The sequence below is a fragment of the Phyllostomus hastatus genome, unplaced genomic scaffold, assembly GCF_019186645.2.
Source record: "Phyllostomus hastatus isolate PE091 unplaced genomic scaffold, TTU_PhHast_1.1 phas_scaffold_1224, whole genome shotgun sequence".
NCBI lineage: Eukaryota > Metazoa > Chordata > Mammalia > Chiroptera > Phyllostomidae > Phyllostomus > Phyllostomus hastatus.
In genome coordinates this window covers 2,068,602-2,196,173 of record NW_025334008.1, presented here as the reverse complement: position 1 = coordinate 2,196,173, position 127,572 = coordinate 2,068,602, and the positions used below count along the sequence as shown (strand labels likewise).

Genomic DNA, 127,572 nt, shown 5'->3' with positions numbered 1-127,572 from the left:
GCCCAGAACACTTTACAAGGCTTCAACTTGTTGTTCTAGGTCAGGAGTCATGGGAAAAATATGAGAGGAACAAAATTTGAAAAATTTGAAAGCAAATTTTTAGGCTTTGCAAGCTGTATGGTCTCTGTTGCAATGATGTAGTTCTGTTTGCAGGACAAACACCACTATAGACAATCTGGAAATGAGTTAATGTCACAGTTTCACAACATTTTATTGGCAAATGCAAGCAGCCCTCTGGTTATAGTGTTTTCCCCTATGTTTAGAGTGATTCTTAATCTCACCTGGCCCACTCCCCTGTCACCATATTCTAAGCTGTCAGTCACTCAAGCCAGTCTGTGAGGACTCCCGTTGTGATGTGTTCTTTTCTGTCTATGAGCATCCATGTCCCTCCTCCAGGAATGCCCATCACCATGCCATCCTCTGGCTAATACCTTCTTCTCCTTCAATATTACATGTCTTCATTGAGATGGTGGAGGGAAGCAGGATTCTGTAATCTTCCGCCTGAAAACCTTCACATTTGTTCATTATTATCTATCCTCACCCAAGGAGTATTTTTTTATTGCTTTGGGAAGAAAGATATATCTGTCTCTCTCTTTCTCTCTCTCTCTCTCTACATATATAGAGAGAGTCCCAAGCAGGGATGGAACTTGCCACCTAGGCATGTGCCCTGAATGGAAATCAAACCCACAATCTTTCAGTCTACAGGATGATGCCTCAGCCAACTGAGCCATGCTGGCCTGGGAAAGATAACTCATACTGGAACTTAAAATCAATTTAAACAAAAACAGGTCATAATTTTCCTGCTGAACCAAAATCAAGACAGGGAAGAAGTTACACCATACATTCATAAAGTGATCCTTAAGGACAAGTGTAGTGTAAAACAATGCCTGTCCCTAAATCCCACTGCCCGGCACCCAGAAGGAACAGCTGAGTCAGACTTGTGTTCATGAGAGTGCCAGGCAGGACAATGCACATCAACCGGTTGTTGAAACATTAATAATTTATAGATAGACTTCCAATGCAGAGAGGATGGTGTTGACCCTTGTTCCTGACTCCTCCCCTCCACTCATAGCCATACACCCTGTGACTCATGCAAGAGGCCACCATAAAATTCTGGAGATAAGAAGAAGGTAAATTGGTTTAGGAGCCCAGGGCATGAGGGACAATGCAGAGGCAGGGCCCCTCAGTGCCCAGAGCAACAGAGGACTGACACTCAACCCACTGTTTCCCAAATACCGACTGAGAATCAGGAGGCAGCCAGGTAGGTGCCTCCCTCTCCAGGTCTCTCTGACAGTAGCAGCGAGTCCAGCAAGAGGGCCAGTGGGAGCCAGGAAGTGCCTACTTTTCCCATCAGGACTGAGAGTATCTCCTCCTGCCCAGAAGCACAGAGTGGGTGGGCAGGACTGGAGAAAGGCTCCAGCATAGTGTCTAGTATACCTGACTCTGACCCTCACTTTTCTCCTTTGTCAGCTGGGAGGGCTAGCCTCTCACTTTTAGATTTCTTGTGTTGGTTTTGTTTGTTCTGGTGCAGCTGGCATGAAGAGAGTTACTTAGGAGTCATCCAGAGGGTGAGAAACACAGAACCCTGAGAAGAATATCCTCCTGCCTGCGGCTCAGCCATGTGGGGCAGACAGATATCCTCCTCAGGACAGAGAATGCCTGAGAGTGAACAGGAGAGGGGGGAGATGGAGCAGAGAGAGGAGCCCAGACTGACGACACCTGATTGTTTACTCCCCTGCCCTGGTTCCGTCAGCCTGCACACCTTTCCCCTCCTGACCCCAAACTGGGACATAAGTCTCTGGAGTCAGGCCCTTCTGCAGAGTTGGGAGGCAGGTACCTGACCTCGCCTCCGGACGCGGTTTCAGCACAGTGGACAGTGGCACCGACCCTGCCTGAGTCTCCTAGGGTTCAGTGTTCCGTCGTGGATTGAGCGCCCCCTGGTGGCCAACCATCTTTCAGGCCCAGGGCAGAGTGGGAGGGGCTGAGGGAGGGTTTGGTGACCTCCCAGGTCAGTAATACTGGTCATGGGCGTGGAGACCTGTTGGGTGCCACCTTCCTCATACATGGCTTCTTTCCCTGGATGGATGTTGACTATGTACAGGACGCTGTGCTAACTCATTAGATGGGAATAACCAAAGCAGACTCAAAGCATCACTGGAAGAGAACATTCATCACTCAAATTGGGGTCCTTCTGACACTTGACAGCTCTTCCAAGACCTTAGGAGAAATCACGTTTCCTTTTAGCTTTATATCTGTCCCCACAGCCAGCTGAATACCTTCATGCATGCTTTCTGTGTTTCCCCATCCGAGCTGATTGTAACTCTTACAGTCCGGGACAGGCTTTCCCTTTTTCTGTGTTTCTCACATTTCTGTCTGCAGACTTCTAGTCTCTGCCCAGGTGGTCTCAACCACCCCAAACCCTCAGCCCCACTTCTTCCAAGACACTTCCTGCAGTTCCTCCCCTGTGCTGGCCTGAGCTCCAGAGTCAAAGAGTCACAGGAAGTAGAGTAAGTAGACTTATATGTTATATAGATTGGTGTTGAGGAATTTGCAGGAAAACAAAGCAGGAAAACATGGGATGGATTGCATTCTGCATGGTGTTGTCTGTGGATGTCATTTTTCAGAAGCTGAGCTCTCAGTGTGCACACATGCACACTCACCACAGGTGCCTTACAGTCACACCCACCACTCAGATATGTGCACACAATACACACAGATACCACAGACACACATATACACACATGTACACCCAGAGGTCACAGACACATGTATAAACATATATACACATTATTATACACACAGACATGCCAAAAATATGCAACACTTCTAAAGAACACAGACACCACAGAGACACACAACAGGTCTCCACCCACTGGATCCTCACATGGGCACCTTTGTAGGGGAAGATTCAGGCCTGATGGTCAAGCAAACCAGACCCAACATCCCAACAGGAGGGAAGGTCTGGGATGTTCATGACTCCAGGCTCCTCTCTGCCATTCCACTGACCTGTCATTATCAGAAGCCACCCCTGTCATTTGATGTCACCATATCCCCCTAATCCCTGAGCCTGTGGTCCACCAGTCTCTGTGGCCTCATAACAACCCCACTGGCCTGTGAGGGAACTACACTGGTGTCCACACTGAGACCAAGCACTGGGAGATGGACAGGGAAGGGGGGAACATCTCTCCGCCTTTGGAAAGACTGAGACCTGAAGCCAGAAAAGGTGGGAAGTGAAGTGGAACCACCTGAAAGGAGTGGAGGGGTGAAGAAGCAGGAAGAGAAGAGAAAGTGGGAAGGGGAAGCAGGAAAGGGGCAGATGGAGCAGGAAGAATAGGAGGTGAGGGGGAGGGGCAGGGGAGATGTGGAGGAGAGAATAGGGGGGAAGGAAGAGGTGGATTCCCTTGGATGCTGGAGCAGAGAGGCTGAAGGACTGACTGTAGCAAGAGGAACACAGCATGTCCCCACTCTCGGTACTACCAGCGTCTCTGGCTCTGGTCCTGCTCTGTGAAATAGGATGACTTCTCTCTCATACAACCCTGCTCCCCTTCCATCCCCCAGCTCACCTGTCCCATGCCCAGACCCACCCTCTCTCCCTCCTTGTATTCTCCCAGCCCACCCTCTTCTTGTGTCAGCCCTCACCACCCAGGCTCTGACTGTCCCTGCTCCCCACTTCAGGTACTGCAGGGTCTGCCTCACCTCAGTCCAACTACTCAGAACACCTGGATCCACAGATGGGAGGAAGGTAACCAGGTGTAGGCGTAGTGATGGGCCTCTCCAGCAGAAGGAGCAGCCTGAGCAAAGCCCACAGGGCTGGTCCTGCCCTTGGGAGAGGAGGAGCAGGGTGGCCAGACTCAAGCTGCAGCCCTGCAGAGTGCAGAGCTAGGGGAGGAGAAAGAGTGATTTTCTCGCGGGGTTTCCTCCTCTTACCAAGTTCTTCCCTTCCCTCTCCTCCTCCCACCTGCAGAGCGGCCCCATCATACAGACCCACCCCATGTGGATGGTGTCCACTTTGGGCCAGGCCAAGTCGCACCCCACACTTTACTTGTAGGAAAACCTCCATCTTCTTGGCAACCCACTGAGTTCGCTGGCTCGGGCTGTCATAACACAGTGCTGCCACTAGGGGTGTAAACCCCAGAAATTCAAATTCTCACAGTTCTGGAGACAGGAAGTTCAACATCAAGGTGTTGGTAGGAGTGGTCCCCTCTGAGGCCTCTCTGCTTGGCTTGCACGTGTTTCATCCCCTGTGGTCTCTTCTCTGTGCATGTCTGTGCCCCAACCTCTCCTTATTAGGACACCAATCCTACTGGATGAGGGTCTACTCTGGTGACCTCATTGTACATTAATCTCCCTAAAAGACCCCATCTCCAAAACCAGTCATATTCAGCAGTAGTGAGGGCCATGACATGAACAGATAAAATTTGTGGGTGACATAATTCAGCCCACAGCACCTTATGATCCTGGGCTTCCGACTGTGCACAGGGCAGTGAGGCCTTTCCCAAGGCAGCACACTGAGCATGAGGGAGCCAGGCTGGAGCCCGGAGCCGTCTGGCTGCAGAGCTCTCACCACTTTGGACCCCACCCTGGAGGCGTCCAATGAGGAAGCCCAGGGTAGAGCTGACTATGATGGGATGTCCACCGAGGGCCAAACTCAGAGGGACCACTGAGAAATGGTAAGGAACGGCACCTGCCCTCACCTAGGGTCCTCCCACAGATGACAAGGGTTGAGAACTGTGATGCCTCCTGTGACAGACAAGGAAAGTGAGGCCTGGAGGGGAGAAGATCCAGGCCCCCCTTACCCCAAAGGCACACTGTGCTGGCATCTTGCTCTGAATCAACACCAGGGATGCCTCGGCAGGGGGCCTCCAAGCAGGCCAGCAAGCTGAGGACCACCTGAGGGCTCACAGGCTGTTGATCCCCCCAGTGGCCTGGTCCTGTTCTCTCTGGCCATTCTCACCTGGTGGCTCACTGTCAACTGCCCAGAGCAACCAGGTTTCCTACACGCCCTGGCCTGTGCTCCCACCAACACGCCCTGGACCACTGGGAGCTGACATGTCCTGGGGTCCCTCTGCCTCCTTGGGTGTTAGGGTCACTCTCAGGCACAGGGACAAAGGCTGCCACAGTCTCCACTTTGACTCCACACCCCTGAGGGAGCAGATGCTCTGGTGGGCTGTGTGTTCACTCATTCGTCCGTTGCAACCTGTCTCACCTGGAGGACTATGTCACATTTCCTGCCTTCCCATTCCCCTGTGAGCCCCTTTTGAGTCCCACTCCCAGGCAACTTATCCTGCATATTATACAGAATCTGTGCCTCCTTTCCTGAGTGGACAGTAGTGCCACAGGGACAGGCGAGGACAGGGAAGTGGGATTGTTGGGTCAACTCCTCCTGAGCATATGGGGCCCTCACGGGGACCCTATGTGAACAGTGGAAGAACTTTCCTCCAAGGTCCGGGCCAGCTCCACCACACAAGCTGCCCACTTCCTCCTCCCCTATCATTACCATTCTCCCTTCCCCCAGGCTTCCTGTTGGGGCTTCCTCTCAGTCCTGTGACACCGAGACCATGACACTTACCCTAGAGATGCTGCTACTGCTGCTGGACCTGCTGTGGGCAGGTGAGTGCCCAAGGGGAGAGTGTGTAGGCTGGGGTGGAGGCTGTGGCTGACCCTCATTTCTCTGCAGGGTTCCTGGCTCAGTATCTAGGATTCCAGCTGCAAGTGCAGCAGTCCGGTTGGTGCAGGAAGGCCAGTGCCTCTCCATGACCTGCACTGTGATCTACTCCAAGAAAGATTGAACTGAGTCTGACCTAGCTCATGGCTACTGGTTCAGAGAAGGGGCCAAGGTAGGCGAGGATGATCCTGTGGCCACAAACAACCCCAATGGTAAAGTGAGGAATGAGACTAGGGGCCGATTCATCCTTGTCAGAGATCCCCAGACCTACAACTGCTCCCTGCACATTAGAGATGCACAGAGAAGGGACACAGGGAGATACTTCTTTAAGGTGGAGAGAGGGTCCTGTGTGAAAGAGAATCACAAAAACAACATGCTCTCTATACATGTGACAGGTAAGAAATGAGGCCAAGGTGAGGACACATGGCTGGGTCCTGAGGGCTAGTGGACTGGGAAGGAACCTGAGTCTCCTCATCCTGGGAAGGACTCAGTGGGACTGATGGGCACTGGACCCAGGGGCTACCCTGGCACAGAGGCTTTAGTCAGGGACACACTCAGGGATTCCACCTCCAGGACCTCGGTCTCTGTCTCACTCTTTCCCAGATCTGGTACATGACATCCACATCCAGGGGACCCTGCAGTCTGGCCACCCCAACAACATTACCTGAACAATGCCATGGACCTGTGACAGAGAGACACCACGGGTCTTCTCCTGGATGGGAGTCAAACTCACACCCCTGGGTCCCAGGACTCCCAACTCCTCAGTGTTCAAACTCACACCAGGGCTCCAGCACCACAGCACCAACCTCACCTGTCAGGTGTCCTTGGAAAATGGTCTGATCAGGCAGAGGACCATCCAGGTCAATGTGACCTGTGAGTACCTGATCAGGGCAGCAGTCCCTGGGGGTGAAGGATGTTTGGGGTTATGGTGCTGGTCCCTGCAAACCCCGGATGCAGAGGAAGGAAGGAGGACACCCAATTTCACCCCCTTCCTGTCTATACACTTTTTTGGTGGAAAGGGACAATGCCCACCTTTCTGCCTCGGAACAGGAAACAATTATGTCTGTCTGTGCAGAAGTGGTCCAGAACCTAACCATCATGTTCTGTAAAGAAGGCAAAGGTAGGGTGCATCTTCTCCTGTCTGGGGGTGATGGAAGTGGGTCTCCTGCATCCTTCAGAGCAGACTTGGGCCAGATGAGAGGACAGCAGAGCTGAGAAAACCCCCACTCACTCCTTCTCAGCTTAAAAACTGGCCTCCCTACCCCGACTCCCTCACGAGACACTGTATGAGGTTCTCAGATGTACAGCACTGTGGTCAGACATTCATAGAACTTACAAAGAGATAAGTTTAGCTCCCCCCTGGCACCATCCATAGTTATTAAAATAGTATTCACTATGTTCTCTCTGCTGTACTTCACATCCCATGGCTATTTTTAACAGTCAATTTGTAATATTATTTTTTAAATCTCCCTTAATTTCTTCTAGTAGCCTCATGTAAACACCCCCTATATGGCCACTCAGATGGGCCTCACAGGACTTCTTGCTTCTCTGGGAGCAGGCGAGCCCAGGCCACACCCTGGTGTTAGTTGTGCCCTGTGCCATCCTCCCACCATGTCCTCCATGCCAGCACCATCGCCTGGCCAGCTCCCACCCTTTATTGTGGTCTGCTTAAGCCTCTCCTCCTCCAGGAAAGCCTCCCTGACCTACCAGTCTCATTCAAGTCCTGTCCTCAGGGCTCCCTCAATTCAGTTAACCCCCCATCGTAAAGTATATCTTACTGCTCTGTGAGAACCTGTTTTTGGGGTGTCTTATCCATGAGACTGTGAGCTGTGAGGCACAGTTGAACTGGGCAGGTCATAGTGTACCACTGTTGTCAGGCATAAATGACAAGGTTCATCCAGAGAAATCTGGGGTCTCTGTTAGCACTGGCAGACAATGCAGGAGGCATGGGAACCAGGGCCATCCAGCCAAATCCTCAGCAGCCTCTTGCAGAGGCTGTAATGCCTGCTCCTGGACCTGTTCCCTTAGGGCTGAGCTCAGATGGTAGAGTCCATGGGATTATGGAAGAGAAGAAACTGATGTACATAATGTATGGAGTGGGGAGAGAGCATGTGCACACAGATGGTGAGAGAGACAGAGACAGAGGGAAATATAGACATGGAAAGAGAGGCAGACATATAGATGAAGAGGGAGATTGAGGGAGAGAGCCAGGGAGGTGAAGAGAGAGGCAGAGCCACAGAGAGGCAGGGACATACAGGCAGGGAGAGAGGGAGACAGAGGGAGACCTAACCACAGGGGGGCTGGACTCTCTCTGTCTTGCCAGGATATAAAGTTCTGTCCAACGGCTCAACTCTCCAAGTCCAGGAGGGCAACGACCTGTGCCTGGTGTGTAAAGCTGACAGCAACCCACCTGCTTGTATGAGGTGGACACGGGGCAGCCTGACCCTGGAGTCCATGGACCCAGGGGTCCTGAAGCTGCCCCAGGTGGATCTGGAGGACCATGGGAAATACATCTGCTGAGCTCAGCAGCACAAGTCAGCCTCTCTGGAAGCCTCTGTGACCCTCAGAGTGAAGAGTGAGTAGGAACAGACCTGGGGCAGGGCCCTGGGGTGTTGGGGAGGAGAGAGGCTCCTCTGATTCCTCCTCTGTTTCTCCCCACGGACCCCCACAGCTGCAGGGACCCTCCTGCTCCTGGGAGGACGAGGGTCAGCCCTGCCGCTGCTCCTCCCAAGCCCAGCCAGCCCCCTCGCTGTGCTGGTGGCTGAGGGAGGGGCTGCTGGAGGGGAACCACAGCAACTCCTCCTACAAGATCACCTTGCACTCAGCAGAACCCTGGGCCAACAGCTCCCTGAGCATCTGTGGGGAGCTTACATCCAACCTCAGGCTGGGTTGTGAGGCCCAGAACACCAGAGGGAAAAAGACAGTGACTGTCCTGCTGCTGCCAAGTCAGGTGTGAGGGGGAAGCCCAGGGAGGGGGCACACAGCTCTGGACCCTAGAAGTCACTGAGTGGGAGGGAAAGTTGCCTGACTCTGGGCAAAGGGGCACTGCAGTCTGGGCCCCTGAGATATTGGTTGGGGAGGGACTGGGGGACCTGGATGCTGCAATGACATGAAGGGTGGGGGACAAAGGAGTCCTGGATGGTAGTGGGCACACTCCTCAGCATGGATTCCACAAGGTGGGTTGCTCAGATACCAGCTTCGGGAAACAGGAACTCACCCCAGGTGTCTCGTCTCAGCAGGGAGACCAGAAAACAGGACAAAAGTGATTTGGGGGGCTGTTGGGGGAGCTGGTGCCTCAGCCCTGCTGGCTGTCTGCCTTGGCCTCATCATATGAGTGGGTGGTGGCCCCATGCTTGGCAAAAGCCTCAGGAGGTAGAGGTGGTTGTTTGTGGGGACAGGGATGCAAAGAATCTCCAAACCTGAAAGCCCAGAGTTGTGACAGGGTGATAAGTCTCGGAAGAGGTGTCACAAGTTAAGGAAGAGTCAGGAAGTCAGACTCTTGGCACCTTGGCCAGGTGCACTGTGTTCCCATCACCTGGCTGCAGCTGTCTGGGAGGAGGGACGTGTGTTCCTCTCCTGGTCCCTGCAGCCAGGCAGCAGCCTCCACACCTGCCTCTGTGAGACCTGCCAGGTCCCCAGGTGCAAGCCCACTGGGCTGAAAAGCCCTGTCTCTCTCCTCAGACTGAGGATCTGCAGGAAAAAGTGGTCAGAGAAGGCAGAGAGCCAGAAAGATGTCTCACAGGTGAGTGATGGGGGCCACGTTCCACCCAGTGTCCCTGTGGTGAACACAGGTGTTCCTCCTCTGCCCCCAAACTTGGCCCTCCCCCAGGTTTCCTGGCACAGACCCTCAAATCTGAGAACCGTCCTCTCCCGCATCCCTCAGAGCCTGTCATTGGCCAAGTCCTGACCCATTCCCTTGTAGCAACGCCCTTCTCCTTTGCTTCCTGTCCTGCTGAGCCCCCAACCCCTTCCCCGGGTCCCTGACTCCACCCCTCCCTCCCCGAACATTCCCCACACAGCTGTCCTGCTCCCACCATTAACATCAGCGAGTTCAACAGAAACACAATACAAACAACATTTATAACTTACAACTTCCTAGAAGTGGTATCCAAAAAAGTAGGAAGGAATATGATATCAGCTTTCCTGTCTGGAAAGTGGGATATCCGTCATATTCATGGAGAGAGGTCATAAGGATTATGTGAGATAGTAATAAGAAAAAGCTTTTATGATTAAAATTTGTGAATGGTATAAATGGGGAAATGAGTGCAGGAGTGAGTGAATGATAGAGTGAGTGAATCCTCAGGAAATGGGTGTGAAATGGACAAATGAATAAGACCTCCCAAGCTCCAAATAGCTGTCTCCAGACCCTAAAGACCAGCTCGGACGTCCTTCTCTCCTCCCACTCAGGGTCACCTGAATGCACCCTCCTCCCACAACCTGCCCCCAGTGCCGGCCACCTCCCCCTCAGAGCATGAGCTCCACTACACTGCTCTTAGTTTCCACAACATGAAACCACACAACCCTCAGGCCCAGGAGACCCTGTACTCTGAGGTCAACATCTGGAAATGATGGCACACCCCCTCCTGGAGGAGCTGGCTGGAGCCCAGAAAAAGCATCTCCGAAAAGAAAAGGGGTTCAGGGTCCAATTCTTAAACAGCTAACAGCCCCCTGAGCCAAAGGTCATGAATGGAAACATGAAGTTCCTTGGAGTGGCTGAGGTGGCAGAGATTCCTGGGTTCAAACCCAGGCTCAGCTACTTCCTGAGGGTGTTCCAGCAGGCAAGTCACTTTACCTCTGTGTGCCTCAGTTTCCTGCTCTGTAATGTGGGGGATAATTTGATGACCTACATTGTTAAGTGAGAAAACATGCACCATTGGCATTAAGGATATTGTTGTGTATTAAGTTCACCTCAGGTCAGAGGGAGATGTCAGTTTTGTCTCTACCTTTATCTTCTGGTTGGTTGGCGATTTTTAAGAACATGTGTTATCTTCATTGGGTGCAGATGAACTTGTATTATTTTAAAATATTTCTATTTCCATTTCTAAATATAACTCTTTGGCAGGAGAAGATATTTCCCAATACATGCATGTAAGAAATGGTTCATCCAGAGTCAATAAATACTGTGTAAAGATCTTCGCAAAATCAGTGAGGAAAAGGCAGACAACCTGAGAGAAAAAAACGGGGTATTCCAGGGGCCAACAAGCACCTGGGAAGGCTGCAGGCTTCAGCAGCGATCAGGGAACTGCAAATAGAATCTGCACTGCTCTACCACCACACAGCACCACACTGGTGAAAATAATAAAAAGAACATAAAAAACACCAGGTGTTGAGAACATTGCACTGAGTGAAGAAAGAGCCAGTCACAGAAAGACAGACACTGTGATCCCACTTATACCCTGTATCTACCGCATTAAACTTCGAGAAACAGAGGAGACAGGGCCCCTGGGGAGGAGACATGGGAAGTAGCTACAGAGTTTCAGTTTTGCAACATGAAGTCGTTCTAGAGAATCATGGACAACCACATGGGTAGACTCAACACCACTGTGCTGTGCACTTGAAAATAGTGAAGGATTTTGTGTTTATAACCACAATAAAGAAAAGTAGCATATAGTGGTCACCAAGGGCTTGAGTCTGGGGGACTAGGTGGGCTGTTTGTGTTTAACGGGTACAGAATTTGTGTTCAGGATGAAGAGAAAGTTCTGGAGGTGGATGTTGGTGATGGTTGCACAAAGTGAATGTACTGAAGGCCACTAAACTGGAGGCTTAAAAATAGCTAAAGAGTAAGTTTTGTGCTGTGTGTGCCTTAGAGCAATAAAACAATTTTGAAAGACAATCAAGTGTCTGTTGGGTTGTACAGCCACTGGGGCTCAGAGACACTTGGTGGGGAGGAGAACTGGGATGACTTCTTGGGAGACACAGAGCATACGAGCCAGCAGTTCCAATACGGTGTGTGTGTGGGGGGGGGGGGGCAGAGCTAACACAGAAGTGTGCAAATGCCCCTGAAACGTGCATCTGGAAGTCCCCAGCAGCACTCCCTGTGAGGGCTGAGCAATGCAGCCTCCCCAAATTCCCATCTGCAGGTCCACATAGTGCAGATTATTCACACAGTGGAAGAAGCAGACAACATGTCCGCACCATGTGTGTGAATCCTATTTTGTTGAGGAAGAGAACCCAGACACAGAGTATGTGCTGTGTGATACCATTGACATAAGGTTCAGAAGTAGACAAAACTCATCTTTGGGCCCTGGCTGGTGTAGCTCAGTGGATTGTGTGTGGGCTGCAAATCAAAGGGTCACCGGTTTGATTCCCAGTCAGGGCCGCAGGGTTGCAGGCCAGGTCCCCAGTGGGGGCCACATGAGAGGCAACACACACTGATGTTTCTCTCCCTCTCTTCCTTTCTCCCTTCCTCTCTGTCTAAAAACAAATAAATAAAATATATCTTTTTAAAAACACCTCATCTTTGTTTTCCAAAATCTGGAGCCTGGTCACCCTCAGGGGGAAATGACAGAATGGGGGCAGTGGGACCCTTCCGGGGAGAAGGATCCTCAGGGCTACTGTGCGACCCTCTCTGCACAGAGCTGCAGACACCCCACAGCCCAGACATGCTGGTGCCGAGGGAAAAGCAGACCGGGAGCTGACTCTGAGTCCTGCCCACCTCGGGGTCTCCCCTGCATCACCAGAGCAGGACCAGGACCTCTGAGTGCAGACACATGAGTCTCCTAAGGGCCCCCAATTACAAAGGCTGGTTAACCTCCTGCATGAGCAGGAGTCAGAGACTCATCTGGGAGCCGTGCTGGGTCCCACAGGGTGTAGGACTCGTAATGTTCCTGTGAGAGCCGGGGAGAAGGGAAGTGGGGGTGCCTGTGAGGAGAAGGCAGTGCTCACTCATTCATTCATTCATTCACTCACTCATTCATTCACAAGCACTCGGTGAGCATCTAAGTGTTGGTTGGCTGAAGAGAAGAAAAGAGAGGACCCATGGATCTGCTCCGTGTCCATTAGAAAGTCCCTACCAGAGACATCCCTCCTTTCCAGGACAGAAAGGTGGCTTTAGAGCTATGGTCACTGGTCAGTTTACCACGTTTCCTCTTTACATACTGTGTATTTTCTAACATGTGAATATAAGTGCAGGATTTTTAAAAATCTAATGTGCTGAGGAAGTGCAATACTGTTTTCCAAAACATATGCACTGTTATAACATAGAGCAAAGCAAAACAGTTCCATTTTTTAATATCTGTTCCCACAGTTGGTATCTTCTGTTTTTCAGTTTATTGATAAAGGAAACTTACAGAATCACGGTGGAACCCCCATGTGTGGTTTAAATTAAATTATCTAATGTTAATAATGTTGAACATAGTTTCATGTATTTATTCACCATTTGTGTGTCTTCATAGAAATGTCTATTGAAATAATTGACCAAATTTTAAGCATGGTTGTTCCTTTTGTTGTTGTTGTTGTTTAGTGACTTTTTCTTTCTACAACTGGGCTGATTTTTTGTTTATTGGTTTGTCTGAGAATTTGGGGTATATTCTGGATACAACACATTCATGAAGTCTATATTTGCAGGTATATTTCTCTAAGTCTGCAACTTTTCCTTTAACTCTCTTAATGGTGTCTTTTATAGAACAACAACCTCCTGTTCCCAAAAAACCTGTGCCCCTTGTGAGGTGACCCTGAAATGTATCGGGACATGGAAGAGCAGAACAAACTAGTTCTGGAGCAGGATGGGGACATTCATGGGGGTGAGAAGGTCACATGGGCAGTGCAGAGGGTGAATATTGGCCACCCAAAGAGAACCTGGTACCTGCAAATGTTACCTGATGAAGAAAAGTGTCTTTCCAGATGGGATGCAGGTGAGGATATTGACCCAGACAAGATCCTCCCTTGTTAGGTTTGGTCCCTGAATGTAGTCACACATGTCCTCCAAGGAAGACACAGCAGGTGACTTTCTGCACACAGAGCAGGATGAGGCAGTGTGGCCAGGGGACAGGTTTCAGTGACCCAGACACCAACCAAGGATGGCGAAGAGTCCCAGGTCCTGGGAATCACAAAGGTGGACTTTCTCATCGAGTCTCTGAGAGTGAGTCCCACCAACCACTGGATTTCCACACATCAGAACTAATTTTTCATCATGGGGTTCAGGAAATGGGGACCCAAGATGTGACACTTAGTCATTCTCTGTTCCAGGGGCCTCAGCCAAGAACTTAGAAGAGCAGAATGAGAAGATATTTTACTTCTTGCATGAACTTCTGGCCCCAGGGACCAAGAGAATAAAACTTTACTAAAAAAGGCACTGAATGTGTGGTAACTGCTTCAATGGCCTCAGTAAAGCAACACAGGCAGGAACTCATTGGGCAGCTCTGGGGAAAAGCAGAGAAGGAACCAAGAAAAGACCTCCTTCACTGGACCCACTCCACTGTTCCTCTTTGAAGACAAACTTCTCAGGGGTTTTCTGGACCCTGGGACTTCATATCCCCTCCTCTAGTTCTCTGCTCATCCTGCTCCAATCACATCTTCACACCTTTCCCACCAACCACTGAGACCCAGTGATGACGTGTTCTCTTATGTTTTCTCTTCTCTGTGGGCCACCAGAGCCTGTCCTCCCTCACCACCGCCACCTTCTCACACTGACACACATGCCCACATCTCCAGTCCTGACCACCTCCTCATCTCCAGCATTCATGCCAGGACTCTCGCTGACGTCTCCTGGTGGTCATGAGGTGGCTTCTCAGAATGAACATCCCCCTCAAAACCCCTTTTCTGGTCCCTGCAACACAGTCCCTCCCTCTTGTGGTTCTGTGCTGTAGTTCTTCAGTGATTTAAATCTATCCTATTGTCTCCAGAATGGCAGCTTCTGGATGGCAGAGATTTTGATGCTGGGTCCACAGGCACTTCCCCAGTGTCTACAACAAAGCTGGCACACAGTAGGCATTCAGTTGTACTTGCTAAAGAAGATATAAATAAATGACAACCCTACATATTTCATTGTTCACAATGAAATATACAAGAATTACACACACACAGAGACACACACACAAAATGAGGTGACTTAACTGAGACCAAAGGATAATCAGCACTTGGAGGTGTAGGAATCTGAAGGGAAGGCCATTTCAACAGGAGGAACTGTACGTGCAAAGTCTCAGAGTCACAAAGACCCTGGCTGGGCTGAGAGCAGAGATGGTGTGAGATTGCAGAAGAGGGTGGAATCCAGTGGAGAGTCCAGCAGAACACATGTTATGCCAGTCCTAAATCCAGCCTGTGGACTTTGCCTTCATCCCAGCCACAGACAGGAAACATCACTGTTCATACTGTGCAGAACCTGGAGGGCAGGTATCCACTAAAACAGTCTATTGGCCTGAGCTGAGAACAGAGGTGGAGGCAGGACAATGCTGGGTTCAGTCACCCAGGAAGAAATGAGGCCACAGGAATGACCAGGGATGGTATAGAGAGGAAACAGGCATTGAGCTGAGCTGTGATAAGGAGAAAAGGTGGACAAGACTTGATAATGTACCAAATCACGAAGAAGGAAGGGAGGGCACTGTGTCATCTGTGTGACTACGACCCTGCAAAGAAGTGAATTTGGGGAGGAAGATGGCAGCTCAGCTGTAACCATGCTCAGCAGCGCAATCCCAGGGACTTTCCTGGAGGTGGTATCAGTGACATGTTTGGTAGTGAGAATCCTGAGTCACTCACTTGAGACATTAACCAGATTCTGTGTTTGCATCTTTCATGCCCCTTGTGGGCCTCATCAACTTCCTCCTGTGGTACCTGACTCTGAGAGAAGAGACCAGGGTTTTCCAGTCTGGTTGGATCAGGGTGCAGTAGACAGCAGACCCAACCTCTTGCTCCTTTCTCGAGGGATAGAGCAGAAAGGAAATTCAGAGGTGGCAGATCTGGCCCCACAGATTTTCTTGAGCACTGAAGGTTCCTCCCAACCTAGACACTCACAAAGGCTACTCATGTGGGGTCCCCACCCACCACCCCTTCAGATCCTACCAGCACTACCCCTGATTTGCTGAGATCCCAGGTCCTGGTTTTCCACTCAACCACATGTCTCCTACCCTCCCCTTCCTTCCCTTGTCCTTGAGGCAGAGCTCACATGAGGATGATAAGGCAGAGCAGCAGGAGTAGGGTCTTAGCAGCTGCATCCACAATGGCCACTAGCACCACCACTGCCCTGGCCCCTGATTTTCCTGCAAAAAGAGGGCCAAGGAGGGCGTCACCTGCTCAATGGCAATACTGTGTCTTTCCACTTCCACTAGGAACCTAGAGGTCGTGCACCAGGCTTTTCTGCATCCATATATGCAGGACTGCCTGTGCCTTTACCCTTGAACTTGCCCTGACCCCCTGCACTTGGACTGAAAATAAAAGGCCTCATATGAAATTTATCAAAATAATACATTCTGTTAGCAAATTAATAGTATGGACAAAGTGAAAAGCCAGCCTATTTAATGGGAGAAATATTTGCTATTCTTAGATCCAATAAGGGTTATTATCCAGCACATATAAAGAACTCTACAGTCCTGGCTGGCAGCTCAGTGGGTCAAAGTGTCATCTTGATATGCCAAGATTGTGAGTTTGATCCCTGGTCAGAGCACATACAAGAAGCAACCAATGAATCCATAAATAAGTATAACAATACATTAGTGTTCCTCTCTCTCTCTCTTTCTCCCATCTTCTTTCTGTAAAATCAATTTAGAAAATAAATTCTGTACTACTTCACAATGGTCAGAATGGCCATCATAACCAAATCAACAAACAAGTGCTGGTGAGGTTGTGGAGAAAAGGGAACCCTTGTGCACTGTTGGTGGGAATGCAGACTGGTGCAGCCACTGTGGAAAACAGTATGGAATTTCCTCAAAAAACTAAAAAGGAAACTCCCTTTCTGACTACAAATCCCACTGCTTGGATTATACCCTAAAAATCTGAAAACACCAATTCAAAGAGCTTATGCACCCCAATGTTCATAGCAAGATTATTTACAATAGCCAAGTGGAAGAAACAGCCCTAATGCCTATCAGTAAATGAGTGGATCAAAAACTGTAGTATGTTTACACAATGGAATACACAGCAGAAAGAAAGAATGAGCTCCTACCCTTTGGGACACATGGGTGGAACTGGAGAGCATTATGCTAAGTGAAATAAACCAGGTGGCAAAAGACAAATACCATATGATCTCACCTATAACTGGAACTTAATCAGCAAAACAAACAAGCAAGCAAAATAAAACCAGAGACATGGAAATAAAAAACAATCTGACAGTGACCAGAGGGGAGGGAGGAGGGGATAATGGGGGAAAGAAAGGAAAGGGTAAAGACAAGGAACATGTATAAAGGACACATGGACAAGGGCAATGGAGGCGAGGATTTTGGGAGAGGGGGCATGGGCAGGGCAGGGGATAATAATAGGGGAAAATGTGCAGAACTCTAATTGAATGACAATTTAAAAAAGAAAAGAAATCTTTAACAAAAAAAATCATTCTTTTTTTTTATTATTGTTGTTAGAGTACAGTTGTGTCCATTTTCCTTCCACCACCCTAACATCCCCCACTCAATCCCACCACCCTGGTCTTGTCCATGGGCACTTAACACATGTTCCCTGATGACCTTTCCCTTTCTTTCCTGGTTATCCCTATCCTTCCTCCCCTCTGGTCACTGTCAGATTGGTTTGTATTTCCTTGTCTCTGGTTCTATTTTGCTCATTTGTTTGTTTTGTTGATTAGGTTCCACTTACAGGTGAGATCTTATGGTATTTGTCTTTCACAACGTGGCTTATTTCACTTAGCATAATGCTCTCCAGTTCCTGCCATGCTGTCGCAAAAGATAGTACTTCCTTCTTTCTTTCTGCTGCATAGTATTCCACTGTGTAACTGTACCATTTGTTTGTTTGTTTGTTTGGTCTTTTTTTTTATCCACTCAGAAAACTACACAACACTGAGGAAAGAAATTAAGGGAGACACAAATAAATGGAATCATATACAGTGTTCATGGGTTGGAAGAGTTAATATCATCATAATGTCCATACTACCCAAAGCAATTTACAGATTCAATGCAAGCACTGTTAAAATACCCATGACATATTTCACAGATATAGAACAAACATTTCAAATACTTATATGGAACCATAAACAACCCCAAATAGCTGCAGCAATTTTGAGAAAGAAGAATAAGTAGGAGGAATCACCACCTGACATCAAATTACACTGTAATATCACAGTAATCAAAACAGTCTGGTACTGGATAACAACAGACACAGAGTCAATGGAACAGAATACAGAGCCCAGAAATAAACCCATGTCTCTATTGTCAAAAAAAACACCATTCTTACAATTCATCAACTCAAAAAGTCAAACAACCCAGTTAGAAAAAAGGCAAAAATGCCCTGACTGGTGTGAGCAGCTGGTGTTCAAGAGAAGAGAGGTGTGTGCCCCATTCACAGGCCCAGGGCACAGAGCAGGTCAGGTTTGCAGAGGGCCCCCCCCCAGGGCCCTGGGATGAGGAGGAGTATGTGACTGAGGACTGGTGAGAAGGGGGGACAGAGGATGAGGATGAGGGTCCCAGGTGAGGCCCTCAGAGAAGCCTCAGGGTTTGGTCCAGCTCTCCCTCTGACCCTGGTAGGAGGTGTTCCCGGGGTTCCCCTCCAGCAGACCCTCCAACACCCTCCAGCATAGTGAGGGGGCAGGCTGGGCTCGGGAGGAGCAGCTGCAGGGCTGACCCTCATTCTCCTAGGAGCAGGAGGGTCCCTGCAGCTGTGGGAGGTCTGTGGGGAGAAACAGGGGAGGGATCAGAGGAGTTTCTCTCCTCCCCAAGACCCTAGGGCCTGCCCACAGGTGTGTTCTTACTCACTCTTCACTCTGAGAGTCACAGAAGCTTCTAGGGAGGCTGACTTGTGCTGCTGAGCTCAGCAGATGTATTTCTCATGGTCCTCCAGTTCCACCTGGGGCAGCTTCAGGACCCCTGGGTCCATGGACTCCAGGGTCAGGCTTCTGCATCCACCTCATACTGGTGGGCGGGTTGCTGTCAGCTTTACACACCAGGTGCAGGTAGTTGCCCTCCTGGACTTGGAGAGGTGAGCCATTAGACAGAACTTTAGATCCTGGCAAGACAGAGAGAGAGTCAAGCCCCAGCTGTGGTTAGGTCTCCCTCTGTCTCCCTCTCTCCCCAGCTGTAAGTCCCTGCCTCTCTGTGGCTCTGCCTCTCTCTTCATCTCCCTGGTTCTCCCCCTCAATTTCCCTCATCATCTATATGTGCCTCTGTCTTTTCATTACTGTATCTCCCTTTGACTCTGTCTCTCTCATCATCTGTTGCACATGCTCTCTCCCCACTCCATACATTATGCACATCAGTTTCTTCTCTTCCATAATCACATGGGCTCTACCATCTGAGCTCAGCCCCAAGGAACAGGGCTAGGGGAAGGCACTACAGCCTCTGCAAATGGCTTCTGAGTGTTTGGCTGGACCACTCTGGTCCTCGCGCCTCCTGCCTTTGCTGTCAGTGAGTGCTAGCACAGACTCCAAACATTTCTGTATGAGCTTTACCATTTGTGTTTGTCAAGCACAGTTCACTCAAACCTGTCTCATTCAGTTGTGTCTCAGAGCTCACAGTCTCATGGATGAGACACCCCAAAATTAGGTTTTCACAGAGCAGTAACATGTACTTTATGAGAGGGGGTTAACTGTTGAGGGAGCTCTGAGGACAAGAATTGAATGAGACTGTCAGATCAGGGAAGGCTTCCTGGAGGAAGAGACTCTTAAGCAGATCATGAGAAAGGGTGGGAGCTGGCCAAGTGATGGTGCTGGCATGGAAGACATTGTGGGAGGATGGCACAGAGCACAGCTTCCACCAGGGTGTGGCCTGGGCTCGCCTGCTCCCAGAGAAGGAAGTAGTTCTGTGAGGCCCCTCTTAGTGGCCATGCTGGGGGTGTTTACACGAGGCTACTAGGAGAAATTCAGGGAAATTTAAAAAATAATATTACAAATTGACTGTTAAAAAAATAGTTATGGGATGTAAAGTACATCAGAAGGAATATAATGAATACTATTTTAATAACTACGGATGGTGCCAGGGGGGAGCCAAACTTATCCCTTTGTAAATTCTATGAATGTCTGACCACAGTGCTGTACATCTGAGAACCTCATGCAGTGTCCCGTGAGGGGGTCAGTGTGGGGAGGCCAGTTTGTAAGCCAAGAAGAAATGAGTCGGGGGACTCTGACCTCTGCTGTCCTCTCCCGTGGCCAGATTCTGTCTCCTATCTGAGTTCTGAAATCCCAGCTCTGCTCTGAAGGGGGCAGGGAGACCCACTTCCACCACCCCCAGACAGGAGAAGATGCACCCTACCTGTGCCTTCTTTCCAGAACATGATGGTTAGGTTCTGGAGCACTTCTGCACAGACAGACATAATTGTTCTCTCGTCAGTGGCAGAAAGGTGGGCAACATCCCTTTCAACAGACAAACTGTATACACAGGAAAGGAGTGAAATTGGGTGTCCTCCTTCCTCCCTCTGCATCCTGGGTTTGCAAGGACCAGTACTAAAACCCCCAACTCCCTCCATGCCCCAGTGACTGGTGTCCAGACCAGGTACTCACAGGTCACATTGACCTGGATGGTCCTCTGCCTGATCAGACCATTCTCCAAGGACACCTGACAGGTGAGGTTGGTGCTGTGGTGCTGGGGGCCTGGTGTGAGGGTGAGCACTGAGGAGTTGGGAGTTCCTGGACTCAGGGGTATAAGGTTGGCCCCCATCCAGGAGAAGAGCCATGGTGTCTCTCTGTCACAGGCCCATGACACTGTACAGGTAGTGTTGTTAGGGTGACCAGATTCCAGGATTCCCTGGATGTGGATATCAGGTACCAGATCTGGAGAAGAGAGAGATCGATGCCTGGAGACTGGGTCCCCAAGTGTGCCCCTTACTGCAGCCTCTGTGCCAGGCCAGCCCCTACATCAAGTCCCCATGAATCTCCCCTGAGTCCTCCCCAGGATAAGGAGAATCTGGCTCCTTCCCAGCCCAGGAGCCCTCAGGACCCAGCCATGTGCCCTCACCTTGACCCCATTTCTTACCTGTCACATGTAGAGAAAGCTGGTTGTGTATGTAATTGTATCTCACATAGGACCCTTGCTCCACCCTAAAGAAGTATCTCCCTGTGTCCCTTCTCTGTGCATCTCTGATGTGCAGGGAGCAGTGGCAGGTCTGGGGGTCCCTGACGAGGATGAATCAGCCCTTGGTCTCGTTCCTCACTTTATGATTCAGATTGTTTGTGGCCACAGAAGCATCCTGGTCTGTGTAGGCTCACACCCAGAACCAGTAGCCATAAGCTGGGGCAGACTCAGTCCAGCCCATCTTGGGGTAGGTCACAGTGCAGGGCACAGAGACACAGTGGCCCTCTTGCACCTTCACAGATCCCTGCACTCGCAGCTGGAATATCAGATCCTCAGCCAGGGACCCTGCAGGGAAAGACCAGTCGGCCACAACCTCCACCCCAGCCAACATGCTCTCCCCTGGGGCACTCATCTGCCCACAGCAGGGCCAGCAGCAGCAGCAGCAGCAGCAGCAGCATCTCTGGATAAGTGTCAGGGTCTCTGTGTCACAGGACTGAGAGGAAGCCCCAACAGGAAGCCAGAGGAAGGGAAAATGGTGATGATCAAGAAGGAGGAAGTGGGCAGCCTATGTGATAGAGCTGGCCCAGCCCTTGGAGAATAAGTTCTTCCACTGTTCACATAGGGTCCCCATGATGGCCCTACATGCTGAGGAGGACCTGGTGCAACAATCCCAGCTCCTTGTCCTCATCTGTCTCTCTGGCACTACTGTCCACACAGAAAAGCAGGCACAGCTTCTCCACAATACATAAGATCAGTCCCCTGGGAGTGAGGCTCAGGAAGGGCTCACAGGAGACTGTGAGGCATGAAATGTGACATAATCCTAAAGGTGGGACAGGTGGTGAGGACAAATGAATGAACACACAGCCCATCAGAGCATCTACTCTCTCAGGAGCGTGGAGTCAAAGGGGAGACTATAGCAGCCTTCATCCCTGTCCCTGAAAGTGGCTCCAACACCCGAGGAGGCAGAGGGTCCCCAGGCCATGCCAGCTCCCGGTGGTCCAGGGTGTGTTGGTGGGAGCACAGGCCAGGGCGTGTAGGAAACCCACTTGCTCTGGGCAGTCGACAGTGAGCCCCCAGGTGAGAATTGCCAGAGTGTACAGGACAAGGACACCCAGGGGGTCAGGAGCCTATGACCCCACAGGTGGTCCTCAGCTTGCTGGCCTTTTTGGAGCCCCCCTACCCAGGGATCCCTGGTGCTGATTCACACCAAGATGCCAGCACAGTGTGCCTTTGGAGTCAGGTGGGCCTGGCTCTTCTGCCCTCCAAGCCTCACCTTCCTCATCTGTCACAGGAGGCATCACAGTCCTCAACCCTCGTGGTCTGTGGGAGAACCCTAGGTAAGGTCAAGTGCTGACCCTGGGCTTCCTCAGTGGAGGCCTCCAAGGTGGGGTCAGGGGTGTGGGTTCTGGAGCCAGACGGCCCTGGACTCCAGCCTGGCTCCTCCATGCTCACTGTGCTGCCTCGGGAAAGGCCTCACTGCCCTGTGCACAGTCAGACACCCAGGATCACGAGGTGCTGTGGGCTGAATTGTTTCACCCACAAAATTTATCTGTTCATGTCGTGACCCACACTACTGCTGAATGTGACTGATTTTGAAAATCAGGTCTTTTAGGAGGATTAAGGTAGAATGAGGTCACTAGGGTAAACCCTCATCCAGTAGGACTGGTGTCCTTATACGGAGAGTTTAGGGCACAGACACACACAGAGGAGAGACCACAGGGGAAGAACCATGTGCAAGCCAAGCAGAGAAGCCACAAAGAAGGCCAGTCCTGCCAGCACCTTGATGTTGAACTTCCTGTCTCCAGAACTTTGAGACTATGAATTGGTGTGGTTTACGCTCCTAGTGGCGGCACTGTGTTATGACAGCCCGAGCCAGGGAACACAGAGGGTTGCCAAGATGCTGGTGTTCCTACAAGAAAAGTGTGGGGAGCAGCCTGGCCGGGACCACAGTGGACACTGTCCACACGGGTGGGTCTGTAGGACGGGGCCGCTCTGCAGGTGGGAGGAGGAGAGGGAAGGGAAGGACTTGGTAACAGGAGAAAACCCTGTGTGGAAACCTCTCTGTTCCTCCTCCCCCAGCTCTGCACTCTGCAGGGCTGCAGCTTCAGTCTTGCCACCCTGTCCCCAGGGCAGGACCAGTGCCCTGGGCTCTGCTCAGATTGCTCTCTCTGCTGGAGAGGCCCATCACCGCCCCTGCATCTTGGGTACTTGCCTCTCTTTTCTTGAGCATGGTGTTCTTGAGGGTCTGGGCTGAGGTGAGGCAGACCCTGCTGACCTGGAGTAGGGAGCAGGGACAGAGTGACAGGCTGGATGTTCAGGGTTGACACAAGAGGACGGTGGGCTAGGGGAACCTGAGGAAGGAGGAAGCATGGGTGTAGGGGGTTGGGAAGGTGAGCTGGGGGGTGGAAGGGGAGCAGGGTTGTATGGGAGGGAAGTCACCCCATTTGAAGAGCAGAACCAGAGCCAGGGATACTGGTGGGGCCGAGAGGGGCGTCCCGCTCTATCCCACTTGCTTCAGCCAGACCTTCAGCCCCTCTGTTCCCGGGTCCCAGGGAATCTGCCCACTCCCTTCCTCTCCCCTCTCTTCCACTTCCTCCTCCTCCACCTGCCCCTTTCCATTGACCCCTTCTTTCTTTCCGTTCTCCTCCTGCTTCTCCACCCCCTACTCCTTTCAGGCAAGTCCACTTCCCTTCCCACCTGTCCTGGCTTTAGGTCTCAGTCTTTCCAAAGGTGGAGAGATGTTCCCACCTTCCCTGCCCATCCCCCAGTCCTCGGTCTCAGTGTGGACACAACTGTAGCTCCCACTCAGGCCAGTGTGTGTGGGAGTGGGGGATAATGAGGCCGCAGGGACTGCTGGACCGCAGGCTCAGGGACTGGGGGGATATGGCGACACAATGTGGAGGGGGTGGCTTCTGAGAATGACAGGTCAGTGGAATGACCAAGAGGGACCTGGAGTCATAAGCGTCCCTGACCTTCCCTCCTGCTGGGATGTTGGGTCTGGTTGGCCTGACCATCAGGCCTGAATCTTCCCAGGCAAAGCTGCCCATGTGAGGACCCAGAGTGTTGAGATCTGTTGTGTGTGTGTGTGTGTGTGTGTGTGTGTGTGTGTGTGTTCTTTGGAAGTATTTGTTTCCTTGTGGCATGTGTTTCTGTCTGTAAGTGTTTATGTGTCTGAGTCTCTGTGTGTGTCTGTGTTTGTGGTCTGTGTGTGTCAGGTGTGTCTGTGTGTATATCTGAAGTGTGTAGGTGTTTCTGTGTGTTTGTGTGCATGTCTGTGTTGTGTGTCTGTGGACAAGTGTGTCTGTGTTTACAGTCTCTGTGCCTGGTGTTTGCGTCTGTGTGTGTATGTGAAGTATGTACCTGTGCATGTGTGTTTGTGTGCATGCACCTGTGTGTGCCGTCTCTCTGTATGTATCTAAGGTGTATGTGTGTGTGTCTGGTGGTGCCTGTCTTTTTCCCATGTGTCTCTCTGGGGAGTATGTCTGTATGTCTGTTCAGGTGTATCTGTGTGTGTGGGTGTGGGAGGATCTCTGTGTGTGTATGTGTGTGTCTGTGACTGTGTGTGTCTGTGGTCTCTGTGTGCACACATGTGAGGTATGCATGTGATCTGTGAAGCTGATGTGCACATACTCAAATGTTAGCTTCTCAATAATTGTATGAAGAATATAATCCATCCCATGTTTCCTATAAACCTTTCCTGCTGTGTTCATCTTCAGACTCCTTATCACCTATCCATAAAACATAGTATCTACTTAGTCATTCTTTATCTGTCTTTCCTGCCATTGGAATGTAAGCCTCATGAAGGGTCTTGTACCTCTTCTTACTCCTGAATTCACCACACTGCTTAGAAACATGCTCGGTATATATTAGGTGATCAATAAGTATTTGCTTTAATGCTTGTAAGGAAATTTAGGAAAAAATAAGATGACTGGCCGTCTGCAGTGGGAAACTGTGCATTCTTCACCACACACACTTCCAGGGTTATCTGATTCTGGCCTTCTATTCTGTTTGAACTGTTTACACTGCCATGGTTAACAGATAACTGGAAACCGTGCAAACAGTTCAAGTCCACAGACACTCACAGGCATTCTGTCTGCTGGAGGGTCACTTGAATGCCCCCCAACCCAGTGTCACATCCATTCACAACTTCACCTAAACACTCCTGCACTCCACACAGATCTGTGCTCCTGTCGTTTCTGCCTGGTTCCCTCCCTCATGAGTCAGATGACATGGGGACCTGCTGTGGAATGGCCATGACGTTTCCATTATGCAGGATGAGAAAGTTCTAGGGAGCTCTGTATAACAGAGAGCTGGAAGTTGGTAATACTGGGCTCTTAAAAATTGGTTATGAGGGTAGATCTGATGTTAGGTGTTTTTAAACACAATAAAAGTCTTTAACACATGTTTATTTTGTATCTATATGAGAAACATGACATTACATTTTAAATAGTTTTTATCCTTGCCTGAGGACATTTTTCTCATTGATGAGAGAGAGAGAAAAAGAGAGAAAGAGAGATGGATGTATGAAGGAAACATCAATTGACTGCCTTATCGTACATGTCCCAACCAGGGATCAAACCCATAATCTGTGTACGGGCCCTGACCAGGAATTGAACCTGTGGCTTTTTGGTCTACAAGACGATGCTCCAACCAACTCAGCCACAATGGCTAAGGCTAAATTTTTTAGAAAGACTACATGAACAAATTTGTGTGTGTCACAACACATGGGTTGGCATTTTGGTTTGTGGTGTGTTCTAAGCATTAGTAACAAACAAGGCAACTGAGTAACACCCCTGGGATCATCTTAAGGGTTCTGTCTATTTCCATTGGGGCAACTGGAAGAAAATTAAACTAAGGAAGCAGGAAAATGACACCGTTGGGTTTGAGAGTTTACTCTGGCTTCTCTGTGGATGACAGGTTGGAGGTGGGCAGAGAGCACTGAGATGAGTTCTCTTGACTGTGTATGTAAAACCTCACAATGGAAAGTGAGTCCTTGGAGACAGGCATGTGCATCTCTCACCAGCCCTGTGCACTAGCTTCCCACACAGCATTGAGCTGCACAGCAGGTGATAAGGGTGTGCTGAGTGACAGGCTTCACAGGTCTACATAAAGGCAAAGCCATAAGCAGCAGAGTCTTGAATAAAGTTTTGCTTTAATTTTGCTAAAGAGAATTACATGTATCCTGTTTTCCTTCTCCTTCTACCTACTCACTCACAGCCAGAGGGAATAGTGTGGAAGACCAGAAGTGAGAGGCGGACAAGAGTTTGTTTTTCCTTGTAAGTCAGGGCCTACTCAGCCAAGTGCTTCTCTGATGTGCAGAGGTGCTTAGGGGTGAAGAGAAGAGTTGGGGTGTTCCTGTGTCTGGCCCTTTGTTTCTGGAGCCTGACTCCAGGACCTTCCCTGTGTCCTACACAGCAAAGGATCTCAAGTGTTTTCTCATCCCCCCTATTCTGGAGCCCCATCCCTGCCAGTAAAAACAGGAGTGAGGTCAGCATCCAATCGAATGCTGGCCTGGGGCTGAGTGGCCTAAGAGCTGTATTCTGGTGTTTGGGGCACTCAGAGGAGGGGTCACCTGGGAGGAATCTGATCCCTGGTGTAGTGGATGCTGGAGAGGGCAGAGGGGAGCAGGAAGCCAGCCCCTGGGTGGGCACTGCTGAGCTGAGTGAGGAAAACATAGAGAGCCACATAGAGGGAAATGTTGGAGGGACATGAAGTTCATGTTTTCAGCCCTTTCAAGACCCATACTTCCTGTGACTCTAACTCTGGGGCTCAGGCCAGCTTGGGGGAGGAACTGCAGGAAGTGACTGGGCAGAAGTGGGGCTGGGAGTCTTGGGTGGTTGAGACCACCTGTGCAGAGACCAGAAGGCTGCAGACAGAAATGAAAAAACAAAAACAAAAACAGAAAAAGGGAAAGCCTGTCCTGGACTGTAAGAGTTACAATCAGCTTCAGTGGGGAGAGATAGAAAGTATGCCTGAAGGTGTTCAGCTGGCTGGGGTACTGATAAAAAGTTAAAAGGAAACCTGATTTCTCCTAAGGTGTTGGAAGAGCTGTAAAGTATCATAAGGACCCCACTTTGAGTGGTGAATGCTCTCCTCTAGTGATGCTCTGAGTCTGGCTTCATTATTGCCATCTAATGGGTTAGCACAGCATCCACTACGCAGTTGACTTTCATACAGGAGAAGAGCCCACGTCTGAAGAAGGAGGCACCCCAGATGTACCAACACCCGTAACCAGCATCACTGCCCTAGGAGTCACCAGACCCTCACCCAGCCCCTCCCACTCTGCCCTGGGCCTGATAGATGGTTGGCCTCCAGGAGACAGACAATCCACCAGGAGACACTGAACCCCAGGGAGATTTAGGGCCACTGCCGCTGTCCGTGGTGCTGAAATGGGGTCTGAAGATGAGTTCAGGTACCAGCCTCCCAACTCTGCGGAAGGGCCTGACCCCAGGGGCTTCTGTCCCAGTTTAGGGCCAGAAGGGGAAAGGTGTGGAGGTGGATGGATCTGTGGGGGATCCAACAATCAGGAGTCATTGGGCTGGGCTCCTGTCTCTGCTCCATCTCCCCCCTCTTCTGTTCACTCTCAGGCTTTGTCCATCCTGAGGAGGATGTCTGTCTGCCCCACCTGGCTGAGCCACAGGCAGTAGGTTGTGCTTGCTAAGGCTCTCTGTCTCCTGCCCTCTGGATGGCTCCTTTAAGTAGTTTGCTTCATGCCAGCCGCACCAAAACAAAAAATCCAGCAGAACAGGGAACTTTCTAACACTCAGCTCCAACTCTGCTCCTCCCCTGGCTAGACATCCCTCCCCACCTGCCACTTTCAAGGTATCAACTCAGTAAGGAGTTGTTCAGGAACATTCACAGCCTCACCATCACCACACCACTCTCTCAGCCATCAACCCACACACACCTCAGCCACACCCCTGCCACCACCTGAAAACCTCCTGCCCCTTCTGGCCTCCCCACACTGAATTCACCTGGTTCCACCTCCCTGTCATAGTGTCCCCATTCTCCATCATTGCAGAACATGCTTATCCTGTGAGAATGGGCTCAAATATCACCGCCTCACACAAGCTGTGTCACTGCCTTTTCACCCTGTCCACCCCTGCCCTTACCACAGTTAGGATTGGGGCCATGGTTTACCAACCTCAGCGCCATTGATATTGGGTGGTTTGTAGCTGAGTGGGGTTTTGGTTGTATAGGGGTGGGCTGTCCTGTGCATTGCAGGAGGTTAAGCAACATCCCTGGTCTCTGCCCACCAGATGTCAGGAGCTTCCCCTGCCCTATTTTGACAACCACAGTGTCTCCAGACATTTCCCAATGTTTGTGGGTGGTAACACCCCCTGATGACAAAGAACCATGGGGTGAGAGTCTCCCGCCTCTGCCTTCACAGAGTCACTTTGGCAGACTGACAAACTTTCTCCAGTTCTTCTTTTCAAGGTCACCAGAGAAACGTTTGCTCCCAGCTCATGTCATAACAAAAGAACATTTCAGCTCCTTTGCATCACATTCATGAGGGAAACACTGGGAAATCCCTACATTTCTCCTCATTTCTTTGTTCTCTAAACTTTTACTGCATGTCCATGGTACACCGGAAGCAGTAAGAGGAAGAAGATACAGTTCCTCCCTAGGGAGGCTCAAGTCCATGGTTTGCGGTTTGGGGAAGGCACACAGAAACATGTAAACTATTAAAACACAGTGTGATGAGGTTCCTATGGCCTGGGGCGTCCCAGGACCAAAGCTCTGGCCTTTGCCCTCAGGGGTGGAAAGGGAGTGAGAAAAGGCTTCTTAGGAGAAAACCCTCTGGAGATGCACCTTGAAGGGAAAGCAGGAGTTTGTCAAGCAGCAATGGGATGGAAAGTGTCCTGGGCAGTGGTGACATCAGGCACAAAGCAAGGGGCTGGGAGAGGTCCTGGCCACTGTCTGGGCAGGAGCAGTCCATGTGTGATAGCTGGAGCCTGGGATAAAGGAGGCAGGGTGGGGTCACACCCCTAGATGTCTGCCTGGGGTCTGGCTCTCCAAGGGCTGCACAGCCAGGCAGAGGAGGCTGGCCTTCAGCCTTCAGTCTGTCATGTAAAAAACAAATCTGGAAGTTGATAATGAGAGACTTTATTCAAAAGGACTATCATAAGCCCTGGGAAGTGGCTTAGTTGTTTGCAGCATGGTTTCCTATACCAGAGGGTTGCTGGTTAAATTCCTGGTCAGGGCACATGCCTAGGTTACAGTTTTGATCCCTGATTGGGACGCATATAAGAGGCAACTGATCAACATCTCTCTCTCTCTCTCTCTCTCTCTCTCTCTCTCTCTCTCTCTCTCTCTCTCTCTCTCTCAAAAACATATTCTCAAGTGAGGATTTTTAAACAAGGATTATTGCAATAAAGGGAGTGAGATTATTGCAAAGGGGGAGAAGGAAACTATAGCAGTAAGAGAAGACTGTGCACACGACAGGTATAGAACTGCCTACAGTAAGGATAAGGATGGGTGGAAGGTGGGGACCCCATGGATCCTGAATGCCATAGACTGAATCAGATTCCCCCAATCTAAATGTAGAAGTACATGGTAGTTAATTCAGAATAATTGAGATTAAAGTGGTTCATGATAGTGTACCCTGAAGATTGATGGCTTTATAAGAAAACAAAGAGAAAGCAATTTCCCTTTCCTCTTCCGACATGCAAAACAAAAAACAAAAAAACACATGAGGACAGGGAGAAGTCGGCCACCAGCAAGCCAGGAGGTGGGCTCACACCAGCAACCAAACCTGCTGACACACAAACTTGGACTTCCCAGCCTTAAATACATTTCTGTTGTTTGAAATGCTCAGTCCTTGATACGTAGTTATGAAATCCTAATCTGACTGAGTTCCCTGTCAGCCTGCAGGGTCATGCAGACAAGCCTGTCCTATCCCCACACGGGAACCAGGAGATCCCTCACTACAGGCCCTCCACCCATGTCAGGTACTCGTTCAAGCAGCTGCTGAGGGCAGCCCTCGGGGACCTGCGTGGTGCGAGGTCCTCCTCCCCTGCAGCGACTGTATGGGATTCCCACACTGCTGTCAATCTAGTTGGCTCAATATTAACTGTCCTGAGCTCAGCCCTCACCGTGGGCCCCTGTTAGGAAGCCTTTCTCCCTGAGGGCATGACGCTGCCCTGGTAAGGGACTGCAGACAAAGGGGAGCTCACCTTCTGAGTGCACCACCTGCTGGAGCCCAGGTGTCCCTGCATCTTGGTGCCAAATGAGTACAGACAGCTGGTGTGTGGGCTGCCCCTGCTCGGGAGATGTGAGAGAGGATGGGGAACTGGTAGGAGCTAGTCCAGGCCAGCGATGACCTTAGCTCAGCTGGATCCAGCCCCAGCAGCTCCACCCAGAAGCAACTCGAGTTCAGCCTCAGGATTCCAGGAACCCAGATCATCTGGGCCCTGCTATTGCCAGGACAGGGGAGTGTGGGGGTCCATGCTGTGGACCCTGGGCCTAGAGGGGAGGAGGCCTTGAAGCAGGGCCTGGGGCCTGTTCAGAATGTGGCTGATTGTATCCGCCAGGCTCATGTTTAGTTTTCCTCCCATAGTTTTTAATGTTTTTATTGTTACTTTTTCTTTATTGTTTTACTTTTTCATTGAACATATTGAGGTGACACTGGTTATTAATATCATATAGGCACAGGTGGACAATTCCATAACACATCTTCTGTTCATGGTATTTACTAACAACCCATTGTATGGCTGTGTCACATTCACCCATTCATCAGTAGACACATGTTTGGGTGTTTCCATTTTTGATGGTGAGATCACTGCTGTGAATATTGGTTATGCCTTTTTTTGTTGGAACATATGTTCTTGGGCACATGCCTGGGAGTGGAACTGCTGGGTCACAGGGTGGTGTCTGTGTTTCACTATGAGAAGAAACTGCAGACTGATCTCCACGGTGGCAGCTTCATTGCGGGTTCCCAACAGCAAGTATAAGCCTTCCCATTTCTCCCCACAGTGACCTGCATTGTTATTCTCCTTAAAAAATATTACAGGTCACTAGTGGGGGTGAAGGGCTATTTCAACACACCTTTGATTTGCACTTCTGTGTAAAAACAATGAAGTCATTTATTTTCTTGTGGAGTTACTGTCCATTTGTATTCATCTCTGAAGACAATTTTTTCACGCCCTTTGCCCATTTTATAAAATTAATTTGTTTAGAACAGTCCAACCCTTTGCACATTTTTAATTGGGTTTATTGACTCTTTGTTGTTGAGTTGTAAGAATGTTTTTTGTTGAAGATTTGTTTTCTAAATTGATTTCACAGAGACAGGAAGGGACAGAAAGAGAACCATCAATTTGTTGTTACACTTATTGATGGATTCATTGGTTGCTTCTACTCTGTGCCCTTAACAAGGATCGAACTCATAATGTTGGCACATCAGGATGATGCTCTAACCAACTGAGCCACCAGCCAGGACTTTAAGAGTTCTTTTTATGTGCTGGAGAATAAGCCTTAACAGATTTATGATTAGGAAATATTTCCCCCACTAAATGCATTGTTTTTCTCTTTTTCCATAGTCAATTAATGAACACGATGTGTTCTTTTGATCAATTCCAACTGAGACCTTTTATTTTCTGTCCCACTGCAGGGGATCAGGGCAGGTTGAAGGGTAAAGGCACAGGCAGTCGTGCATATATGGATGCAGGAAAGCCTGGAGGATGACCTTCAGGTTCCCAGTGGAGCCGAAGGACACAGGATTGCCATTGAACAGGTGACTCCTTCCTCATCCCTCCTTACTCCAGGCACTTCTCAGTGCCTGGGACACTGGTGGTGCTGGTGGCCACTGTGGAAGCAGATGCTAATACCATGTTTCTCCTCCTCTGCCTCACCACCCTCCTGTGAGCCCTGCCCCAGGGGGAAGGGAGGGGAGGGGGGTGAGGAGCCCACATCTGAGTGCAGGACCAGGGTCAGGGATGCCCTCCCTTCCTATTGTGATTCAATAAGTCACTAAGTCTCGTCCACCTTTCCTCCTTAGCACAGCTCAGCTCAATGCCCATCTCCTCCCCAGCATGACCCTGGTCATTTCTACAGCCTCATCTCTTCCTGGGCCTCTAAACCCAAAAAAGTCCTGACTCCACCTCTGTTCTCACTTAGTCCTCCTGATTGTGTTTGTAGAGACCTCTCCTCCAGGTTCTGCATGGGATGAACAGCGACATTTCCTCTCCATGGCTGGGAACTGGGGACAGACTCTACAGGCTGGACGTGGGCTTGAGTGGCCTGTGCCCTGCTGGACTCTCCACTGGATTTCACCCTCTTCTAGAATCTCACACCATCTCCCCACCTGCTGGGCCAGGGTCTTTGTGACTCTGAGACTTTGCACATGCAGTTCCTCCTGCTGAAATGGCCTTCCTTTCAGATTCTTATACCTCCAAGTGTGTGTGTAATTCTTACTTGGTTTTGAAGAAAATAATACTTACTTGTTTGTTTATAGTCTCTTTAGTAGTTGACTGAACCCCTACTGTGGGCAATCTTGTAGGCATTGGGGATGCATTTGTGAACCCAGCACAAAAATCCATTTAATCCAAAAGCTGTCATTCTGGAGACAAGAGGATAGAATTTAAATCACTGAAGACACTACAGCACTGAGCCACAGAAGGGAGGGCCTGTGTTTCAGGGACCAGAGAGGGGTTTTGAGGGGACATTCATTCTGAGAAGCCACCTCATGACCACTGGGGCACATCAGCGAGAGAGCTGGTGTGAATGATGGAGATGAGGAGGTGGTCAGGACTGGAGATGTGGGCACATGTGTCAGTGTGAGAGGGTGGCAGTGGTGAGGGAGCACAGGCTCTGGTGGCCCACAGAGAAGAGAAGACACAAGAAAACACGTCATCACTGGGTCTCAGTGGTTGATGGGAAAAGTGTGAAGATGTGATTGGAGCAGGATGAGCAGAGAACTGGAGGGGAGGATATGAGGTCCCAGGGTGCAGAAAACCCCTGAGAAGTCTGTCTGCAAAGAGGAACAGAGGAGTGGGTCCAGTGAAGGGGGAGTTTTCTTGATTCATTCTCTGCTTTTTCACAGAGGTGGCCTGTCAATTCCTGCCTGTGTTGCTTTCCTGAGGCCATTGAAACAAATGACCACACCCTCAGTCCTTTAAATATAAGTTTTATTCTCTTAGATTTGGGGACTAGGAATTTGTGTAAGATATTAAATATCTTTTCCCTGCACCCTTCTAAGATCTCTACTGAGACCCCTGGAACAGAGAAACACTAGGTATCACACTTTGGGGTCACACGTCCTGAACTCCATGACAAGAAATGAGTTCTGATGTGCGGAAATCCAATGGTGGCTGGGACTCACACCATCAGAGGCTCAAGGGGAGAGTCCACCTTTGTGATTCCCAGGGGGTGGGGCTCTCAGCCATCCTTGGTTGGTGTCTGGGTCACTGCAGCCTGTCCCCTGGCCACACTGCCTCATCCTGCTCTGTGTGCAGAAAGTCACCTGCTGTGTCTCCCTTGGAGGACAACTGTGGCTACATTCAGGGACCAACCCTGACAAGGGAGGATCCTCTCAAGGTCAATATCCTCACCTCCATTTCATCGGCAAAAACCCTTTTCCTGATCAGGTAATGTTTGCAGGTACCAGGCTATCTTTGGGTGGCCAATATTCTGCACTGCCCAAGTGACCTGCTTCCCCTCATCAATGTCCTCTTCTTCCCCCTGGACTTAGTTTGTCCTGTTCTTCCACATCTTGATGCATTAGGGGGTCACCTGGTGAGGGGCACATGTCTGGGGGAAGAGCAGCTTGCTCTTCTACAAAAGCCACTCTTAAGAGAGTTAAAGGAAAAGTTACAGACTTGAAGAAAAATATCTACAATATAGACTTCATGAACGACTTGAATTCAGAATATATCCAAGATATTCATGTGAAGCAATAATCAAAAAATAAACCCCACTATAGAAAAATAGTCATTTACAACAACCACAACAACAACAACAAAAACAGAAAGAACCTTACTTACAATTTGCCCAATTATTTGAGTAGACATGCTTATAAACACACATAAATGGTCAATAAATGCATGAAAATATTTTCAATATTACCAATATGAGATGAATATAAATTAAATGACATAAGGAAGTTTCCCCAAGATTCTGTAAGTAGACTGTTACAAAAAAACTAAAACACAAAAGAAGAACTTTGGGAAGGAAACAGATCTTTTTTGCTTTGCTCTCTGCTGCAAAACTGTGCATCTACTTTGGAAACAGTCTTGCAATTCCTCAGCATGTTAGATTTTTAAAACACCCCACACTTCTATTTTTAGAAAATACCCAGTGTGTGAGCTGAAATGTGGTCAACTCCCCAGTGACCACAGCCTTCCTGTGTTAGGAGGAAGAGATGTCTGTGGTGGGGACTTTCTCTGGGACACAGAGCAGATCCATGGATTCCCTCTCATCTTGTCTTTAACCATCCAACACTTAGATGCTCAACACTGCTTGTGAATGAATGAATGAGTGAGGGCCTTCACCTAACAGGGACCCCTATTTCCCTTCTCCCCAACCCCCACAGGAACATTATGAGTCCTACACCCTGTGGGAACCAGCACGGCTCCCAGATGAGGTTCTGACTCCTGCTCAGGGAGGGGGTTGACCAGCCCCTCTGATGAGGGCCCTTAGGAGACTCAAGTGTACATACTGAGGTCATGGTCCAGCTCCAGGGCTGCAGGAGAGCCCTGAGGGGGCAGAACTTGAGGTGGGCTCCCCTTCTGCTCTACTCTGGGCAGGTGGCCAATATATCTGGGCTGCTGGGTGTCCACAGGCCCTGTGCAAAAAGGGACTCACTTTGGCTCAGAAGTTCCTCTTTTCCTAACAAATAAGATCTCATGCTCCTCCCAGCTTCCATGGTCTCCCCACAGCCTCCTCCTACCACCTTCATCTTTTTCACCCGCAGGAACCAGACAGTTTCCTTGTCAGTGAAGCTGCTGCTGCCGCTGCTGGCCCTGCTGTGAGCAGGTGAGAGCCTGAGGGGAAGACTGTGGGTGGGTGAGGGCAGCTGCTGACCCTGCTTTCCCCACAGGGACTCTGGATCAGTATGGAAGATACAGGGTGACTGTACAGGGGCTGGTGACAGTGCAGGAGGGCCTGTGTGTCTCTGTGCCCTGCTCATTTCAGCATCCATGGTCCTCCTGGTACAATCCTCCCCCTGCTTGCAGCTACTGGTTCCAGGAATGGGCTAAGGAATTGCAAGATCCACCTGCAGCCACAAACAAACAAGATTGTAAAGTGCAGGAGGAGACCCAGGGCCGATTCATCTTCATCAGGGATCCCAGGAGCCACAACTGCTCCCTGGACATCAAAGATGCCAGGAGGACCGATGAGGGAAGGTACTTCTTTCGAGTGGAGAGAGGAAGTTCTGTGCACTGTTCATACAAAAGGAACATTCTTACCTTGCATGTGACGGGTAAGGAACAGGCTCCCAGAGAGGCCACAGGGAAGTTCACGGTGGCCCCGGGGCAGGGCTGGGATGGGCCTGTCCTAGGAGGGGTTTGGAGGTACAGCATGGTGGAGTCAGAGGGAGGATCTGGACCAAAGCCTGAGGCTTCTCTCAGGGTTTCACCTGGGACCCCCACTCCTGATCCCCTATCCCCCCTTCTCCTCAACAGCACTCAACCACACACCGGACATTCTCATCCTGGGGAACCTGGAGTGCGGCCGCCCCACGAACCTGACCTGCTCTGTGCCCTGGGCCTGTGAGCAGGGCACACCCCCCCACCTCTTTCTCTTGGACATCAGCTGCTCACACCTCCCTGGATCCCAGGACCCAACTGTCCTCTGTGCTCACCCTCATCCCATGGCCCCAGGACCATGGGACCAACCTCACCTGTCAGGTGAGGTTTCCTGACTGTGGAGAGAACCATCCAGCTCAATGTCACCTGTGAGTGCTGGGTGAGAACAGCAGGGTCCCTGAGGGTGTGGGAGCAGAAGAGCCAGGCTGCTGTGCAGGTGCCTTTGTCCTGGAGGCCTGGCTCAGCAGGGGACCCAGATGGCACAGCCCTGTGTGTCCTGAATTTCTATGATCTCCAAGGATGGGGTGATGCCTACACGTGTCTCATCGTATCCAACCCACTGAGGAGGAAACTCCTCTCTTCCTGTCCCAGGTGCCCCCCAGAACCCAACCATCAGTGCCTGCTCAGGAGACAGCCCAGGTGGGAAGGAGTCTCCTGTCCACTTGGCGTTGATTGAAGAGGGGTCTGTGCCCACCTGACTCAGAGCAAGTCTCCCAGAGTCCGACAGAGGGACGGGACCTGGTTAGATGGAGGAACCTCCTTTAGTCCTTGTCCTCAATGTCCTTTCCTGCTGTCTCCCAAGGGTGACTCACAAGCTCCTCCCTACCCATCCTAAAGGAGGTTCTTCCTTCAGTCACCCATACTGGGGGCATTTTCCAGGAGATGCAGTGTTTAGAGCAGCTACAGGTCCATAGCGAGACTGAGCAGAAGGTGGAAGGTTTGTCCCTACACCTGCTGCTCCCATTCTTATAAGCACATCCACCACCCAAAGGGGACATGTGTACAATTGATGAACCTGCAGTGACTCAGCACTATCACCCACAACCCACCATCTACTTTAGGGTCCACTTGTGGTGCTGGATGTGCTGGGGGTTTGGACTTTGTGTGATGGGCTGTGTCCACCTTACAGCATCACACAGAGACTTTTCAGTGCTCAGAATAATCTCTTTGGGCTATTTAGTGACTGTCGGCCCCTCACCCCTGACCTGGGCCTTTCTTTGGAGCCCAGAACTCCCCCAGCCCTGTTCCCTTTGGTGACGGCATCTGGTCCTCACCCCCACCAGACAGGGACTTTGTTTGGTTCTATCAGACACATGGTGCCCATAGACTCCACCCTGACTGTGGGTGTGGGGCTCCTGGGAGACTGGCCAGATGGAAGCAAGAGAGCAGTTTGGGGCCCCGCAGAAAGTCTGAGAACCTCTCTGATTGTGCCCCTTTCTGGGGGCACAAAGGCCACCTTCAACCCTGAGTGACAGGGCCAGAGGGGATGAGGAGAGAAGATTCAGAATGCTTCCCAGGAAGGAAGGAGAGGTGGGTCTCTCAGTACCCGCAGCTCTCTGCTTGTCTCTGCGGGAATGCCCACACGACTCTGAGATGTAAGGTTCTGTGCAGCCAGGACACATCTGCCTCAGAGAAACCCAGGTGGAGAGGTACCTAACTTCAGAAGCAATGAAGTGTGCTGTCCAGGAGCATCAGACCGGATAAGGGGGTACCCATAGACCATGCCCTTCATGCTGCAGCTCTGAGGGACCATAATGCTGAGCCTGCATAGGAGCCAAGAGGCACCCCTGTCTTCATGCTCCAGGGGAAGGGACACAGCCTGCATGTTCAGATTAGAGCTCACCCTGAGCCTCTCGTGTGCAGGGGAACCAGAGACCAGGGCAGGCATGGTTCATCGGGCCATCGTGGGAGCTGGTGTCACTGTGCTGCTGGCTGGCTGCCTCTGCACCACCTACTTCCTGTGAGCTGCATCGGGTGTGGGCCCAAGGTGCAGAACAGGGGCTGGAGGGCTTGGGAGGCCCCGAGGAAGGCTGGGATGCAGTAGTGGTGAGAATCCCGCTGCTGAGCCAGGCTTCAGTGTGTTCCCAGCTGTGGTCCCAGATGTCCAAAATCAGGGGGACCTGGTTAGAAAGTCTTGTTATGAAGGTTCTTGGTCAGCCCCACCCTGCACCTGCCCTAGCCACGCACTCCAGCCTCAGAGAGGGACCTTCTGTCAAAGACCCTGGTGTCTCCCCCAGAGTGAAGAAGACCTGCAGGAAGACAGCAGCCAGGCCAGCAGGGGGCGTGGACAACACCCACAATGCCACAGCACCTGCTCCCTCGGTGAGTGACCTGAGCATCTGATGGGCAGTCTGCACACCTCACCTTCTCCCCCGGGTGGCCCAGAGTCGAGCTCCAGCTGCCATGGACAAAAATCGGGTCTCCAACATCCTACTTTTTTTCAAAACGTAGATTTTATTATTATTCAGTATATCAGGCCAACACACCTGGGAGACAAGTACCACCATTTACTGCTCCCACTTCCCAAGAGACAGAGGGAAACCCACACTACAGGGCCAGATAGGGCAGTCCCAGGGCCAGTCAGACACAGACAGAAGGAGAGAAGGGGACATGTGGGCATATCCTTGATGGAGGGTCCCCTGGGGGAGGGGAGGGGAGGCAGGGGGATCAGTCTTAGGCCTGGCTGGTCTGAATAATGTCCGTGGGCTCTAGGTGTAGGGCCTGCCTCTTATTGCCTGGTTCCTGGTCCTGGGGTTGGTCCTGGTGGGATTAGGGCAGGAGGAGAAGGGGCTGGGGTGGAAGAGCTCCGTAAAGGGGATGATGGAGGTTGTACCCTTTGGACTGGCTTGATTGCTGTGTGCCTGTCACATCTGCAGGCAAGTCCTTCCCTATCTCTAGCCATTGGCCAGTTCTGGCAAGGACAGTTTCCTTAGGGGAGCAAAGCCCCTGGTGTCATAACAAAGAGGATGTGGTTAATACTCCCACAAACACACTTCTACTGGATCTCTACTTCCCCACTGGTCTTCTTGTCCCTGACACCCAATCAGAGAACTGTCTCTGTCCCTCCCTGTCCTCCATCAGCTCTTCCTGCAGCAAGGCTCTGCAAAGTATGTCTGTGCTTCTTCTGAACACAGCTTAGCACAGCCATTCTCTTTGGCTGAGCTCACCTCTTAGTCCTTGTCCTGCTGATGCCAGGACCCACCGCACCCCTCACCTCTCTGTCTCTCCTCCCCTGCATGCATGTTAGCATCACTTCCGTGAAACAGCACCACACATTGCACCCAAGTCCGAAATGCACTGAGCTGCCCAGGCCCAGTCCACTTGGTCTGCCATTTGACACTGGAAAACCAGAGTCACCTTCAGTGCTTCCTGCCCCCCACACTCGCCTGCTCACTCACATCTCAGCATCACCGGCTGTCTCTCCATGCCCTGTCACACACCTGTATTACCATCCCAGTTTCTCGCCCTCCGTGCTCTGGCTCTCACTTGCGCATTGAGCTCTGACCAATGTGGGCACCGTGGTGAGGTTTTGAGCACATGACTCACAGCACCTGAGCATTGATGTTTTCCTTCAGCAAATATCTCCCCCTTGTCAACTGTTCTAGGTGTTTAGGTAATATGTGTATTTTTACAAATCATTATGTTACTGATGTAAAACATTTCTCCTGAAAATGCTCTCCTTGGCTTGCTCATGGTCACCTTCTTTCTGGGTTCTCTCATGGGCTTTGTTGTATGTCCATGCATTTTAGATGCCTCTTCTTCTTAGGAAAATTTAAGTCATTTTGGGTCCTGCCATAATGACCCCTTTTAAAATTGCATCCTTCTCCAAAGGTCCAAATGGTGAGTACAGTCGCATTGGGAGTTAGAGTTTCTACCCATGAATATGGGGGCACAGGTAAGTCCATATGACAGATAGTGAGGGGAACATCAATGAATTTGGTGTGAAACGGTGGGGTTCTAGATACATTTTGAAGGTGGAGTCAATCAGATTTGCCAATGGAATGTGGGGTGCACTTGGGGTTGGAACAAAGAGAGCCCATGGACTCTACCTCACATGTGTCATTGGTGTTAGAGGTGACTGCATGGACATCATAGATGTTCAGTGATGCTATAGTGGTCCATAGATAGTCCTAGATGTCCATAAATGTCCACAGTCACCAAGGAGGACTTTCATGTGGTCACCCTGAGCACCTTTAAGAACTGAATTACCATTTCCCAAAATGGCTAACTCTCAAGAGTTGTACAGTGTGAGAGAGGAAACCTTGCTTCAGTTACCATCAGTTTAAGGTGTTTCTAAAATGTTTACCTGAAGACGACAAATAGATGGTCAGAGTCCAGATCTCAGGAGAGGGCAGGTGGGAAGTATGGAGATTTGGGAATCCTCCACTCAAGATCTGATAGTGGACGACAGCACCAAGACAAGAAGGGGTCTGCAGACAGAGCTCTGAGACCCTCCCCACCCCAAGGTTTAGAGTCAGGGAGACATGGTGGACCCAGAAAGGAGAACACTGAAGGAAAATGAATGACTGGGAGAGTGTGGAATTGGGTTCTGGGGGCCAGAAGGGAGTGAAACTTTGAGGGGGACAGACTGCCCATGTTTGCTCAGATGCTAGTAAGTCTGGTGAGACAGGGTCTGAGAAATGGTCATCCACATGGAGCTGAGTGGTATCAGAGCTGCTGTGGATGAACACAGGTCTGGTGGCCAGGAGGAGGCAGATGCTCTGATTGGAGCGAGTTCAAGAGAGACTGGAGAAGAGGATGTGCTTAGCCTCTTGGGAAATGTTGCAGTTAACTTGGCAGCCAAGAAAGGAGTGACAACCTGGATTTGTCATTGACATCTGATGTGGCAGTGAGGGGGTGGATCTTGTGGGATGGAGCACCTGATGTGTGGGACTGGACAATACTTCAAGTAGTGTCAGAGTTCAGCCCTGTTGTAGGACACTCAGCTGGTATCAGAGAATTGCTCGGTGTAACAGCAAAGGAGAGAAACACAGAAAGACAAGTCGATTTTCATAAACCCCTTCCACTGTATCCAGTGCCTGGCACATGGGAGACCCCCGAGAGCCCAGGGGTTGTGTTCCCAAACCATAGACATGTGACCTTGAGAGGCACCTAACTTCCTTGAGACTTAGTTTCTGTCTTTGTAAAAATAATTATATTTTCCACACAGTCTGTGTGAGTGTTGAGTAGAATTGGTAGCAACCCATAAGGGGCATGTTTGTTGGATAACTGAAGACATGGGACCTTGAGAAATACTTCATAGCCCTGGTGGAGTGGCTCTATTCATTGGAGTCTCATCCCATACATGAAAAGTTTGAGAGTTTGATCCCTGGTGAGGGCACATACCTAGGTTGCAGGTTCGATCCTCAGTCAGAGCATGTACAGGAGGTAATCTATTGATGTTCTCTCACACATTAATATTTCTCCCTCTCTCTCTCTCTCTCTCTCTCACTCTCACACACACACACACACACACACACACACACACACATATCAATAAACATATCCCCAGGTAAAGGTTAAAAACAGGTATTTAATAAAAGATTGGAAGAATGAACAAAGGTCCTGTCACAATCAAATCCTCTTTAGGGGACCCTGCCACCTCACTGACTTCCTGATCTGACCCCGTTCTTTGCTCTCCCCACAGGGTCGCCAGACAAAGCCCACATCAGACAGCCCCGCTGACCCTACACACTCTACATGGGACAGCCTGATCTTGGAAAGAGAGCCAGAGGTGTATTATGCTTCCATCAGATTTCAGAAATGAATCCTCCTCAGAAAAGAACCCACACAACACACACAGAGATGAGGACCTAGTAGGAAGCCAGCATGTCCATGTGGGAAGGCTCATTCTTGGAGATTTAACATCCCCATTGGCAGGGAGTGCACAAACCACTGTACATGCATTTCCTGCCATGTTGAAACTCTTAGGCACTGCAATCACAGGGACTGGGGATCGAGTTCATGCTCTTCCATTTATTATGGATATGACAGCCCATTAGCCACCTTACCCCTCCATGTCTCCATTCCCTGCTTTGTGATCAGGTGTAAGAAGCTCCACCTCACAGAGTTTCTTGAAGATTGAATAAAAGTTCATATACAGAACACCCAGCAGAAGTCCTGGTGCACTGTGAGAGTGAGTAACATTTCACTCAGAGGCTGGGTGTCTGTCCTGTCCCTGACACCACATCTGCAACATGTCAACCTCGCTCTCTACTCAAATCCCTGCTGTGGGTTTCTTCCCATCATCTCTCTCCACTCCTGAAACTTCCCTTTCCATGCTGCCTGCCTGCCACTAGTCCTGCTATGGGCCGAACCATGCATTGACATTGATAGAATTTCCTAAAACTCAGAGATGACCAGAGTCAAGCTACTGCTCTCTCTTCTCAGCCCAGAGGAACATTTTACAAGGCTTCAACTTGTTTTTCTAGGTCAGGAGTCAAAAGGCAAATGTTGTGAGGTACAAAATTTGAAAAATTTGAAAGCAAATTTTTGGGCTTAGCAAGCCATATGGCCTTTGTTGCAACAATGCAGTTCTGTTTGTGGGGCAAACAGAACCATAGACAACCTGGAAATGAGTTAATGTCACTGTTTCACAACATTTTATTGGCAAATGCAAGCAGCCCCCTGGTTATAGTGTTCTCCCCTCTGTTCAAAGTGATTCTTAATCTCTCCTGGTCCAGTTCCCTATCACCATATCCTAAGCTGTCAATCACTCAAGTCAGTCTCTGAGGACCTTTTTCTGATGTGTTCTTCCCTGTCTTTGAGCATCCACATCCCTCCTCCAGGAATGCCCATCACCATGTCATTCTCTGGCTAACACCTTCTTCTCCTTCAATACTGCATGTCTTCATTGACATGGTAGAGGAAAGTAGGATTCCATAATCTTCCTCCTGAATACCCTGACATTTGTTCATTATTTTCTATCCTCACCTGAGGACTTCTTTAAATTATTGCTTTGGGAAGAAAAAGATAGAGAGGTAGATAGATAGATAGATAGATAGATAGATAGATAGATAGATAATAGAGAAAAAGATTGTTGCCCTTCCCACCCCAAGCAGGGATGGAGCTTGCCACCTGGGAATGTGCCCTGACCAGAGAAATCAAACCCACAATATTTCAGTCTACAGGATGATGCTTCAGCCAACTGAGCCATGCTGGCCAGGGCAAGATAACTCATATTTGAACTGAAAATCAGTTTAAACAAAAACAGCTCATAATTTTTCTGCAGCACCAAAATCATGACAGGGGAGAAGTTGCACCATAAATTCATAAAGTGACCCCTAAGGACAAGCATAATGTAAAACAATGCCCAATCCCTAAATCCCACCTCCTGACACTCAGAAGGAAGAGTTGAGTCAGACTTGTGTTCATGAGAGTGTCAGGCAGGGTGATGAAGATCAACCCATTCTTGAAACATTAACAATTAATAGGTAGACCTCCAATCCAGATGGTGGTCTGAGAGAGAGGATGGTGTTAACCCTTGTTTCTGACTCCTCCCTTCCATTCACAGCCATACACCCTGTGACTTGTGCAGGAGACCACTAGAGAATTCTGGAGATAAGAAGAAGGTAAACTGGTTTAGGAGGCAGGACATGAGGAACAATGCAGAGGCAGGGCCCCTCAGTGCCCGCACCCAACAGAGGACCGACACTCAACCTGCTGTTTCCCAAATGACAACTGAGAATCAGGAGGCAGCCAGGTAGGTCCCTCCCTCTCCAGGTCCCTCTGACAGTAGCAGCGAGTCCAGCAAGAGGAGTCAGTGGGAGCCAGGAAGTGCCTACTTTTCCCATCAGGACCGAGAGTATCCCCTCCTTCCCAGAAGTACAGGGTGGGTGGACAGAACTGGAGAAAGGGTCCAAAATAGTGTCTAGTATCCTTGACCCTGACCCTCACTTTTCTCCTTTGTTATCTGGGAGGGCTAGCCTCTCATATTTATTATACCTCTTTTGTTGGTTTTGTATGTTCTGGTGCAGCTGGAGAGCTGAACAGAGCTACTTAGAAGTCATCCAGCGGGCAGAAAACAGGCAGCCTTAGCAAGCAAATCCTCCTGCCTGTGGCTCAGCCAGGTGGGGCAGACAGACATCATCCTCAGGACAGACAAAGCCTGAGAGTGAACAGGAGACGGGAGGAGATGGAGCCATGAGAGGAGTCCAATCCGAAGACTCCTATTTGTTGGCTCCCCTTCCCCACTTCCGTCCACCTGCGCACTTTTTCCCTCCTGACCCTACACTGGGACATAAGTCTCCAGTCAGGCCCTTCTGCAGAGTTGGGAAGCAGGTACCTGAGCTCACCTCGGGACGTGATTTCAGCACCGTGGACAGCGGCAGCGTCTCTGCCTCAATCTCCCAGGGATTCAGTGTCTCTTCATGGACTGAGCGGCCCCTGGAGGCCAACCATCTACCAGGCCTAAGGCAGAGTGAGAGGGGCTGGGCAAGGGGCGGGTGACCTCGCAGGGCAGTAATGCTGGTCATGGGTGTTCGGTTCTACTGGGTGTTGCCTTCATCACACATGACCGCTTACCCTGTAGGGATGTGAACTATGTACTGGATGCTGTGCTAACTCATTAGATGGGAATAATGAAGCCAGACTCAGAGCATCATTGGAAGAGAGCATTCACCACTCAAAGTGGGGTCCTTCTGACACTTGACAGCTGTTCCAAGACCTTAGGAGAAATCACGTTTCCTTCTAGCTTTTTGTCTGTCCCCACAGCCAGCTGAGTACCTTCAAGCATGCTATCTTTCCCCACCTGAGCTGATTCTAACTCTTATAGTCCAGGACAGGCTATCCCTTCTTCCAGGGTTTCTCACATTTCTGTCTGCAGCCTTCTGGTCTCTACCCAGGTGCTCTCAACCACCCCAGAATCCCAGCCCCACTTCTGCCCAGACACTTCCTGCAGTTCCTCCACTGGGCTGGCCTGAGCCCCAGAGTCAAAGAGTCGCAGGAAGTGGAGTAACTACGTGCATGTGATACAGACTGGTGATGAGGAGTTTGCAGGAAAACAAAGCAGGAAAGTTATATAGAAAATATGGGATGGATTACATTCTTCATGGTGTTGTTTGTGCATGTCATTTTTGAGAAGCTGAGCTTTCAGTGTGCACACATGCACACACACCACAGGTGCCTCACAGTCACACCTACCACTCAGATATGTGCACACAATACACACAGAGACCACAGACACACATATACACACGTGTACACACAGAGGTAAGAGACACATATATGCACACATATACACACTAAAATATAGACAGACATTCCACAAATATGCAACACTTCTATGGAACACACACACACAGACACACACAACAGGTCTCACCCCCTGGGTCCTCACATGGGCAGCTTTGCTGCGGAAGATTCAGGCCTCATGGTCAAGCCAACCAGACTCAACATTCCAGCAGGAGGGAAGGTCAGGGATGCTCATGACCCCAGGTTCCTCTCTGCCATTCCACTGACCTTCTCTGTCAATCTCAGAAGCCACCCCCTGCCATCTGATGTCACCACACCCTTAGTCCCTGAGCCTGTGGTCCAGCAGTCCCTTCAGCCTCATCACCCCACCCCACTGGCCTGTGAGGGAACTACATTTGTGTCCACATTCAGACCAAGCACTGGCATATGGGCAGGGAAGGGGGGAACATCTCTCCACCTTTGGAAAGACTGAGACCTGAAGCCAGCACAGGTGAAAAGTAAAGTGGACTCACCTGAAAGTAGTTGTGGAGGGTGAAGAAGCAGGAAGAGAACAGAAATTTGGAAGGGGAAGCATGAAAGGGGAGGTGGAGTAAGAGAAAGTGGAGGTGAGAGAGAGGGCAGGGGAGATATGGAGGAGAGAATGGGGGAGGGGAGGAGGTGGATTCCCTTGGATGCTGGAGCAAAGAGGCTGATGGACTGACCCGAGCAGGTGGGATACAGCGGACCGCCCCCTTCCTCACCAGCATCTCTGGCTCTGGCCCTGCTCTTTAAAATGAGGAGACTTGCCTCACATACAACCCTGCTTTCTTTCGACCCCCCAGCTCACCTGTGCCATCACCCAGGCCCACCCTCTCTTCCTCCTAATGTGCCCCCACTGCACCCCCCATTGTGTCAGCCCTGACCAGCCAGGCTTCGACTCTCCCTGCCTCCCATCCAGGTCCACCAGGGTCTGCCTCACTTCAACCCATCCCCTCAAGAACACCATGCTCCAGAGACGAGAGGCAGGTACCAAGGGCGCAGGCCCAGTGATGGGACCCTCCAGCAAAGGGAGCAGCCTTAGCAGAGCCCAGGGGGCTGGTCCTGCCCTGGAGAGGGGAGGAGCAGGGTGGCCTGGCTGAAGCTGCAGCCCTGCAGTGTGCAGAGCTGGTCGTGGAGGAGCAGAGGGGTTACCTCACAGGGTTTCCTCCTGTTACAAAGTCCTTCCCTCCCCTCTCCTCCTCCCACCCGCAGAGTGGCCCATCCTATGGACCACCTTGTGTGGATGGTGTCTACTGTGGTCCAGGCCAGGCCGCTCCCCACACTTTACTTGCAGGAACACCTCCATCTTCTTGGCAACCCTCTGTGTTCCCTGGCTTGGGCTGTCATAACACAGTGCCGCCACTAGGGGCGTAAACCAAAGCAATGCATATTCTCACAGTTCTGGAGACAGGAAGCTCAACATCAAGGTGTTGGTAGGACTGGTCCCCTCTGAGACCTCTCTGCTTGGCTTGCGGGTGGTTCTTCCCCTGTGGTCTCTTCTCTATGCGTGTCTGTGCCCTAAACTCTCCTTATAAGGACACTGATCCTATTGAATGAGGGTATACTCTAGTGACCTCATTCTACCTTAAGCCCCCTAAAAGACCTGATCTCCAAAACCAGTCACATTAAGCAGTATTGGAGTCACAACATGAACAGATGTATTTTGGGGTTGACACAACTCAGCCCATGCCACCTCATGAGCCTTGGTGTCCAACTGTGCACAGAGCAGTGAGCCCTTTCCCAAGGCAGCACAGTGAGCATGGAAGAGCCAGGCTGGAGCCCAGGACCATCTGGCTGCACAGCCTGCACCCCTGACCCCACCCTGCAGTTCTCAAATGAGGAATCTCAGGGCATAACTGGCCATCAGGGGATGTTCATCAAGGGCCAGACTCAGAGTGACCAATGAGGATCAGGTAGGGCCAGCACCTGCACTTACTAGGGTTCTCCCACAGAAGATGAGGGTTGAGGTCTATGATGCTTCCCTGTGACAGATGAGGAAACTGAGGCTTGGAGGGCACAAGAGCTAGGCCCAACTGACTCCAAAGGCACAGTGTGCAGGCATCTTGCTCTGAATCAACACCAGGGATGCCTGCGCAGTGGGACTCCAAACAGGACAGCAAGCTGAGGACCACTTGTGGGGTGACAGAATGCTGACCTCCTGGGTAGCCTGGTCCTGTCCTCTCAGGGCTTTCTCACCTGGGGGCTCACTGTCAACTGCCCAGAGTAACTGGGATTCCTACACACCCTGGGCTGATCTGCCACCAACTCACCCTGGACCACTGGGAGCTGCCATGGCCTGGGGCCCTTCTGCCTCCTCAGGTGTGAGGGTCACTGTCAGGGACAGGGACAAAGGCTGCCACTGTCTCTGCTTTGACTCCACACCCCTGAGGGAGCAGATGCTCTGGTCGGCTGTGTGTTTATTTCTTCATCCATCACCTCCTGTCTCACCTAGCGGACTATGTCACATTTCATTCCTCAATGTCCCCTGTCAGCCCCTCCTGAGTCCCACTCCCATGGAAATGATCCTGCATATTTCACAGAAGCTGTGCCTGCTTTCCTGTGTGGACAGTAGTACCACAGGGACAGGCAATGACAGGGACTCAATCATATTGGGCCGTGTCCTCCCCATAATATGGGGCCCTCATGTGGACCCTATGTCAACAGTGGAAGAACTTATTCTACAAGGGCCAGGCCAGCTCTGCCACATAGGCTGCCCACTTCCTCCTCCCTAATCATCACCTTTCTCTCTTCCCCTTGGCTTCCTCTTGGGGCTGCCTCTCAGTCCTCTGACACCAAGACCCTGACACTTACCCCAGAGATGCTGCTGCTTCTGCTGCTGCTGGCCCTGCTGTGGGCAGGTTAGTGCCCCAGGGGAGAGTGTGTGGGCTGGGGTGGAGGTTGCGGCTGACAGGTCTTTCCCTACAGGGTCCCGGGCTGAGGATCCGAGATTCCAGCTGCAAGTGCAGGGGTCCTTGATGGTTCAGGAAGGCCAGTGCATCTTCATGCCCTGCACTGTGATCTACCCCAAGATAGGATGGACTGAGACTGCCCCAACTAGGGGCTACTGGTTCCCAGAAGGGACCAAGTCAGGCAAGGATGTTCCTGTGGCCACAAACATCCCCAACTGTAAAGTGAGGAACGAGACCAGGGGCCAATTCATCCTCGTTGGGGACCCCTGGACATACAACTGCTCCCTGAACATGAGAGACACAGAGAAAAGGGACAATGGGAGATATTTCTTTAGGGTCAAGAGAGGGTCCTGTGTGAGTTACTATTACAGAAACAACATGCTCTCTGTACATGTGACAGGTAAGAAATGGGGTCAAGATGAGGGCACATGACTGGGTCCTTAGGGCTCCTGGACTGGGAAGAAACCTGAGTCTCCTCATCCCGGGAAGGACTCAGGGGGACTGATGGGGACTAGACCCAGGGGCTGGCCTGGAACAGAGGCTGCAGTTTGGTGCACACTCAGAGACCCCTCCTCCAGGGCCTGGGTCTCTCTCCTCCGCAGTTCACACACCAACACCTGACATCCACATCCAGGGGACCTTGGAGTCTGGACACTCCAACAACATTACCTGTACAGTGTCATGGGCCTGTGACAGAGAGACATCACCCATGTTCTCCTGGATGGGGGCCAACCTCACACCCCTGGGTCCCAGGACTCCCAACTCCTCAGTGCTCACCCTCACACCAGGGCCCCAGCACCATGGCACCAACCTCACCTGTCAGGTGGCCTTCCCAGGTGGTGAGATCTCTGGTGGTGAGATCAGGGTAAGGACCATCCAGATCAATGTGACCTGTGAGTACCCAGTCAGGACATTGGGTCCCTGAGGGTGGAAGGAGTTGGGGCCCCACTGACCCTCATGTGAAAGTGAGTAGGAGCACACCTGTGCCAGGAGGGCCCCGGGGTCTTAGGGAGGAGAGATGCTCCTGTAATCCCACCCCTGTTTTTCCCCACAGAACCCCAACAGCTGCAGGGACCCTCTTGCTCCTGGGAGGATGAGGGTCTCCACAGCAGCTGCTCCTCTCGAGTTCAGCTGGGCCCCTCACTGCACTGGTGGCCGAGGGAGAGGATGCTGGTGGGAAACCACAGCAATGCCTCCCACACGGTCACCTTCCACTCAGTGGAGCCCTGGGCCAACAGCTCCCTGAGTATCCGCGGGGAGCTTACATCCAACCTCAGGCGGGGATGTGAGGCCCAGAATGCCTACTGGAAAGAGACAGTGACTGTCCTGCTGCTGCCAGGTCAGGTGTGAGGGGGAAGCCCAGGGAGGGGGCACACAGGGCTGGACCCTAGAAGACACTGAGTGTGAGGGAAAGTGGCCTGATTCTGGGCAAAGGGACACTGGAGTCCAGGCCCTTGAGAAATGGCTGAGGTGGGGCTGGGGGACCTGGAGGCTGCAGTCACATGAAGGGTGGGGGACAAAGGAGTCCTATATGGGAGTGGGTACACTCCTCAGCATGGATTCAAGAAGGTCAGGTGCTCAGATACCTGCCTAGGGAAAGAGGAGCTCACCCCAGGTGTCTCATCTCTGCAGGCAGACCAGGATATGGGACAGGAGTGATTCAGGGGGCTGTCCAGGGAGCTGGTGCCACAGCCCTGCTGGCTGCCTGCCTGAGCCCCATCTTGTGAATGGGCAGTGGCCCCAGGCTGGGCAAAGGCCTCAGGAGGTGGTGCTCATGGTGTGTGGGGGCAGGGACACAAAAAATATCCAAACCTTTAGCCCAGAGTTGTGACAAGGTGATAAATCCGGGAAGAGGTGCCACAGGTGAGGCAGAGACAGGACGTCAGCCTCCTGGCACCTTGACCAGGTGCACTGTGTTCCCAACACCTGGCTGCAGCTGTCTAGGAGGAGGGACATGTGTTCCTGTCCTGGTCCCTGAAGCCAGGCAGCAGCCTCCACACCTGCCTCTGTGAGCCCTGCCAGGCCCCCAGGTGCGAGCCAGCTGGGCTGAAATGCCCTGTCTCTCTTTTCAGACTGAGGATCTGCAGGAAGAAATGGGCAGAGAAGGCAGAGAGCCAGGAAGGCATCTCCCAGGTGAGTACCAGGGGCCATGTTCCACCCAGTGTCCCTGTGGTGAACACAGGTGTTCCTCCTCTGCCCCCAAACTTGGCCCTCCCCCAGGTTTCCTGGCACAGACCCTCAGATCTCACAACTGTCCTCTCCCGCATCCCTCAGAGCCTGTCATTGGCCAAGTCCTGACCCATTTCCTTGTAGCAACGCCCTTCTCCTTTGCTTTCTGTCCTGCTGAGCCCTCAACCATTTCCTGGGGCCCCTGACTCCACCTCCCCTCCCCGAACATTCCCCACACAGCTGTCCTACTCCTGCCATTAACATCAGTGAATCCAACAGAAACACACAATGAATGATGTTTATAACTTACAACTTCCTTGGAGTGGTATCCAAAAAGTAGGAAGGAACATGAGATCAGCTTTCCTGTCTATAAAATGGGATAACAGTTATATCCATGGAGAGAGGTCATAAGGATTATGTGAGACTAATAATACAAACAAGCTTTTATGATTAAAATTTGTTAATGGTACAAATAGGTAAATGAGTGAATGAATCAGTGAGTGAGTGAATCCTCAGGAAATGGGTGTGAAAAGGACAAATAAATAAGTCCCCCAAGCCCCAAGTGCCCCTCTTCAGACCCCAAACCCACCTTGTATGCATTTCTCTCCTCTGACTCAGGGTCACCTGAGTGCACCCTCCTCCCACTACCTGCCCCCAGCGCCAGCCACCTCCCCCTCAGAGCATGAGCTCCACTACGCTGCTCTCAGTTTCCACAACATGAAACCACACAAGCCTCAGGCCCAGGAGACCCCCTACTCTGAGGTCAAGTTCTGGAAATGATGATGGTCCCCCACCCTCAGGAGCTGGCTGGAGCCCAGAAAAAGCTTCTCCAAAAAGAAAGGTGTGTCAGGGTCTGATTCTTAAACAGCTAACAGCCCTCTGAGCCAAAGGTCATAAATGGAAACATGAAGTTCCTTGGAGTGGCTGAAGTGGCAGAGATTTCTGGGTTTGAATCTAGGCTGAGCTACTCACTGAGGGTGTTCCAGCAGGAAAGTCACTTTACCTCTGTGTGCCTCAGTTTCCTGCTCTGTAACATGGAGGATAATTTGATGACCTACATTGTTAAGTGAGAAAACATGCACCATTGGCGTTAAGGACATTGTTGTGTATTAAATTTACTTCAGGACAGAGAGAGATGTCAGTTTTGTCTCTACCTCTATCTTCTCTTTGGTTGACGATTTTTAAGAACACGTGTTATCTTCATTGGATGCAGATGAACTTGTATTATTTTAAAATATTTCAATTTCTCAATGTAACTCCTTGGCAGGAGAAGATATTTCCCAATACATGCATGTAACAAAAGGTTCTTCTAGAGTCAATGAGGACTGTGTAAAGATCTTCCAAAAATCAGTAAGGAAAAGGCAGACAACCTGAGAGAAAAAACGGGATATTCCAGGGGCCAACAAGCACAGGGGAAGGCTGCAGGCTTCAGCAGCGATCAGGGAACTGCAGATAGAATCTGTGGTGCTTTACCACCACACAGACACCACACTGGCAAAAATAGTAAAAAGAGTATAAAAAGTACCAAATGTTGAGAACACTGCACTGAGTGAAGAAAGAGCCAGTCACAGGAAGACAGACACTGTGACCCTACTTCCACCCTGTATCTACAGCCATTAAACTCTGAAAATCATAGGGCATAGGGCCCCCCACCAGAAGGGCTGGTCATCTCCTGCATGAGCAGGAGTCAGAGCCTCACCTGGGAGCTGTGCTGGGTCCTACAGGGTGTAGGACTCCTGATGTTTCTGTGAGAGTCGGGGAGAAGGGAAGTGAGGGTCCCTGTGAGAAGTCTGCACTCATTCATTCACTCATTCACTCACTCACTCTCTCATTCACTCATTCATTCACTGTCTCATTCATTCATTCATTCACAAGCAGTCAGTGAGCATCTAAGTGTCAGCTGGCTGAAGACAAGACAAGAGGGGACCCCTGGACCTGGTACATGTCCCTAACAAAGTCCCCACCAGAGACATCCCTTCCTCCCAACACAGGAAGGTGGCTTTAGAGCTGCGATCACTGGTTAGTTTACCATGTTTCCTGTTAACATGCTGTGTATATTCTAACAATATAAGTGCAGGATTTTTTAAAATATAATGTGCTGAGGAAGTGCAATACTGTTTTTCAAAGCAGATGCAGTTTTATAACATAGAGCAAAGCAAAACAGTTCCATTTTTTTAATATCTGCTTCCATAGTTGGTATTTTCTGTTTTTCAGTTTGTTGATAAGGCAAACTTCCAGAATCACAGTGGAACCCCTGTGTGTGGTTTAAATTAAATTATCTAATGTTAATAATGTCGAGGATAGTTTCCTGTGTTTATTGACCATTTGCGTCTCTTTATAGAAATGTCTATTCAAATAATTGACCAAATTTTAAGTGTGGTTGTTTCTTTTGTTGTTTAGTGATTTTCTTCCTACAACTGGGTTGATTTATTGTTTATTGGTTTGCTTGAGAATTTTGGGTATATTCTGGATACAAGGCATTCATCAAGTCTATATTGGCAGATATATTTCCCCAAGTATGTAACTTCTCCTTTAACTCTCTAATGGTGTCTTTTATAGAACATCAACCTCCTGTTCCCAAAAACCTGTTCCCCTTGTGAGGTGACCCTGAAATGTGTCAGGACATGGAAGAGCAAAGCAAACTAGGCCTGGAGGCAGGATGGGGACATTCATGCAGGCAGCAGGTCACATGGGCAGTGCAGAGGGTGAATATTGGCCACCCAAAGAGAGCCTGGTACCTGTGAATGTTACCTGATCAGGAAAAGGGTCTTTGCAGATGGGATGGAGGTGAGGATATTGACCTGGACAGGATCCTCCTTTGTCAGGGTTGGTCCCTGAATGTAGTCACACATGTCCTCTGAGAGAGACACAGCAGGTGACTCTCTGCACACAGAGCAGGATGAGGCAGTGTGTCCAGGGGACAGGCTGCAGTGACCCAGACACCAACCAAGGATGTCTGAGAGCCCCACCCCCTGGGAATCACAAAGGTGGTTTCCCCTCGAGTCTCTCAGAGTGTGAGTCCCACCTACCACTCGATTTCCACACATCAGAACTCAATTCTCATCACGGGATTCAAGACATGGGATCCCAAGATGTGGTACCTAGTCTTTCTCTGTTCCAGGGGCCTCAGCCAAGAGCTTAGAAGGGCAGAATGAGAAGATATCTTATTTCCTGCATGAACTTCTGGCCCAAAGGACCAAGACAATAAAACTTTACCATAAAAGGTACAGAGTATGTGGTAATATCTTTCAATGGCCACAGGAAAGAAACGCAGGCAGGAATTCATGGGAAACCTCTTGGAAAAAGCAGAGGTGGAATTAAGAAAAGTCCTCCTCCTCCAGACCCACTCCACTGTTCTTCTTTGCAGACAAACTTCTCAGGGGTTTTCTGGACCCTGGGTTCCCATATCCACTCCTCCAGTTCTCTCCTGATCCTGCTCCAGTCACATCTTCACACCTTTCCCACCAACCACTGAGACCCAGTGACCATTTCTTTTCTTGTGTCTTCTCTTCTCTCTGGGCTGCCAGAGCCTGTCCTCCCTCACCACTGCCACCCTCTGACACTGACACATGTGCCCCCATCTCCAGTCCTGACCATCTCCTCATCTCCAGCATTCACCCCAGCACTGTCACTGATGTTCCCCAGGGGCCATGAGGTGGCTTCTCAGAATGAACCTCCCCTCAAAACCCCTCTCTGGTCCCTGAATCATATCCTCCTTTCTGTGGCTCAGTGCTCTAGGGTCTTCACTGATTTAATTCTATCCTCTAGTCTCCAGAATGGCAGTTTCTGGATGACAGAGATTTTGATGCTGGGTCCACAGGCATATCTCCAGTGTTTACAAAAATGCTGGCACACAGTAAGCATTCAGTCATACTTCCTAAAGAAGATATAAATAAATGACAACCCTACATATTTCATTGTTTACAATATACAAGAATTGCGTACACACACACAAACACACACACACACACACACACACACACACACACAATTAGGTGGCTTTTAATTGAGACCAAAAGATGATCAGCACTTGGAGATGTAGGAATCTGAAGGGAAGGCCATTTCAGCAGGAGGAACTGTACATGCAAAGTCTCAGAGTCACAAAGACCCTGGCTGGGCTGGGAGCAGAGATGGTGTGAGATTGCAGAAGAGGGTGGAATCCAGTGGAGAGTCCAGCAGAACACATGTTATGCCAGTCCTAAATCCAGCCTGTGGACTTTGCCTTCATCCCAGCCACAGACAGGAAACATCACTGTTCATACTGTGCAGAACCTGGAGGGCAGGTATCCGCTAAAACAGTCTATTGGCCTCAGTTGAAGACAGAGGTGGAGGCAGGACGTTGCTGGGTTCAGACACCCAGAAAGAAATGAGGCTACAGGAATGACCAGGGATAGGATCGGGAGCTGACGGACATTGAGCTGAGCTGTGATAAAAAGAAAAGGTGAACAAGACTTAGTGATGTACTGAATCATGAAGAAGGAAGAGAGGGCACTGTGTCCTCTGTGTGACTAAGAGTCTGCAAAGAAGTGGGTTTGGGGAGGAAGATGGCAGCTCAGCTGTAACCATGCTCAGCAGAGCAATCCCAGGGACCGTCTGAGAGGTGCTGTCAGTGAGAAGTTGGGTAGTGAGAGTCCTGGGTCACTCACCTGAGGCATTAACTGGATTCTGTGTTTGCATGTTTCATGCCCCTTGTGGGTCTCCTCACCTTCCTCCTCTGGTATCTGACTCTGAGAGAAGAGACCAGGGTTTTCTAGTCTGGTTGGGTCAGGGTGCAGTGGGCAGCAGACCCAACCCCTGTTTCTTTCTCAAGGGATAAACAGGAGAGTAAGTTTGGGGATGACAGATCTGGCCCCAAAGATTACCTTGAGCACTGAAGATTCCTCCCAGTCTAGGCACTCACAATGGCTTCTCATGTGGGGTCCTCACCCATCACCTTTTCACCACCTGCCAGCACTACCCCTTATTTGCTGGGATCCCTGGCCCTGGTTTTGGACTCAACCACATGTCTCCTACCCTCCCCTTCCCTCCCTTGTCTCTGAGGCAGAGCTCACATGAGGATGATGAGGCAGAGCAGTAGGAATAGGGTCTTAGCAGCTACTTCCACAATGGCCACCAGCACCACCACTGCCCTGGTCCCTGATTTTCCTGCAGGAAAGAGGGACAAGTAGGGTGTCATCTGCACAATGGCAATCCTGTGTCCTTTGGCTCCCACTACAAACCTGGAGGTCATCCTCCAGGCTTTCCTGCATCCATATATGCAAGACTGCCTGCGCCTTCACCCTTCAGCCTGCCCTGACTACCTGCAGTTGCACAGAAAATAAAAGGTCTAATGTGGAATTTATCAAAATAATACGTTCTGTTAGCAAATTAATAGTATGGACAAAGTGAAAAGCCAACCTATTTAATGGGAAAAATATTTGCTATTCTTAGATCCAGCATGGCTTATTATCCAGCATATATAAATAACTCTACAGTCCTGGCTAGCAGCTCAGTGGGTCAAAGCATCATCCTGATGTGCCAAGATTGTGAGTTGGATCCCTGGTCAAGACACATACAAGAAGCAACCAATGAATCCGTAAATAAGTATAACAATACATTGGTGTTCCCCTCTCTCTCTCTCTCTTTCTCCCATGTTCTTTCCATAAAATCAATTCAGAAAATATATTCTATACCACTTCACACTGGTCAGACTGGCCATCATAAACAAATCAATAAACAAGTGCTGGCGAGGAGGTAGAGAAAAGGGAATCCTTTTGCACTGTTGGGGGGAATGCAGACTGGTGCAGCCACTGTGGAAAACAGTATGGAATTTCCTCAGAAAACTAAAAATGGAACTGCCTTTTGACCCAGTAATTCCACTGCTGGTATTATACCCTAAGAATCTGAAAACACCAATTCAAAGAACCTATGCACCCCAATGTTCATGGCAGCATTGTTGACAATGGCCAAGTGCTAGAATCAGCCCCAATGCCCATCAGTAAATGAGTGGATCAAAAAATTGTAGTATGTTTACAACAATGGAATACACAACAGAACAAAGGAAGTCTTACCCTTTGGGACAGCATGGATGGAGATCTAGAGAGCATTATGCTAAGTGAAATAAACCAGATGGTGAAAGACAAACACCATATGATTTCACCTATATGGGGAACCTAATCAGCAACACAAACAAGAAAGCAAAATAAAACCAGAGACATGGAAATAAAAAACAATCTGGCAGTGACCAGAGGCGAGGGAGGAAGGGAATACTGGGACTAAGGAGGGGAAGGGTCAAGACAAGGAACATGTATAAAGGACACATGAACAAGGAGAATGGGGGCGAGGATTGTGGGAGAGGGGGACGGGCAGGGCCGGGGATAATAATAGGGGATAATGTGGAGAACTCTAATTAAACAACAATTTAAAAAAGAAGAGAAACCTTTAGCAAAAAATCATTCTTTTTTTTTATTATTGTTGTTAAGAGTACAGTTGCCTCATTTTCCTACCATCACTCCCACCTCCCACACTCAATCCTACCACTCTGGCCTTGTCCATGGGTCCTTTCACATGTTCCCTGATGACCCTTCCCCTTCTTGCCCCAGTAATCCTGTTCCTCCCTGCCCTCTGCTCACTGTCAGATAGTTTTTTATTGCCTTGTCTCGGGTTTTATTTTGCTCATTTGTTTGTTTTGTTGATTAGGTTCCACTGATAGGTGAGATCATAGGGTATTTGTCTTTTACCACCTGGCTTATTTCACTTAGCATAATGCTCTCCAGTTCCATCCATGCTGTCATGAAAGGTAGTACTTCTTTATTACTGCTGCGTAGTATTCCATTGTGTAAATGTACCATGGCTGTGTTTGTTTGTTTGGGTTTTTTTTTTATCCACTCAGAAAACTACACAACATTGAGGAAAGAAATTAAGGGAGACACAGATAACTGGAAGCATATACAGGGTTCAGGGATTGGAAGAGTTAACATCATCACAGTGTCCATACTACCCAAAGCAATGTATAGACTCAATGCAATCACTGTTAAAATACCCATGACAGATTTCTCAGGTGCAGAAGAAACATTGCAGAAATTTATATGGAACCATAAACAAACCCAAATAGCTACAGCAATTTTGAGACAGAAAAGTAAGTAGGAGGGATCACAATACCTGACATCAAATTATACTGCAAGGCCACAGTAATCAAAACAGTGTGGTACTGGCATAGAAAGAGACACACAGATCAATGAAACAGAATAGAGAGCCCAGAAATAAACCCATGTTTCTATTGTCAAAAAAACATTCTTACAATTCAACAACCCCAAAAGTCAAACAACCCAGTTAGAAAATGGGCAAAAATGCCCTGGCTGGTGTGAACAGCTGGCATCCAGGAGAAGATGGGGGTGTGCCCCATTCACAGGCTCAGGGCACAAAGCAGGTCAGGTTTGCAGAGCGGCCCCAATCTGGGGGCCCTGAGATGAGAATGTGAGGTGCATGACTGAGGGATGGTGAGAAGCAGGGACAGGGGATTGGGATGAGGGTCCCAGGTCTGGACCTCAGAGAAGCCTCAAAGCTTGGTCCAGGTCTTCCCTCTGACCATGTAGGACGGGTTGCTAGGGTTTCCCTCCAGCAACCCCTCCTCCACCACCAGCACACTGAGGGGGTGAGCTGGGCTCAGGAGGAGCAGCTGCAGGGCTGACCCCTATCCTCCCAGGAGCAGGAGGGTCCTGCAGCTGTGGGGGGTCTGGGGGGAGAAACAGGGGAGGGATCACAGGAGCCTCTCTCCTCCCCAACACCCCAGGGCCCTGACCCAGGTGTGCTCCTACTCACTCTTCACACTGAGGGTCACAGAGGCTTCCAGAGAGGCTGACTCGTGCTGCTGAGCTCGGCAGATGTATTTCCCATGGTCCTCCAGTTCCACCTGGGGCAGCTTCAGGACCCCTGGGTCTGTGGACTCCAGGGTCAGGCTGCCCCGGGTCCACCTCGTGCTGGTGGGTGGGTTGCTATCAGCTTTACACACCAGGTGCAGGGACTTGCCCTCCTGGACTTGGAGCGATGAGCCGTTGGACAAAACTCTATATCCTGGCAAGACAGAGAGAGGGTCCGGCCCCTCTGTGGTTAGGTCTCCCTCTGTCTCCCTCTCTTCCTGTCTGTAGGTCCTCTGCCTCTCTGTGGCTCTGCCTCTCTCTTCACCTCCATGGCTCTCTCCCCTTCAATCTCCCTCTTCATCTATATGTCTGCCTCTCTTTCCATGTCTATATTTCCCTCTCTCTCTGTCTCTGTCATCATCTCTGTGTGGTGTTCTCTCTCCCACTTCCTTAGATTATATGTATCAGTTTCTCCTCTTCCATAATCCCAATGGGCTCTACCATCTGGGCTCAGCCCAAATGGACAGGGCTAAGGGCAGACACTACAGCCTCTGCAAGAGGCTGCTTAGTGTTTGGCTGGACCACCCTGATCCCCACACCTCCTGCTTTGGCCACCAGTGCCAACGCAGACCCCAGATTTCTCTGGATGAACTTTGTCATTTACACCTGTCAACACTGGTACACTGTGACCTGCCCAGTTCAGCTGTGTCTCACAGCTCACAGTCTCATGAACAAGATACCCCAAAAGCAGGTTCTCACAGAGCAGTAGGGTATAGTTTATGATGGGGGGTTAACTGTGTTGAGAGAGCCCTGAGGACCTGACTTGAATGAGACTGGCAGGTCAGGGAGGCCTTTCTGGAGGAGAAGAGGCTTAAGCAGACCACAATAAAGGGTGGGAGCTGGCCAGGCGATGGTGCTGGCATGGAGGACATGGTGGGAGGATGGCACAGATCACAGCCACCACCAGGGTGTGACATGGCCCCCTGCTGCTCCCAGAGAAGCAAGTGGCCCTGTGAGGCCCGACTGAGTGGCCATGTTGGAGGTGTTTACATGAGGCTACTAGGAGAAATTCAGGGAGATTTAAAACACAGTATTACAAATTGCCCATTAAAAAATAGTCATAAGATGTAAAGTACAACGGAGAGAATATAGTGAATAATATTGTAATAACTATGGATGGTGCCAGTGTGGAGTTAACTTATCCCTTTGTAAGTTCTGTGAATGTCTGACCACAGTGCTGTACATCTGAGAACCTCATGCAGTGTCCCGTGATGGGCTCGGGGTAAGGAGGCCACTTTTTAAGCTGAGAAGGAGTGAGTGGGAGCCTTCTCACCTCTGCTGTCCTCTCACCTGGCCTGAGTCTGTCTCCCATCTGAGTTCTGAAATCCCAGCTCTGCTCTGAAGGATGCAGGGAGACCCACATCCACCACCCCCAGACAGGAGAAGATGCACCCTACCTGTGCCTTCTTTCCAGGACATGATGGTTAGGTTCTGGAGTGCATCTGGACAGACAGACAGACATAATTGTTCCCTGTTTAGTGGCAGAAAGGTGAGCAATATTCCTCTCCATCCACAAACTGTATACACAGGAAGGGAGTGAAATTGGGTGTCCTCCTTCCTTCCTCTGCATCCAGGGTTTGCAGGGCCCAGCTCCCTAACCCCTAACTCCCTCCACTGCCAGTGACTGCTGAGGTACTCACAGGTCACATTGAGCTGGATGGTCCTCTCCCTGATCTCACCACCTGGCAAGGCCACCTGACAGGTGAGGTTGGTCCCGTGGTGCTGGGGCCCTGGTGTGAGGGTGAGCACTGAGGAGTTGGGAGTCCAGACACTCAGGAGTGTGAGGTTGGCCCCCATCCAGTAGAAGATGGGTGGTGTCTCTCTGTCACAGGCCCATGACATTGTACAGGTAATGTTGTTGGGGTGTCCAGATTCCAGGGTGCCCTGGATGTGGATGTCAGGCACCAGCTCTGGAGAAGAGAGAGACAGACACTGAGTCCCTGGAGGTGGGATCCCCGAGTGTGCCCTAAACTGCAGCCTCTGTGCCAGGCCAGCCCCTGGATCCACTCCCCATTGGTGTCCCTGAGTCCATCCCAGGATGAGGAGAATCAGGTTCCTTCCCAGCCCAGGAGACCTCAGGACCCAGCCATGTGTCTTCACCTGGACCCCACTTCTTACCTGTCACATGTACAGAGAGCTGTTTCTGAATGTAATTGTATTTCACATAGGACCCTCTCTCCACCCTAAAGAAGTATCTCCCTGTGTCCCTTTTCTGTGCGTCTCTGATGTGCAGGGAGCAGTGGGAGGTCCGGGGGTCCCCAACGAGGTGGAATCGGCCCCTGGTCTCATCTCTCACTTTGCGATTAGGGTTGTTTGTGGCCACAGGAGCATCCGAGTTTGGTTCAGCCCCTTCCAGAAACCAGTAGCCATGAGCTGGGGCAGCCTCAGTCCAGCCTATCTTGGGGTAGGACACAGTGCAGGGCACGGAGATGCACTGGCCCTCCTGCAACATCACAGACTCCTGAACTCGCAGCCAGAATCCTAGATGCTGAGTCAGGGACCCTGCAGGGAAAGGAGAGTCAGCCACAGCCTCCACACAAGCCCTCACACTCTCCCCTGGGGCACTCACCTGCCCACAGCAGGGCCAGCAGCAGCAGCAGCAGCAGCATGTCTGGGGTAAGTGTCAGGGTCTCTGTGTCACAGGACTGAGAGGAAGCCCCAACAGGCAGCCAGGGGGGAGGAAGAAAGGTGATGATCAGGAGTAGGAAGTGGGCAGCCCATGTGGTGGAGCTGGCCCAGCCCTTGGAGAATAAGCACTTTCACTTTCCAGATGGGGTCCCTGTGAGGTGCCCATGCACCAAGGAAGACACACCCCACCACTCAACTTCCTGTCCTGGCCTGCCCCTCTGGCACTACTGTCCACACAGTAAAGCAGGCACAGTTTTTGTATAATATGCAGGATCAGTCCCCTGGTTGTGGGACTCAGAAGGGTCTGACAGGGGACCTTAGTCCCCTATGTCACATGAAATGTGACATAGTTCTTCAGGTTAGACAGGTGGTGATGGATGAAGGAATGAATACACAGCCCACCAGAGCATCTACTGCCTCAGGGGTGCGGAGTCAAAGTGGAGACTGTGGCAGCCTTTGTCCCTGTCCCTGACAGTCACCCACACATCTGAGGAGGCAGAAGGGCCCCAGGCCATGGCAGCTCCCAGTGGTCCAGGGCGAGTTGGTGGGAGCACAGGCCAGGGTGTGTAGGAAACCCATTTACTCTTGGCAGTTGACAGTGAGCTCCCAGGTGATAATGGCCACAGAGGACAGGACCAGGCCACCCAGGAGGTCAGCATCCTGTGACCCCACAAGTGGTCCTCAGCTTGCTGTCCTGCTTATAGCCCCCCTGCCCAGGCATCCCTGGTGTTGATTCAGAGCAAGATGCCAGCACAGTGTGCCTTTGCAGTCAGGTGGTCCTGGCTCTTCTGCCCTCCAAGCCTCACTTTCCTCATCTGTTACAGGAGGCATCACAGTCCTCAGCCCTTGGTGTCTATGGGAGAACCCTAGGTAAGGGCAGGTGCCGGACCCCCCCAATCGTCAGTGGTCACTCTAAGTCCAGCCCTCAGTGCCCATCCCCTGATGGCCAACTCGGTCCTGGGCTTCCTCAGAGGAGACCTCCAGGGTGGGGTCAGGTGTGCAGGCTGTCCAGCCAGACGGCCCTGGGCTCCATCCTGGCTCCTCCATGCTCACTGTGCTGCCTCGGGAAAGGCCTCACTGCTCTGTGCCCAGTCAGATGCCCAGGATCACAAAGTGCTGTGGGCTGAATTCTGTCACCCCCAAAACTCAACTGTTCATGCCATGACCCCCACTACTGTTGAATGTGAGTAGTTTTGGAGATGGGGTCTTTTAGGGAGATTAAGGTAGAATGAGGTCACTAGGGTAGACCCTCATCCAATAGGACTGGTGTCCTTATAAGGAGAGGTTAGGGCACAGACACGCACAGAGGAGAGACCACAGGGGAAGAACTGTCTGCAAGCCCAGCAGAGAGGCCTCAGAGGGGACCAGACCTACCAACACCTTGATGTTGAACTTCCTGTCTCCAGAACTGTGAGACTATGAATTGCTCTGGTTATCACCCCTAGTGGGGCACTGTGTTATGACAGCCCGAGCCAGGGAAAACAGGAGGTTGCCAAGAAGATGGAGGTTTTCCTACAAGTAAATTGTGGGGAGCTGCCTGGCCTGGACCACAGTGGACACGGTCCACACAGGGCACGTCTGTAGGGTGGGGCTGCTCTGTGGGTGGGAGGAGGAGAGCGGAGGGAAGGACTTGGTAACAGGAGGAAACCCCTGTTTCTCCTCCCCCTCCTGTGCACTCTGCAGGGCTGCAGCTTCACCACACCACCCCACTTCTCCTCTCCCCAGGGCAGCACCAGCCCCCACCCCCCCGGGCTCTGCTCTGGCTGCTCGCTTTGCTGGACAGTCCTGTCACTGCGCCTATATCTTGGGTACCTGCATCCCAACTGTGGAGCAGGGTGTTCTTTAGGTGATGGGCTGAGGTGAGGCAGACCCTGCTGGACCTGGAGTGGGGAGCAGGGACAGAGTCACAGCCTGGGTGGTCAGGGCTGACACAAGGGGAGGGTGGTCTGGGGGAACCTGAGAAAGGAGGGATGGTGGATGTGGGGGATGGGGCAGGTGAGCTGGGGGGTTGGAAGGGGAACTGTGTTCTGTGGGAGGCAAGTCACCCCATTTGAGAGAGCAGAACCAGAGCCAGTGATGCTGGTGGGACAGTAGGGTGTCCAGCTGTATCCCACTTGCTTCAGTGAGTTCTTCAGCATCTCTGCTCCAGCATCCAAAGGAATCTGCCTCCTTTCCTCGCCTCTAGCAAGACAGATAAAAAGCTAAAAGGAAACCTGATTTCTCCTAAGGTCTTGGAACAGCTGTCAAGTGTCATAAGGACCCCACTTTGAGTGATGAATGCTCCCCTCCAGTGATGCTCCAAGTCTGGCTTCATTATTCCCACCTAATGAGGTAGCACAGCATCTAGTACCCAGTTGACTTCCGTGCGGGAGAAGAGCCCACGTCTGAGGAGAGTGGCACCCCAGAAATCACAACACTTGTAACCAGCATCACTGACCTAGGAGTCACCAGCCCCTCACCCAGCCCCTCCCACTCTGCTCTGGGCCTGGTAGATAGCTGGCCTCCAGGGGGCACTCCATCCACCAGGAGACACTGCAACCCAGGGAGAAGCAGGGCTGTCTGTGATGCTGAAACCGGGTCCTGAGGCGAGCTCAGGTACCAGCCTCCCAACTCTGCAGAAGGACCTGGCCCCAGAGGCTTCTGTCCCAGTCTGGGGCCAGGAGGGGAAAGGTGTGGAAGTAGATGGATCTGTGGGGACCCGACAATCAGGAGTCATTGGGCTGGGCTCCTCTCTCGGCTCCATCTCCCCCCTCTCCTGTTCACTCTCAGGCTTTGTCTGTCCTGAGGAGGATGTCTGTCTGCCCCACCTGGCTGAGCCACAGGCAGGAGGATGTGCTTGCTAAGGGTCTCTGTCTCCTGCCCTCTGGATGGTTCTTTCAAGTAGTTTGATCCATGCCAGCCACTCCAAAACAAAAGTCCAGTAGAACAGGGAACTTTCTAACACTCAACTCCAGTTCTGCTCCTCCCCTGGCTAGACATCCTTCCCCACCTGCCACTTTCAAGGTATCCACTCAGTAAGGTGTTCAGGACGATTGAGAACCTCACCATCATCATGCCACTCTCTCAGCCACACCAACCCCCACACACCTCATTCACACCCTGTCCACCACCTGAACCTTTACTCCTGGTTCATTTGATAACAAAAGTTCATTTCAGCTCCTTTGCATCACATTCATGAGGGAAACACTGAGAAACCCTTATTTTTCTCCCCATTTCTTTGTTCTCTCAACTTTTACTTCATGTCCATTGTATGCTGGAAACAGTAAGAGCAAGAAGATACAGTTCCTACCTCAGGTTGGCTCAAGTCCATGGTCTGGGGTTTGGGGAAGGCACAGAAATATGTAAAATGTTAAAACACAGTGAGATGAGGTTCCTATGGCCTGGGGGTCCAAGGACCAGAGCTCTGGCCTTTGTCCTCAGGGGTGGAAAAGGAGTGAGAAAAGGCTTCTCAGGAGAAACCCCTCTTGAGATGCACCTTGAAGGGAAAGCAGGGGTTGGCAAAGCAGAGACAGGAGGGAAAGCGTCCCTGGCAGTGGTGGCATCAGGCACAAACATGAGGCTGGGAGAGGTCCTGGCCACTGTCTGGGCAGGAGCAGTCCATGTGCGATAGCTGGAGCCTGGGGTAAAGGAGACAAGGTGGGGTCATGCCCCTGGATGTGTGTCTGGGGTCTGCTCTCCAAGGGCTGCAGAGCCGGGCAGAGGAGGCTGGCCTTCAGCCTTCAGTCTGTCATGTGAAAAACATATCTGGGACTTCCATCCAAGATGTCCAAGATGGGGGGTAGGTAGACATATTGTGCCTCCTCGCACAACCAAAAAAGGATAACAACAATTTAGAAACAAAATAACAGCCAGAAATGATAGAAAATTGAACTGTATGGAAGTTGGACAACCAATGAGTTAAAATAGACACATTGATTCAGACGGGTAGGAAGGGCAGAGTTGGGCAGCTGGGTGGAGAGGGGTCGAGACACAAAAAACAGTGGCACCGGGCGGGTAAGGCATCCTGGGCACCCAAGACTGCAGCAGGCAGATACTGGGAGTACCGTCACCTGCTGGCAGACCCCGGGCACAGGGTGGAAATGGGCAGACCCAGCCAGGCAGTGACTGTGAAGCGAGGCACTGCATGCAGGGCTCACAGGGCGATCCCACATTCACGAGCAGATAAACCAGGCAAAATTGGGGAGTGAGACAGACCTGGAAATCCAGGATCCCAACGCCCTGAAATGTGGCCTTGGGGCACTGATTAAAAACACCTGTGGGGGTTGAGGTGCTGGGAGAGACTCCCAACCTCACAGGAGAGTTTGTTGGAGAGACCAAAGGGTCCTAGAATGTGCACAAGTCCACCCACATGGGAATTAGCACCAGGAAGGCCCAGTTTCCTTGGGGGAAGAGGTGGAAGGGACTGAAAGCCAACAGACAGCAGAGCAAGCGCCATTGTTTCCTCTTGTTCCCTCCCCCACATACAAAGTCACAACCCAGTGACTGGGTTGCCCTGCCCTGGTGAACACCAAAGGCTCCACCCCTCACTAGGTAACAGGCACATCAAGACAAGAAAAAAATGGCTCAAAGAAAGAACAGATCAAAGCTCCACAGCAAATACAACTAAGCGACCAAGAGATAGCGAACCTATCAGATGCACAGTTCAAAGCACTGGTGATCAGGATGCTCACAGAATTGAGCATGAATTAGATGAAATAATGAAGCCTACACTAAGTGAAATGAAGGAAAATGCACATTGAACCAATAGTGATGGGAAGAAAACTGGGACTCAAATCAATGGAGTGGACCAGAAGGAAGAAAGAAACAACCAAACAGAAAAGAATGAAGAAACAAGAATTCAAAACAAATGAGAAAGGCTTAGGGACCTCCAGGACATCTTTAAATGTCCAACATCTACATTATAGGGATACCAGAAGGGGGAAGAAGAAGAGCAACAAGTGGAAAAGTTATTTGAACAAATAATAAAGGAGAACCTCCCCAATCTGGCAAAGGAAATAGACTTCCAGGAAGTCCAGGAAGCTCAGAGAGTCCCGAAGAAGTTGGACCCAAGGAGGAACACACCAAGGCACATCATAATTACATTACCCAAGATTAAAATGAAGGAGAGAATCCTAGAAGCAGCAAAAGATAAGGAGACAGTCACCTACAAAGGAGTTCCCATTAGACTGTCAGCTGATTTCTCAAAAGAGACCTTGCAGGCAAGAAGGGGCTAGAAAGGAGTATTCCAAGTCATGAGAGGCAAGGACCTACATCCAATGTTGCTTTATCCAGCAAAGCTTTCATTTAGAATGGAAGGGCAGATAAAATGCTTCTCAGATAAGGTCAAGTTAAAGGAGTTCATCATCACCAAGCCCTTATTATATGAAATGTTAAAGGGATTTATCTAAGAAAAAGAGGACAAAAAACATGTATAGTAAAATGACAGCAAACTCACAATTATTAACAACCACACCTAAAACAAAAACAAAAAGAAACTAAGCAAACAACTAGAACAGGAAGAGAACCACAGGGATGGAGATCACATGGAGGGTTAGCAACAGGGGAGTGGGAGGAGGAGAGAGGGGAGAAGGTACAGAGAATAAGTAGCATAGATGGTAGGTAGAAACTAGACAGGGAGATGGCAAGAATAGTACGGGAAATGTAGAAACTAAAGCAGTTATGACACATGGACATGAACTAAAGGGGGTAAGGTGGATGGGAGAGGGTGAGCAGGGTAGAGGGGTAAGAGGGGGGAAATGGGACAACTGTAATAGCACAGTCAATAAAATATATTTAAAAAATAAATCTGGAACTAGACAAGGAGAGACTTTATTCAGAAGGATTATCACAAGTCCTGGCAAGTGGCTTAGTTGGTTGAGGCATCATCTCCTACACCAAAGGGTTGCTGGTTCCATTCCTGGTCAGGGCACATGCCTAGGTTACAGTTTGGGTCCCTGGTTCAGATGCATATGAGAGGCAACTGATCAACATCTCTCTCTGTCTCTCTCTTATAAAAACATATCCTCAGGTGAGGATTTTTTTAGCAGGGATCATTGCAATGAGGGAGTGAGATTATTGCAAAGCAGGGAAGGAAACTTGCAATAGGGGAAGACAGACTCTGCACACAACAGGTAATGAACTGCCTACAGTAAGGACAAGGATGGATGGGTTATGGGGACCCCATGGAGATATAGACTGAATCAGGTCCCCCCAAATCCATCTGTTGAAGTGACATGATTGTTATTTCAGAATAGTTGAGGTTAAAGAGTTCATGATATCGGCCCCCTGAAGATTGATGTCCTTGTCAGAAAAGGAACAGAAAGCAATCTCCCCTTCCTCTTCCCACATGCAAAATAAAAAGGCCACATGAGGATGGGGAGAAGTCAGCCACCAGCAAGCCAGGAGGTGGGCTCACACCAGGAACCACATCTGCTGACAGACGAACTTGGACTTCCCAGGCTTGAATACATTTCTGTTGTGTGAAATGCCCAGTCCTTGGTATGTGGTTACAAAATGCTGAGCTCCCAGTCAGCGGGCAGAGTCATGCAGGCAAGCCTGTCCGCACCCCCCACGGGAACCGGGAGACCCCTCACTGCAGATCCTCCGCCTGTGTCATTCAGGTACTCATTCAGGCAGCTGCTGAGGGCAGCCCTTGGGGGCCTGCGTGGTGTGAGGTCCTCCTCCCCCTCAGCGACTCTATGGGACTCACACACTGCTGTCCATCTAATTGGCTCAATATTAACTGTCCTGAGCTCAGCCCTCACCGTGGGACCTGGTGAGAATCCTCCCTCCCTGAGGGCGTGGGCCTGCCCTGGGTAGGGGCTGCAGACAGGGGAGCTCACCTTCTGAGTGCGACATCTGCTGAAGCCTAGGTATCCCTGTGTCTCAGTACCAAGTGAGCTTTGGCGGCTGGTGTGTGGGTTGCCCCTGCTCGGGAGATGTGAGAGAGGATGGGGAAGGGGTAGGAGCTAGTCCAGGCCAGCGATGACCTCAGCTCAGCTGGGCCCAGCCCCAGCAGCTCCACCCAGCAGCAACTCCAGTTCGGCCTCAGGATGCCAGGAACCCAGATCATCTGGGCCCTGCTGTTGCCAGGACAGGGGAGTGTGGGGGTCCGTGCTGGGGACCCTGGGCCTAGAGGGGATGAGGCCTTGAAGCAGAGTTGGGGCCTGTTCAGCATGTAGCTTGTGGAGTCCACCAGCCTCACGTTTAGTTTCCCTCCCATAGTTTTTAATGTATTTATTCTTAATTTTTCCTTATTTTTTTTTTACTTTTTCATTCAACTTATTGAGGTGACATTGTTTAATAAAATTACATAGGCTCAGGTGGACAAATCCATAACACAGCTTCTGTACACAGTATTTGATAACACTCCATCGTACCAATGTGTCACATTCACCCACTCATCAGTGGACAGACATTTGGGTGTTTCCATTTTTGACGGTGAGATCACTGCTGTGAATGCTGGTTATGTTATTTTTGTTGGAACATACGTTCTTGGGCATAAGCCTGGGAGTGGAGTTGCTGGGTCACAGGGTAGTGTCTGTGTGTCACTGTTAGAAGAAACTGCTGACTGATCTCCATGATGGCAGCTTCATTTCAGGTTCCCAAAAGCAAGTATAAGCCTTCCCATTTCTCCCCACAGTGACCTGCATAGTTATTCTCCTTGAAAAATATTATATAGGTGATGAGTGGGGGTGAAGGGCTGTTTCAATACACCTTTGATTTGTATTTGTGTGTCATAACAATGAAGCTGTTTATGTTCTTGTGGAGTTACTGTCCATTTGTATTCATCTCTGAAGACAATTTTTTCAAGTCCTTTGCCCATTTTTTATATTAATTTTATAGAACAATTTAACCCTGTGCACACTTTTTAATTGGGTTGTTTGACTTTTGTTGTTGAGTTGTAAGAATGCTTTTTGTTGAAGATTTGTTTTCTAAATTGATTTCACAGAGACAGGAAGGGACAGAAAGAGAACCATTAATTTGTTGTTACACTTATTGATGGATTCATTGGTTGCTTCTTCTGTGTGCCCTGACCAGGATTGAACCCCTAGTGTTGGCACATTGGGATGATGCTCTAACCAACTGAGCCACCAGCCAGGACTGTAAGAGTTCTTTCTATGTGCTGGATAATAAGCCTTATCAGATCTATGATTAGGAAATATTTTTCCCATTCAGTGGGTTGGCTTCTCACTTTCTCTATAGAGCTAATTAATGAACAGGATGTTCTATTTTGATGAATCCCAACTGAGGCCTTTTTTTTCAGTCCAACTGCCGGGGGTCAGGCAGGGTCAGGGGTAAAGGCACAGGCAGTCCTGAGTCTATGGATGCAGGGAGTCCTGGAGGATGAACTCCAGGTTCCCAGTGGAGCCGAAGGACACAGCATTGCCACTGAGCAGGAGACTCCTTCCACATCCCTCTTTCCTGCAGGAAAATCAGGGCCAGGCACAAGGGTGGTGCTGGTGACCACTGTGGAAGCAGCTGCTAGGATCTTGCTTCTACTGCTCTGCCTCATCATCCTCCTGTGAGCCCTGCCCCAGAGGGATGGGAGGGGAGGGGAGGACAAGGGGCCCAAGGCTGAGTGCAGGGCCAGGACCGGGGATGCCCTCCCTTCCTTCATCATGATTATATAAGTCACTAAGTCTTGTCCACCCTTCCTTCTTGTCACGGCCCACCTCAATGCCCATCTCCTCCACATCCTGACCCTGGTCATTCTTGTAGCCTCCTCTCATTCTGGGCCTATGAACCCAACAAAGTCCTGCCACCACCTCTGTCTTCAATTCAGGCTTCCCAACTGTGTTTGAAGAGACCTGTCCTTCAGGTTCTGCACGGTACGAACAACAATATTTCTTCTCTGTGGCCAGGGACCAGGGGCAAACTCTACAGGCTGAATGTAGGGCTGGTGTTGGCTCTGCCCTGATGGACTCTCCACTGGATTCCACCCTCTTCTGAAGTCTCACACCATCTCTGCTCCCAGCCGAGCCAGGATCTTTGTGACTCTGAGACTTTGAACGTGCAGTTCCTCCTGCTGAAATGCCCTTCCCTTCTGATTCCTACATCTCTAACTGCTGATCATCCTTTGTCTCAATGAAAAGTCACCGTGTGTGTGTGTGTGTGTGTGTGTGTGTGTGTGTGTGATTCCTGTAAATACGTAGGGTAGTTATTTATTTATATCCTCTTTGCAAGTACAACTGAACACCTACTTTGTGCCAGCTTTGTTATAAGTCCTGGGGATGCAACTACGGACACAAAATCAATATCTTTGTCATCCAGAAGCTGTCATTCTGGAGACAAGAGGATAGAATTTAAATCACTGAAGACACTACAGAACTGAGCCAGAGAAGGGAGGGCCTGTGTTTCAGGGATGAGAGGGGTTTTGAGGGGACATTCATTCTGAGAAGCTACCTGATGACCACCGGGGCACATCAGCGAGAGGGCTGGTGTGAATGATGGAGATGAGGAAGTGGTCAGGACTGGAGATGGGGACACGTGTGTCATTGTCAGAGGGTGACAGTGGTGAGGGGTCCCACAGAGAAGAGAAGACACAAGAAAACAGGTCTTCACTGGGTCTCTGTGGTTGGTGGGAAAGGTGTGAAGATGTGATTGGAGCAGGGTGAGCAGAGAACTGGAGGCAGGGATATGGGATCCCAGGGTCCAGAAAACCCTCTGGGAAGTTTGTCTGCAAAGAGGAACAGAAGAGTAAATATGGTGAAGGATGTCCTTTCTCGGTTCTTTGTCTGCTTTTTCCCAGAGGTGCCCCATGAATTCATGCTTGTGTTGCTTTCCTGGGACTATTGAAACAGACTACCACACACTCAGTGACTGTTTTATAAAGAAGTTTTATTCTCTTAAATTTGGGAACTACAAATTCATGTAAGAATGAAATATCTTTTCCCTGTGTGCTTCGGAGTTCTCAGCTGAGGTGCCTGGAACAGAGTATGACTAGGTGTCACATCTTGGGGTCCCATATCCTGAACCCCATGATGAGAAATGAGTTCTGATGTGTGGAAACATAGTGGTTGGTGGGACTCACACCCTCAGAGACTCGAGGGGAAAGTCCACCTTTGTGATTCCCAGGAGGTGGTGCTCAGCCATCCTTGGTTGGTGTCTGGGTCACTGCAGGCTGTCCCCTGGCCACATGCCACATCCTGCTGTGTGCAGAAAGTCACCTGCTGTGTCTCCCTTGGAGGACACGTGTGGCTACATTCAGGGACCAACCCTGACAAGGGAGGATCCTCTCCAGGTCAATATCCTCACCTCCATCCCATCTGCAAGTACCCCTTTCTTGATCAAGCAATGTTTGCAGGTACCAGGCTGTCTTCAGTTGGCCAATATTCACCCTCTTCACTGCCCATGTGACCTGCTGTCCCCATGAATGTCCCCCTCTGTCCTCCAGACTTAGTTTTCCTTGTTCTCCCACATCCAGATGCATTAGAGGGTCACCTGGTGAGAGGCACATGTCTGGAGAACAGTGGCTTGCTGTTCTACAAAAGCCACTGTTAAGAGAGTTAAAGGAAAAGTTACAGACTTGGAGAAAAATACCTACAATATACACATCATGAATGACTTGAACCCAGAATATATCCAAGATATTTTTATGAAGCAATAATCAAGAAATAAATCCCATGTAGAAATATGGTCATTATCAACAACAACAACAAAAATACCAGAAAGGTCCCTACTTAAAATTTGCTCAATTGTTTGAACAGACATTACCATGATGACATACAAAAGGTCAATAAATACATGAAAATATGTTCAACATTACCAATATGAGATAAATTTAAATTAAATCACACAAGGAAGTTTCCCCATGATTCTGTGAGTTGACTATTACCAAAAAAACAAAACAAAACAAAACAAAACAAAACAAAAACAAAAAAACTAAAAAACGAAAGAACTCTGGGAAGGAATGAGAAGGAAACTGACCTCTTCTGATTTGGTCTCCACTGCAAAGCTGTGCATCTGCTTTGGAAAAGAGTCTTGCATGTCCTCCTCATATTAAACTTTTAAAACACCCCACACTCATATTTTTAGGAAAAAAAAAACACTGTGTGAGAAGGAAACGTGGTCAACAGCCTTTGTGTTTTGGGAGGAAGGAATGTCTGTGCTGGGGACTTTCTTAGGGACATGGACCAGGTCCACAGATCCCTTCTTGTCTTGTCTTGTCTTGTCTTCAGCCAACCAACACTTAGATGCTCACCAAGTGCTGGTGAATGAATGAATGAGTGAATGAATGACTGAATGACTGAATGAATGAGTGAGTGAGTGCTGCCTTCTCCTCCCAGGGACCCCCATTTCCCTCCTCCCCAACTCTCACAGGAACATTACGAGTCCCACACCCTGTAGGACCCAGCACAGCTCCCAGATGAGGCTCTGACTCCTGCTCAAGCAGGGGTTCACCAGCCCCTCTAATGGGGGCCCTTAGGAGACTCACGTGTCTGTACTCAGAGGTCCTGGTCCTGCTCTAGTGCTCCAGGGGAGCCCCAAGGTGGGCACAACTCACAGTCAACTCCCTGTCTGCTCTTCCCTGGGCGCCAGCATGTCTGGGCTTCCGGGTGTCCCCTAGCTCTGTACAGAGAAGGACCCACTTTGGGTCTGAGGTTCCTCTTTTGTAAACAAACAAGATCTCGTGCTCCTTTCAGCATCAGTGGTCTCCCCACAGCCCCCTCCCACAGCCTTCATTCTGTTCCAGCAACAGGAACCAGACACCCTCCCTGTCAGTGATGCTGCTGCTGCTGCTGGCCCTGCTGTGGACAGGTGAGTGCCTGAGGTGAAGGCTGTGGGTGGGTGAGGGCAGCTGCTGACCCTGCTTTCCCCACAGGGTCCCTGGCTCAGGATGGAAGATACAACCTAACAGTACAGGGGTCTGTGACGGTGCAGGAGGGCCTGTGTGTCTCTGTGCCCTGCTCATTCCACCACTGGAAGTTCCACTGGTATACTGCTTACCCTGCATATGGCTACTGGTTCTGGGAAGGGGCTAATCCAAACTCAGATGCCCCTGTGGCTTCAAACAACCAAGACTGTAAAGTGCAGGAGGAGACCCAGGGCCGATTCCTCCTCCTTCAGGATCCCAGCAACTACAGCTGCTCCCTGGACATCAGAGATGCACAGAGAAGAGACACAGGGACATACTTCTTCAGGGTGGAGAGAGGGCACTTTGTGAAACACAGTTACAAAGAGAACCAGCTCACTGTACGTGTGACGGGTAAGGAACAGGCTCCAGGAGAGGCCACAGGGAAGTTCACTGTGGCCCCGGGGCAGGGCTGGGATGGCCCCATCCTGGGAGGTGGAGGGGGAAACAGCATAGTGGGGCTCAGAGGGAGGATCTGGACCAAGGCCTCAGGCTTCTCTCAGGGCTGCACCTGGGACCCCCACTCCTGATTTTCTGTCCCCACTTCTTCTCACCAGCTCTCAATCACACACCTGCCATCCTGATCCCAGGAACCATGGAGTGTGGCCACCCCATTAACCTGACATGCTCTGTGCCCTGGGCCTGTGAGCGGGGCACACACCCACTCTTCTCTTGGACATCAGCTGCTCACACCTCCCTGGGGTCCAGGACCCACCTGTCCTCTGTGCTCACTCTCACCCCATGGCCTCGGGACCATGGGACCAACCTCACCTGTCAGGTGAGGTTTCCTGCAGTGGGAGTGACTGTGGAGAGAACCATCCAGCTCAACGTCACCTGTGAGTGCTGGGTCAGAACAGCAGGGTCCCTGAGGGTGTGGGAGCAGGAGAGCCAGGCTGCTGTGCAGGTGCCTTTGTCCTGGAGGCCTGGCTCAGCAGGGGACCCAGAGGGCACAGCCCTGTGTGTCCTGCATTTCTGTGGTCTCTGATGATGGGGGATGGGGAGTTACCTGCACATGTCTCACCCCATCCCACCCTCTCTTCCTGTCCCAGGTGCCCCCCAGAACCCAGCAATTGGTGTCTTCGAGGGAGACGGCCCAGGTAGGAAAGAGCCCTTTATGGGCTGCAGGGAGCTCGGCCTCTTCCAAGTCAGGGCAGAGCCAGGAGTCTCCCTCACCCTGGTTCACCTGGGTGCCCAGCACCCTAAGAACAGAGTGCTCCCTCTTCTAACTCCTCCCCCTGGCCACTGTGAGCAGCTGTCAAACTGGCCACCCCCAAACCAAGGACTCTCCAGCCCCTGACAGCTGCACCAGGAGAACAAGGCACCTCCCACATGCAGAGCAGCCTCTCGGGGCTCCTGATAGACCTTCTCCTGATGAGTTCCCCAGGCTCACAGTTAGTTTTTGTGCTATCATCTTTAATGTCTTTATTCTTAATGTTTTTCTTTTTTTTTTAACCTTTTCATTGAACTTAATGAGGTGACACTGGCTAATACTATCACATAGGCTCAGGTGGACAATTCCATAACACAACTTCTGCACATACTATTTGATAACACTCCATTGTACCGATGTGTCACATTCAGCCATTCATCAGTAGACAGACCTTTGTGTGTTTCCATTTTTGACGGTGAGAATACTGCTGTGAATACTGATTATGCTGTTTTTGTTGGAACATATGTTCCTGGGCATATGCCTGGAAGTGGAGTTGCTGGGTCACAGGGTGGTGTCTGTGTGTCACTGTTAGAAGAAACTGCAGACTGATCTCCATGGTGGCAGCTTCATTTCAGGTTCCCAAAAGCAAAGTATAAGCCTTCCCATTTCTCCCCACAGTGACCTGCATTGTTATTCTCCTTGAAAAATATTACAGGTCATGAGTGGAGGTGGAAGGCTGTTTCGACACCCCTTTGATTTGCACTTGTGTGTTATAACAATGAAGCCATTTATTTCCTGTGTAGTTACTACTGCTCATTTGTATTCATCTTCAAGACAATTTTTTCAAGTCCTTTACCCATTTTTAATGGGGCTGCTTGACTTTCTGTTGCTGAGTTGTAGAAATGTTTTTTGTTTGAGATATACTGTAAATTGATTTTAGAGAGAGGGGGAAACATAGTGAGAGATAGAAACATCGATTTGTTGTTTCACTTATTTATGGATTCATTAGTTGCTTCTTGTATATGCCCTGACCAGGGATCAGACCCACAACCTTGGCACATTGGGATGATGCTTTAACCAACTGAGCTGCCAGCCAGGACTGTAAGAGTTCTTCATATGTGCTGGATAATAAGCCTTACCAGATCTAGGATTATCAAATATTTCTCCCATTAAGTGGGTTGGCTTTTCATTTGCTCCATAGAGTTAATTAATGAACAGGATGTTTTCTTTTGATGAATCCCAACTGAGGCTTTTTATTTTCTGTCCAATGGCCGGGGGTCAGGGCAAGGTCAGGGGTAAAGGCACAGGCAGTCCCAAGTCTATGGATGCAGGAAGGCCTGGAGGACAAACTCCAGGTTCCCAGTGGACCTGAAGGACCCAAGATTGCCATTGAGTAGGTGACTCCCTCCTTGTCTCTCTTTCCTGCAGGGAAATCAGGGCCCAGGGCAGTGGTGGTGCTGGTGGCCATTGTGGAAGCAGCTGCTAAGACCCTGCTCCTCCTTCTCTGCCTTATTGTCCTCATGTGAGCTCTGCCCCAGGGGGGATGTAGAGGAGGGGAGAGCAAGGGGCCCGTGGTTGAGTCCAGGGTGAAGGCCCAGGACACTGATGAATCAGGGGTTGTGCTGGCAGGAGGTGAAGGGATGGTGGGTGAGGACCCCACGTGGACAGCTTTCTGAGCATCCAGGCCAGGAGGCACCTACTGTGCTCAAGATAATCTGTGAGACTTTCCCTCCCCCACTTCACTCTCCTCTCTGTCCCTTGAGAAAGAGACAGGGGGTTGGGTCTGCAGCCCACTGCTCCCTGATCCAACCAGACTGGAAAACCCTCGTCTCTTCTCTCAGAGTCAGGTACCACAGGAGGAAGGTGACAAGGCTCACAAGGGGCATGAAAGATACAAACACAGAATCAGGTTAATGTCCCAGGTGAGTGATCCAGGATTCTCACTACCCAACATTCCAGTGACACCACCTCCAGGATAGTCCCTGGGATTGCTCTGCTCAGCATGGTTATACTTGACCTATCATTTTTGCCCAAACCTACTTCTTTACAGGGTCCTTGTCACACAGATGACACAGTGCCCTCCCTTCCTTCTTTTTGATACAATTAATCACTAAGTGTTGTCCACCCTTCCTTCTTATCACAGCTCAAATCGATGTCCATCTCCTCCCCATCCTGACCCTGGTTGTTCCCGGGTCTTCATCTCTTCCTGGGCCTATGAACCCCCAAAAGTCCTGCAATGACCTCTGTCTTCAACCCAGGCCTCCCGACTGTCTTCACACACACCTATCCTCCACATCCCCACAGTTTTAACAAGGATGATTCCTCTCTGTGGCTGGGGCTGAGGAACAATCTCCACAGGCTGGATTTGGGACTGGCGTGGCCTGTGCCCTACACTGGACTCTCCACTGGATTCCACCCTCTTCTGGGATCTCACACCATCTCCGTACCCAGCCGGGCCAGGGCCTCTGTGGCTCTGAGACTTTGCATGTGCTGCTCCTCCTGCTGAAATGCCATTCCCTTCAGATTCTTACACCTCAAAGTATGTGTGTAATTCCTATGTAGTTTTGAACAAACTAATAGTTATTTGTTCATTTATAGCCTCTTTAGTAGTGTGACTGAACCCCTACCGTGTGCAGTGTTATAAACACCGGAGATGCGACATGAACTCAGCACCAAAATCCATTTCATCCAGAAGCTGTCCTCCTGGAGACAAGAGGATAGAATTTAACTGACTGAAGACACTAGAGCACTGAGCCACAGAAGGGAGGATGTATGATTCAGGGACCAGAGAGGGGTTTTGAGGGGTTGTTCATTCTGAGAAGTCACCTCATGACCACCAGGGGACATCAGCAAGAGAGCTGGTGTGAACAATGGACATGAGGAAGTGGTCAGGACTAGAGATGTGGGCACAGGTGTCAGTGTGAGAGGGTGGCAGTGGTGAGGGAGCACAGGCTCTGGCGGCCCACAGAGAAGAGAAGACACAAGGAAAACACGTCATCACTGGCTCTCAGTGGTTTGTGGGAAAGGTGTGAAGATGTGATTGGAGCAGGATCAAGAAGGAATTGGAGGAGGGGATATTGGATCCCAGGGTCCAGACCCCTGAGAAGTTTGTCTGCAAAGAGCAACAGAGGAGTGGGTCTGGAGAAGGAGGTCTTTTTTTGGTTCCTTCTCCGTTTTTTTCCCAGAGGTGCCCTGTGAATTTATGCCTGTGTTACATTCCTAAGGCCATTTAAACAAGTTACCATACACTCAGAGGCTTTTTTTGTAAAGTTTTATTCTCTTGGTTCTTGGGGCCAGAAGTTCATGCAGGAAGTAAAATACCTTCTCATTCTGTCCTTCTAAGTTCTTCACTAAGACCCCTGAAACAGAGAAAGACTAGGTGTAGGTGTCCATGCTTGGGGTCATATTTCGTGAGACCTGGTAAAGAAATGAGTTCTGATGTGTGGAAATCCAGTGGTCAGTGGGACTGATGCCCTCACAGGCTCCAGGGGAGAGTCCACCTTTGTGATTTCCAGGGACTGTGGCTCTCAGCCACCCTTGGTTGGTGTCCGGGTCACTGCAGCCTGTCCTCTGGACACACTGCCTCATCCTGCTCTGTATGCAGAAAGTCACCTGCTGTGTCTCCCTTGGAGGACACATGTGGCTACATTCAGGGACCAACCCTGACAAGGGAGGATTCTCTCCAGGTCAATATCCTCATCTCCGTTGCATCTGCAAAGACCTTTTCCCTCATCGGGTAGTGTTTGCAAGTAACACCCTGACTTTTGGTGGCTAGTATTCACCCTCTGCACTGCCCAAGTAACCTGCTTCCCCTCATCAATGTCCCCTTACACCCTCCACACTTAGTTTGCCTTGTTCTCCCACATCCAGATGCAGTAGACGGTTACCTCATAAGGAGCACATGTCTGGGGGAAGAGGAGCTTGCTGTTCTACAAAAGCCACTCTTAAGAGAGTTAAAGGAAAAGTTATAGACTTGGAGAAAAATATCTATAATATAGACTTCATGAACGACTTGAATTCAGAATATATCCAAGATATTCATGTGAAGCAATAATCAAAAAATAAACCCCACTATAGAAAAATAGTCATTTACAACAACCACAAAAAAACCCAGAAAGAACCTTACTTACAATTTGCCCAGTTATTTGAGTAGACATTCCTATAAAGACATATAAATGGTCAATAAATGCATGTAAATATGTTCAATATTACCAATATAAGATAAATATAAATTAAATGACATAAGAAAGTTTCCCCATGATTCTGTAAGTTGACTGTTACAAAAAAACTAAAAAACAAAAGAAGAACTTTGGGAGGGAAATGGATCTCTTTTGCTTTGCTCTCTACTGCAAAACTGTGCATCTACTTCAGAAAACAGTCTTGCTGTTCCTCCCCATGCTAGATTTTTAAAACACCCCACACTTCTATTTTTAGAAAATACCCAGTGTGTGAGCTGAAACGTGGTCAACTCCCCAGTGACCACAGCCTTCCTGTGTTGGAGGAAGACATATCTGTGGTGGGGCTTTCTCTGGGACACAGAGCAGGTCCACGGATCCCCTCTCGTCTTGTCTTTAACCAACCGACACTTAGATGCTCACCAAGTGCTTGTGAATGAATGAATGAGTGAGTGAGTGAGTGAGCACTGCCTTCTCACAGGGACCTCCACTTCCCCTCTCCCTGACTCTCACAGGAACATCACGAGTCCTACACCCTGTGGGAACCAGCACGGCTCCCAGATGAGGTTCTGACTCCTGCTCAGGCAGGGGGTTGACCAGCCCCTCTGATGAGGGCCCTTAGGAGACTCAAGTGTCCATACTGAGGTCCTGGTCCAGCTCCGGGCTGCAGGGGAGCCCCTGAGGGGGCAGAACTTGAGGTGGGCTCCCCTTCTGCTCTACTCTGGGCAGGTGGCCAGCATATCTGGGCTGCTGGGTGTCCACAGGCTCCATGCAGAGAGGGACGCATGTTGGCTCAGAAGTTCCTCTTTTCTTAACAAACGAGATCTCGTGCTCCTCCCAGCTTCCGTGGTCTCCCCTCAGACCCCTCCCACAGCCTTCACCTTTTTCACCCACAGGAGTCAGACACCCTCTTTGTCAGAGATGCTGCCACTGCTGCTGGCCCTGCTGTGGGCAGGTGAGAGCCTGAGGGGAAGGCTGTTGGGGCAGGGGGTGAGGGCAGCTGCTGACCCTGCTTTCCCCACAGGGTCTCTGGCTCGGGATGACAGATACAAGCTGAGCGTACAGGGGCCAGTGACGGTGCAAGAGGGCCTGTGTGTCTCTGTGCTCTGCTCATTTCAACACCCATGGCCCTCCCGCTATGATCCTCCCCCTACTTACGGCTACTGGTTCCAGGAAGGGGCTAAGGAATTACAAGATCCTCCTGCAGCCACTAACAAACAAGATCGTCAAGTGCAGGAGGAGACCCAGGGCCGATTCCTCCTCCTTGGGGATCCTGGGAGCCGCAACTGCTCCCTGGACATCAGAGATGCCAGGAGGACCGATGAGGGAACATACTTTTTTCGAGTGGAGAGAGGAAGTTCCGTGCAATATTCATACCAAAGGAACTTGCTCACCGTGCATGTGACGGGTAAGGAACCGGCTCCCAGAGAGGCCACAGGGAAGTTCACGGTTGCCCCGGGGCAGGGCTGGGATGGGCCCATCCTGGTAGGGGGAAGGGCAACAGCATGTTGGGGCTCAGAGGGAGGAGCTGGACCAAAGCCTGAGGCATCTCTCAGGGCTGCACCTGGGACCCCCACTCCTGATACCCTGTCCCCTCTTCTCCTCACCAGCCCTCAATCACACACCTGACATCCTTATCCTGGGAAACCTGGAGTCTGGCCATCCAACAAACCTGACCTGCTCTGTGCCCTGGGCCTGTGAGCGGGGCACACCCCCCCTCTTCTCTTGGACATCAGCTGCTCACACCTCCCTGGGGTCCAGGACCCACCTGTCCTCTGTGCTCACTCTCACCCCACGGCCTCAGGACCATGGGACCAACCTCACCTGTCAGGTGAGGTTTCCTGCAGCGGGAGTGACTGTGGAGAGAACCATCCAGCTCAACGTCACCTGTGAGTGCTGGGTGAGAACAGTAGGGTCCCTGAGGGTGTGGGAGCAGGAGAGCCAGGCTGCTGTGCAGGTACCTTTGTCCTGGAGGCCTGGCTCAGCAGGGGACTCAGAGGCCACAGCCCTGTGTGTGTTGCATTTATGTGGTGTTCGAGGGTGGGGTGATGCCTACACGGGTCTCATCCCGTCCCACCCAATGAAGAGGGAACCCCTCTCTTCCTGTCCTAGGTGCCCCCAACAACCCAGCCATCAGTGCCTGCTCAGGAGATGGCCCAGGTGGGAAGGAGCCTCCTGTTCATTTGGCGTTGAGTGAAGAGGGGTCTGTGCCCAGCTGTCTCAGAGCAAGTCTCCCCCAGTCGAACAGAGGGATGGGACCCGGTTAGATGGAGGAACCTCCTTCAGGCCTCTTCCCCAATGTCCTTTCCTGCTGTCTCCCAAGGGTGACCCACAAGCTCCTCCCTGCCCATCCTAAAGGAGGCTCTTCATTCAGTCACCCATGCTGGGGGCATTTCCAGGAGATACAGTGTTTAGAGCAGCTACAGGTCCACAGAGAAAATCAGCAGAAGATGAAAGGTTTGTCCCTACACCTGCTTCTCCCTTTCTTACAAGCACATCTGCCACCTGAGGGGACATGTGTACAATCAACGAACCTGCAGACTCAGCACCATCACCCACAATTCACAATCTACTTTAGGGTCCACTTGCGGTGCTGGACATGCTGGGGGATTGGACTTTGTGTGATGGGCTGTGTCCACCTTTACAGCATCACACAGAGATTTTCAATGCTCAGAATAATGTCTTTGGCCTATTTAGTGACTGTCAGCCTCTTGGCCCTGACCCAGACTGTCTCTGGAGCCCAGCACTCCCCCAGCCCTGTTCCTATTGGTGACAGCATCTGGTCCCCACCCCACTGGACAGGGACTTTGTTGGTCCCATCAGACAGGTGATGCCCAGAGACACCACCCTGACCGTGGGTATGGGGCTCCTGGGAGGCTGGTTAGGTGGAAGCAAGAGAGCAGTTTGGGGTTTCCCAGAAAGTCTGAGAACCTCCTTGATGGTGCCCCTTTCTGGGGGCACAAAGGCCACCTTTGACCCTGAGTGACAGGGCCAGAGGGGGTGAGGAGAGAAGATGCAGAATGCTTCCCAGGAAGGAAGGAGAGGTGGGTCTCTCAGCACCCTGCAGCTCTCTGCATGTCTCTGAGGGAATGCCCACATGTCCCTGAGGTGTAAGGTTCTGTCCAGCCAGGGCGCGTCTGCCTCAGAGACACTCAGGTGGAGAGGGACCTGACTTCAGAAGTGATGAGGTGTGCTGCCCAGGAGCATCAGACCAGATAAGGGGGTATCCACAGATCACGCCCTTCATGCTGGAGTTCTGAGAGACTGCAATGATGAGCCTGAATGGGAACCAAGGGGCACCCCTGTCTTCATGCTCCAGGAGAAGGGACACAGCCTGCATGTTCAGAAAGGAGCTCACCCCGAGCCTCTCTCATGTGCAGGGGAACCAGAGACCAGGGCAGGCGTGGTCCATGGGGCCGTCGTGGGAGCTGGTGTCACTGCGCTGCTGGCTGGCTGCCTCTGTGCCACCTACTTCCTGTGAGCTGCATAGGGTGTGGGCCCGAGGTGCAGAACAGGGGCTGGAGGGCTTGGGAGGTCCCGGAGGAAGGATGGGGTTCAGTAGTGGTGAGAATCCTGCTGCTGAGCCAGGCTTCAGTGTGTTCCCAGCTGTGGTCCCAGATGTCCAAAATCAGGTGGACCTGGTTAGAAAGTCTTGTTATGAAGGTTCCTGGTCTGCCCCACCTGCACCTGCCCTAGCCACGCACTCCAGCCTCAGAGAGGGACCTCCTGTCAAAGACCCTGGTGTCTCCCCCAGAGTGAAGAGGACCCGCAGGAAGACAGCAGCCAGGCCAGCAGGGGGCGTGGACGACACCCACACTGCCATGGTGCCTGCTCCCATGGTGAGTGACCTGGGCTTCTGGTGGGCAGCCTGCACCCCACATGTTCTTCCCTGGGTGGCCCACAGTTGAGCTCCAGCTGGCATGGACAAAAATGAGGTCTCCAACATTGCACTTTTTTTTGAAAATGTAGATTTTATTGTTATTCAGTATATTAGGCCAACACACCTGGGAGACAAGTACCACCATTTATTGCTCCCACTTCCCAAGAGGCAGAGGGAAAGCCACACTACAGGGCCAGACAGGGCAGCTCAGGGCTGGTCAGACACAGACAGAAGGAGAGAAGGGGACATGTGGGCATATCCTTGATGGAGGATCCCCTGGGGGAGGGGAGGGGAGGCAGGGGAAGCAGGCTTGGGCCTGGCTGGTTTGAATAATGTCGGTGGGCTCTAGGGTGTAGGGCCTGCCTCTTGTTGCCTGGTTCCTGGTCCTGGTGGGATTAGGGCAGGAGGGGAAGGGGCTGGGGTGTAAGAGCTCCATAAAGGGGGTGGTGGGGGGCTGTGCCCTTTGGACTGGCTGGTTTGCCATGTGCCTGTTACGTTTGCAGGCAAGTCCTTCCCTATCTCTAGCCATTGGCCAGTTCTGGCAGGGACAGTTTCCCTAGGGGAGCCATGCCCTTGATGTCATAACAAAGAGGATGTGGTTAATACTCCCACAAACAGACTTCTGCTGGACCTCCTCCTGCCCGCTGGTCTTGTCCCTGACACCCAATCAGAGACCTGTCTCTGTCCCTCCCAGTCTTCCACCAGCTCTTCCTGCACCAAGGTTCTGCAAAGCAGGTCCGTGCTTCTTCTGAACGCAGCTTAGCACAACCACTCCCTTTGAGCTGAGCTACCCTCTTAGTCCTTATCTACTGATGTCCCGCTCCACCCTGCCTGCCACCTCTCCACCTCTCCTCCCCTGCATGCATGTTAGCATTGCTTCCATGAAACAGCACCACCCCATCCCACCCAAGTCCGAAATGCACTGAGCTGTCGAGGCCCAGGCCAATTGGCCTGGCATTTGAGGCTGGAAAACCAGAGTCACCTTCAGTGCTTCCTGCCTCCCACACTCACCTGCTCACTCGCATCTCAGCATCACCCGCCATCTCTCCCCACCCTGTCACACGCCTGCATCACCCACCCGGTTCCTGCTCACCCTCTTCACTCTGGCTCTCAGTTACACATTGAACTCCGACTAATGTGGGCACCGGGGTGAGGTCTTTGGGCACATGATTCACAGCACCCGAGCACTGGTCTTTTCCTTCAGCAAATATCTCCCACTTTCCAACTGTTCTGGAAGCTTGGGTAAAATCTGTATTTTTATAAATTATTATGTTACTGATGTATAATGTTTCTCCTGAAAACGCTCTCTTTGACTCGCTGATGGCCACCTTCTTGCTGGGTCCTCTCATGGCCTTTTTTATGTGTCCACAAATTTTAGGTGCCTCTTCTTCTTATGAAAGTTTAAGTCATTTTGAGTCCTGCCCTAATGACCCCTTTTAACATTGCATCCTTCTCCAAAGGCCCAAACACCAAGTACAGCCACTTTGGGAGTTAAAGATTCCACCCATGAAATGGGGGCACAAGTCGGTCCATATAACAAACTGAGTGAAGGAAACAGCAGTGAATTTGGTGTGAAACAGTTGGGTTCTGGATACATTTTGAAGGTGGAGCCAACCAGATTCACACTCGTAGTTGTTGATTTGCCAATGGAATGTGGGGTGCACTTGGGGTGGGAGCAAAGAGAGCCCATGGCTTCTACCTCACAGGTGCCATTGGTGTCAGAGGTGACTGTATGGACATCATAGATGTCCAGTGATGCCATAGTGGTCCGTAGATGGTCCTCGATGTCCATAAATGTCCACAGACACCAAGGAGGACTTTCATGTGGTCGCCCTGACCAACTTTAAGAACTGAATTACCATTTCCTGAAATGACCAACTCTCAGGAGGAGTACAGTGTGAGAGAGGAAACCTTGCTTCAGTTACCATAAGTTTAAGGTGTTTCTAAAATGTTTACCTGAAGATGACAAACTGATGGTCAGAGTCCAGATCTCAGGAGAGGGCAGGTGGGAAGTATGGAGATTTGGGGACCCTCCACTTAAGGTCTGATAGTGGCTGACACCACTGAGAGGAGAAGGGGTCTGCAGACAGAGCTCTGAGACCCTCCTCACCCCAGTGTTTAGAGTCCAGGAGACATGGTGGACCCAGAAAGGAGACCATTGAAGAAAAATGAACATCTGGGAGAGTGTGGGGTTGGGTCCTGGGGGCCAGAAGGGAGTGAACTTTGAGGAGGAGAGACTGTCTGTATTTGCTCACATGCTAGTAAATTGGGTGAGACAGGGTCTGAGACATGGCCATTCAGACTGAGCTGAGTGGTTTCAGAGCTGCTGTGGACAAAGACAAGTCTGGTGGCCAGGAGGAGGCAGATGTCCTGATTAGAGTGAGTTCAAGAGAAACTGGAGAAGAGGATGTGCAAAGCCTCTTGGGAAATGTTGCAGTTAACTCAGCAGCCAAGAAAGGAGTGACAACCTGGATTTGTGATTGACATCTGACTTGGCAGTGAGTCGATCTTCTGGGTTGGAGTCCCTGATGTGTGGGATTGGACAATACTACAAGTAGACAGTGTCAGAGTTCAGCCCTGTTGTAGGACACTCAGCTGGTATCAGAGAATGTCTCAGTGTAACAGCAAAGGAGAGACACACAGAAAGAGAAGTCGTTTTTTATAAACCCCTTCCACTGTATCCAGTGCCTGGCTCATGGGAGACCCCCAAGTGCCCAGGGGTTGTGTTCCCAAACCATAGGCATGTGGCCTTGAGAGGCACTTAACTTCTTTGAGACTTAGTTTCTGTCTTTGTAAAAATAATTAAACTTTCCACACAGTCTGTGTGAGTGTTGAGTAGAATTGGAAAGCAACCCATTAGAGGCATGTTTGCAGGATAACTGAAGACATGGGACCTTCAGAAATATTTAATAGCCCTGGTGGGTGGCTCTGTTGATTGAAATATCATCCCATACATGAAAAGTTTGAGAGTTCGATCCCTGCTGAGGGCACATATTTACTTTGCAGGTTTGATCCTCAGTCAGAGCATGTACAGGAGGCAACCCATTGATGTTCTCTCTCACATCAATGTTTCTCTCTCTCTCTCTCTCTCTCTCTCTCTCACACACACACACACACACACACACACACACACACACATCAATAAACATATCCCCAGGTAAAGGTTAAAAACATGTATTTAATAAAAGATTAGAAGAATGAACAAAGGTCCTGTCACAATCAAATCCTCTTCAGGGGACCCTCCCCACCCCCACTGGCTCCCTGCTCTGACTCCATTCTTTGGTCTCCCCACAGGGTCACCAGATGAAGCCCACATCAGACAGCCCCACTGACCCTACACACTCTACAGTGGACAGCCTGACCTTGGAAACAGAGCCAGAGGTGTATTATGCCTCCATCAGCTTTCAGAAATGAATCCTCCTCAGGAGAGAACCCACACAACACACACAGAGATGAGAACCTAGTAGGAAGCCAGCATGTCCAGGTGGGAAGGCTCATTCTTGGAGACTTAACATCCCCATGGGCAAGGAATGCATAAACCACTGTACATGCATTTCCTGCTGTGTTGAAACTGTCTTAGACATTGCAATTGGAGGTACCTGGGATCGAGTTCATGCTCTTCCATTTATTATGAATATGACAGCCTGTGAGCCACCTTACCCATCTGTGTCTCCATTCCCTGCTTTGTGATTAGATGTAAAGAGCTCCACCTCACAGAGTTCCTTGAGGATTGAATAAAAGTCCATATGCTAAACACCCAGCAGAGGTCCTGGTGCACTGTGAGAGTGAGTGACATTTCACTCAGAGGCTGGGTGTCTGTCCTGTCCCTGATACCACATCTGCAACATGTCAGCCTTGCTCTTTACTCAAATCCCTCCTGTGGGTTTCCTTCCATCATCTCTCTCCACTCCTGAAACTTCCTTTTCCATGCTGCCTGCTTGCCACTAGTCCTGCTATAGGCAAAACCACGAATTGACATTTATAGAATTTCCTAAAACTCAGAGCTGAGCAGAGTCAAAATACTGCTCTACCTCCTCAACCGAAAAGAACACTTTACAAGGCTTCACTTGTTGTTCTAGGTCAGGAGTCAGGAGAAAAATGTTGTGAGAGGAACAAAATTTCAAAAATTTGAAAGCAAATTTTTAGGCTTAGCAAGCTGTATGGCCTCTGTTGCAACAATGTCCTGCAAACAGAACCATACACAATCTGGAACTAAGTTAATGTCTCTGTTTCACAAAATTTTATTGGCAAATGCATGCAGCCCCCTGGTTATAGTGATCGTCCCCTGTTCCAAGTGATTCTTAATCTCACCTGGTCCAGTTCCCTGTCACCATATCCTAAGCTGTCAATCACTCAAGCCAGTCTCTGAGGACCTTTGTTCTGATGTGTTCTTCCCTGTCTTTGAGCATCCATGTCCCTCTTCCAGGAATGCCCATCACCATGTCATCCTCTGGGTAGCACCTTCTTAGCCTTCAGAATTACATGCCTTCTTTGAGATGATGGAAGAAGAATTCTGTAATCTTCCTCCTGAAAACCCTGACATTTGTTCATTATTTTCTATCCTCACCTGAGGACATTTTTTTATTGCTTTGGGAAAAGAGATAGAGAGGTAGGTAGATAGATAGATGATAGAGAAATCTATTGTTGCCCTTCCCATCCCAAGCAGGGATGGAATTTGCCACCTGGGAATGTGCTCTGATCACAAATCAAAGCCACAATCTTTCAGTCTACAGGATGATGCCTCAGCCAACTGAGCCATGCTGGCCAGGGCAAGATAACTCATATCTGAACTTAAAATCAGTTCAAACAAAAACAGCTCATAATTTTCCTGCAGCACTGAAACCATGACAAGAAAGAAGATGCATCATAAGTTCATAGAGTGACCCCTAAGGACAAGTGTAGTGTAAAACAATGCCCAATCCCTAAACCCCACCACCCAGCACCCAGAAGGAACAGCTGAGTCAGACTTGTGTTCATGAGAGTGTCAGGCAGGGTGATGCACATCAACCTGTTCTTGAAATATTAATAATTGATAGGTAGACTTCCAATGCAGAGAGGATGGTGTTGACCCTTGTTCCTGACACCTCCCCTCCACTCACAGCCATACACCCTGTGACTCGTGCAAGAGGCCACCAGAAAATTCTGGTAATAAGCAGACAGTGGATTGGCTTAGGAGCCCAGGACATGAGGGACAATGCAGAGGCAGGGCCCCTCATTCCCGCCCCAACAGAGGACTCACACTCAACCCACTGTTTCCCAAATGCCGACTGAGAATCAGGAGGCAGCCAGGTAGGTGCTTCCCTCTCCAGGTCCCTCTGACAGTAGCAGCAAATCCAGCAAGAGGGGCCAGTGGGAGCCAGGAAGTGCCTACTTTTCCCGTCAGGCCTGAGAGTATCCCCTCCTGCCCAGAAGCACAGGGTGAATGGGCAGAACTGGAGAAAGGCTCCAGCATAGTGTCCAATATCCCTGACCCTAACCCTCTCTTTCCTCCTTTGTTAGCTGAAGGGCTAGCCTCTCACTTTTAGACCTCTTGTGTAGGTTTTGTTTGTTCTGGTGCAGCTGGTATGAAGAGAGCTACTTAGAAGTCATCCAGAGGGCGAGACACACAGGGATTTAGCAAGCACATCCTCCTGCCTGCGGTTCAGCCAGGTGGGACAGACAGAGATCATCCTCAGGACAGACAATGCCTGAGAGTAAACAGGAGAGGGGGGAGATGGAGCAGAGAGAGGAGCCCAGCCTGACGACACCTGATTGTTTGTTCCTCCCTTCCGGTTCCATCCACCTCCACAATTTTCCCCTCCTGACCCCAAACTGGGACATAAGTCTGTGGGGTCAAGCCCTTCTGCAGAGTTGGGAAGCAGGTACCTGAGTTCGCCTGGGGTGCAGTTTCAGCACAGTGGACAGCAGCAGCGGCCCCGCCTGAATCTCCCCGGGATTCAGTGTCCCCTGGTGGATTGAGCGCCCCCTGGAGGCAAACCATCTATCAGGCCCAGGGCAGAGTGGAAAGGGCTGGGTGAGGGGCTGGTGACCTCGCAGGTCTGTAATGCTGGTCATGGGTGTCCTCATCTCCCCGGTGCCGCACTCCTCAGACATGACCTCTTACCCTGTAGGGATGTCAACTGTGTACTGGATGCTGTGCTAACTCACTAGATGGGAATAATGAAGCCAGACTAGGAGCATCATTGGAAGAAAGCATTCATCACTCAAAGTGGGGTCCTTATGACACTTGACAGTTGTTCCAAGACCTTAGGAGAAATCAGGTTTCCTTTTAGCTTTTTACCTGTCCCCCAGCCAGCTGAATACCTTCATGCATGCTTTCTATCTTTCCCCACCCGAGCTGATTGTAACTCTTACAATCCGGGCCAGGCTTTACCTTTTTTCTGCGTTTCTCACATTTCTGTCTGCAGCCTTCTGGTCTCTTCCCAGGTGGTCTCAACCACCCCAGACTCCCAGCCCCACTTCTGCCAAGACACATCCTGCAGTTCCTCCCCTGGGCTGGCCTAAGCCCCAGAGTTAAAGAGTCGCAGGAAGTGGAATAAGATTTATATGTTATATAGATTGGTGTTGAGGAGTTTGCAGGAAAACAAAGCAGGAAAGTTATATAGAAAATGTGGGATGGATTACATTCTGCATGGTGTTGTTTGTGGATGTCATGTTTGAGAAGCTGAGCTCTCAGGGTGCACACATGCACACTCACCACAGGTGCCTCACTGCCATGCCCTCTTCCAACCATGTTTTTTGACAAGGTCCGAACATGGAAAGAGGGAATTCAAGGAATCCATCTTCCTGGAAGAGAGTGTAGCATACAAAGGGGGGGTGGTAATTTTCCTGGGGATTGCTCTTAATAATTTCCTTGCTAATATTGATCATGGTCTTACTTTGTACCCTGATTCCCATAAGAACAGGCCATAAGAAGAAAAAGTCTCAAAGTGAGTCAACAATTAACTTTGAGGGAAATTCTGAAGGGACAACTAGTTCTCCCTAGACTATTGAATCATGCCCAAATTGTTTTAAACAAGGTGTTTATAAACCTGAGTAAGAAATTATCCTTGATTGTTCCCATAAAAGAATTCATGAATCAGTTACAATGGGCTGAATTATTGGCAGACTTTCCCATGCCTGTTCCTTACTCATAGATACAAAGAGTCTTTCAAGAAAACAAGAAAAATTATATAGACCCCTACTCACAGCCCGGGGATACCCCTGGGCAGCATATTGGATTAATGGCAAATTATGGTATCCCCCAAGAGGAACTAATAGTCTCCAGAGGGTTCCAGATTCCCCCATTGCCTTATACGGGAGCATATAATGAGGATGGCATTAAAATGGTCAATAAGAATGGAGTCCAAGTGCCTTATAATAGTCTACATTTCATGGAAAGGCTAGCTCAAAGCAGACCTCCCTGGTGTTGGTTAACTAAGGAACAAAAAAGGTTTACTGTAGCTGGATTTCCTGTTTATCTCTCCTTACATGTTTGTTTTGGTGATTAAAAGGTGGTATGATTGTTAGACACCTGTATCTCAGGTTTAGTGATTCACATAATTCCAATGAAGTTGTATAAAATAATTTTTTGACCAGAGAACAAAATCCCCTCTAATGAAATAACCCCTGAATGTCTAAAAGTTGTTGGAGTAACAGCCCCTCCTTTACCTTGAATAGGAATATATATCAAGAAGAATTAGACAGGCAAAGAAATAAGAAAAGCTGGTTAGCTATTACAACTAAGCACGTAAAAACAGTTACCAAGGAGTCAGATGACAAATTCTGAAAACTTTAATAAACAATAAGACATTCAAACTTTGTACATACAGCTATTTCTAATTGTCTGATTTATGGCTCTCCTGGTCAAAATAATCTTTGTTTAATATAATTGAATCTATGGAAACTTTCGTATTTTTCCTGGTTACCTTTGTATTAATATTTTCCTGCTTCACCTAACCACAAATGTTAATCACTGCTAAAAATGAAAGTATAAAAACCTGCTTGTACTTGCAATAAATGGAACAGAGCATCACCGTCCTCTGAAACGTGTTGTCGTCTGTCTACCATCGCCGACACCTTACCCACCTTTCAGGGACCCCTGGACCCAGCTGCGGCCAGACCATGGCATCTCACATCAAACCCACCACTCAGATATGTGCACACAATACACACAGAGACCACAGACACACATATACACACATACATACTGAGAGATCAGGGACACACATATACACACATGTACACAAAGAAGTAAGGGACACACATATATACACATATACACACTAAAATACAGACAGACATGCCACAAACATGCAACACTTCTAAAGAACACACACACACAGCAGGTCTCACACCCTGGGTCCTCACACAGCCAGCTTTGCAGGGAAAGATTCAGGCCTGATGGTCAAGCCAACCAGACCCAACATCCCAGCAGGAGGGAAGGTCTGGGATGCTCATGACCCCAGGTTCCTCTCTGCCATTCCACTGACCTTCCCTGTCAATCTCAGAAGCCACCCTCTGACCATCTGATGTCACCACACCGCTAGTCCCTGAGCTTGTGGTCCACCAGTCTCTGTGGCTTCATCACCCCACCCCACTGGCCTGTGAGGGAACTACATTTGTGTCCACACTTAGACCAAGCACTGGGAGATGGAAAGGGATGTTCTGAGCATCTGTCCACCTTTTTGAAAGACTGAGACCTGAAGCCAGGACAGGTATAAAGGAAAGTGGACTCACCTGAAAGGAGTGGGTGGGGAGTGAAGAAGCAGGAGGAGAACCAAAATAGGGAGGGAGAATCAGGAAAGGGGAGGTGGAGTAAGAGAAAGAGGAGGGGAGAGGGAGGGTCAGGGGAAATGTGGAGGAGAGAATGGGGGAGGGGAGGAGGAAGATTCCTTGGATGCTGGAGCAGAGAGGCTGAAGGACTGACTGAAACAAGTGGGATACAGCGGGACCCCCTCTCTTCCCCACCAGCATCTCTGGCTCTGGTCCTGCTCTATCAAAAGGGGTGACTTCCCTCCCATACAACCCTGCTCCCCTTTCACCCCCCAGCTCGCCTGTGCCATCACCCAGGCTCACCCTCTCTTCCTCCTCAGGTTCCTCCACTGCACCCCACCTTGTGTCAGCCTTAACCAGCCAGGCTGCAACTCTGTCCCTGCTCCCATCCAGGTCCTCCAGGGTCTGCCTCACCTCCACACAGCCCCTCAAGAACACCCTGCTCCAGAGATGAGAGGCAGGAACCCAGGGTGCAGGCGCAGTGATGGGGCTCTCCAGCAGAGGGAGCAGCCTGAATAAGCCCAGAGGCATGGTCCTGCCCTGGGGAAGGAGGAGCAGGGTGGCTGGGCTGAAGCTGCAGCCCTGCAGAGTGCATGCAGAGCAGGTGGTGGAGGAGCAGAGGAGTTGCCTCACAGGATTTCTTCCTGTTACCGAGTCATTCCCTTTCATCTCCTCCTCCCACCCACAGAGCTTCCCCATCCTACAGACCCACCCCATGTGGACAGTATCACGGTGGTCAGGGCCAGGCTGTTCCCCACACTTTACTTGTAGGAACACCTTCTTGACAACCTCCTGTGTTCCCTGGCTCTAGCTGTCATAACACAATGCCGCCCCTAGGGGGTGTAAACCACAGAAATTCAAATTCTCACAGTTCTGGAGACAGAAAGTTCAACATCAAGGAGGTGGTAGGACTGGAACCTTCTGAGGTCTCTGCTTGACTTGCACATGGTTCTTCCCCTGTGGTTTCCCCTCTGTGCCTGGCTCTGCCCCAAACTCTCCTTACAAGGTCACCAGTCCTATTGGATGAGGGTCTACCCTAGTGACCTCATTCTACCTTAATTCCCCTAAAAGACCCATCTCCAAAACAACTCACATTCAGCAGTAGCAGGGGTCATGACATGAACAGATGTATGACACAATTCAGCCCACAGCACCTCGTGATCCTGGGCGTCCGACTGTGCACAGGGCAGTGAGGCCTTTCCCGAGGCAGCACACTGAGCATGGAGGAGCCAGGCTGCAGCCCAGGCCGTCTGGCTGCACAGCCCACAGCCCTAACCCCACCCTGCAGATCTCAACTGAAGAAGCCCAGGGCAGAGCTGGCCATCAGGAGATGTCCACCAAGGGCCAGACTCAGAGGGACCACTGAGGATTGGGCAGGTCCAGCACCTGCACTTACCTAGGGTTCTCCCACAGAAGATGAGGGTTGAGGACTGTGATGCCTCCTGTGACAGATGAGGAAAGTGAGGCTTGGAGGGCAGAAGAGCCAGGCCCCCCTGAGTCCAAAGGCACACTGTGCTGCCATCTTGCTCTGAATCAACACCAGAGATCCCTGGGCAGGGGGACTCTAAGCCGGCCAGCAAGCTGGGGACAACCTGTGGGGTCACAAGCTGCTCACCACCTGGGTGGCCTGATCCTGTCCTCCCTGGCCATTTTCACCTGGAAGATCACTATTGACTGCCTAGAGCAAGTGGATTTCCTACACACCCTGGGCTGTGCTCCCACCAACACACCCTGGATCACTGGGAGCTGGCGTGGCCTGGGGCCCCTCTGCCTCCCCGGGTGTAAGGGTCACTCTCAGCAACAGGGACAAAGGCTTCCACTGTCCCCACTTTGACTCCACACCCCTGAGGGAGTAGATACTCTGATGGGCTGTATGTTCATTCCTTCATCCATCACCACCTGTCTCACCTGCAGGACTATGTCACATTTCTTGCCTTCTGTTCCCTTCTGACCATCCTGAGTCCCACTCCCAGGAGGCTGATCCTGAGTACTGTAGAGAAGCTGTGCCTGCTTTCTTGTTTGGACAGTAGTGCCAGAGGGAGGGGCGAGGACAGGGAGCCAGACATATAAGGCCGGGTCCTCCTCAGCATATGGGGCCCTCATGGGGACCCTATGTGAACAGTGGAAGAACTTATTCTCCAAGGACCAGGCCAGCTCCACCACACAGGCTGCCCACTTCCTCCTCCCTGATCATGACCTTTCTCCCTACCCCCTGGCTTCCTGTTGGGGCTTCCTCTCAGTCCAGTGACACAGAGACCCTGACACTTACCCCAGACATGCTGTTGCTGCTGCTGCTGGCCCTGCTGTGGGCAGGTGAGTGCCCCAGGGGAGAGTGTGTGAGCTGGGGTGGAGGCTGTGACTGACTCTCCTTTCCCTGCAGGGTCCCTGGCTCAGCATCAAGAATTCCAGCTGCGAGTGCAGGGGTCCGTGACGGTGCAGGAGGGCCAGTGCATCTTCGTGCCCTGCACTGTGATCTATCCCAAGATAGGCTGGACTGAGTCTGACGTAGCTCATGGCTACTGGTTCCTGGAAGGGGCCAAGTCAGGCGAGGATGATCCTGTGGCCACAAACAACCCCAATCGTAAAGTGAAGGATGGGTCCAGGGGCCGATTCCGCCTTGTCGGGGACCCCCGGACCTCCAACTGCTCCCTGCACATCAGAGATGCACAGAAAACAGACACAGGGAAATACTTCTTTAGGGTGGAGCAAGGGTCCTGTGTGAAAGAGAATTACAAAAACATGCTTTCTGTACATGTGACAGAAAATAAATCAGGTCAAGGTGAGGATACATGGCTGGGTCCTGAGGTCTCCTGGGCTGGGAAGGGACCTGATTCTCCTTATACTGGGAAGGACTCAGGGGGACTGATGGGAGCTGGATCCAGGGGTTGACCTGGAACAGAGGCTGCAGTTAGGGGCACACTTGGAGATCCCATCTCCAGGGCCTCGGTGTCTGTCTCTCTCTTCTCCAGATCTGGTGCCAGACATCCACATCCAAGGGACCCTGGAATCTGGACACCCCAACAACATTACCTGTACAGTGTCATGGGCCTGTGACAGAGAGACACCACCCATCTTCTACTGGATGGGGCCCAACCTCCCACCCCTGGGTCCCAGGACTCCCAACTCCTCAGTGCTCACCCTCACACCAGGGCCTCAGCACCACGGCACCAACCTCACCTGCCGGGTGGACTTGCCAGGTGGTGAGATCAGGGAGAGGACCATCCAGCTCAACGTGACCTGTGAGTACCCAGTCAGGACACTGGGTCCCTGAGGGTGGAAAGAGTGGAGCCCCCCTTACTTTCATGTGAAAGTGAGTAGGAGCACACCTGTGCCGGGAGGGCCCTGAGGTCTTGGGGAGGAGACAGGCTCTTGTGATCCCTCTCCTATTTCTCCCCACAGACCCCCCACAGCTGCAGGGACCCTCCTGCTCCTGGGAGGATGAGGGTCTCCACTGCACCTGCTCCTCTCGAGCCCAGCCAGCCCCCTCCCTGCGCTGGTGGCTCGGGGAGGCCCTGCTGGAGGGGAACTACAGCAATGCCTCCCATACGGTCACCTTCCACTCAGCAGAGCCCTGGGCCAACAGCTCCCTGAGCATCCGTGGGGAGCTTACGTCCAACCTCAGGCTGGCATGTGAGGCCCAGAATGCCCACGGGAAAGAGACAGTGACTGTCCTGCTGCTGCCAGGTCAGGGCATGAGGGGGGAAGCCCAGGGAGGGGGCACACAGCCCTGGACCCTAGAAGACACTGAGTGGGAGGGAAAGTGGCCTGACTCTGGGCAAAGAGGCACTGCAGTCGGGGCCCCTGAGACATTGTCTGGGGAGGGGCTGGGGGACCTGGAGGCTGCAGTCACATGAAGGGTGGGGGACAAAGGAGTCCTGGATGGGAGTGGGCACACTCCTCAGCATGGATTCAAGAAGGTCTGATGCTCAGATACCTGCCTAGGGAAAGAAGAGCTCACCCCAGGTGTCTCATCTCTGCAGGGAGACCAGGATATAGGACAGGAGTGATTCAAGGGGCTGTTCGGGGAGCTGGTGCCACAGCCCTGCTGGCTGTCTGCCTTGGCCTCATCATGTGAGTGGGCGGTGGCCCCAGGCTGGGCAAAGGCCTCAGGAGGTGGAGTTGGTGGTGTGTGGGGGCAGGGACACAAAGAGTCTCCAAACTTGAAAGCCCAAAGTTGTGACAAGGTGATAAATCTGGGAAGAGGTGCCACAATTTAAGGCAGACACAAGAAGTCAGCCTCCTGGCACCTTGGCCAGGTGCGCTGTGTTCCCAACACCTGGCTGCAGCTGTCTGGGAGGAGGGACGTGTGTTCCTCTCCTGGTCCCTGCAGCCAGGCAGCAGCCTCCACACCTGCCTCTGTAAGCCCTGCTGGGCCCCCAGGTGCAAGCCCACTGGGCTGAAAGGCCCTGTCTCTCTCCTCAGACTGAGGATCTGCAGACAAAAGTGGTCAGAGAAGGCAGAGAGCCAGAAAGATGTCTCACAGGTGAGTGATGGGGCCACGTTCCACCCAGTGTACCTGTGCTGAACACAGGTGTTCCTCCTCTGCCCCCAAACTTGGCCCTCCCCCAGGTTTCCTGGCACAGCCCCTCAGATCTGAGAACTGTCCTCTCCTGCATCCCCCAGAGTCTGTCACTGGCCAAGTCCTCGCCTTTGCTTCCTTTTCTGCCAAGCCCCCAACCACTTCCCGGGGTCCCTGACTCCATCTCCCCTTCCCGATTATTCCCCACACAGCTGTTGTGCTCCATCATTAACATCAGCGAGCCCAACAGAAACTCGATACAAACAACGTTTATAACTTACAACTTCCTGGGAGTGGTATCCAAACAGTAGGAAGGAACATGACCCAGCTTTCCTATCTATAAAATGGGTAACAGTCATATCCATGGATAGAGGTCGTTAGGATTATGTGAGATTAGTAACATGAACAAGCTTTTATGATTAAAATTTGTTAATGGTACAAAGGGGTAAATGAGTGAATGAGTGAATGAGTGATAGAGTGAGTGAGTGAGTGAAACCTCAGGAAATGGGTGTGAAATGGACAAGCGAGTAAGACCTCCCAAGCCCCAGGTGCCCATCTTCAGACCCCAAAGGCCAGCTTGGACGCCTCTCTGTCTTCCCACTCAGGGTCACCTGAATGCACCCTCCTCCCACTACCTGCCCCCAGCACCAGCCACCTCCCCCTCAGAGCATGAGCCCCACTACGCTGCTCTCAGTTTCCACAACATGAAACCACACAACCCTCAGGCCCAGGAGACCCTGTACTCTCAGGTCAAGATCCGGAAATGATGATGCTCCCCCACCTGCAGGAGCTGACTGGAGCCCAGAAAAAGCATCTCCGAAAAGAAAGGTGTGTCAGGGTCTGATTCTTAAACAGCTAACAGCCCTCTGAGCCAAAGGTCATGAATGGAATCATGAAGTTCCTGGGAGTGGCTGAAGTGGCAGAGATTCCTGGGATCGATTCCAGGCTCAGCTCCACTTGAGGGTGTTCCAGCAGGCAAGTCACTTTACCTCTGTGTGCCTCAGTTTCCTGCTCTGTAACATGGGGGATAATTCAATGACCTACATTGTTAAGTGAGAAAACATGCACCATTGGCATTAAGGACATTGTTATGTACCAAGTTCACCTCAGGTCAAAGGGAGAGGTCACTTTTGTCTCTACCTCTATCTTCTACTTGGTTGATGATTTTAAGAACATGTGTTATCTTCATTGGGTGGAGAGGAACTTGTATGATTTTAAAATATTTCTATTTCTAAATGTAACTCCTTGGCAGGAGAAGATATTTCCCAATACATGTATGTGACAAAGGCTTCATCCAGAGTCAATAAAGACTGTGTAAAGATCTTCCAAAAATCAGTGAGAAAAAGGCAGACAACCCGAGAGAAAAAATGGGATGTTCAAAGGGCCAACAAGCACATGGGAAGGTGGCAGGCTTCAGTAGCAATCAGGGAACTGCAAATGGAAACTGCGGTACTCTGCCCCCACACTGGCGAAAATAATAAAAAGAATATAAAAAATACCAGGTGTTGAGAACATATCACTGAGTGAAAAAAAAATCCAGTCACAGAAAGACAGACACTGTTATCCCAGTTACACACTGTATCTGCCGCCATTAAACTCTGAAAAACAGAGGGCACAGGGCCCCCCACCAGAGGGGCTGATTAACTCCTGCATGAACAGGAGTCAGAGCCTCATCTGGGAGCTGTGCTGGGTCCCCTACGGTGTAGGACTCGTAATGTTCCAGTGAGAGTGGGGGAGAAGGGTAGTAGGGGTCCCTGTGAGGAGAAGGCAGTGCTCACTAAATCATTCATTCACTCACTCACTTATGCATTCATTCATTCACAAGCAGTCAGTGAGCATCTAAGTGTCAGTTGGCTGAAGACAAGACAAGAGGGGACCTGTGGATCTGCTCCATGTCCCTGAGAAAGTCCCCACCAGAGACCTCCCTCCCTCCCAACACAGGAAGGCAGTTTTAGAGCTGCGGTCACTGGTCAGTTTACCATGTTTCCTGTTCACATGCTGTGCATTTTCTAACAATGTAAGTGCAGGATTTTTTTAAATCTAATAAGCTGAGGAAGTACAATACTGTTTTCCAAAGCAGATGCACAGTTTTATAACATAGAGCAAGGCAAAGGAGTTCCATTTTTTAAACATTTTTAAATTTATTTTAATTATTGTTGAAGTACAATTTTCTATCTTTTACTCCCAGCCCAGCCCACCCACCCAGCCCTCCCTTCCTCCCTCCCATTTCCACCTGTCCCTAGTTTTTTATCCATGTGTGCTTTATACTTGTTCCTGTAATCCCTTACCCCTTTCCCCTGAAATACCCTCCCCTCTCCCCTCTGAGCACTGTCAGCCTGTTCTCTATTTCAATGTCTTTGGTTATATTTTGCTTGTTTCTTTGTTTTGTTATTTAGGTTCCTGTTAAAGATGAGATCATTGGTATTTATCTTTCACTGCCTGGATTATTTTGCTTAGCATAATGCTTTCCAGTTGCATCCATGCTGTCGCAAAGGGTAGGAGCTTCTTCTTTCTTTCTGCTGCATAGAAATTTAATATCTACTCCAACTGTTGATATTTTCTGTTTTTCAGTTTGTTGATAATAGCAAACTTACAGAATCATGGTGGAACCCATGTGTGTGGTTTAAATTAAATGATCTAGTGTCAATAATGTTGAGGATAGTTTCATGTATTTATTGACCATTTGTATCTCTTTATAGAAATGTCTGTTCAAATAATTGACCAAATTTTAAGTGTGGTTGTTTCTTTTGTTGTTGTTTAGTGATTTTTTTTTCTACAACTGAGCTGGTTTTTTGTTCATTGGTTTCTTGAGAATTTGGGGTATATTCTGGATACCATTCATGAAATTTATATTTGCAGGTATATTTCTCCAAGTCTGTAACTTTTCCTTTAACTCTCTTAATGGTGTCCTTTATGGAACAACATCCTCCTGTTCGCAAAAACCTGTGCCCCTCATGAGGTGACCCTGAAATGTATTGGGACATGGAAGAGCAGGGCAAACTAGGTCTGGAGGCAGGATGGGGACATTCATGGGGGGCAGCAGGTCACATGGGCAGTGCAGAGGGTGAATACTAGCCACCCAAAGAGAGCCTGGTAGCTGCAAATGTTACCTGATGAGGAAAATGGTTTTTGCAGATGGGATGGAGGTGAGAATATTGACCAGGAGAGGATTCTTCCTTGTTAGGTATGGTTCCTAAATGTAGTCACACATGCCCTCTGAGAGAGACACAGCAGGTGACTTTCTGCACACAGAGCAAGATGAGGCAGTGTGCCCAGGCGACAGGCTGCAGTGACCCAGACACCAACCAAGGGTGGCCAAGAGCCCCAGTCTATGGGAATCACAAAGGTGGACTCTCCCCTTGAGTCTCTGAGAGTGTGAGTCCCACCAACCACTGGATTTCCACACATCAGACCTCATTTCTCATCACGGGGTTCAGGACATGGGACCCCAAGATGTGGCATCTAGTCTTTCTCTGTTCCATGAGTCTCAGTCCAGACCTTAGAAGGGCAGAATGAGAAGGTACTTTACTTCCTGCATGAACTTCTGGCCCCAAGAACCAAGAGAATAAAACTTGTCAAAAAAAGGCACTGACGGTGTGGTAACTTGTTTTGATGGCCTCAGGAAAGCAACACAGGTGGGAATTCACGGGGCACCTATGGGAAAAAGCAGAGAAGGAACTGAGAAAGGACCTCGTTCACCACATTCACTCCTCTGTTTCTCTTTGCAGACAAACTTCTCAGGGGTTTTCTGGACCCTGGGATCCCATATCCCCTCCTCCAGTTCTCTGCTCATCCTGCTTCAATCACATCTTCACACCTTTCCCACCAACCACTGAGACCAAGTGACCATGTGTTTTCTTGTGTCTGCTCTTCTCTGTGGGCCACCAGAGCCTGTCCTCCCCCACCACTGCCACCCTCTCACATTGTCACATGTGCCCCCATCTTTAGTCCTAACCACTTCCTCATGTCCATCATTCATGCCAGTGCTCTCACTGATGTCCCCTGGTGGTCATGAGGTGGCTTCTCAGAATGAACATCCCTCTCAAAACCCCTCTCTGGTCCCTGAAACACAGGCCCTCCCTTCTGTGGCTCAGTGCTGTAGTATCTTCAGTCAGTTAAATTCTATCCTCTTGTCTCAAAAATGACAGCTTCTGGATGACATGGATTTTAGTGCTGGGTTCACAGTTGTATCCTCAGTGTCTACAAGAGTGCACACAGTAGGGGTTCAGTCCTACTACTACAGAGAGCATAAATAAACAAATAACTATTATTTTGTTCAAAACCACATAAGAATTACACACACATGTGAATATATAAGAATCTGAAGGGAAGAGCCTTTCTGCAGAAGGAACTACACATGCAAAATCTCAGAGTCACAAAGGCCCTGGCCCAGCTGGGTGTGGAGATGGTGTGAGATTCTGGAAGAGGGCGGAATCCAGGGGAGAGTCCAGCAGGGCACAGACCATGCCAGCCCTAAATCCAGCCTGTAGAGTTTGTCCCTCATCCCCAGTCACAGGGAAAAAATGTCTCTGATCAAACCATGCAGAACCTGGACTTCAGGCATGTACAAACACAGTCGGGAGACCTGGGTTGAGGACCAAGGTGGAAGCAGGACATTGATGGATTCAGAGGCCCAGGAAGAGATGAGGCCCCAAGAACAACCTGGGTCAGGATGGGGAGGAGATGGGCACCGAGCTGAGCTGTGATAAGGAGGAAGGGTAGACACACTTAGTGACATATTGAATCATGAACAAAGAAAGGAAGGCACTGTGTCATCTGTGTGACTAAGATCCTGTAAAGTAATGAGTTTGGGGAGGAAGATGGCAGCTCATCTGTAACTATGCTCAGCAGAGCAATCCCAGGGCCATCCTGGAGGCAGTGTCAGTGGAATATTGGGTAGTGATATTCCTGGGTCACTCACCTGAGGCATTAACTGGATTCTGTGTTGGCATCTCTCATGCCCCTTGTGGGCCTCATCACCTTCCTCCTGTGGTACCTGACTCTGAGAGAAGGGACTAGGGTTTTTCAGTCTGGCTGGATCAGGGTGCAGTGGGCAGCAGACCCAACCCCCTGTTTCTTTCTCAAGGGACAAGAGGGAGACTAAGTTTGGGGATGGCAGATCTGGCCCCACAGATTATCTTGAGCACTGAAGGTTCCTCCCATCCTGGACCCTCACAAAGGCTGTTCATGTGGGGTCCTCACCCACCACCCCTTCACCTCCTGCCAGCACTTCACCTGATTTGTTGGGATCCCCAGCCCTCGTTCTGGACAGAGCCACAGGACTCCTCCGCACCCCATCCCTCCCCTGCCCTTCCCCCCTTCCCCTGGGGCAGAGCTCACGTGAGGATGATGAGGCAGAGGAAGAGGAACAGGGTCTTGGCAGCTGCTACCACAATGGCCACCAGTACCACCCCTGGCCCAGACCCTGATTTTCCTGCAGGAAAGAGAGACAAGGAGGGAGTCACCTGCTCAATGGCAATCCTGTGTCCTTCAGCTCCACTGGGAATCTGGAAGTCGTCCTCCAGGCCTTCCTGCATCCATATACTCAAGACTACTGGTGCCTTTACCCTTGAACCTATCCTGACCCCTGCAGTTGGATTGAAAGTAAAAGGCCTAATATGAAATTTATCAAAATAATACATTCTGTAAATAAACTAATAGCATGGAGAAGGTGAAAAGCCAACCTATTTAATGGGAGAAATATTTGCTATTCTTAGATCCATTAAGGCTTATCATTCAGCATATATAGAGAACCCTTACAGTCCTGGCTAGCAGCTCAGAAGGTTAACGCATCATCCGGATTTGTCAAAGTTGTGCATTTGATCCCTGGTCAGGGCACATGCAAGAAGTAACCAATGAATCCATAAATAAGTAAAACAATAAATAGGCATTCCTCTCTCTCTCTTTCTCCCATCCTATTTCTGTACAATCAATGTAGAAAATAAATCCTATACCACTTCACACTGGTCAGACTGGTGATCATAAACAAATCAACAAACAACAGTGCTGGCAAGGATGTGGAGAAAAGGGAACCCTTGTGCACTGTTGGTGAGAATGGAGACTGGTGCCGCCACTGTGGAAGACAGTATGGAATTTCCTCAAAAAAACTAAAAATGGAACTGCCTTTTGACCCAGTAATTCCACTGTTGGGATTATAGTGTAAGAATTCTGAAACACCAGTTAAAAAGAAACTATGCACCCCAATGTTCATAGTAATGTTCTATTATTTACAATAGTCAAGTGCTGGAAACAGCCTAAATGCCCATCAGTAAATGAGTTGATCAAAACACTGTAGGACATTTACACAATGGAATACACAGCAGAAAGAAAGAAAGAAGTCCTACCCTTTGTAACCGCATGGATGGAACTGGAGAGCCCTGTGCTAAGTGAAATAAGCCAGGTAGTGAAAGACAAACACCATATGATCTCACCTATAAGTGGAACCTAATGAGCAAAACAAACAAGCAAGCAAAATAGAACCAGAAACATGGAAATAAAAAACAATCTGACAGTGACCAGAGGTGAGGGAGGAAGGAAATAATGGGGGAAAGAAGGGGAAGGGTCAAGTCAAGAAACATATATAAAGGACCCATGGACAAGGACAACAGGGGCAGGGTTGTGGGAGAGGGGGGATGGGCAGGGCAGGGGATAGTGATGGGGGAAATGGGGAGTTCTCTAATTGAACAGCAATTTAAAAACTAAAATAAATCTTTAACAAAAGAAATCGTTCTTTTTTTAATTATTGTTGTTAGAGCACAGTTGTCTCCATTTTCCTGCCACCACTCCCACCTCAATCCCACCATCCTGGCCTTGTCCATGGGTCCTTTACACATGTTCCTTGATGACCTATCCCCTTCTTTCCCCCATTATCCCCTTCCTTCTTCTCCTCTGGCATGTCAGATCATTTTTTTCATTTTATTGTCTCTGGTTCTATTTTGCTTGTTTGTTTGTTTTGCTGATTAGGTTCCACTTATAGATGAGATCATATGGTTTTTGTCTTTCAGAACCTGACTTATTTCATTTAGCATAATGCTCTGCAGATCCATGCATACTGTCACAAAGGGTAGTACTTCTTTCTTTCTGCTGCATAGCATTCCATTGTGTAAGTGCACCGTAGGTTTGTTGGTTAGTTTGTTTGTTTGATCCACTCAGAAAACTACACAACATTGAGGAAAGAAATTAAGGGAGACACAGATAACTGGAAGTATATACAGTGTTCATGGATTAGAAGAGTTAACATCATCACAGTGTCCATACTACCCAAAGCAATGTATAGATTCAATGCAGTCCCTGTTAAAATACCCATGACACATTTCTCAGATGCAGAAGAAATATTTCAAAAATTTATATGAAACCATAAACAACCCCAAATAGCTACAGCAATTTTGAGAAAGAAGAGTAAGTAGGAGGGATCACAATAGCTGACATCAAATTGTACTGCAACATCACAGTAATCAAAACAGTCTGGTACTGGCATAAGAACAGACATATAGATCAATGGAACAGAATAGAGAGCCGAGAAATAAACTCATGTCTCTATGGTCAAAAAACATTCTTACAACTCAACAACCCAAAAAGTCAAACAACCCAGTTAAAAAATGGGGAAAAATGCCCTGGCTGGTGTAGCTCAGTGGATTGAGTGCAGGCTGTAGACCAAAGGGTCACCATTTCGATTCCCAGTCAGGGCACATGCCTGGGTTGTGAGCCAGGTCCCCAATGGGGGCTACATGACAGTCAACCACACATTGATGTGCCTCTTCCTTTTTCTCCCTCCCTTGCCCTCTCTCTAAAAATAAATAAATGAAATCTTGCAAAATATGGGCAACAGATATTTTAAAATTTCTTCAGAGATGAATACAAATGGACAGTAACTCCACAAGAAAATAAGTGGCTTTATTATTATTACACACAAATGCAAATCAAAGTCATGGTGAAACAGCCCTCCACCTCCACTCATGACCTGTAATATTTTTCAAGGAGAATAACAATGTAGGTCATTGTGAGGAGAAATGGGAAGGCTTATACTTTGCTTTTGGGAACCTGAAATGAAGCTGCCACCATGGAGATCAGTCTGCAGTTTCTTCTAACAGTGACACACAGACACTACCCTGTGACCCAGCAACTCCACTCCCAGGCATACATCCTAAAAAACATATGTTCCAACAAAAACAGCATAACCAATATTCATAGCAGTGTTCTCACTATCAAAAAGTGGAAACATTCAAATGTCTACCTAGTGGTGAATAGACAAGCTGAAACAAGCTGAATGTGATACAACCATACAATGGGATGTTAGTAAATACTGTATACAAAAGATGTGTTATGGAATTGTCCACCTGAGCCTATATGATATTATTAACCAATGTGACTTCAATAAATTCAATAAAAATAAAAATAAATAAATAAAAATTTAAAAATACATAAATTAAACTATTGGAGGGGAATTAAACATGAGCCTGGCTGACTCATCAGGGGAAGGAGGATCAGGGACCCTGAGAGACTGCTCTGCATGTGGGTGGTGCCTTGTTCTCCTGGTGCAGCTGACAGGGGCTGGGAGAGTACTCAGAACATGGGGCCCAATGTGCAGCTACTCACAGCGGCCAAGGGGGAGGAGGAATAGAGAGACACTGGGTTCACCCACAAGGGGGAGCCTGGTCATCAGGGAGGAGTCCAGGGTGATGCAGCCACTGGCCCTGCCCTGACTTGGAAGAGGCCAAGCTCCCTACAGCCCATAACAGGTTCCTTCCTACCTGTACCGTCTCTTGGGCTGACACTGATTGCTGGGCTCTGGGAGGCACCTGGGACAGGACGAGAGGGTGAATGTGGTGAAGCACATGTAGGCATCTCCCCACCACCAGAGGCAACAGCAATGCAGGACAAACAGGGCTGTGTCCTCTGGGTCCCCTCCTCAGCCAGGCCTCCAGGACAAAAGTGGCCAGGGTCCCGAGCTTGGATTCTGAGTCTCCTGCCCCTCAGAGCCCTGAGCATGGGGCCCAGCACTCACAGGTAACGTTGAGCTGGATGGTTCTCTCCACAGTCACACCCACTGCAGGGAGCTGCACCTGACAGGTAAGATTGGTGCCGTGGTCCTGGGGCCATGGGGTAAGGGTGAGCACAGAGGACAGATTATGGGTCCAGGGGCCCAGGGAGGGGTGAGTAGGTGACGTCCAGGAGAAGAGCGGGGGTGTGCCCCGCTCACAGGCCCAGGTCACAGAGCAGGTCTGGTTCATGGGGCGGTTGCACTCCAGGGTCCCTGGGATGAGGATGTCAGGTGTTTTGTTGAGGGCTGGTGAGGAGAAGGGGGGTTAGGGGATCAAAAAGAGGGTCCCAGGTGTGGCCCTGAGAGATGCCTCAGGCTTCGGTCCAGCTCCTCCCTCTGAGCCCCACCATGCTGTACCTCTAACCCCCTCCCAGGATGAGGCCATCCCAGCCCTGCCCTGGGGCCACCATGAACCTCCCCGTGGCCTCTCTGGGAGCCTGCTCCTTACCCGTGACACTTACGAAGAGCATATTCCATCCTCGAGGATAGAATACACCATATTCTCTCTCCCCCTGGAAATGGTACAGTCCCTCATCTGTCCTTCTGGCATCTCTGATGTCCAGGGAGCAGTCCCCCATCCTGGGATCCCCAAAGAGGAGGAATCTGCCCCTGGTCTCCTCCTGCACTTCACGATCTCTGTTGTTTGTGGCCACTGGAGCATCCTGGCCTGAAGTGGCCCCTTCCCGGTACCAGTAGCCATGACCAGAGTCAGACCAGTAGTGCCAGGGATAGACGATGGAGCAGGGCACAAAGGCACACAGGCCCTCCTGCACCGTCAGGGACTCCTGCACTCTCACCACATATCTTCTACTGTGAACCAGGGACCCTGCAGGAAAACAAGGCTCAGCCACAACCTCCACCCTGTCACCCCTCCCCTGGGGCACTCACCGGCCCACAGCAGGGGCAGCAGCAGGGGCAGCATCAGGGGCAGCATCTCTGGGGGCTTCAGGGCTCCTGTGGGTGAAAGGAGAAGAAAGGCGGTGGGGAGCGAGTCTCTCAGAAGTTCAGAAGGAACACAGCAACTCCCCATCCGCAGAAGAGGAAGCTCTGAGCTGGAGCTCATCCCTTCTCTGCAAAGAGTGGGCGGACGCCCCCCCCCCACCATGGCCCAGAGACCCGAGGGACATGGGTCCTGGCCTCCAGCTTCCAGATGGGTGAGGCCCATGCTGACCTAGGAGGGGGACAGCAGGGGCCTCTGCAGATCCTCTGCAGATCTGAGGCTTGACAGTCGATGGGTGGAGGTCTGCGTCCTCCCACCCAGGCTGAGGTGCTGCTGGTGCCTCAGTCTGCACTGGGAAGTGGTTGCTTCCCAGCCTGCCAGGCAGTGTCATCTAGACACGTAGTTCCGCATCAGGGACATCTGCCTTCCCACTCAGGGGATGTTTGGCAATGTCTGGCCACATTTGAGTGTCACAGCTAGGGAGGAGGGCATAACTGGAAGTTACTGGGTAGGGTCTGGAGACATTTCTACACATCCTGCACAGGACAGCTTCCGACAACATGGCCAAAGTTCAGCAGTGCCAGGGTCAAGAAACTTTGATCTAGTACCCAGAGGCAGGCAGGCACGGGCTGTGGTTATGCAGCGTGTAAAAGAAAAGTAACAGTCTTAGTAAAGTGTAGGAGGCAGCCATTCATTCAGCCATTCATTCACTCACTCACTCACTCACTCATTCACTCACTCACTCACTCATTCACTCATTCACTCACTCATTCTTCTCTCCTTCACTAATTGATTCATTCATCCATTCACTTGCTGTTTCATCCCTTCACTTGCCATTTCATCCCTTCATTCCGCCTTTCATCCCTTCATTCCGCCTTTCATTCATTCCCTTGCTCATTCATTCATTCCCTTGCTCATTCATTCATTCCCTTGCTCATTCATTCACTCAACTCTTCTCTCCTTCACTCATTCACTTATCCATTCATTCATTCATTCACCCATTTACTCATGCATTCATTCATTCAACAACCACAGAGTGAGCCTGTGCCTTGTGTGGGGGCTGGAGGCAGAGGGGACCTTGCAGACCCCATCCATGCCCTCAGGTGTTCCCCACCTGTGGGAGAGACAGATGACCTACAGGACCTGCCTGGTGAATGTTGTGATGGTAAGACATGGCTGGGCAATTACTGGAGGCTCCATGGGCTGGTGGCTCTTGGGCACAGAGAGCAGACTGGAGATTGGATGTGGCCTGGACTCTCAGGGGACAAGAAGGGGGATTCCAGCTGTGGGCCCAGGACAGCACAGAGTTGCAGGCCAGAGGGGAAGAGCGCTCTGCTCTCTCCCTGCTCAGGGATGCTTGACCAGACCTGACGCCCCCCGGGGACTCCAGGTCTCACTTCCCTGTCCCCTGCCCCATCACCCCTGCTGGAGGCCACCCTGCCTCACCCAGGACAGCTGCTTCTGACAGTGTGGACACCTGCCTGCCCCCTTGCCATCAGCTCTCTGATTGCCATGTGGGAGATCGGCCTGTCTGTTCCCCAAGCATTCACTGTGCTGCAGCTGGGGGCTGGGGGCTGGGGATGGACAGGCAGATGCTGGCTGCTGGTGGGGCTGTGGTGGGGTGTAGCTCAGGGAGCTCTCAAACCCTTCCCGTGGAGGGGTCAGCAGTGGCTGCAGAAGGAGGGGACTTCGGCTGCTCTCGTCCCAGCCCTGGGCTTGCCCTCATCCCAATTCTCGGAGTTTCTCATCCCCAGAACCCAGAACCCTGGGCCCCAGGCACGTGCTGAACAGGCCCCAGGCCCTACTTCAAGGCCTCGTCCCCTCTAGGCCTGGGGACCCCAGGATGAGGTCCCACACACCCCTGTCCTGGCATCAGCACGGCCCAGAAGGTCTGGGTTCCTGGCATCCTGAGGCTGAACCCGGGAATAAGGTGGAGCTGCTGGGGCTGGACCCAGCTGAGCTGAAGTCATCGCTGGCCTGGACTAGCTCCTACCCCTTCCCCATCCTCTCTCACATCTCCCGAGCAGGGGCAGCCCACACACCAGCTGCCTATGCTCGCTTGGCACCGTGACACGAAGACACAGAGACACCTGGGCACCAGCAGGTACCACACTCAGAAGGTGAGCCCCCCTCTGTCTACAGCCCCTACCCAGGGCAGCGCCATACCCTCAGGGAGGGAGGATTCCCACCAGGGGGCCGCGGTGAGGGCTGAGCTCAGGACAGGTAATATTGAGCCAATTAGACTGACAGCAGTGACTGAGTCCCACAGAGTCGCTGAGGGGGAGGAGGAACTCCCACCACACAGGCCCCCAAGGGCTGCCCTCAGCATCCGCCTGAACGAGTACCTGACAGGGCAGAGGGTCTGCAGTGAGGGGTCTCCCGGTTCTCACAGGAGGATTGGACGGACCTGCCTGCATGACTCTGCAGGCTGATAGGGAACTCAGCTCAGGATTTCATAACCACATACCAAGGACTGGGCATTTCACACAACATAAACGTGTTTAACAATCGGAAGTCCAACTTTGTGTGTCAGCAGATTTGGTTGCTGGTGTGAGCCCACCTCGTGGCTTGCTGGTGGCTGACTTCTCCCCGTCCTCACGTGGCCTTTTTATTTTCTTTTTGCATGTGGGAAGAGGAAGAGGAAATTGCTTTCTGTTTCTTTTCTTACAAGGCCATCAATCTTGGGGGGCCACTTTCACGAACTCCTTTAATCTCAATTATTCTGAAATAACTATCATGTCACTTCAACACATGGATTTGGGGGGACACGATTCCATCTAAAGCACTCAGATTCCATTGGGGTCCCCACATCCCATCCATCCTTGTCCTTACTGTAGGCAGTTCCATACCTGTCACATGCAGGAACAGCAAATGTGTAGTAAGTATATTTTGTGTCTTCTTTCAAGTTGAAACACATGTGTCCCAGCTCCATCATCCAGGTGTTGGCGAAGCTGAAGGCACAGTTATATTTCCCAGGGTCCCTCAGGGAGCGGATGGGCATGGAGTTTCAACCCTGCAGGATTTGATCTAGATGGGTTGTGGCCACCAGGGGGCATCCTTCCCTGGCTTGTCCCTGTTCTGGGACGGCAGGCACGGCGGTGGCTCTGGAACGGGGCGTGCCAAGCCCTTTCCTGGCTTCATCTGTTGTCTGAGTTTCCTCTTTCAAGGAATCAAGATCTGGAGGGCCAAGAGGAAGTCAGGTAGCTGCGATGGTTTCGGTGTGCGCAGAAGAGGAACCTCAGACCCTCTCTCAACCACAACCAGGCTGTCTCGGGAGATTTGTTCACTTCCTCCTTTTTCAGAGGGGGTCACTGCAGTCCCGAAAGGGCACCAGACATGCCACAGGAACCCGGGAGTCACGGCTGCACCCTGTGTCCTGGCTGCCTGCCCATACCCTGTCCTTTGCTACCTGCTTTTTGCGCCCGAGACCACGACCCTCTCATCATGCTGTCTTCTCTCTCTCTCTCTCTCTCTCCCCATAGGTTCCTGACATGCAACTTTGTAACAGCCCCCCCCTCCCCCCCATCCAAGGCTGAACGAGTGGGTGTGTTCTGGGCTGCACGGACCACCTTCTTGTTGGAATCTGCAGAGGCAGAAGCTCAGGTTTTAGCCACTAGATGGCAGTATTGACTTTTCAATTTCTGGTCCTCAAGCGGCTATTGCAATCAGGTGAAAGCGTTTCTGAGACTTCCGTAATTAGTGGGAAATGGTCTGGTTAATTGCCTAAAGCCAGTTAGTGTGTGTATTTAGTGTCAATTAATTACTGTTCTAAATACTTTACCTACAATAGATGGTTTGAGCTTTATATCCACCCACCGGGGTCTGTAGTGATTGATTTCCACTGTAGGAATGATAATGAGGTCACAGGTGTATCTCTTTTTTAAGAACAGATTCATTGAGGTATCACGGATATACAAAAACAGCACATATTTAATGAATGAAATTTTACGTGTCAGGGCATATGCATACACCTGTTCAAACCGTCACTATAATGAAGGTTAGAAACATCTATGGCCTCTCAGTGTTTCCCCGTGTCTTCTGGGGTCTGGTTCACTTTAAGAAAATGTAGCATGAGGTCTACTTGCTTAACAAAAGCTTTGAGCGCACAATACAGCATTGTGAACTGCAGGCACCGTGTTGCACAGATCTCTACAATGTATTCATCTTGCATCACTGAAACTTTATACCCACTCACTGTTTTTCCTTCCTCCAGGCCCTGGGAGCCACAACTCTCTTCTCCACCGCTATGAGTCTGAGTGTTTTAGATACTTCACAGAAGTGGCATCAGGAAGTTCGTCCTTCCGTGCCTGGTTTATTCCATTGAGCATCATGTTTTATAAGAAATAGAAGAGAGGTCTTCAAGTGGAGAGGGCAGGATGTGAAATACAGCCAGGCACTGCTCAATAGGTTCTGAGAAACTTGTCACTAGGCAGTTTCGTCATTGGGCAGGTGTCACTGAGTGCACTTAACAAACCTAGATGGCGTCACCTAAGCTACCCAGTGAACCACCGTGGACGCGCATTCCGATGTTGACCGAAATGGCGTTATCACTTTCAACTTCATATAGAAGTTAAAAGGCCAAAGTATCAAAACAACCATTTATTAATGAATACACAATATAATCAAAGATGTAAATGGTGACATCAATAACATCATGTTTAGGCGAAGGTGTAGATTTTGTATGTGATTGAAGTTAAATTGTCATTAGCTTTTGTGGATGAAAAGGGGGTCCTGTGGAAAGTGAGCTCGGTGAATGATCTGATCATAAATCCCTAGCTGGGTGGGTCACAGTGGGTAGTCACCCCCAGGCATGTAACTTCTTTGGTAAAAGAAGTTCACCTTTGCCTTAAGCAAGACGTGCCCTTTGTTCTTCTGTGTCTTGGTTAATGCAGGAGAACATGACTCTGTTCAGAACCCTCCTCCTAAAGCATGACCACCCCCAAGAAAGCACATCCTCTTAACAGTCTCATAATAGACCCCCGCTGTGCTTTCCCCACCTTCAATTAAATCCCCACTTTAAATTCACCAATGAAGAACCTCTCTCCCTTCTTTCCTCCCTTTCTTCCCTTGACCTCGGTGTGTGATCCCAAGGGTGCTGTGTAATTTCCAAGGCCTTGTAAGTAATAAACATTTACTTTTTTTATTTCAAAGTTTGCTGTTGCTCACTGCAGAGGGAGCTTTACGTTCCCTCCTTATGTATGCAGTTTCAAGTGCATACAAGAAACTGCAGCCCTGGCTGGTGTGGCTCAGTGGGTTGGGCATTGTCCCACCATCGAAAAGTCTCTGGTTCAGTTCCTGGTTGGGGAACACACCTGGGTTACGGGCCAGGTCCTCATTTGGGGGCATGCGAGAAGCAACCGATCAGTGTTTCTCTCTTTCTCCCTTCCTTCTCCTCTCTCTGAAAACAAATAAATAAAATATTTTTAAAAAAAGAAAAAGAAGCTGCAAACCTGTCATTCTCCAGAACATTTGTGATCCTGCTTCCCAGCAATTGTCATCTGTTTTGGCTCAAATAAACTCCTATAAAAATTCTCTATCATTTTGGATGTTCTTACCTTGACACATAGTAATAGGCTGTCACCACACTGAGATATTTTATGACCTCACTTTTCAGAGGGCAGACCTACCTTGTAGGAAGGTTATCTTGAATCTTATCAATGTTATCTTAAATCTTATCTTCCTTAAGATTTTGTTTTTTAGACAAAGGGGAAGGGTGGGAGAGAGGGAAAGAAACATCAATGATTGGCGGCCTCTTGCACGTCCCCTACTAGGGAACCTGACCCGCAAACCAGGGCAGGTGTCCTGGCTGGGAATGGAACCCACAACCCTTTGGTTTGCAGGCCAGTGCTCAATCCACTGAGCCACACCAGGCAGGGCTTATCCTTTGTATCTTATGCATCCCTAAGAGTCTTTAGACCAAGACGAGTGCTGCTGTGTCTCACCACTCCAGTGGCTGGATGCTCTGGAGTGACAGGGTCAGAGGTGAGTCATTGGCTCCACAAGGTTTATAGTTCCATAAAGATTCCAGGTGAACCCTCCCTGCGGGCTCCAGGCCTAATAAACAGGGAGGAGTGCCTGGTTTATGAGTGTATGCTCTGTTTGAGCTGAGCAGAACCTTGCCCTGGGAGGGGCTGTGGCATTTTTCTCTCTTGATGAGAAGGCACAAAGCTCGATTCTGGCAATATAAGCCCCGACAGCTGAGTTTTCACTTTTTACGTAAAAATGGTATGTGGGTTGATAGGAGATTTGTTGGTATGGCTCACAGCCCATGCAAGTACCTGGTTTCAGCTTTGGCTGCCAAGGCATTCACTTCAAAGATGGTTTTCTGGGGTGGGGGTTTGGGGAACCACATTATCAGCCGCACAACTAGATAAGAGCCACGCCATCTCTCTCCACAAGGCTCTATTATTTTAAACATCTTGGCTAATTTTGATAACGGATCATTTAGGCTACTTGGGCTTCTCTCTCTCTCTCTTTCTCTCTCTCTCTCTCTCTTCTGGCCATTTAAATTCCTGCTATGTGTTTTAAATTCACCAATGAAGAACCTCTCTCCCTTCTTTCCTCCCTTCCTTTCCTTGACCTCGGTGTGTGACCCCAAGGGTGCTGTGTAATGTCCAAGGCCTGTAAGTAATAAACGTTTATTTTTTTTTATTTCAAAGCTCGCTGTTGGTCACTGCAGAGGGAGTCTTGCAATGAAGGTAAGAGCCACTAGGGCCAGTCCAGCTGCAACATTGGTTATCAATAGGCTGAGACCAGCACAAGACAGCTCCAGAAAGAGATGAAGGCCCCTTGAGGCTGCTTCCCCAGCTCTCACCTGTCCCCAGGTGAACATTAGGGATGGCTGAGCAGAGCGACAGGCACTGTGGATGTGTCTTTCTGGAGGGAACGGTCCTGGACCAAAGGGACCCATTTGTCTGCATGCATCAAAGGCACTGAGACACGGACAGCAGTTTTCAGACAAGAAAGTGATGATTTATTAAGTCGATGGCACCCTGCCTGGAGTCACAGGTGGCTCAGGCTCAAAGACCTGGCTGTCTGGTGGCTTCCAGGGGATGGGTTATACAGGGGGATAATCAATAATCGTGGTGACCAACTGAGGTAGGGCCGTGGTCTCTACTGACTGATTGGGGCTAGGCTAGGGGGGTAATCAACCATGGCATTTGGTTCTGACGTCAACCATGGAATTAATTCTCCTGGGCGATTACACAAGAATTTGTTCTGCTTTTCTGGGTCTGCAGCTAAAATCACAACTGAGGCCAAGATATTACATTCAGTTTGATTGAAAGCTATCTCAACAGTCAACAAGACCCAGGGCCTTGCTTCTAAGACTACTGGATGCTGACCAGAATCTCGCTGGTCCCGAGGGAGGCGGGTGAGTCAACGTGCCAGGCAAGGCCAATTTAAGTGAAAGGGAAAAACAATAAAAATAAAAGGCCAGATGAAAGAACATAAGATTTCTGGGCAGTTCCAGGAATCACTTCCCAACACGTGCCAGACTTCTCAGCTTAGGGAGGTTTAGGGGCTGAGGACGTAGGAAGCCCACCACTCCTGAGTAAAGAGACAGGGTCTCAGAGGTCCCAGGTTATGGGGACACCCAGGATGGGTGGCCGTGTCCAGCTCTGGGGTCTGCTCAGAGGCACTCCGTGGGCTCTGCTGTCTTGGTCCTGGTTCCATCACAGGCCAGTACAGTTGGATACAAGGGGAGGATCTTTTCCTGCCATGACTTGGCACACATCTCTCTCTGTTAGAGATGCTCCCTCATGGGTGTTGCCAAGTAGACCCACTAAGATGCTGTCTATGGCAGGGGTGGCTGGTCTCCTCCCATAATCCACTCCCCTCCTTTTTCCTTAGTAATAAGGGTCCTAGACACATGGGAGCCCAGCTAAAAAACTGCACCCACCAGCTTCCCCTGCAGGTAAGTGTGGCCACATGACAACATTTTGGCCAGTGAGATGTAAACGGAAGAGTTGTGAGCCATTCCCAGGAAGGTGCTCTGCAGGAGAGTAGTTCCCACCACTTCCTCCTTCCTTATGTCTGGTGGGTGGGCATGATGCTGGAGCTCAGGCAACCACCTTGGATCAGGAGGTGGGAGCCTCAGGGGTCACAGAACAACAACGTGGAAGGAGCCTAGGTTCCTCATTATCACGAAGCTCCCCAACTCACCTATGACTGCCCACCACCAGCCTGCTTGGATGAGAGATGAGTCGATGACTGCACTGGTGATTATTTTTGGCTCCTTTTGGCTGAATGCAACCCTAAACAGTAGGGTGTCTTAGGGAAGAGGAAAGCTGGGTGTGTGCTTGCACAAGGGCCTGGGTAATAAGTGAGAGAGGAGGGCGGGAGAGTCTGCATCCCAGGACAAGTGACAATGGAGGAGTGTTTGCAGTGATGCCACGTGGACATGAAGGAAGGGACCGTAGCCAATGGCTTCAGTTGAGCCAAAGGCAGAAGGTCCACTTCGCATGTCTTCTGGGGACCACATTTGAGTGCAGGGAATGACCCATTAAATAGCTTCAGTGGTAACTAATACATTATTTTCCTTTTAAACACAGATGTGTTTTACATATGGATTTTTGGGGACACAGTAAAAGACTTCAGAGATATTTAATAAACCACCAGCCACTTGGAGGTGTGTATTTACTTACCTAAGTCTAACTGAACTTCAGTCTAACATCTGAGAAGCCCAAGTGAAGAAGGATATTGAATGGTATGATTCCACTCTGGTAAAATTATTCATGTGTGTATAAGTATATATATATATATAACCTCAGAACTGAAAAGATTAGTAGAAAAAAGCTTGATATAGCTCCAGGGAGTCAGATTATGACAGGTGATATTTGAACAGCATTAATTAAATCATAATAAATCATTGTATATGTATTTATTCTATGTATAAAATATTTTATTTGTTTACATATTTATAAGTGTAAAGTGCATGCAGGTATACATATTTTTATATATTTAGAGAACTACTTAAATATTTATCTAATCTTAGATTTATTATAAAGATTCATCACAAAGCATTTTGAATAATTTAACTATTAGGATAGTGTTAATTTTTTTAAAGAAGTTTCCAAATGCACTGGCCAGGTAGCTCAGTTGGTTGGAGCATCATCCCAAGAGGCCATGGTTGCAGGTTCCCTACTCAGGGAACGTACAAGAATCAACCAATGAATGCATCAATAAATGGAACAACAGCCCATCAGCCCTGGCTGGGTGGCTGCATTGATTAGGGCATCATCCCATACACCAGAAGGTTGCAGGTTCGATCCCCAATCAGGGCACATGCCCAGGTTTCAGGTTTGATCCCTGCTTGGCAACCAATCAATCTCTCTCTCCCCCTTCCCCTCTCTCTCTCTAAAATCAATAACTATATTCTCAGGTAAGGACTTGTTTTAAAAATATAATAACTAGAACAACAAATTGATGTTTCTCTTTCCCTTCCTCCCTCTAAATAAATAAATAAAAATAAATGTACATTAAAAAAAGAATTTTCCAGTTTTTTAATGGCCAATGCTTTCCTTTTGCCATTAAAAGTGTTGTATGTGTTGGTATGAAAATGAAAGACGATCCTATTCCCAACTACTGGTTGAAAGACCTAGGGTACTGCCCGCTCTGGCAGTGTCTCCCAGCCCCCACTCCCCCCAACTCCCGCCTTCTCTGTCTCGCTCCGCCCACCAGTCTCTCTCCCAGCCTTCTCAACCTGCAGCCCGGACTGGTCTGTCCCAGCCCCCTCTCCCCCTTCCAGCCCGCCCACCCCGCCCCGCAACCAAGGTTGAATTTCCGGAACGGCCAGGAGGTCCCGCACCAACTGTGGTGCAAGTCTCAGCGCGTCCAGGTAACAACCCCTCGCCATCCAGGGGAAAGCAGCCACTTGCACTGCTTAGGGAAAACAAGAACAAAAAGCAAGACACCGACCGGTTCACCAAGTCCGATGCCTTGTTCTCGCCCAGGCCCACTGTTTGGTATCCTCTAGTTTTCATAAAAGCGGGCACGTGGTTTTTGCTTGTTTTTGTTCGGTTGGTTGGTTCGATTTGGTTTTTGTTACCAGGGTAGAAGAGGGTAAGTGAGTAATAACTATATAAAGGCAACACAAAGTCATAATGGTAATGACCGACTCCTGGACGCCCTTGTCCCCAGCCCCTCCCACTTGCAGTGCAGAGTCCAACCCGGGAGGCAGAGGATAAAGACGCAGCAGCTCCAGGCGGGAGACACCTGTGGGTGAAGGTGCAGCAGTGGTGGCTGCTGGGTCCCTGGAGAGACCACTCCACCGGGAGCACGCACCTGCACTCATGCACCTTTCCAGACCCCGACGCGGCCCCTGGAAGGATCTGGTCCTTGTGGGTAAGAGAAAGCTGACCTAGCAGGACCGGACAAGGGGAGGTGTGGGGACAGGACCCTCTCCAGGACTTCCACTAGCTGGGCGCACGGGCGCACGCACGCACGCACACACACACACACACACACACACACCCCTTTCCCCTGGGTGCCCCATCCGCCCTGATCCCCTCTCCCAGCCTTTCCAGCTGGACCCTTCCCCAACCCTTTCCCTCCTGCTGCATCTGGTCCCACTGACATACACGACTATCAGGTTTCACTGGCAGCTGTGTGTACTCTCCTGGAACACCTCCAATGTTCACACCTGGAGGCCTGGAGCTGGGGTAGGGAGGGTCTCAGGTGTCTTTGCCTCCTCAGCAGAACCAAGGCTTAGGCTGGACAGAGCAGTAGATTCCCAGCTCTGTTCACATCCACTCCACTGAATTTAGACGGTAAGTCAGTAACATGTAAAGACAGTCTTGGGGGAGTTTTATCCACCCAGATCCTCCTGCTGAGGACTCCTGCTGGGTTTCATCCTGTCCTAGGGCCACCCTCCTGGGGTTCACATCCAGTGCGGGGTGCAGATCTGTCACTGCAGTGCAATAACCCAGAGTGGTGGGGACAAGGTGAGGGGGGCCCAGGAGGGTGGGGCAACACCAAGGGCCATCTGACCTGGGCTGGGAAGGAGGAGACATCAAAGCTGAGAACTGAGAGATGAGTAGAAGTGAGTCAACAAGGAGGAAGCAGGGATGAGTGTGCCAAAAATGGGGAATAGCATGTGTGAAGGCCTGAATTCATGCCCTGGCTGGTGTGGCTCAGCGAATTGAGTGCCAGCCTGTGAACCGAAAGGTTGCTGGTTCAATTTCCAGTCAGGGCACATGCCTGGGTTACAGACCAGGTCCCCAGTTGGGGGTGTGTGAGAGGCAGCCACACATTGATGTTTCTCTCCCTCTTTCTCCCTCCCTTCCCTTCTAAATAAATAAAATCTTTTTTTAAAAAAAGATAGCCTAAAGTCAGGACAGAGTGTGGTGCCCCAAGAGAGCTGAGTGTATGACTGGGGCACATAGTATGGATGGTGTCTTCTGGTGAATGAATGAAGGAGGGAGTACATGGGGTGATGAGGTGGGACAGATGTGATCTAAAAGGAGTCTACGTGAGTCCAAAAAGACCAGCTCTCTCTAACAGTGTCTGGCAAGCTGCTCTAAGAGTTTGAACTTCCTCATTGAGGGCCATGAGGAGCCACGGAAGGAACTTGGGTTGTGGGGAGAGCAGAGCCACAGCTCAGGCCTTTATAAGCACCCACATAGCTGTCCTTTGAGGAAGGGTTGGAGGCTGAGTATGTAGGGAAGAGTCCAGGCTGGAAGACGAGGGGGGAAGCACAGAGCAGGGCAGGGGCTGAGCAGATGGAGAGCAGGGGTGGGCTGGGGAGTCATTGAGCAAATAGAACCCTTGGTGTGATCACCAGTGTCTGTGGACCGCTGCCCAGATGGTGTAAATCATTCTCTCTGTCTCTCTGTCTTCCTCAGCCAGTCTGCTGGCCTATGGTATCAGCCAAGCCTCCAGCCAAATCTCCATCAACTCATTCATAGGGTTTCAGGGCTATCCAAGCTTCCTGCAACTCAACAATGTCCCGGAGGGAGCACGAGAATACATCTGGCACCGGGGCACAAATGACAATGCAGAGAATGTGATTATTAGCTATAAACCTCCCTCCAATTCCTGGCAGCCTGGGCCCCTGTTCAGCGGCCGGGAGAATGTGACCCACACAGGCACCCTGCAGATCGAGAACTCTACACTGAGTCACACAGGAAACTACACCGTGCGGGTGGACCTCGGCAGTGGGACCCAGCGTGCAACCGGCTGGCTGGAGATTCAAGGTGAATTGACAGGTTGCCCCGCTTCCCGAGTGTGAGGGTTGGGCCTGGAGGCTTTGGGAGTGAGGTTCCTTGGAGATAGCGCTGTCCGAGCCTCCACCTCACCTACGGAGGACCCAGGGAGTCTCGGCAGATGGTTGTCTGACTTTCCCCACAGAGACAGGTCACTCACTCCCTTCAGGGGCTCCAGTTCTGCTGATAGGTATTTGTTATCTGTCAGTCAGCAACCCAACAAAGAGCCACCAGCATAGCAGCTAGAAACAGCACTGTTTTACTGTTGCACAGTTTCCATGTGTCAGGATTTCAGGTGTGGCTTTGCCCCAGTGCTGTCTGTGCTCTGTGGCTCGTAAATACGGGCTGTGGCTGTTTTCTGAAGCAGTGGCTCTCCACACAGGCTTTTCACATTGTGGCTATTGGCTTCCTCAAGGTCAGCCAAACTCTCACTCTCTCACTCTCTCTCTCTCTCACTCTCTCAGTCTTACATAACACAAGGTAATGATGGGCGTGACAGCTATGGCCTTTGCCATCTTCTATAGGTTAGTCAGCAGTCCCACCTGTGTACACTGTGTGGCCTCGAGACTTCATCTTTCCCTTGTGATACTCAGCCTCCTCACCTGCAGAACAGGGTGACATCTACCTGTTGTAAACTGGGAGGGAGTATTGGTAAAGTAAATGGGACTCTGGTCAGTCATTGTGGAGAATCCTAACACTACCTCTCCCTGTGAATCCTACTCATGCACAGCTCTTTGGATGGAATGTCCTGATTGGGAGGTGGGGGGTTGCAGAAATGACCATGCAGTCACGTTTATGCCAAGAACTCACCACTATTGCAGGGGATATGACAGCAATGGCTCAGCATGTAGGACGATGGGCTCAGGCAAGTGCCCACATCTTGGACGCCTCATGCCCACTTCCTGCTTTTCTGTCCCTCTTAGTTCTTCTGAGATGCTTTTCTGCCAGGACACCATTTTACAAACTCTTGGTTTGTCCCCAACATATCCCCAAACCCTCACCTTTCGTCCTCTCCTTCCCACACAGTGTTGGAAGGCGATCCCGTCCTCTCGGTCAACACCAGCTCGGTGGCAGAGAACATGGACTCCGTGGTCGCCTTCTGCAGCACCAATGCCACCAAAATCGTGTGGTATGTGAATTACTTACGGGTGTCCAGCAACGACAAGATGACAATTTCCCCAGACGGCAAGACCCTCATCATGCACTGGGTCCACCGCAATGACATGACAATCCAGTGTGGGGTACACTCCAGCTTCGGGGAGTTTCTAAAGAGTGAAGTGATCTTTCTGACTGTGGCCTGTAAGTGGTCTGGGGTCATGGGTGTGAAGCCAAGGGTGGGCTTGGGGTCTCCCAGGGATGGAGGAATAAGACAGACAGAACCAGAGCCTGCAGCCAGCTTGATCTGGCTTCACACCCAGCTCTGTCTAGTTAACTCTTTGGATGTGATGGAGAGGACAATTTCTGACTTCTGCACACTACTTACTGGTTGCAGGTTTGGACCAGGCTCAGGCCGCAGGGGCTACAGCTGCTTGGGGAAATTCTTTTGGGGCTATACGGGGACTTGCTTCACCCTTTTGTAGGTCGGTAGAGGAGCATTAACTCCCCAGTCCTCTCCTCTGAGTCTCATCTTCCTCATCTATGAAATGGATCAATCACATAGGTTGCTGTGAGAGTTAAGTGACTGTTTCACGTATTTAGAACAGTGCCCAGCATGCAGCTGGTATGATGCATTTGTGAGGCATTGGTTTTTACTCTACACCTATTTTATTAGGATGTAAAGGACTGGCCTGTATAGTACATGCTTGATAACAGATAACATTATTATTATTTTCATTGGTGGCCCAGCTGCCTTGCCTGGGGTAGGTCTAGGGGTCCCCTTGGGGTACATAATTGGGTACCTCCTACCAGGAGGAGGAGGACTTCCTGTGGATTTAGGGAAGGAGGCAGGACCCCAGGAGGTCAGAAACATAGCTCTGGTCTCTGCAGATGGACCCGACAGAGTGGCGCTGAGCAGTAAGCCCTCTGAGTTCAGAGGCATCCTGTCTGCTGAGATCGGCTCCCAAGTGCAGATGGACTGTACCTCCACTTCCAAGCCAGCACCCAAGTACCGCTGGATCCACAATGGCTCCTTCCTGAGCTCAGAGGCAAAGCTCAGCTTCCCGAGTCTGACCTGGGAGCAGATGGGCAGGTACAGATGCATCGTGGAGAACTCCGTGACCCAGATGACCATGTACAAGGACATCTGGATCCAGAGGGCCTGTGAGTGCAGCCGCTCCCCCTCTGGGGCTCACGTCCTGTGAATCTTCCCACCTCTGTGCCTTTGCCTAGCCACCATAATCAGGAATGCCATCCCCACCTCAACACGCCCTGCTCACGATGGCTGGGTGAGATCCTCCTGTCCTCTGAGGTCCAAGCCCAAAGCTTCCTCCTCTAGGAAGCCCCGTGAGTCCTCAGATCAGAGTTGGGGTGAATTCTAGGGTGATAATTCCAGCCTGCCAACATTGACTGACCCTTTCCACGTGCTGTGCACCACTCCTACCTGTGTGGCGCTCATAGTCTCCCTCCAAAGAAAGTGCCTCTGATGGGTGTCACCTCATTTTACAGGCAAGAAAACCGAGGCTTGGGGAGTTGGAGTGCTTTATTCAAGGTTCTAATGAGCTGAGGAGGCAGGATCCCAACCCCGGCAGGCTGGCCACACAGCCCATGCCCTCGTCATCACCCCGGGCTGGTTCTGAAATGAGGAAGTGGGAGGATGGGAGGGGAGGTGGTGCAGAGGACGCAGAGGTTTGTCATGGGTGTGGGACTGAATTTGTAAATGGGGAAAGCACCTTTTCAACAACTGCATGATCTTTGGCTGCCTCAAGGAGAGACCCTGATATGCCCAGGGAGGGAGCAGACATGCAAGGCAGTAAAAAGCAGGGACATTGGAACCCAGTGGCCTGGGTTCAAACCCTACCTCTGCCCCTGCTTGTCCTCCAGAAACAGGGGCACCCTGGCCGGGTGGCTCAGTTGGTTGGAGCATTGTCCCATGCACCAAAAGTTTGTGGGTTTGATTCCCAGTCAGGGCACATATCTAGGTTGCAGGTTTGATCCCCGGTTGGGGCATGTACAGAAGGCAACCTATCAGTGTCTCTCTCTCACATCGATGTTTCTCTCTCTCTCTCTCTCAAATCAATGAACATATTCTCAGGTGAGGATTTACAAAAAAGAAACAGGGGCAAAGAGCTATACCTCTCTGAGACTCAGTTTCTCATTCTGTAGGGTCAGGATAATAAAGGGCCCCTATACAGCAAGGCTGCTGCAAGAATGAAATCAGACATTGAGCAAGAAAGCATATAAAAAGCCATCCTCCTGGCAATTCTCAGAGAAAGCCATGAGCAGACATGGATGTTAGCTCAAGACATTTATTCAGGTCACACCACATTATTTACTAAGCACCTACTATGTACCAGACGTGATGCATTTAGTATTTGTGCTACAGTGTCATTCATGGCTTTCTGTTCCACAGAACTATGAACTTCAGGAGGACAGGGGTTGGGTGAGCTCTTTGATTGCCATTTGTCTCCAGTCCTTAACACGGGGCCTGGGATGTAGTTGCTGCTCACAGAATGTCTGGGCTCTCTGTGCAATGAGTTAATGACCCTGTGTAACCAGAGCACCCCCTTGCCCTGTCACACTCTGTCCCCTTATGTGGGTCTGTTCTTCTCTGGAGCACTTACTGCTGCCTGCAATATTAGACATCTCTTTCCTTACCTGTTGACTGTCTAGTTCCCAGGTATGATGTCAGCCCCATGAGGGCAGGAAGTTTGTTTGGTTCACTGCTGAATCTGTAACTACCTGGACAGTGCTTTGCCCGTAGGAGGTACTAACACATCTTTGAAGAACAGGTGTGTGGGTGCATGAAGGGAAAACTCAATGGTGGTCCTGACCCCCACGTATCCTCTCCTTCCAGGGCAAATGCCTGTTATTAGAACAGGTTTCTACATGACAGGACCCTTGGTGGTGTTTTTCATCGTGATGACAGTCTTGGGTGGTGTCTACATCTGCGGCATCCTGGTCTACATGCTGATCAATCGTTCCTCCACCAGGTGCTCGTTGCCCAGGGTCAAGGGTGGGGCACTGGTTGGGGTCTGGGACTCAGGAGCCAGCACTCCTTTGAAAGGGGAGGAGGCAGAGCAAAGGAGGAAGGGACAAGCCAGGAAATGGATTGTCAGGGACCATGTGGGGCAGACACATATGTCTTGAGGACCAGAAGCCAACCAGGAGAAGGGGAGCATTACAGTCAGCCATATCTCTAAAATAGCAGTAGGGTTTCATCCAGTGACTTCTCTTCATCCCAGTTCCTTCATGTTTACAATGTAGGTATTGAAGCCCACCTAGCAGGGCAGGTGTGAGAATGTGTCTGGTACACAGCAGTCACCACTTCCCAAATGAAGTGGAGGTCAGCTACACCAGGGGAGGAGATTGGGTGGACAGATGATTAATACCTGGGGTTAAGTGCCAGTTCTGCCTCCAGCTGGCTGGGTGATCCCGAGCAGATCATTTCTCCTGTCAGATTTTTCTAGCCACAGGTGGAAGACGTGAAGGGTAGCACCTGCCCTGAAGGATGATGGGAGGGTTAGACACACGTCTTGGAGGGGATTCTGAACATTCTCGGCAGACTGGATCAGTGTTTCTCGGCCTCATCACTATCGATATTTAGGGTCAGATGATTATTTCAGCTGTGGGAGGTTAAGGCTGTCTGGTGTGCAGTAGGAGGTTAAGCAGCATACTTGGCCTCTACCCACCTGATGTCTGTAGCAACAACCACCAGAGCCCCCAGTTTAGACAACCAAAAATAACTGTAGGCATTACAAAGGTCCCATGGGGGTGGGGCCAAGCTGCCCTGGTTGAGGACCACTGTAATGGGTGTTAAAAATAGCATTGATGATGATGATTTTGATAATGATGATGATCAGGAAGAGAAGGAAGTAGAGGATGAACACTGTAAGAATAGTGGTGGTCATGGTGATGATAATGCTGATGGTAGTGATGATTCTGTTGAATCGGGTTATGATGGTGATGTTGGTGATAATGATTATAATAGAGGTGATGATAGTAATTCTGGTAATGGTAGTATTGGTTATGGTGATGATGGTGAAGATTTTAGAAGATACATCCTTTTTTATTGTTTTAGTATTTTGGTATCGAGCCTATTTTTAGAAGGATTTTATTTCTTTTTATTGAGGGAAAGGGAAGGAGAAAGAGGGACAGAAACATCAATGTGTGGTTGCCTCTCATGTGTCCCCTACTGAGAACCTGGCCCACACACAACCCAGGCATGTGCCCTGATTGGGAATTGAACCGGTAACCCTTTGGTTTGCAGGCCGGCACTCAATCCACTGAGCCACATCTGCCAGGGCAAGATTGAGCCTACGTGTGATCATTGTATGGTTTCTATATCACAAAGATTATAGTTTGGGCCACCAATGTGACAGCAGGCAAATTAGCCCACTTGTGCTTTAGTTTGCTATCTGTAAAATGGGAGTAATACTGATACCAACCTCACAGGGCTATCTACTATGGGGATAAAGGAAGGTATTACTGATAAAGATCTTGGAACAAAGCCATGTCCTAAGTGCTCAGTAGAATCTTAGGTGCTGCTGTTAATACCATCATCATTATTCAATGTAAAATTTCTAAACTGGCTGTGATCAACCCTGGGGAGTACAAAAATGTTTCCAGCAGATGTGGTTCAGCTCTTCTTCTACATCCTAGAGGAAGCCTCCTAGCCAGGCATAACCTCTCCTCACAGCCTAGAGTCAACCCAACATTTTCACCATTCCCTCTAACAGACACCTTCTCCCAGGTTTCCAGTCTGTCATGACAGCAGCAGGGGCTGGGAGTCAGGGAGGCCAGGTTTAGAATATTGACCTCTCTCATTTTTTTTTTTTTTTGCTGGGTGACTTTGGGCAAGTGACGTTACTGCTCTGATTTCCTGTTTCTTCACCTGCAAAATGGGGTTAAAGCATCTACCTGTGTAACTGTTGAGAGGGCTCAAGATAATTTCTACAAATCATCATAGTTTCTGGCATATATTGTAGCGATGGGGAATGAATTATCATCATCATCATCATCATCATCATCATCAGTAATTAGGCCAGGGAGTGCCCATTCCTTCCCCCAGCATACCCAGCCTCTTTTCCCTCCACCCATCCCCTGCCCCATGGCATCTTCCTGCAGTGACCTTAAGACCTCCGAAATATTTCAAAAGTATGTGGAATGTTGAGGACTCTTGGTGCAGAGGTTCAGCCTCCAGATTCATCACTTCCTACTCCTGGGGTCCCGCACCCAGGAGGGTTGTGTAGAAGAAGCTGACCCCTTATCTACCCAGGACTCCCCTGCATTCTCACAGTTTCCTATGGACCCGAGGTGTGACTTCTCCCCTGATCTCTTCCCGTAGGACAAGCCGTGGTCTGTGAGTATCCACTTTATATCCGGAGGACAGGACCAGATGGTTAAGGAGGTAATGGAGGGGTGATGGAGAAGGGCTGAGAGTCCCCCCAAAGAGGTGGGCTAGGCTATGGGGGGGGCGCTGGTACTCATAGGAGATGGGGGACACGGACAGTCACACTGAGGTTGAGAGACAGAGGCTCCTGGAAAAGGACTGGAGGCCCTGCCTAGGACATGCAGTGTGACATCACGGCCAGAGTGGCCATTGGCTGCTCCAGCTGTCGATCAGAGCCAGCCAATGGGCTGCAGTTTGGGGGCGGGTCATGCACGGAGCTCTGTGCTCTAATTCTAATGCTTCTTCCCCACCAGCAAATGTGCTTCCAAGGCCCCCACTTCCCTAACCCGACACCACAGTCCATCAGAGACGCCTGGGCAGAGACGTCCCAACTCGACACTGCCAGTGGCAGGGAGACAGCACAACCTCTAAATGCCCAACAGGCGGTAATTGCTTATGTGGGCACAGCGCATGTTCAGCTAATCTGTCACCTGTTGGGAACTGCACTGGGAAAAAGGTAACTACTGACGCCAAAAAGGCTCACAACTTGATGAATTAGAAATGCTAATGCAAAGCAGCATCTGATAGGACCACGGTTGTTAAAAGCATGGATTAATTTATTGATGTAGATATAGTATGTACAGTATATGTGTGTGCGCTAACCGTTTTATGTGTATACATAAAAATGTGTATATAGACACCTGTACACATATTGTGGAAAAATGTTAATTATTAACAGTGCTCTCTGTTAGCTTCCTTCTTTACACTTTACTGTATATTCAAAAATGTGTTTTTCTCACAGAGTATATACATTGCTTTTATAATCAGGGGAAAAAATCAATAAAGTTAAAAGAGCGTGAAGTGAGTTCAGACCTCATAATGCTATTTTGGGAAGTTTTTTTTTGGAACTATCTTTATGGATGTGCCCAAAAGTATATAAACAAATGTGTTCATTACTCTGGCAGTTACAGTAGAAGAAAGAAAAGAAAAAGGAAAGGAAAGAAAGAGGGAGGGAAGAGGAAAGATGGAAAGGAAGGAAAGGAGCAGGGAAGCAGAGTGATAGCAGGAGAGACACAGACACAGAGAGAGACAGAGGCTTTTCAATGGCAGAATCTATGGATGTGTGGAGGCAAGTTTTCAGATCATGTTGTTCTATTCATCCGATGGCTGTGTGATCAGCTTGGGAACCTTTCTCATTCATTTGGTTTGTCTTTATGGGGGAACATCACCAGCTCCTGCTTGACCTGCATCTCAACCCAGAAGTTCACCCCCTGAGCCCCACTTTCAAAGACAGGCTGATGAAGGCCAAGTGGGGCATTCCAGGGGGAGGAACTTCAGTGTGCAAGGGACCAACGCTGGTCACTTCCAGAGTCAGGAGAAATTCCCACTGGGAACTTTTTGTTCAAAGCCCAGAAACCCAGCCAGGCACTCAGCATACATATTGAGCCGGGCACTCTGATAGGATTCTGTTCCTGTAATTCTCACCACACACTTGCAAGCAAAGCTTCTCTGCTGATTTCACAGGGCAGGAAATGGAAGCACAGAAAGGCAGGGGATCTGACTGTCACTTACTTAGTAAAGGAGCAGAGTGTGGATTTGAACTCGCAACTCTTTGGGTCCAGAGTCAGTGTTCTTTCCACTACACGTCTAACTCATCACCCAGAGGGCTTTTAATTCTACAGGAATCAGCCCCTGGGTTTTTTTGTGGGGTTTTTTTGTTTGTTTGTTTTTGTTTTTTTTGCCTGCAGGGGCTGTGTTCCTCAAGCCAGGGCCACGCCTCCACAGTTCTCACTTGGAAATCTTGATCTCAGAGTATTCGTTTTCAGGCACCTCCTCCTGTTCCTGAGGGTTCCTAGGCTTCATCTGTTGAAATCTCAGAGTTGCATATTGAATCTCTCCTGTTTCCCCCACGGAGGGGACAGCCAGAGCTGGGGGAGGGTAGTCTGTGAGGCTTCCTGGCCCGGGTTCAATCAGGGGACCCTGAGTGGACAGAAAGGGAAAAAATGTCAGAGTGAAACCATGAGGACAAGATGAGGCAGAGAGTATCCAGGAGGGAAACCCATGAGTGGATTTGTCCATTCACCCTACATACATTGTTGTTGAGATGTCCTTCACTCATGCTTTCCTCAAATAGCTACTACTTCGAAGTACCTTTTTGGTGCTTGCTAATCTCATTAAATTCCCACAACAACCTGATAAGGAAGATATTATCATTATCCCCATTTTATAGATATGGAAACTGAGGTGGAACCAGATACTTGGCATGCTCAAAGTCCCTGGTGATACCAGGATCCAATCCAGTCCTTTCTGACCCCAAAGTCTGGTGTCCATGGAGCCTCTGCCCCACCCCCGTGGGTGAGACCCTGATCTGGGCGCTGGACATACTGCAGTGGAACAGGCAGACACAGGACCTGACTTCTTGCGGCTTCCTCTTTAATTGAAAGAAGCCACAGAAAATCAGTTAAGCAAATAAATATCTAATTGTGAATTGTGATATGATGGACAGTAACTGGATAAGTGACAGAGAATGACAGGGTCTTTTTTTCTTCAGACATGGCACCTGCTTTTGGGAAGTTCACAGTTGAGAAGGAGGACAAGTCAGTCAAAAAAATGATGCTCTGGCCCTGACAAGTGTCACTCAGTGGCTTTGGTGTCATCCCACAGACCAGAAGGCCGCTGGTCTGATTCCTGGTCAGGGCACATGCCTGCATTGTGGGTCAGGTCCCCAGTTAGGGGTGTGTGAGAGGCAACTAAGCAGTGTTTCTCTCACACATCAATGTTTCTCTCCTGCTCTTTCTCCCTCCCTTCCTCTCTGTCTAAAAATAAAGAAATAAATTTTTAAAAAAGAAATGGAACCACGATACGCAGAATAGTGGCCCCCAAAGATATTCACACGCTAACCCCTGGAACCTATAAGTATGTTACATTACATGGCAAAAGGGACTCTGCAGATGGAATTAAGTTAATATTGATATGGGGAGATGATCCCGGATTATTTGATCCCAGATCACAAAGGTCTTTACAAGTAAAAGAATGAGGCACAGAGAGATTTGAAGGTACAAATACTATGCTTCTGGCCTAGAGGATGGGGCCATGAAACTAGGAATGCAGGTGACCTCTTGACACTGGGGAAGGCAAGAAAATACAGGAGCCTCCAGGAGGAACTCAGCCCCACCAGCCAACACTTTAATTTTAACCCAGTGAAATTCATTTTAGACTTGTGACCCCCCTCCCAGACCTGTGAGATAGTAAGTTTATGTTGTTGGAAGTACTTGCTTTGTGAAGTTTGTTATAGCAGCAACAGGAAACTAATACGGACTCACACAGTGGAAAGCAACAGGTGCTAGACAACAGAACAGAACGCTTCAACAGAACTGATGTTTTCACCCCTCTCATTCCTCTTGATTGTTTCCATTAAGACACAGACACACAACCAGTTCCCACACTGCTGTTATCAAGAACACTGTGACCTCCGTGAAATCCACGTGGTCATCTTCCAGGCCTCACCTTTTGGGACTTTGCAGCTTCAGGCAACTTGGTTGCACACTTTCTCTAAACAAAAGCCCTTTCTTACATAATTACAAGATGTCAAGATTTTCCAGGTCTATTAGCCTTGTTGCCAACACCCTTACTGGTTGCCTGCCATCTCTCTGACCTCTAAATATCAAAGCAGCCCCAGACTCTCTTCTTTGGCATCGCTTTTGTCATCTTAATCAGTAGATGGGCTTCACTCATCTATGGGTGGATAGCTCCCAGATCTGTACCTGCAGCCTGTTTCCCTTCTCTGGAACTATAGACTTTGATCCAACAACATACTTGAAATCCCCATCCCCTTGTCCAAAAAGCACACAAAACTCGAGGTATTTAAGCTGAACTTCCTTTTCCTTTTAAATTTTTTTAGAGGGGAAAGGAGGTAGAAAGAGAGGGAGAGGAAACAACAGTATGTGAGAGATATATCCATTTTTGTTGCCTCTCACACGCCCCCAACTGGGGTCCTGGCCCACAACCCAGGCATGTGTGCCCTGAGTGGGAATTGAACCCATGACCTCTTGGTTCACAGGCTGGCATTCTATCCACTGAGCCACACCAGCCAGGGCTGAACTTCCTTTTCTTTCCCGTATTTGTTCCTCCTACAGCTGTCTCAACCTCAGTGATTGACATCTCTATTTCTGGCTGCTCAGAACAAAAATGTAGGAGGCACCCTTGACCCCTTCCTTTCAATCATACCATGCTCCCATTCTATTAGCAAATCCCTTTAGCCTTAACTTCAGAATTCATCCAGATTCTGATCAGGCCCCACACCCTGGCAGCCTGGTTCCAGCCACCATCTCCTGCCTGAAATGTTTCACCAGCCTCCTTTCTAAGGCCCCTGCCACACAGCCTCTTCTGCACACAGCGGCCAGAGCTTCCATTGAGAACAAGAGTTGGATCATGTTCTTCCTCTGCTCAAAGATATCCAAATGCCTGCACACATCATTTACACACATGCTGA

General features: G+C 50.1%; 7 protein-coding genes and 2 pseudogenes across 22 annotated transcripts; 6 read left to right on the top strand and 3 right to left on the bottom strand.

Annotated features, from left to right (window-relative positions):
* The first annotated feature begins 27,060 nt into the window (after positions 1–27,060).
* LOC123830226 lies at positions 27,061–89,148 on the top strand (annotated as a pseudogene).
* On the top strand, positions 47,314–50,353 carry LOC123830225 (myeloid cell surface antigen CD33-like). The gene is made up of 6 exons (XM_045856226.1): positions 47,314–47,353; positions 47,421–47,804; positions 48,007–48,321; positions 48,459–48,750; positions 49,477–49,537; positions 50,192–50,353. Exons 1-6 carry the CDS (start codon positions 47,314–47,316, stop codon positions 50,351–50,353), a joined length of 1,254 nt encoding a protein of 417 aa, XP_045712182.1.
* On the bottom strand, positions 53,560–67,026 carry LOC123830234 (sialic acid-binding Ig-like lectin 13). Of its 4 annotated transcripts, XM_045856235.1 has the most exons (10): positions 66,921–67,006; positions 62,145–62,280; positions 60,041–60,116; positions 59,590–59,973; positions 59,112–59,381; positions 58,869–58,913; positions 57,374–57,625; positions 54,625–54,718; positions 54,220–54,300; positions 53,560–53,996 (listed from the first exon to the last, which is right to left on the bottom strand). In XM_045856235.1, the coding sequence occupies exons 2-9, from the start codon at positions 62,235–62,237 to the stop codon at positions 54,228–54,230; spliced, it is 1,287 nt and encodes a 428-aa protein (XP_045712191.1). In that variant the 5' UTR covers positions 62,238–62,280; positions 66,921–67,006; the 3' UTR covers positions 53,560–53,996; positions 54,220–54,227. The 4 variants fall into 4 exon arrangements, 3 of the variants coding, with proteins under 3 accessions (XP_045712191.1, XP_045712192.1, XP_045712193.1); XR_006787734.1 differs by lacking the exon at positions 54,625–54,718; XM_045856236.1 differs by lacking the exon at positions 62,145–62,280 and having other exon boundaries at positions 66,921–67,026.
* Positions 66,513–77,302, top strand: LOC123830240 (myeloid cell surface antigen CD33-like). 6 transcript variants are annotated; one of them, XM_045856255.1, is made up of 9 exons: positions 66,513–66,698; positions 71,774–71,838; positions 71,903–72,014; positions 72,148–72,286; positions 72,490–72,768; positions 72,982–73,029; positions 74,511–74,604; positions 74,924–75,004; positions 75,681–77,302. In XM_045856255.1, exons 1-8 carry the CDS (start codon positions 66,579–66,581, stop codon positions 74,994–74,996), a joined length of 930 nt encoding a protein of 309 aa, XP_045712211.1. In that variant the 5' UTR covers positions 66,513–66,578; the 3' UTR covers positions 74,997–75,004; positions 75,681–77,302. The 6 variants fall into 6 exon arrangements, with proteins under 6 accessions (XP_045712211.1, XP_045712210.1, XP_045712209.1 ...); XM_045856254.1 differs by lacking the exon at positions 75,681–77,302 and adding an exon at positions 75,387–75,655; XM_045856253.1 differs by lacking the exon at positions 75,681–77,302 and adding an exon at positions 75,341–75,655.
* LOC123830235 (myeloid cell surface antigen CD33-like) lies at positions 75,253–87,252 on the top strand. 3 transcript variants are annotated; one of them, XM_045856238.1, is made up of 9 exons: positions 75,253–75,621; positions 78,154–78,212; positions 78,282–78,665; positions 78,868–79,146; positions 79,370–79,460; positions 79,581–79,714; positions 80,638–80,734; positions 81,012–81,096; positions 84,432–87,252. In XM_045856238.1, the coding sequence occupies exons 1-9, from the start codon at positions 75,590–75,592 to the stop codon at positions 84,549–84,551; spliced, it is 1,281 nt and encodes a 426-aa protein (XP_045712194.1). In that variant the 5' UTR covers positions 75,253–75,589; the 3' UTR covers positions 84,552–87,252. The 3 variants fall into 3 exon arrangements, with proteins under 3 accessions (XP_045712194.1, XP_045712196.1, XP_045712195.1); XM_045856239.1 differs by lacking the exon at positions 75,253–75,621 and adding an exon at positions 77,834–77,955; XM_045856240.1 differs by lacking the exon at positions 79,581–79,714 and having other exon boundaries at positions 79,370–79,417.
* Positions 89,149–92,146: 2,998 nt separating the features above from the next.
* On the top strand, positions 92,147–96,524 carry LOC123830236 (sialic acid-binding Ig-like lectin 13). The gene is made up of 7 exons (XM_045856242.1): positions 92,147–92,204; positions 92,272–92,670; positions 92,861–93,130; positions 93,291–93,575; positions 93,872–93,962; positions 94,314–94,374; positions 95,198–96,524. The coding sequence occupies exons 1-7, from the start codon at positions 92,168–92,170 to the stop codon at positions 95,252–95,254; spliced, it is 1,200 nt and encodes a 399-aa protein (XP_045712198.1). The 5' UTR covers positions 92,147–92,167; the 3' UTR covers positions 95,255–96,524.
* Positions 96,525–96,818: 294 nt separating this feature from the next.
* Positions 96,819–104,750, bottom strand: LOC123830239 (sialic acid-binding Ig-like lectin 13). 6 transcript variants are annotated; one of them, XR_006787735.1, is made up of 9 exons: positions 104,622–104,750; positions 104,339–104,404; positions 103,899–104,276; positions 103,415–103,696; positions 103,161–103,208; positions 99,751–99,844; positions 99,332–99,412; positions 98,004–98,064; positions 96,819–97,908 (listed from the first exon to the last, which is right to left on the bottom strand). XR_006787735.1 is itself a non-coding variant. In XM_045856247.1 (9 exons), exons 2-8 carry the CDS (start codon positions 104,382–104,384, stop codon positions 98,029–98,031), a joined length of 993 nt encoding a protein of 330 aa, XP_045712203.1. In that variant the 5' UTR covers positions 104,385–104,404; positions 104,622–104,750; the 3' UTR covers positions 96,819–97,908; positions 98,004–98,028. The 6 variants fall into 6 exon arrangements, 5 of the variants coding, with proteins under 5 accessions (XP_045712203.1, XP_045712202.1, XP_045712207.1 ...); XM_045856247.1 differs by lacking the exon at positions 99,751–99,844 and adding an exon at positions 99,876–99,997; XM_045856246.1 differs by lacking the exon at positions 99,751–99,844 and adding an exon at positions 99,876–99,997 and having other exon boundaries at positions 96,819–98,064.
* Positions 104,751–114,549: 9,799 nt separating this feature from the next.
* CEACAM18 (CEA cell adhesion molecule 18) lies at positions 114,550–123,941 on the top strand. Its single transcript, XM_045856298.1, has 7 exons — positions 114,550–114,734; positions 116,234–116,584; positions 117,620–117,892; positions 118,580–118,852; positions 120,546–120,681; positions 123,036–123,098; positions 123,395–123,941. Exons 1-6 carry the CDS (start codon positions 114,683–114,685, stop codon positions 123,052–123,054), a joined length of 1,104 nt encoding a protein of 367 aa, XP_045712254.1. The 5' UTR covers positions 114,550–114,682; the 3' UTR covers positions 123,055–123,098; positions 123,395–123,941.
* Positions 123,942–124,088: 147 nt separating this feature from the next.
* The window catches only part of LOC123830224, a 30,447-nt pseudogene continuing 26,963 nt past the window's right edge, over positions 124,089–127,572 (bottom strand).

What these genes read in the sequence shown, in the direction of transcription:
- LOC123830239 (XM_045856246.1), bottom strand. Translation starts at nt 104,384, where the DNA reads ATGCTGCCCCTGATGCTGCCCCTGCTGCTGCCCCTGCTGTGGGCCG. An exon ending in CATCCAGCTCAACGTTACCT is followed by an intron (nt 103,209 to 103,414) that starts GTGAGTGCTGGG and finishes GTCCTGTCCCAG; the next exon opens with GTGCCTCCCAGAGCCCAGCA. An exon ending in GAATCCAGTTAATGCCTCAG is followed by an intron (nt 98,065 to 99,331) that starts GTGAGTGACCCA and finishes TTTTTCCCATAG; the next exon opens with GTGCCCCGTGAATTCCCACC.
- LOC123830225 (XM_045856226.1), top strand. Translation starts at nt 47,314, where the DNA reads ATGCTGCTGCTTCTGCTGCTGCTGGCCCTGCTGTGGGCAG. An exon ending in GCTCTCTGTACATGTGACAG is followed by an intron (nt 47,805 to 48,006) that starts GTAAGAAATGGG and finishes TCTCCTCCGCAG; the next exon opens with TTCACACACCAACACCTGAC. An exon ending in GCCAGGAAGGCATCTCCCAG is followed by an intron (nt 49,538 to 50,191) that starts GTGAGTACCAGG and finishes CCTCTGACTCAG; the next exon opens with GGTCACCTGAGTGCACCCTC.
- LOC123830240 (XM_045856255.1), top strand. Translation starts at nt 66,579, where the DNA reads ATGTGGTTACAAAATGCTGAGCTCCCAGTCAGCGGGCAGAGTCATGCA. An exon ending in CCTCCGCCTGTGTCATTCAG is followed by an intron (nt 66,699 to 71,773) that starts GTACTCATTCAG and finishes ATTCTGTTCCAG; the next exon opens with CAACAGGAACCAGACACCCT. An exon ending in GCTGGCCCTGCTGTGGACAG is followed by an intron (nt 71,839 to 71,902) that starts GTGAGTGCCTGA and finishes CTTTCCCCACAG; the next exon opens with GGTCCCTGGCTCAGGATGGA.
- LOC123830235 (XM_045856238.1), top strand. Translation starts at nt 75,590, where the DNA reads ATGCCATTCCCTTCAGATTCTTACACCTCAAA. An exon ending in TCAGATTCTTACACCTCAAA is followed by an intron (nt 75,622 to 78,153) that starts GTATGTGTGTAA and finishes TTTCACCCACAG; the next exon opens with GAGTCAGACACCCTCTTTGT. An exon ending in TTGGCGTTGAGTGAAGAGGG is followed by an intron (nt 79,461 to 79,580) that starts GTCTGTGCCCAG and finishes CTGTCTCCCAAG; the next exon opens with GGTGACCCACAAGCTCCTCC.
- LOC123830236 (XM_045856242.1), top strand. Translation starts at nt 92,168, where the DNA reads ATGCTGTTGCTGCTGCTGCTGGCCCTGCTGTGGGCAG. An exon ending in GACTGTCCTGCTGCTGCCAG is followed by an intron (nt 93,576 to 93,871) that starts GTCAGGGCATGA and finishes TCATCTCTGCAG; the next exon opens with GGAGACCAGGATATAGGACA. An exon ending in GTCTGCCTTGGCCTCATCAT is followed by an intron (nt 93,963 to 94,313) that starts GTGAGTGGGCGG and finishes CTCTCTCCTCAG; the next exon opens with ACTGAGGATCTGCAGACAAA.
- LOC123830234 (XM_045856235.1), bottom strand. Translation starts at nt 62,237, where the DNA reads ATGCTGAAGAACTCACTGAAGCAAGTGGGATACAGCTGGACACCCTAC. An exon ending in GTTCTGCTCTCTCAAATGGG is followed by an intron (nt 60,117 to 62,144) that starts GTGACTTGCCTC and finishes GCTTCCTCTCAG; the next exon opens with TCCTGTGACACAGAGACCCT. An exon ending in CTCTGCCTCATCATCCTCAT is followed by an intron (nt 54,301 to 54,624) that starts GTGAGCTCTGCC and finishes CTCTTCTCTCAG; the next exon opens with AGTCAGATACCAGAGGAGGA.
- CEACAM18 (XM_045856298.1), top strand. Translation starts at nt 114,683, where the DNA reads ATGCACCTTTCCAGACCCCGACGCGGCCCCTGGAAGGATCTGGTCCTT. An exon ending in GATCTTTCTGACTGTGGCCT is followed by an intron (nt 117,893 to 118,579) that starts GTAAGTGGTCTG and finishes TGGTCTCTGCAG; the next exon opens with ATGGACCCGACAGAGTGGCG. An exon ending in CATCTGGATCCAGAGGGCCT is followed by an intron (nt 118,853 to 120,545) that starts GTGAGTGCAGCC and finishes CTCTCCTTCCAG; the next exon opens with GGCAAATGCCTGTTATTAGA.